Source organism: Hyperoodon ampullatus (genome assembly GCF_949752795.1).
Source record: "Hyperoodon ampullatus genome assembly, chromosome: 2".
Taxonomy (NCBI): domain Eukaryota; kingdom Metazoa; phylum Chordata; class Mammalia; order Artiodactyla; family Ziphiidae; genus Hyperoodon; species Hyperoodon ampullatus.
Window position 1 is genome coordinate 46,393,718 of NC_136915.1, and position 144,179 is coordinate 46,537,896.

General features: G+C 44.2%; 4 protein-coding genes across 6 annotated transcripts in view; 1 reads left to right on the top strand and 3 right to left on the bottom strand.

Moving 5' to 3' along the window:
• The window catches only part of LDLRAD1 (low density lipoprotein receptor class A domain containing 1), a gene marked incomplete at both ends in the record, with an annotated part of 8,819 nt that extends 2,942 nt beyond the window's left edge, over nucleotides 1-5,877 (bottom strand). The window contains 4 exons of the mRNA XM_079698718.1: nucleotides 317-454; nucleotides 2,556-2,681; nucleotides 5,300-5,354; nucleotides 5,857-5,877. Of these exons, the coding sequence (XP_079554844.1) occupies nucleotides 317-454; nucleotides 2,556-2,681; nucleotides 5,300-5,354; nucleotides 5,857-5,877 (340 nt within the window). The remainder of the gene's footprint in view (nucleotides 1-316; nucleotides 455-2,555; nucleotides 2,682-5,299; nucleotides 5,355-5,856) is intronic.
• Nucleotides 5,878-15,971: 10,094 nt separating this feature from the next.
• Nucleotides 15,972-40,589, bottom strand: TMEM59 (transmembrane protein 59; the record flags this gene model as incomplete). Of its 3 annotated transcripts, XM_079696601.1 has the most annotated exons (9): nucleotides 15,972-16,263; nucleotides 25,459-25,567; nucleotides 28,161-28,245; nucleotides 29,125-29,206; nucleotides 30,814-30,966; nucleotides 33,557-33,651; nucleotides 35,165-35,270; nucleotides 36,225-36,257; nucleotides 40,404-40,589. In XM_079696601.1, the coding sequence occupies 9 exons, from the start codon at nucleotides 40,587-40,589 to the stop codon at nucleotides 16,108-16,110; spliced, it is 1,005 nt and encodes a 334-aa protein (XP_079552727.1). In that variant the 3' UTR covers nucleotides 15,972-16,107. The 3 variants fall into 3 exon arrangements, with proteins under 3 accessions (XP_079552727.1, XP_079552729.1, XP_079552728.1); XM_079696603.1 differs by lacking the exon at nucleotides 36,225-36,257 and having other exon boundaries at nucleotides 28,161-28,242; XM_079696602.1 differs by lacking the exon at nucleotides 36,225-36,257.
• A 1,220-nt stretch (nucleotides 40,590-41,809) lies between these two features.
• On the top strand, nucleotides 41,810-76,577 carry TCEANC2 (transcription elongation factor A N-terminal and central domain containing 2; the record flags this gene model as incomplete). The annotated part of the gene is made up of 4 exons (XM_079698087.1): nucleotides 41,810-41,911; nucleotides 54,458-54,599; nucleotides 68,172-68,365; nucleotides 76,389-76,577. The coding sequence occupies 4 exons, from the start codon at nucleotides 41,810-41,812 to the stop codon at nucleotides 76,575-76,577; spliced, it is 627 nt and encodes a 208-aa protein (XP_079554213.1).
• Nucleotides 76,578-123,062: 46,485 nt separating this feature from the next.
• Nucleotides 123,063-142,386, bottom strand: CDCP2 (CUB domain containing protein 2; the record flags this gene model as incomplete). Its single annotated transcript, XM_079698725.1, has 6 exons — nucleotides 123,063-123,389; nucleotides 126,203-126,381; nucleotides 129,994-130,347; nucleotides 131,370-131,705; nucleotides 134,553-134,900; nucleotides 142,308-142,386. The coding sequence occupies 6 exons, from the start codon at nucleotides 142,384-142,386 to the stop codon at nucleotides 123,063-123,065; spliced, it is 1,623 nt and encodes a 540-aa protein (XP_079554851.1).
• Nucleotides 142,387-144,179: the final 1,793 nt, after the last annotated feature.

Genomic DNA, 144,179 nt, shown 5'->3' on the forward strand with positions numbered 1-144,179 from the left:
TAATTTAGTTTGGGCGTCAGGGAAGGCTTCCTGGAGGAGGTAGCACTTGAAATCTGCCTTGAGGGTTGTACACAGGTTCTCTGGGCACGGAGACGCACAGAGTGGAGGCATCCCCTAGTGAGGGCACATGTGTGTGCGTGTGAGTGGGACGGCGGTGGGGGGGAAGATGTTCCTGGCTGAAGGCAGCATATAAGCAAAGGCCTGAGGACATCAGGGTGCCTGGTATGTTCAGGGGTGGTCGAGCTTCAGTATGGCTGCAGGGAGAGCTGGAGTTGAGGGGGGGCAACTCCCAAGGGGCCCTGGAGTAACTACTCACGGCACAAGGCCTCCTCCTCGTCCTCGCCGTGGGCACAGGTGTGGACGCCATCACAGACCCTGCTGGCTGGGATGCAGCTCCTCCGGTCATGGCATAGGAAGCCCGTCCTGTTCATCTGTGTCACGCAGGGCTGGGCCCCTGAGTGGGCAGGGTGAGCCCCAGAAGGGTCAAGGGTGGTGTTTACAAGGGCATCACCAAGTTCTCCCCACTGAGCCCCACCTGAGCTGGGGTGAGAGGCTGGGGCAGTGGGGAGGACACTGGGCTCAGCGTCGGAGATTGGGGTCCAAGTCCCAGCCCAACCCCTTGCCGGCTGTGTGACCATGGGCAGATGACCCAACCTCTCTGTGCCTCAGGTTCCTTTCTGCAAGATAGGGATCATAGCACACACCCCACAGGACAGTTGGGGAGATTACATAAAAGCCTCTGTGTGAATAACCCTAGAGAGAATGCAGAGAAAGTCATGGTTTATTGAATGACTGTCTCACGGGAAGTTCCTGAGGACAGTGCTCAAGTCAGCGAAGTGGCTTTCACGGTGGGGCTCCTGGTGCAGGTGAAGGTGTCAGAGGCAACGTCCTGGGGCTGGCTGGGGACCATGATGCCACAATCCCTTACATCTGGGACAACTTTACGGGCTGCAAAGTGCCTTCACATTTTTATTCTATTGTTTCCCCAAAAACCTCTGTGAGGTGTCATCATTAGCCCCATTTCACAGATGAGGAAAGTAAGACTCAGAGAGGTGCGACATGCCCGGCCGCACGGCTAATAACCCAGGCTTCTCTGCCTCTGCTCTTTCCTGAGGCCGGGTCGCCTCCCCAGTGTCCAGGAATGGTGGGGACCATCTGAGTGTCCATCCTTCTGAGAGTCTTCCCTTCCATCCCACTGCGGGGAACACCCAACCCTGGTGCTGCCCCCAAAGAATTAGGGGAGAGAAACTCACAGACGGGCTGGGAGGTCCAGCTCTGCAGGCTATGCATGTGTACACGTGTGAGTGCAGGTTGGAGGTGGGAGCGGGTTTGTGCCTGTGTGTTTGTGCACGTGTGAACCACGGCTCATCTCCTGGAACTGCCTCAGCTAGTGTGAGGGGGCCGACCCTCAGAGACAGTTACTTTGTCACACACACACAGCTGCTGACACAGACGTACATCAATACACTCACATATACACAGACGTGCACACATATGGGCACACACACACAGATATGTACCTGCATACACAGACATGTGCATAGACACCTGCACACACACATACACACACACATAAACACACAGACGCACAGGTACATACACGCAGGCAACTCCTTGCGTGCTCACATCTATCCCCAGTGCCCATGCTCAGGCACGTAGGGTACTGTGGATTTTACCCCCTACTCCACCTGTCCCCTTAGCACCTCCTGCTAGGTGACAGAGTCATCTCTCAGAAAGGTAGGTCTGCTGACACCCTGCCCCCAGCTTAATCCCCGCCCATGGCTCTCTGGATGGTGAGCCCCTTCCCCAGTGCAGCCTTTGAGGCCCTGGGCCTCGGCCCCACCCGCTGCTCTGTCCTTCGTGTCCACTGACCTTCTCCTCACATTTCCTCCCACCCCAGGGACTCTGCACAGGGTGTTCCCTGTGGTTTTCCTGCCACCCCTTCCACTAACCAATCCCACTTTCCCTTCATGCCTCAGCCCCCTTTCACTGCTCAAGGAGCCCTTCCTGACTCCTGAACTGGGTCGGAGCCCTGCTCCAGACTCTCAGAGCCCCCATTAACCCTGCCTTACTGTACTTATTGGATTAATATCCGCCTCACTCTCCAAACTGTTAGCTGCATGATGGCAGGGTCGGTATTGGGGCTCACCACTGAAGTCGGGCCTCAGGGATATGTTGGACAGGTCCCTGTCCTCTGTGGCGAAGGCAGACATGCAGATGGATGGCACCACCCAGGGTGACCAGACTGAGGGAAGAGGAAGTGTGAGAGTTATGGGAGCTGTGACAAGGCTCCTTGTCTCAAGGCAGGCAGGGAAGGCTTCCTGGAGGAGGTGGCATCAGAGCTGGGTCCTCTCAATAGCTCATGCTTATAGATGTGCAAATGGAAGCTCAGAGATGTGTATATGTCAGTGTCTGTGTGTGTCTGCACATGCACCCTAAGGAACTGTCCAAAAGTCATTTCATGGAGAAGCCAGGCAGGGTCAGTTTTCCCCCATCTCTCTGTGTCCCCATCCCCTCCCAACAAGTCTGACCCACCCTCTCTTGCCCATCCTGACCTGGCGTGCGAGGTGGGGGTCCAAGGATGGCGACCAGGGCAATCAGGGCTGCAAGAGTTGCCAGCAGGAGCATCAGGAAGGCTGAGAGGCAGACCCCTCGGCACGAGCAGCAGAAAGGGCTCCGGTCTGCTGTGTGCGGTGGGAAACCAGTGGTGGAGCAGCCAGTGCTGGGGCCCAGGGATTCCCTGCCCTGCCTGCTACAAGTGGTCCCTACCCACTGGGGTCCTGGGGGCAGGACAGGCTTCCCTGGAGGAGAGGGCTCCCAAGCCCACCATTATGTTCTCGGCTCTGCCTGTGGGCCACCCCCACCAAACACCTGTCTCTGGCCCGGGTCCAGTTGCTGGTGAGTGGCAGTCATGATGAGGGTCCCAGGTCTCTGCTCCACCCCCTTCACACTCCTGTCCTTCCATGAGGCTGTCTCCTCAGGAGGAAGAGAGAGATGTACACCTGTGTATCAAGCCCCTACCATGGGGCAGAGACCAAAGCAGGCCCTTCATAGCCATTATTTGTATTTTTCAAGACTACATTTATTTTATAAATGAGGAGACTGAGGCTCAGAGAAGAAAAGTTTCAGGTCACCTTCTGTGGAGCTGGGATGTGAATCCACACCTATTTGCCACCCAAACGGGTGCCCTTTCCACATGTCAACTGATTGTTCATTCTGGAGCCCGTCAGGCTGCTGATTGGAATCCCAGCTGCATCACTTTCCAGTTGGGCCACACTGAAAAGCCACACTTTACTTCTCTGTGTCTGTTTCCTCAAGTGGAAAATGGGGGTCATAATGCCTACCTTAGAGTTGTTGAGAGGATTAAGCTAGGTACTGTATCAGAACAGTGTTTGGGACATAGTAAGTACTGTAAAGGTTTTAGCTACTATTCATGTTTATTGAGCATCTACTATGTGCCATTCTGTATCTGAAGTACAGTGGAAATAGGTGATGTGCTCCTCCTTTAACTGACTTCGATCCTTTAATATTTGCTTGCTTGTGAAATAATGAAACAAAGTCTTCTTGGGATCCTACTAGATGCCCTGCTCTGTAGAGGACACAAGAGCAGTCACAGCTCTGATCCCCTTGGCCTCCAAAAGCTTGTAGTTGCACTTAGAAGACAAGATGCAGACAGGTAAAAAGAAGAGTGTGGGCACTCCTGTTGTCCTCTGGGGCACAATTATCTCAGAGAGGGGGCAGGAGCGGGTCTGATGCATCTACGTCCCCAGGATCCAGCCTGGGGACATAGTAGGCAGGCACACAGTAGGTGCTTTCTGAATACTCTGATCTAGAGATCCAGGAAACAAGGGAAGGGCCCAATTCAGGTCAGTTCAGGTCATTTCCATATAATCCATTCACATTTCCAGAGCTGCCTACTCTGTACTCAGACTATACCTGTACACCAGCTGCTCACAGAGCCAGGGGGCAAGTGTGGTTAAGAAAGAGTGAACTAGGTGTCATGGTGCTTGAAGGAGGGTGGGATTTCCACAGGCAGGCGAGGGGAAGGCGCAAGGAGAGGGCACTCCCGGCAGAGGGTGCCTGGATGGCATGTGGGGGACAGCAAGTGGCCCCGTGTGTCCGGAGCCTGGGGTGGGCGTGCATTGGGAAGGGAGACGATAGCCGATTTATGCTGTAGGAGATGCAGCATAAATCTAAAACCCATATTTCCTGCAGCCTTAGTCCGTGGCTCCCTTGTAAACTCAGGTAACCAGGGAGACAGTGGGAAGGCTGGCAAGGAGCAGCATCCTGGTTGGCCAAGGAGCCACTCCTCAAACATTTGTGCACCACAGGCTGGGTGGGTGGGGTCACAGGAGAGCCTCGGGGCCCATGGCCAGATGCAGGCTGCATTTCAAAGCCTGAAAGCCCTTAGGTGCCGATGCCCCAGGGCACAGATGGGAAAAGGAGGCCATTTTCCCACATCACGCCCACCCTGAGCTAGGCTTGAAATAAACAAGCGCCAGCGTGGAGCAGCAAAGGCACCAGGGCTCTGCAACCAGAGGGACCCTGATTCGAATTTGAACCCTGCCTCCCTCCTCCCATCCGTGTGGGATCTCAGCTTGGCTGAGCTACCTGACCTCCCTTCACCTCAGCTGCCTCATCTGTTATTGCCCCCTAATAGGAGCCCCTCTCAGAGCTGTCCTGAGGGTTGAAACAGGCCCTGCGATGCCGGGCACATAACAGGGCCTTGATCATTGATAGTTATTGGTAGTAGCTACCTCTCTGGGGCTGTTTCCTTAAACGATCAAATGAAGGCCAAGATTGGAAACACATAGCAGGTGCTTATTAAATGTGTTCTTTCCTTCCTTTATTCTACAGAGGTAAAGCAAACTGTCCTGGTCACAAGGTGAGCCAGTGACCAAGAGCAGGTGCTAAATAAGTGTGTAATCCTGCCTATTTTATCCCTCAGAGGTAAAGAGAATCACCCAGGTCACCCTCTGAGCCAGGGACTCGACTCCAGAGCTCTTTTCTCTAAAGGTTACCGGGGGGTACTGTATGTGGCACTGCGCCTGTGAGGTGGGCAGCATGCAGTAGGTGCTCCACACATGCTTGTGCATGGAGAGAATGAACCACCCTATTAAGCAAATGGCTGTCATCATGGTTGGCCAGGACGCTGGGAGCAAGTGGACATCAGCAAGGGGACAGAGGTCTGAGAGAGCGGGAGCCTTAGGGAGACCCCTTTGTGTCTCTGTAGCAATGGCCCAGCTTCAAGGGAGCCCCATGTGGGGGAGGGACTGGCCCCAGGCCCTCCGTCCTTTACCTTCCCTTCCAGGGAGGACTTTGCTTCCAGCAGCAGCAGCAGCATTGCCATCCCCCTGCCCAAGAGAACAGAGCGAGGGGTGGGCTGAGGTGAGGCGAGGTCCAGCCTCAGGGAACCAGACTGAAAAGTTTTTCAGAAGTGTCACCAAGAGCCTCGGGGGAAACCACGGGCCCTCCCACTCCAGCATGCTGAATGCCCCAAACTCATCACGTCCACTTCACGTTCCCATACCTATGCCTGTACTGTGCCCTGGAATGCCTTTTCCTCCACTGTCCACTTGGCAAACATTCATCCTTCAAACCAGCTCAGGCAGCTCCCCTCGGAGAGGATCCCCCTGATGTCCCCTCCCATAATGTCGATCGTTCTCTCCCTTGGCCTCCTCTACCCTCCCAGCACTTATCACCTGAACCGTGTACCTGGTTCACCTGTTGGGTCCCCGTAGAGAGCCTCCAGGGTGGTGGAGGACCGGAGTCACCTCAGTGTCTCCCTCTTTACTGCCCACCCTTAGCCTGAGGTTGGCCCCCCCTGGTCAGGAGCTGTCTCAGGGCAGCTCTTACCTGGGGGAAGATCTTGTTCATGTCTCCGGCTCCCGGCTCCAGTCTCCGGGCCCTGGGCGGGTGCAGAGAACTCAGCGTGGGTTCCCTGCCTGTCACCAGGGGCAGCCTGGAGGAGGGACAACAGCAGACCTCGCCTGGCCGCACCCTCCCTGTGGGCAGGCCCCTCCCAGGCTGCCTCCCATGTGGAGGAAAGGGCAGCAGGGTCCTGCTCCTGCCTGGCCCTTCCCCACTCTGCAGTCTGACAGCCACACTCCAAGGTTGGAGTTCTCATCCCCATGTTACAGGCGGAGAGTCTGAGGTTCATAGAGGGAGAAACTGCCCTCAAGTCACACAGTGTGGGTTTGGTGGGGGCATTAACCCAGGAATTTTTCAGGGTGTGATTTTTCCTTCACATCAATTATGAGACTGGAGGATGTCAGGCCCCGCAACTGCATGAAGATCCAGGCAGAAATACCCAGGATTAATGTTCCAGTGGCTAAAAAGCAGGGGTCCTTTTTTTCATTGATGTTTGTTCAATTAAGTATGTAACCTAGGTGGAAAGAATATGCATTTCCCACTAAAATTACAAAGCAAATATAATTTTAAATTATTTTCTTTAAAAAAGTGGCCATGTACTTTAAATTTTTCCGGAGATGATGCCTGTGATGGGGGAGGGGTGGGGGCAGGTTGCTTCCCTGAACAATGCCTTCTACCGATTCAGCTCATCCTTCTGCTGAAGAGACCAAGGTCCTGGGAGCTTAAGGCTCTGGTTGGAAGCCCTGGACCAAAGGAGGAGCGGTGTCCACCTCCAGAAGTGAGCTTGGGGGCTCCAGGGAGGGTCCCTCTGTACGTAGCCTGCCTCTGATGCCCATGGGTTGCCTAACCTGTAACCAGCCTTTTCTTTTTTGTTGGAATATAAACTACCAAGTCCACAGGGATGGGGGTGGGGTTGGGGGTGGAATGGACAGACTCAGGGGCAGCCCTCAGAAGGCGGCAGCGCTGGGAAGGGCTAAGCTCTAGGTCAGGGGAACACGGTTCTCATGAGGGCCCTGCCACTGGCTCTGCCGTGGGCAAGTCATTTCCTTTCTCCGAGCCTCAGTTCTCTTGTCCAGAAAAAGAAGGAATTGGACTGGATGAAGAGGATGTCTTAGTTTGGGGGTCCCCATAATCAGACCTAAGACCAGTTTTGAAGGCAAGCAGATGTAAGAGGGAGCAATCCCGGGAAACACCAGGGGAGTGAGGGAAGTGAGGCTCCAGTAATAGGAGTGTTATCACACTCATCCCACCGTGGGCAAGAGGAACTTTCTCTTGCTAAGGAATTCGGGAGAAGATGCACCTCAGAGTCACCCCACCCGAGGGTAAGGGAACTGAGGTATGCATTTGCCACTTCTTGCCAGTCACTGGCTGAGAACTGCTGGAGGATATTTATTCCTGGCACCCCTTGGCCCACCTTAGGCAAAGAGATGCCAGTGTTGGCAGCTGCAAGCTAGGCTGATGTGCCCTGAAATGGAAGGGGCTGAGGGGTACGGGCAGGACCCTCAAGGCATGTGCTGAAGATGCATCGACATTTCACCTTGCATGCCAACTCCAACTGATTGTTGAGAGTGTCTGGAATATGAGGTTCAGAAGGATTATGAGGTCAGGACTCAGGGTTTTGTGATTTAATAGTGATGTCTGCCATGGGTATAAGAATGGAGAGTGGGGGTTTCCCTGGTGGCGCAGTGGTTGAGAGTCCGCCTGCCGATGCAGGGGACACGGGTTCGTGCCCCGGTCCGGGAAGATCCCACATGCCACGGAGCGGCTGGGCCCATGAGCCATGGCCACTGAGCCTGCGCGTCCAGAGCCTGTGCTCCGCGACGGGAGAGGCCACAACAGTGAGAGGCCCACGTACTGAAAAAAAAAAAAAAAAAATGAATGGAGAGTGGTATCATGCATGATGACCATTTTGCCATTCTGGGACCAACACATGTCCTTCAACTCTGGCTTTTCTTTCTTTTTTTTTTAATAAACTATTTTATTTTTATTTATTTCTGGCTGCACTGGGTCTTTGTTGCTGCTTGCGGGCTTTCTCTAGTTTTAACGAGCGGGGGCTACCCTTCATTGCGGTGCACAGGCTTCTCATTGTAGTGGCTTCTCTTGTGGCGGAGCACGGGCTCTAGGGCACGCGGGCTTCAGTAGTTGTGGCACACGGGCTCAGTAGTTGTGGCTTGCGGGCTCTAGAGCACAGGCTCAGTAGTTGCGGCACACGGGCTTAGTTGCTCCTCAGCACGTGGGATCTTCCCGGACCAAGTCTCAAACCCGTGTCCCCTGCGTTGGCAGGCGGATTCTTAACTACTAAGCCACCAGGGAAGCCCTGGCCTTTCTTGACTGTGATTCTTTAGTGTTCTTTTATGAAAAGACTCTTCAGGGATGTGCAATTTCCCTTCCTCTGGACTCCTGCTCCAGTCCAGGTACAGCCACACTTGGCTGTGCTGGCAGCATTGTATCTCTCCAGGGCTCAGGCTGTCACCAAGAACCCTTGAGTGAAGGGCAACAGGGGGTCCTGGAAAGATGGAGGAGAGGCCCTGGTGCCTCAATCCCTGAACTTCCTGGTGTCACAGCCAGGTTATATTGAGGAGAAAAAGGACTTGGGCTGCATTGTACAACCTCCACCTCCACCCTGCTGGGCTCCCTTCCCTGCTTGGGCCCTGGCACACCTGGGTAAACTTCTAGCAAGAGTGGGAACTTTGGAGCTGATGGTCCAAATGGTCCCACCACTAGCTGTGTGACCTCTGATACGTCACTTAACCTCTCTGAGCTTCAGCTCTCCCATCTACCTCTCTAAACTTCTTTTCCACTCATTCCTGAGGAAAGGTGGTTCCCCAGTAGATGGACCTCTTTGTCCTCCCCACTCAATACCTAACCAACACTGCACCAGGCCCCCTTGGCCCACCTGCTCCAAACTCTCCCTTCTTCCCCCCTCCCTTTCCCTGGGAAAAAAGTTTTAAAAACTTAATACAGAAAACTTGGAAGAATAATGTATCCACCATCCAGAGATAACAAACATTAAAATTTTTGTCATTTTTGCTTCAGACTTCTTTTTCCATCAAGTATAGCAAAAATTGAAGGTCTCTTTTTTCCCCAGTTGTATTATTCCTTCCCTCCCTCCCCAGAGTCAACCAGTTTCCTGAATATGCCTTGCATGATTCCAATGGCTGGTTTTTACACACTCTCTAGACACACACATACACAGACATCTAGAATCACAGTGCAGGGGCCCCTCAACTTTACCAGATACGGCCAAACTTCTCTTCCAGGTGGCTGCACCAGTTTGCGCTCCCAATAGCAGCGTGTGAGAGTTTCTGTCTCCCCAGTCTTGAAAGTGTCAGACTTTCTGACATCCATCTGCTGTCTGGTAGGTGTGAAATGGTATCTCGGTGTGGTGGTTTTTTTTTTTTTTTTTTTGGCTGTGTTGGGTCTTCGCTGCTGTGCGTGGGCTTTCTCTAGTTGCAGCTAGTGGGGGCTACTCTTCGCTGCGGTGCGCGGGCTTCTCATTGTAGTGGCTTTTCTTGTTGCGGAGCACAGGCTCTAGGCGCGCAGGCTTCAGTAGTTGTGGCATGTGGGCTCAGTAGTTGTGATTTGTGGGCTCTAGAGCTTCGGCTCAGTAGTTGTGGTGCATGGGCTTAGATGCTCCGTGGCATGTGGGATCCTCCTGGGCCAGGGCTCGAACCCATGTCCCCTGCATTGGCAGGCAGACTCCCAACCAGTGTGCCACCAGGGAAGCCCTTGGTGTGGTTTAATTTGCGTTTCTCTAGTAATTCCTATGGCCATTACCAATTGCTAACATTTATTGAACACCTATTTTGCCACATGCTGTACTACATGTGTTACGTATATTAACTCATTTAGTCCTCCCAACCACAGATGATGGGAACTATTATTATCTCCATTTTACAGATGAGGAAATTGAGGCACAGAAACAATAAGTTACTTGCCCAAGGTTCACAGTTCAAAGGAGGCGTAGCTGGGATGCAGACTTGGGTGGCTGAAAAGTTCACACTCTACTCCTACCTATCCCCTCACTTCTCAAAATTGTGGTCTTCGGACCAGCAGCATCCTCATCATCTGTGAGAGATAGGGTCTCACCCCAGAACTACCAAGCCAGAACCTGCATTTTAACAATGTTTTTCCATGTTATGGAAAAAGTCGAACGAACTTTTTGGTCAAACCAGTATATTGGTCATATGGATTTCTTCCCTGGTGAATGGCTTTTTCCTATCTGTTGCCCATTTTTCTATGGGTGGTTTATCTTTTTCTTATTGATTTATGGATTTCTTTATGTTGGATTTGAATCATTTGTTGCATGGATCATACATCTCTCTCCCAGTATGCAGCTTGTCACTTGCTTAGAGTGATTTCTGCTGGCTCCTTCCACCTTTCTAAATCCATCTTTCTTGCCCAGAACCAGGCAATAATCTCACTTCATGAAGCCTTCGGCTCTCCCCCTTACCCTGGATTTACCTTTCCCTGTATTCCTTGTGGCTGAGGGCCCCATCTTACCCTGGCTGTGGCTAGCGGATACCCTCTGCACATGAGATCAGTAAACCTCACCTTGAGTCAGGCAAACCTGGGTTTTTATCCCGATTCTGCCAAATTAATACCTACCTAATTTAAGATGGTAAGTCACAGCCTCTCTGTTTCCTCATCTGAAGAATGGGGATAAGAATACTTACCTCAAAGAGGTGTGGTTAGAACGAAGCGGGTGCACATATGTGAAAGGGTTCTGCACCCTGGGAGGGTACAATATTGTTTCTGGATGACTTGGTTTGTTTATAATTACAAAGAGATCTGCTTGAGGGCTGGGACTGCTTCATAGTCCAGTGCCCGGCTCTGGGTTGGACAATGCTAAGTGGGCACCACAACTAGATTGACCCAGGGACCTAAGAGATCCAGACCTGCCTAGAGGTGAGGCCAAGTCCCTGCCTCAACATTTACCACTCCTCCCCTGTGCCTTCCGTAACTCTGAGAGCCCTGGCTGGCCACCTCTCCTCTCTGAGACTGTTTCCTCAATTCTAAGATGGAGATGTTAAACCCCATCCTGCTTTCCTAGAGGGATGCTGTAAGGACCCATTTAAAATGCTATAAAGAGCTTTGCAAAAGTCATGGGGAATCAATAGATAAACTTCATCATGAAATATCTAAGTAGAGACTTTTACAAGACAGCTTATAATATTGCTTAGTGCAGATGATTCAAATTTTATTGATGCTTACAGACTTAAGTGTTATGAAATAATCAGATGTGGGGCTGCAATAATGACTGCATGATGGTATATCCTGAGGTAACATTATCAAGAGCTTTGGTTGAAACCTCTCATTTCTAATCAGTTGCTGATTTATTTCCATCCAAGCCTTCAATTATTGCTGCAATGTTGCAAAATAATTCAGGTATGAAAAGCATACAAGAAACAGTAAAATGAACCCAAATAATTTAGAATTGAAGAGGCAGACAAAAATATTTTACTCTTAAAACAACAAAGTAAAATTAGACAACCTCTAAACCAGGGGTTCAGTGAACTTGGATGAGAAAAAAATTAAATATTTTCACTAACTTCTAACTGAAATATAGCATTTCCTTCTATTATGAACATAGGCAACAAATGACAGGACTGTAAGCAGTACTGGGACTTTATCATTAATAGAAATCAGACATTTAGATATCATAGATGTTGCAGAGCTTTCAAAACAATAGTTTGAAATTACTTTGAAATTCCAATAGATTTAGAACCACCAGTAGGCCTTATTTTATGTGTTAATAAAGAAGTACATATATACATAATTGCAAAATTTTGAAAATACCTTAATAACTGTATTTTAATATAGTTTCCTTCGCAATCCTTCACAGTTAGTTTTATGCATGTGAAAACATTATTCTGAGGAACAGTCCATAGGCTTCACCAGATTATCAAAAGAGTTCATGGCATGAAAAAGGGATAAGAACACCTGCTCTAAACAGATAAGTCATTAACATCACAGTAAGAGAACACTTAATAGTGAAATATGTAAAGCTGGCTTCAACAATTACACATTTCAGAAAAGGTATATAAACTGTACTTCAGAAATTAGTTACAGTATTGCAAGGAGTCAGAAAATTCACACTTATTGTACAATCTAGCTTTCCACAGAAGGCTGCATTTCCCACTATCTCAATCTTTTATCTCTGTCACTGTACATACCTCCACCCCCAGACTCTAGTCTAGAACAAGTAGTCAAGGAAAGAAAGATAAAAAAGGTAACTCATACTGATGATACTCATATGCAAACATAACCTGCTCAGCAACTGGAAATGTGGTGGGAAGGGCTTAGGAACACCTGGGTTAGTTGAAGTTGAGGCTGGGCTGGCAAACCTAGAATTTGAGGATGGTGATAAGTTGACCAAGTATTGTGGTTTAAAAATTCAGTCCAACGTGAAATCTGGTAAGAAGCTTAGGAATGCATGGGACAGCCTTCCCAGTTTGCTTGGCAATACTCAGATTGTGACTGTGACCCAAAGACTAGGCTTACCATCCAAACAATAAGGTGGAGGAACAGACAGCCTTATACATAAAAGCTCAAAAATATACGTGAAACAAAATGAAATAGGATTACTGGGCATTCAAAAACAAAAACAAAACCCTGGGAAGGGAATGGAATTTCCCATTTCTCTGTGGCTGGATAAGCACAAAATTTAATAGACCCTGGTGGTTACCATAGAGCTAAGATATTGCTGGCCTCTGGACTTGCCCCTCTGGTCTATCGTGCACACTGTTGCCACGTGCATCGTTCTAAAGCACTGCAACTCTTGCTTAAAACCTTTCTATGCTTTCCACCTTGCTCAGGACCAAGTCCAGGTTTAATGAGGTCCTTTATTATGTGATCCGCCAAGCCCTATCTACAGCTATACTTTTGTATGCTCTGTGTCTGCCTGCTAAACAATTTGCTGTTCCCCACCCTCTTGCCTCTAGGTCTTTGAGCATACTGTCCCCACTGCCTGGAACACTGCTCCCTGTATTTTGTTTGGCTTCCTTTTTCCCTCTAGGTTTAAGCTTGGTTATCACTTCCTCCCAAGAGTTAGGGGTCCCCTCACAGTACTCCATGCTATCTGGTCACAGCACTTACCACATTAATAATAGTCTGTCTCCCTCTTTAAAATTTGAGCGACCAGAGTTGGGCACTGGGTCTTGTTTGTTGTTGCAGTCCCATCTCGCAGCATGGGTCTTGGCACTCAGGCTCTCAAGTGGTTGTTGAATGGTTAAACTGTGGATCTCTAATACGGTATCTTGACAAAAATCACTACCATGGTGTGGGGACTCAGCTGAGAATGTTATATAGACTGCACCAAAGGTTGGGGGGCCTGATTAGCTTTATTGAAAAAGGTCTAGAACCCTCTGATTCTCCACATATGGTCCTAAGATACTTAAGAGCCCACAAAAATTATAATAGAACTATTTTGTATATTTAAAAAATCATAATGGAAATGGCACATTTATCTAAGATAAAGCCACACAGACTAATAAGGGATAAAGTTGTTTGCTTTGGGCTCAGAGTGAAAGTACCAGGTTTCACACGCTAATGAGCAGCTCAAATTGGCTGATAATACATCATATGAATTTTTGAGATAAGATTGATAGACCAGATAATCTGGTAATTTCTGATTTACAAAAAATACATCATATATAAAAGGTATTCATGAAGTTTTGTGAAAAGATTGGGAACCTTGGGCCTAAATCATTCATTATGGTGATTATCTACTGTGTTTGTAATTGCCTGAATCAGTGTATCTCTTACACCAGGGACCTGAACCAAGCAAGAAGGACCTTAGGAGTCTGGGAGGTTTGAACCAGAGACTCAAGGGTCTTGATAATTTGCCTAGGACCAAGGCAAGCTTCCCAAGAAGATGCTGTGTGGTAGGAAAGAAGGTGATACCTGTCTAATGGAAACAAGTAAAGTTGGGCCCACCCAAAGGGCTAAACTGTTACTTTAGAAGGGGCCAGTTTCATTGCTTTTGTTGCAATTTTCAAGTCACATATTTTTACGCTGTATACCTTTGTGGGGGGGTGGTGGTGGTCATTTTTCTTTTCTTTTTTAAAAGTAAAACTGGGGCTTCCCTGGTGGCACAGCCGTTGAGAGTCCACCTGCCGATGCAGAGGACACGGGTTCATGCCCCGGTCCAGGAAGATCCCACATGCCGCGGAGCAGCTGGGCCCGTGAGCCATGGCCGCTGAGCCTGTGCATCCGGAACCACAACAGTGAGGGGCCCGCGTACCGCAAAAATAACAATAAAAAATAAATAAATAAATAAATAAATAATAAAAGTAAAACTGTTGTTGAAAACGTCTGGTTTAATCATGTGAAAATAAAAAGGCAGGACACAAATATTTGAGTGCCTGCTAAATAACAGGAAAGATTGGGTATTTCCTCATACAAGGAATTGTCTCTTACAAACAAGAAGGGAAAGTTTGTCTAAACTTGGATCAATGCTTTCAAGAGGAATGAGGGTATCTCAGTGGTATCTCATTCGGGAAGCAAAGAGAAACAAAACCAAGGGAAGGTGGAAGAGCATAGGACAATTGTACAGTTGCTCTTTTTTTTTTTTGCGGTACGCGGGTCTCTCACTGTTGTGGCCTCTCCCGTTGCGGAACACAGGCTCCGGAGGCGCAGGCTCAGCGGCCATGGCTCACAGGGCCAGCCGCTCCGCGGCATGTGGGACCCTCCCGGACCAGGGCATGAACCCGTGTCTCCTGCATCGGCAGGCGGACTCTCAACCACTGCCCCACCAGGGAAGCCCGCAGTTGCTCTTTCTTATCGAGATATTCTTTCGTATTGTTTTGCTTTTATAAGGGAGGCCTTTCCTAATAGTGGGCTCTCTGACTTCTATAAATCTGCAGCATTTTGAGTGTATTCCCCTCAGCTGGCCTCACTGGGTGCATTGCAATTAAATGTGTGTCTGATTAATGAACATAAGTGTATATCATGGGTGGTAAATAAGACAACTGGGCTTATTTTTTTTAAGGTAAATCCAATCCATTTCTCATGTTTTATAACTGTTTTCTCACAAAAAATCAGAAAGAGACGACTGCCTGACATACTTTCTAACCCTCTATCTTCCAAATCTAGACAACCTACTATTTAAAAAAGCAAAACCTATATTTTGTGACCAAAGCCTTACTTGATTAGTTAATTCTATTTTCTTTTGACTCAGAGAAAGCTAATGACTAGGCTGAAGGCAAGTGTGTGACTCACTCTTTATTCAAACAGCACTACTGCAGTTGCCAGTAATGCCCATGTGAGTGAGGAAAGTATTGGTTAGCAAAGTCATTTAACATTTCACGTCTAATGACACTGAATCACATTAAGACTGTGCTGTACTATGTTACTTGATGTCACTCTTATTTTTGTATCTGTATTATTGACAATAATAATAAAGGAATGATAATAAGTTTTTGCAAAGTGAATTCTATACTTAATTGTGCAACACGAGAGTCTAATTCTTACTATCAAAATGAAAAGCTTTCTCTGATAATATCTTTAACTTATACTTGATATGCTTTCTAACAGAGAAAAATAGTTCTTTGGAAAGATCCATCCAACAAATCTATAGCCTGTGCAAAATAACATAAAATGCATTTGTGAGAGAATCATTTTTGCTTTAATTTGCTCCCTGATCATCATATAGCAATAAACAGACATAGAACGTTTCCTAATTATTTTCTGGGTTGGGTAGGGGTGAAAGGGAAGAGCTGGAAAATTAGTATATTAACTCAAATTTCAGCACATAATTATTCAAATAAAATTTTAATGATTTCAGTTCAATACAACTGAAAATGTAGTGTATTAAAGGGCATTTTCTACTAAATTTCAAATTACAGGTTGTGGGCCATTGCTGAGCAGGAGTGTCATATCCTACTGAGTATTCAACTTATTAACTAAGGTGATTGACATGGTAGGAGGTGGGGAAAAACAATGATCAGCTCACAGAATTTGGCTAAGAAAGGAAACAAACAAAAACAATGCAAATAATAATTAAAATAGCACAGGTATTAGTAAAATAAAAATATAATCCCAAATATCCATCTCTTAAATTACTAGAAAAAAATTACAGGTAAAATTACAGCAAATACTGTCGTCACAGATTTGGGTAACTTTATTTGCATTTAATAGTGATTTTTAAGTCCTATAGCCAATGAAACCATTTTAAAAAGCACTATGAGGAATGCAAATTTAGATGTCTATACACTTTTCTTAAAAAAAAAAAGCTTAAATTTCTGAATGAGCAAGATTCACTTTTGCAGGTAGAGGTCCTGCTTCTTCATGATCTTCACCTTTAGATCTAACAACCACAAGAGAAGAAGCTGGATATCTGTTTAGCTTTTGTTCATTCATGAATTCCAAGTCACCATAGATACTCAGCTTCTGCAAAAAACAATCAATGAACATTAGCAATTTGGATAATTAGGAACCTCTCCAAGTAAGTCTTCAAATAGCAATTTAATCTGTGGGTATTTGGTAAAAAAAAAAAAAAATTTCTATAAACGTCCTCAAGAATGCTTTTACTCAAAAGTGTTACAGATATGTGATTCAGTTCCCAGTGGATGGCCAAAGAAAACTCTTCCACATGTGCTGACTTAAAATACTTAGAAGTTAACAACTGAGCATCAAGAAAAATTGCTTAGGTTTAAATGGAGTAAGTGTGGTCATACAAGAGCATGGATTCTGGATGTTTGATGCCTTAAGTGATCAATTCCTTTAAGATCTTAGCTCTCCAACCAAGTGGTCAAATGATTTGGGGTAAGTTTCTCTGCTACTAAATGTTGTAAATTAACATATATGGAAAACAGTATGTACTATTTTAAAAGGCTGTGAGTAGAACAAAGAATGTACATGAAATACTTTACATTGATAGAAGGGTCTTCATAAACATATAAAAGCTCAAATTATTACTAACATATCCAAGAAGATAGATACTAAAATGAAAGAATGAAAGCATAACACAGAGTCAGTGCAAATGTCATAAAACTCACTGAAATATAATGGAAATGTCTAATATCTTTTGAGAGTAGGTCTATTTAGATATAGGTCTATCTCCTAAAGGAAAAAATAGAAAATGAAAAGTTTTTACTAACAAATGGGATAGATTTTGTTGTTAATGCATATGGCAATAAATCTCTGATTCTGTAAGTTAAAAACTGAAGTGCTGACATTATTGACAGGGCAACTGACTATATTAAAAAGACAGACTGACACAGAAGTACCTGATGTTGGAAAGGTGCTTTTAGAAGATGCTGAATAAAGAGCACCTTCAAAAGTTTAAGTATCTACAATACCAATACATGCTACAACATGGATGAACCTTGAAAACATTATGCTAAGTGAAAGAGGCCAGTCACAAGAGATCACACATATTGGTCGTCTATGGCTGGTGAAGATGCTTGGGAGGAAATGGGGAGTAACTACTAGTATGAGTTTCCTTTTTGGGGTGATAAAAATGTTCTAAAAGTGATTGTCATGACGGCTGCTTACTTGAACACATTTCAGACGTGGTCTGCTGTCTACTGTTTCAAGGCAATAACTATCCTGCACCAAGGAGGTGGCCCAGTACCTGACACTTTTCCAGTAAGAGAATATTTTCAAGACAAATTCAGTGGTTGATGGATTGGACATGGATCTGATACACTAAGACCTCCTTAAAACCCAAATTAACATGTGATAATTTGCTCTGGGGCACAATGAAAGAAAAACTTTCACAACTCTATTTAACATTTAAAAACCTTGAAACAGCAACCAGGAACTGTTTAAATGATTTCAAACATCTATATGGAAGAAGCTATCTAGAAGATCAGGGAGAAAGAGTAAAATTCGTGCAGGGAAATGGATGGGAGCATATGGATAACCTCTAACCAGTATGTTTAGTGATTCTGTGGCTACTCTGTATTCTCAAATTACTAATCAAATACAAGGGTACAATAGAGGTGTTTTCAAAAGTGTTACCTTGGCAAGTTTATTGCTCAAGTATCCTTTATGAAAAAAATTACTTAAGGAGGTCCAGCAAAAGTAAAGAGGAAATCAAGAAAGAAAATAACATACAAGAAACAGTAGCAACTGAGATGACTTAGAAAATAGGAAGAAAGCCAGAACAAAACAAAAATGGGTTCCATTAAGCAGAGATATATGGAAGATTCTCCTGGGAACACTTTTAAGTAATTCAGGTTTATATTTGCCAGTGTTAATAGAACCAGTGTTCTACTTTGAATATTTATATAATCATAATACTGTAAATGCTGCCTAGTGGATTTTAATTTTTCAGATCAACCTATGAAAGTATATATACAGAAGAATGAGTATATTTTATTGTCAAGGATCATAATAATTAATGAAAATTGAGACAGTATGAAAAGGGAGAAGGAAAGGAGTAATGAGGAGCCAACAGAAATTTGTAAAGCACTCACTAAAAGTATACAAAATAATAATATACATTATAAAAACCAGCAACTGGGGGCTTCCCTGGTGGTTCAGTGGTTAAGAATCTGCCTGCCAATGCAGGGGACACAGGTTCAAGCCATGGTCCAGGAAGATCCCACATGCCACAGAGCAACTAAGCCCGTGCACCACAACTACTGAGCCTGTGCTCTAGAGCTCGCAAGCTACAACTACTGAGCCCATGTGCCACAACTACTGAAGCCCGTGCACCTACAGACTGTGCTCTGCAACAAGAGAAGCCACCCCAATGAGAAGCCCGTGCACCGCAATGAAGAGTAGCCCCCGCTCACCTCAATTAGAGAAAGTCCACGCATAGCAATGAAGACCCAACACAGCCAAAATATAAATAAATATATTTATATATATATATAAAAAAAAACCCCAAAACCCATCAACTGAAGAGATGGAAGTGAGAGACAGTATAAGGGAACTAAACTCATCCTTTAGTAGGAGGACATCAGATAATGTCTAAAATTGATTAAAAAAAAAAAGATAAAATTTTAAAATGGCAACTGCTTGGAAAAATTTTTAAAAACTATTAACTGGTTTATCTGAGAAGTGAGGAAGAGGAAGTCAATTTTATGTCACACGTATTACTTTTAAAAGTTAAAAATAAACTCAATTAGTATGTATTTGGGCTTCAGGCCTGCCTTTGCCACTAACCAGTTATGCAATCTTAGATGTACATATATCTTTTCTAAAACTCATTTTCTTAACAGAATTTAGATTAAAAAGCTATGGCATTTACATCGTTTTCTGATTGTCTCTCTTGAGACTTAAAGCTTCTCAACAGAAAGATTCTTGGTCTTTTTTTTTTTTAGACAAATAATTTTTATTATAGTTTAAGACATGTTTCACCCTACTTTTTAAAAAAATTAATTAAATTAATTAATTTATTTTTGGCTGCATCGGGTCTTCGCTGCTGCACGTGGGCTTTAACTAGTTGCGGCGAGCAGGGGCCACTCTTCGTTTCGGTGCACGGGCTTCTCGTTGCCTTGGCTTCTCTTGTTGCGGAGCACAGGCTCTAGGCACGCGGGCTTCAGTAGCTGTGGCTCGTGGGCTTTAGAGCGTAGGCTCAGTAGTTGTGGCGCTCGGGCTTAGCTGCTCCACAGCATGTGGGATCTTCCCTGACCAGGGATTGAACCTGTGTCCCCTGCATTGGCAGGCAGATTCTTAACCGCTGCGCCATGAGGGAAGCCCCCACCCTACTTCTTGAGTCGTTGCAGCCTTTAACATTTAACTTTGTTCCACCTTCATGTTATTCTTCATTGTACCTCTAATCTCTTGAACAGGGCCTAGCACATAATATGTTATCCATAAATGTCTGTGATTTACTAACATGAATGTTATTTGAAGTCTTCTAAAACCTTTCTTAACTAACCATTTCAAAACAGATGATTATGGTCTTGACAAATAAGAAAAAAGGATGCAAACAGATAATGAGATAACACTGAGGCAGCAGTTATATTATTATTTGTTGCTTTGGCAATTTTCTGAGGCTGCCTGGTCTCTAGAAAGGAATATCCAATATTGCTGAACCCTGTTTTTATAAGTCAGGTTTGACCTGCCTGACAAGGGCCACTATGAATGACAACTCTTTATTATCTTAAATAGACAGCTCAACAAGAGAAAAGCATTATTTCATGAAGTTTCAAAAAAACGACATCATAAATGTGAAAGAACAGGGAAAAACAGTGGAGAAAAAAAGGATCAAAATCTTTGTAAGTCACTCAAAATGATACTGCTTTAAGATCAACAAATGCCAACTCTTCCTGGCATTACTATCAAATGGTATATGATGAATACCTACTATATACAAAACAGGCTAAGGATAAATTATTTCAGAACTTTCCTAAATAAAAAAAATAAAGCTGCTCATAAGTTTCCAAGACCACATTCCTGGCCCTTATTAGCACCATTTTAAGCTTTATTTGTAGTGACTGAAAAGGAAGTTTTTTATATTTCATGTTTGAGCTCAAGGTACCAGGTCCATACTGAAGAGAAACATTCTCTCAGCAGGTTTATGATTTCCTATAAACACATAGGATTATATATATAAATTATATAACAAAATATAAATAACATTGCTCATTGCTTATATTACTTAACATGGAGTCTCATGTTACTATGGAGAGGGGTCAGAAGTAACTTATGTTCCAATAATAAAATCAATGAAAAGCTTTTATGAAAGTAAAGTTTAAAATAGGTGGCTTTTGATTAAGAAAATCTGAGTAACTTTCCTAATGCTAAACTGTCAGCTACTTTTACAATAAATAAAGGAGAAAATACCAGGGAAGGAGTATTTACACTGCTATATTTTACAATAAGAAACAAAACATTAATATTGAAATAGTTTATACAGCTTGTTTTTTCTCCTTTTTGTTTTGGCTGCGCTGTGAGGCATGAAGGATCTTAGATCCTCTACGAGGGACTGACCCCACACCCCCTGCAACGGAAGCATGGACTCTTAACCACTGGATGGCCAGGGAAGTCCCAGTTTATACAGTTTTTTTTTTTTTTTTAAATATATCTTATTTATTTATTTATTTTTGGCTGTGTTTGGTCTTTCTTGCTGTGCACGACTTTCTCTGGTTGCAGCAAGCGGGGGCTACTCTTCATTGTGGTGCATGGGTTTCTCACTGTGGTGGCTTCTCTTGTTGCAGAGCGTGGGCTCTAAGCACGCAGGCTCAGTAGTTGTGGCTCACGGGCTCAGTAGTTGTGGCTCGCGGGCTCTAGAGCGCAAGCTCAGCAGTTGTGGCACACGGGCTTAGTTCATCCACGGCTTGTGGGATCTTCCCGGACCAGGGCTTGAACCCACTTTCCCTGCATCGGCAGGCGGATTCTTAACCACTGCGCCACCAGGGAAGTCCTATACAGTTTTTAATTGTGAAAAGAAATCCACTAAAATGGCAATATGAAATAGTTCTGGATGAGTGATTTTTTTTCCTGCTTCTTTATATATAACTTTATAAATTCTATACCAAGTATATAGAATTTTTATAATTAAAAATACAGTTGAGGGCTTCCCTGGTGGCGCAGTGGTTGAGAGCCTGCCTGCCGATGCAGGGGACACGGGTTCGTGCCCCGGTCCGGGAAGATCCCACATGCCGCAGAGCGGCTGGGCCCGTGAGCCATGGCCACTGAGCCTGCGCGTCCAGAGCCTGTGCTCCGCAGCGGGAGAGGCCACAACAGTGAGAGGCCCACGTACAGCAAAAAAAAAAAAAAAAAAAATACAGTTGACAAAACATTATTACTTAGCTAAAGTGTGGTTTCAGACACAAAGTAAAGCCTAAAAGCAGTGAATTCAAATGAGTGTTTTTGATATATTTTTCTAGAAAATGTACCTTAGGAAAGCATAGGCTCTTTGAGGGTGTCACCTTACTTTTGATTGTTAAGGACAGGAAGAGTTCTAGAGAGGGGAAAGAAAGTGACACCCATATGCAGATACCAGGAGGGAATGTAATAGCTGCCAACAGGACTCCACGTGTGGTTCTGATGCTTTAGGCTTTATGATCCAGGGGCCTGGGCATATGTGGGAACAACGAGGTGTTCTACAAACAACTTGGAAATAAGGGGAAAGAACTTCTCACAGAATTAAAGCTATACAATCAAGACAAAATTTATCACAGCAGAGACAACATCTAAAAGGAAGAAAAAGACCAAGAGTAATCTGAAAGGGAGGGACAGATTCCCAGGTCTGTAAGATGTAACCAAAACCACGATGTGAAGCACTGTTATGTCTAAACAACACCAGAAGAGGAGGTCAATTCCATAAGTCAACTAAGGAGATAAGAGAGGAAAAACTATGAAATGTCCATCTAAGAACTGTTTCAGTAAGGGAGTTTGAGCATCCTGGCTCAAAAACATGAAACATGTGGTCCCAGTGGTGTTCAACTTCCTAGTGTCAAAAGAGGTTACACAGAAGATGAGCTCCTGATACAAGTAACATAATCAACTTCCCTAGTGATGACTCCAGGTTAACTAAAAAAACTTAAGGGTACTGGCTTTGGAGTCAGACGACCTGGGTTTAAATTCTGGTTCTACCACTTACTAGTTATGTGACACTGGGGCAATAATACATTCTCTCTTTCAGTTTTCATATCTGGAAAAGAGGATAATAATAGCAGCCATCTCACAGAGTTACTGAAAGGACTAAATGAGCTAATTCATATAAAATGCTTAGAATGGTGTCCAGGAGAAAGTGCTCAACATTAGTCAGTAGTCCTGGGAACCAGAAGCCAGGTAGTGGTGATTTTATCAAGGTAAATTCCACCTGAGGCCAGTAATTCAAGCTTTCCAGGAAATAACCACACCAATCTCTACGTGTATCTTTCTTTTACAAGGGGCATCCTAGAAGTAAAGAGAAGGAATTGTGCTAATGGAAGGAATAAAGTACCACAGTGTCAATAAAGATTTACTACTCTGCATTTGTAGCTTTGTTGCCATGAGGATTTAGAGTGCATGGGGCAGTTCAAAAGCAAGTAATAGGCAAAGGCAATCCTATGTAAGATGTATAATTTCAACTTTATCAGGAACAATAAAATGATTAAAATATGGATATCAGAACTAAACAAGAACATAAATAGGTAATTAGCAAGAGGATGTTCAGATCATATCATAAACAGATGAGTTCTACAGAAATTTACCCATTGTCTAACACTTCCACAATTCAACGTTCTTCCCAATCCTGTCTAACTTTATTCATTTGGTTTAATTTCCTAATTTAACTTCTTTTAATCAAGTCAGCTGCTTACAGTCCTTCCCTGATAGTAGCTTATTCTTGTCTGTACCTGGGAATATTGTCTACCCTCCTGTCTCTGCCAATCCATACCATTCTTCAAATTTCCCTCCTTTCTTCTTTTCTCTCTTTTTCTTTTGCATTCTGGAGGCATATGAGAACTAAAGTTTATTTCAGTTGGATCTGATGTCAATAGAATTTATTATCTTATGTTTAGTTATATAAATAATTTTCCTTCCTTGAAAGCTAAGCTGAATCATCAAATTAGACTTTTTTTTAAGAGCTCAAAAGTCATTGCTTTTATTTATTTCTATTTACTTATTTATTTAAACATCTTTATTGGAGTACAACTGCTTTACAATGGTGTGTTAGTTTCTGCTTTATAACAAAGTGAATCAGCTATACACATACACATATCCTCATATCGCCTCCCTCTTGCGTCTCCCTCCCACCCTCCCTATCCCACCCCTCTAGGTGGTCACAAAGCACTGAGCTGATCTCCCTGTGCCATGCAGCTGCTTCCCACTAGCTATCTATTTTACATTTGGTAGTTTATATATGTCCATGCCACTCTCTCACTTCGTCCCAGCTTACCCTTCCCCCTCCCTGTGTCCTCAAGTCCATTCCCTATGTCTGCGTCTTTATTCCTGTCCTGCCCATAGGTTCTTCATAACCATTTTTTTTTAAGATTCCACATATATGTGTTAACATACGGTATTTGTTTTTCTCTTTCTTACTTCACTCTGTATGACAGTCTCTAGGTCCATCCACCTCACTACAAATCACTCAATTTTGTTTCTTTTTATGGCTGAGTAATATTCCATTGTATATATGTTCCACATCTTCTTTATCCATTCATCTGTCGATGGACACTTAGATTGCTTCCATATCCTGGCTATTGTAAATAGAGCTGCAATGAACATTGTGGTACATGACTCTTTGAATTATGGTTATGGGTATATGCCTAGTAGTGGGATTGCTGGGTCATATGGTAGTTCTATTTTTAGTTTTTTAAGGAACCTCCATACTGTTCTCCATAGTGGCTGTATCAATGTACATTCCCACCAACAGTGCAAGAGGGTTCCCTTTTCTCCACACTCTCTCCAGAATTTATTGTTTGTAAATTTTTGGATGATGACCATTCTGACTGGTGTGAGGTGATACCTCATTGTAGTTTTGATCTGCATTTCTCTAATGATTAGTGATGTTGAGCATTCTTTCATGTGTTTGTTGGCAATCTGGATATTTTCTTTGGAGAAATGTCTATTTAGGTCTTCTGCCCATTTTTGGATTGGGTTGTTTGTGTTTTTGATATTGAGCTGCATGAGCTGCTTGTAAATTTTGGAGATTAATCCTTTGTCAGTTCCTTCATTTGCAAATATTTTCTCCCATTCTGAGGGTTGTCTTTTCGTCTTGTTTATGGTTTCCTTTGCTGTGCAAAAGCTTTTAAGTTTCATTAAGTTCCATTTGTTTATTTTTGTTTTTATTTCCATTTCTCTAGGAGGTGGGTCAAAAAGGATCTTGCTGTGGTTTATGTCATAGAGTGTTCTATGTTTTCCTCTAAGAGTTTCTAGTGTCTGGCCTTACATTTAGGTCTTTAATCCATTTTGAATTTATTTTTGTGTATGGTGTTAGGGAGTGTTCTAATTTCATTCTTTTACATGTAGCTGTCCAGTTTTCCCAGTACCACTTATTGAAGAGGCTGTCTTTTCTCCATTGTATATTCTTGCCTCCTTTATCAAAAATAAGGTGACCATATGTGCATGGGTTTATCTCTGGGCTTTCTATCCTGTTCCACTGTTCTATATTTCTGTCTTTGTGCCAGTACCATATTGAAATTAGACATTTTTTCTAAAACAAAAATCCTTTACCTTAACAGTATGTTTCTTGAGCCAGTTAAATTTTAATTACCAAGAAAGTCAAGACAGTTTTCCATCTCTCTCAGGGTATATCAGAACACATTACTCAAAATCAAAAGCTCTAACCTTGCTGCTTCTAAAGCAGCAATTATTCCTTAACAGTTGTGGCAATGTTAAATTTAAAATTTTAAGTAGTTACAAGTCTTCTTTCTTATATATCACCTTAGAAACTGATGTCAATGGGTGTTTTTCAGTCTCAAAGATCTAGGGAGAAGAGAGACACTGTACTCAAGCCAGCCTGCATACACTGGTCATTATGGTAGTTAGCACCACAGAAAATTGGAAAGTGATTCTTATGCTGAGAACCTGTAATTCTCATATGTGCCAATCTCGGTGTGTGATTAAAACCATCAAATCTTTTCTCATTCTATTAGTAGAAAGGCTTTGCGTTCGTAGCTAAACCAATAAGGCATTAAAAAAAGTAAATCATATGGCTCAGTCTTCAAAAGGTCTAAGAGTTAGAATTAAATTTACCTCAGAGGGAACATACTGCTCCACAGCTGTAGCAACGGTTGCACAACAAATCCAGAGCAATACCATCACGGAGAGGACAAGAGTCATGGTTAAAATCCACCCGGAGTTACTGGGGGAAAAAAAAAAAGAAATCAACAATTACTTATGTTACATAATATAAAAAATAGGAGGCTCTTAACAATTACAGGCAATCAATCTTGTGTACTTAATAATATAATTAAAACTTTATGTGTACTACCTTTAAAACTATTTTAAAAAACATACTTAGAGAAGAAAATATTATAATAGCTATTATATTAGGGTGATATGATGTCCTTTCCTCCATTACTCAAGTTTCTATAACATGGCTATGTTACTTTTATACATTAAAAAATCAGACATACTGGCTATCTGCTAAATATATGAAATTAAAGCAAGTTACTGTTAAGGGTATTTTTTAATTACTAAATGAGATAAGGCAAATCAAAGTGTCCTATAAACTGTACAGTGCTACACAAATGTCATATATTATTTTGCAAGGTATTAAGATAATACTTGCTTTAAGAAAACCCAATATTCCAAAGAATTAAGGTACAGAATAGGTAAATTATGAAATGATCATTTGTTTTATAAATGGATTCACAACAGGCTTCCAGAAGTTAGCTTCTCTACTACATTTCAAATATTTAACTTAGCACAATTTACTTGAATTTCAACTTACAAGAGCATATCTACTATGAAGCATTCTGTATCCATTAGCACATATCTTAAAAAGAGATAGTTATATTTTTCTTATGATTAAAATATCTTAGGGTAGAAGGCCGGTTACAAGAATCAGCAACTGGAGTTTTTTCCATAAGTGCCCTATTGTTTGCTAAACTATTGATTAAGATTTAAAGAACAAGTGAAGCTATTTTTAAAATGTTAGATTTAAAAGAATAACATAAAACATGACAAAATGTTAAAAGGCAGTAAGGCATCAATAAGATGCTAGGTAATGCAGTATTAAGGATAAACTGTAGGGAATTCCCTGGCAGTCCAGCGGTTAGGACTCAGTGCTCTCACTGCCGGGTCCCCAGGTTCAATCCCTAGTTGGGGAACTAAGATCCGGCAAACTGCGTGTCGTGGCCAAAAAAAAAAAGAGTAAACTGTAACTTAAGATTAGATAATTATTTAGGTTTCATAAAACTTATCAAACTGCAAGAAAAATCCAAAATACTGAGAGAGAGAAAAATTGCCTTTTTTTCTGTACAAGGTCAAAAGCAAGTTTAGCAATGAAAGGAAGGGAAAATTTAAATTCTCATTTTCTTACCCAGTCTTTAAAGAGTTTATTCAGTAAAAACTATTAATTTTTAGGTTCTAATATAACCCTACTGATATCTGATAAAATCTCTCAAGAAACTATTTCTACTCTAAGAAATTACAGGAAGCATGTAGTGTGGACTACTTAAGTGTTACACTTGAGACAGAACAGTCCACTAGAGTATATACACACTTGTTCACCTCTCGACTCAAGTGCTTGGTCTGGTATCTGACACAGAGTAGATAATTATCACCAAGTGCTATGGCCTACTGTCTCTTTCTCTCTTTTTTTTTTTGGCGAGGGGTGAGGGGTGGTTGCAGGGAGAGGCTCATATCAGAACTCCTTGGAAGAGTAGAAGCATGCATACTTTGATAAAACCCTCCTCACCCTCAGAAGGCCTGATATTCCTTCCCAGGAGGGCACAAGGTAACAATTACCCTCGCCTGCCCACTTTCCCTTGCCACCCTTAAGAATCCTTGGCATGGGTACTTCCCTGGTGGTCAAGTGGTTAAGAATCCGCGTTCCAATGCAGGGGACGCGGAGTCAATCCCTGGTCAGGGAACTAAGATCCCACATGCTGAGGGGCAACTAAGCCTGCATGCTCTAGAGCCCGTGCGCCACAACTAGAGAGAAGCCCACGCCGTAACTAAGACCCAACAAAGGCAAATAAATAATTAAATTAAAAAAAAAAAAGAATCCTTGGCATGGAGATGACACTCAGTATAGAACACAAAGCCCTCCTCTATCTGTAGCCCTTATCTACCTCCCCTAGCCTCCTGTGTGGCCATATAGATAAAAACAAAAATCCAACCCCCAAACCATTCAGACACACAGTCATCCCTTGGTATCCCCAGGGCACTGGTCTCAGGACTGCTGCCCCCTCCCATACCAAAATCTGAGGGTGTTCAATTCCCTTATATAAAGTGGTGTAGTACTTGCATATAACCTATGCATATCTTCCTGTATACTTTAAATCATCTCTAGATTGCTTACAATATCTAATAAAATGTAAATGCTATGTAAATACCATTGACCCTTGAACAACATGGATTTGAACTGTGTGGGGCTACTCATATGTGAATTTTTTTCAATAAATATTAAATTAAAGCTTAACTGAGATGTCTGAAGAAGCACATATCGTAACATAAATCAAAGACTCCCAATAAGAACAAGGATGTTTTTGTGCTGTGAAAAAAACTACCCGCTTGGGTTTGATTAAAGTAGTACGAGAATTACCTTTTAAACGAACTAAAATATCCAAAAGTACAACTTTGGATTTGGTAGGGAAAAGGTAAAAGGTAAAAAAAAGTTTTCTACTTTTGAGCAGCTAATATAACTTTAAAATAATAAAAAGGACTGCATCTCTCTGATACAAGCCAGATTTTATCTCCTATATGCATAAGTGAAGATGAATACATACAGAGAGAGACATCTTAAAAAACCATCACGTTCTCCATCTTCAAGATAGTTCCTATGTGCTTGTGAACTTCTCATTTGAAGATCTGCTGAAATAATAAGGTACAAGTTTATGATATCCTATATTCCAAAAACTAGTCTCAAATGACTGGTTTTAGATATATACACTGTACAGATATCCAGCTGCTTTTGTAAATGTAATCTGACATATTTTATAATGAATGCAAGTTCCTCTGGCACATTAAAAACTAACTGGATATTATACAACATTATGAATTTCCTATTTTACTTTCAAATTTTTATTGACATTGATGCTTTCTGTTTAATTATATTTCTGAATGTAATAATAGAATTTGGTTTGTTCAAGTCTAAAGTTAAAGATGGCCTTGTGTTATGTACTGTCATTACCCACCCACCAAAATAATTAAAAAGTTAATAAAATCAGTATCTAAAATAAGGTATGAGCTAGCACATTTTAAAAGGTAAGCAGGTTTAGCCTGATGTTTTCTATTCCTATAAGTTTAAATTCACTTCTAGCATAGAAATAAAAATAGAATAAAAACATATTTTCAGGGTAGTTTCACTATTTGGCTAGTTTGTTGGGAGATACCAGAATTTCTCATTAGTTCATACTCAAAACATCCTTCAAAGCAAACTAAATGTTTTTAGAATAGTGATTCTAACGTGTGGTCCCCAGACCAGCCGCAACAGAATACGGGAATTTGTGAGAAACGCAAATTCTCATGTCCTATCCCAGATTTAATAAATTGGAAACTTTGGAGGTGGGGCTCAGAAATTGCTTTAACAAACTCTACAGATCTTAATGCATATTAAAGTTTGAGAACCACAGTTTTAAAAATTATTTATTCACCTTCCATTAGTGTAAAAACAATCATACAACCAATTCTAACACCATCAGATTTGACTGTTAATGTTTTTAATCCCAAGCTACTTAAAATAAAACTTACAGGACATTTTGCTTAGTGATGGTTCTTTCAAATTTGTAGGCTCCTGCTCCAACTGTGGTGCATACTGGATCTCTGGCTTAGACTAAAATGATAATGAAAGCAATTAAGTCATTTGTACTTCTTCTTAAGTTTTCTCAGTAGGAAGTTCTATAACATATCATCTCTACAAAGATTCAAATTGAGAAAAAGTAACAGAAGTATGGTATAAAAAATAAAACATGTTAACCACAATATATTTTAATTGCACTTGCTAAACATTAGATCCAGTGCCTTGCAAAGAAACAGACTTCTAGCATCATCAAGAATTTAGTCAGTTTAATTTCCTGACAACATAAAAAAAAAAAAGAAAAAATTAAAAAAAAGAGGGACAAACTACAACATAGTACATTAAGTATCATACTATGCAAAACTGAGTTCTAATTCTGGTTGATCAGGAATAATTTAGCGGACTGCCAAAATTTCTGGTTAAACGCATATTATCTCTATTCTTTCTCATCTGAAACATTCCATTCTTCCCTAAGTATGAGTAATTCATAAATTATAGCTCAGTGCTCCATACTTTACATCTTCTATGTAGCACTGATTCTCTGGAGTGGCGTTTTCTCCATCATAGTCACACTTAAGTTGACATAAAGAGAGGAACAGAGCTAATCTCACATCTAATCAGGAATGAAGGAGGACTCCACTCTGAGAGTCAACTTAAGCTTTAACTTAAGTAGCTTTCAGACACAGAACTTATTCATGAACTTAAAGAGAGAAAACTCCTTCTGTGTTTTACATATTACCAAATTAAGTATAGGGTACCCAAGACTCAGGACGATCTTAAAAATCACAGACTAGCCTTATAATAAGCCACTCAATTGGCAATAATAATTAAAAGGTTTACTTTAATTATTACCTGAGAGAAAAGCATCACAACGTAATTTCTTGGCTGGTAAGTTTGAGGAATTTAACAACCAAATTAAAAGGAAGACAGCATGGTAGGGTGGTATATGAGCCTTGGAGCTAAAGTAACCCAGGTTTGAAGCCTAATTCTGTTACTTACTGGCAGTGTGACCTTAAATAAGTTAGACTCACAGGTTCCTCATCAATAAAATAGTGATAATACAACCTCATGAAGTTGTTTGAAGATTTGAGATAATATATGTAAATGCCTAGTACACATGAACCTTCAAAGACAGCAGCTATTATTATCATATCACATGGTAAATAATGAGGTAGGAGAAAAGTTACCTCTCTAGAAGGCAATATGCTTCTTCAACAAGCTCTCTTATAAGAGTTATGAGAAAAAGCCTATTAACAACTGAAAATTATGTTCTATTGCTTTTCTCTAATACCATATATATAAATACACACCATTATTTATATTCAAACTACATTAATTTTTCTTATGTCTCATATCTAGAGGTTTCATTTTTATCAATTTAACCACTCTAAAATTTAGCAGATTCAGAGTTCTTGTAAGATAAGGAACAACAGGCTTTAAATAGGTTTCCAATGGGCAGAGGGAAGGGTAAGTCACATTGGGTCCTGATGCCCAATGTTTTAATGTAGGTTAGTAAGTAATTATTATTTGATGATAAATATTTGTAAGGGACTAAGTACATGGCTCTATACTAAGACATTCATTTAAGACATATACATTACTACTGTCGGTATTTAAATGAATCTATGAAGCACAGTCATCACCTGAAATATAACTATTTTTCCATCATCAGCTTGAAGATAAAAAGTCCACGAAGAGGTTATGAAGCTCTGTGCAGAGTCCATCATATCACTCCAGAATGACCTTACCAGAGTTAGAGGGAAGAGTAGATGCATTTTTGGCATCAGGGACATGAGCTTAAAAAAAAAATTAAACCATGAGAAATATATTATTTTTTATATATGTATATTCAAGAGAGCAACATAATCAAATCCTTATTGGGAGAGAGTATAAACCATTAAGTGATTCTACCACAGTCATCAACATTAGAGTAAACTCTTCATTACCTATGCAAATTAACTATGAGAAGCTTAAAATCCCAGGATCCTTTAACTTGCGACCAAACACACTTATAAGCTACCTGTCACCTCTATCAAAATAACAGGCTTTTGAATTAGGTCCAAAAATGTGGAGAATCGTAAGATTTGATTAAATAAGGATTAGCAAGTCCTCAAGAGGTAGAAGGGGAAGGGACAAATCATACTACTCTCATATTTAATGCTTTCATGTAAAATAAACCATGCTATAATGAACACCAATGGGAAAAAAAAGAATATATGCAAAAAATGTGAGGTATCTGTTAACACGGCAGAGTGAGGGAAGTATTTATGGGCTGACTATATACAGTAAGCTACTGATGAGATTTTTACATTAATTGGTATCACCTCCCCTCCAATTCTAACTTCTTGACTTATTTAGCAGCAGTGGGCCCCTCTAGAGCACAAGTATGGGATACAACTTGCTGAACTCTAGGGATAGCTTTGGTTCTGCTATATTCCAAAAGAGAGGCAGTATGGGGTATTTAGAGAGAAGAGTTTTTAGAATCAGAAGATCTGTATTCATGATCCAATTTTCCCACTTAATAGCTGTGAAATCATTCATTGATTAGTTCACTAAACAAGCATTTGTTAAGATTATAAATTTTAAGATTTTTAAACCATGTGTGTTTATTTATCACTGTATATCTGTGTTTAATCTGTATAGGACAGAGGTGAAACACAGAGTGAAACATGTGTATGGGGAAAGGCACATAACCCAAACTGGGGTCAGAGGTGGTTAAGAAGGCTTCGCAAAGGACATGACACCTGCCCTGAGTCAAGAGGATTCACTGAGCAGATGGGGAGTAGAAGGGACAGAGGCAAGAAATAATGTCATATTATAAACATTTAGGACTGTTCGGTATGTACATAATTAAGAGAAAAGGAAACAAAAATGGGTCTTAAAAATTAGAAATTATGTTTAAAGTTACTCATAAGAGAAACACAAATTAAAACTGTAATAAAAGTTGTACATTGCCAAGGACTGGGAGGAGGAGGAAAGGACAGTGACTGCTAATGGGTATGAGATTTCTTTTTTTGATGATGAAAATGTTCTGGAATTAGGTAGTAATGATGGTTGCACAGTTTGTGAATATACTAAAAACTACTGCACCGAATATTTTAGAAGGGTGAATTTTATAGAATGAATTATACGTCAATTTTAAAATCTGATACAAATTCCATGGAGGGCAATTTTGCTCTATTTCTCAAAATTAAAAATGCATATACCTCTTAACTCAGCAATTCTACTCCGGTGATTTTATTCTATAGATATAAATGTGAAAAACGTGCAACATCATTCATAAATTAAAAAAATTAGAAACAACCTACATGTCCACAAGTAAGGGACCACTTAAATGATACACCCATACAATGAAACATGTATGCAGTGAAAAAAAGTGAGTAGACATTCTTTATTTCTTATATTTTAGAAAAAAAAGAATACATGTATTCTTGTATATATATAAATTACCTCTGCATTGGTAACCCTGGCTACATTAATGGAGCAAAATGGAGTGGCTAAGAGATACAGGAGTAGGAGACTTTTCACTATACAGCTGATCCTTGAACAATGCAGGGGTTAGGGGTGCCGAAATCTGTGTATATACACAAATTATTGTTGGCTCCCCATATCCGCGATTCTGCATCTGAGAATTCAACCAACTGCAGATCATGTAGTGCAGTAGTACTATGGGTCAACTGTATACTTTTTTTTTTAACCTTTTGAGTTTTGTACCATGTGGCTGTACTTTCTATGCCAGAGTTAATAAAATTAAAAAACTTTTCCCAGCATGTTTGGATAGAGTATGAGGGGTGGGGAATTATAAGAGATGATATAGAAGAGGTAATCAGGAGCCAGGCTGTGATAAGTGGTTTGGACTTAAACCTGTATGTAATGGGGAGCTACTGAAGTATATAAGATAGGAGAATGACATGACGAGATTTCCATTTAGAAAATAAATATCTGGACACAGAAAATAAATATCTGGACACAAGACTAAAGGATGGACTAGAGGGGGCTGAAGTGGGAAAATAGATCGGAAGTTAATTTAGTAATACAGATGAGAAATAATGAGGATTTGAGTTAAGGCAAGAGCAGATGGGATGAAAAAAAGGAACTCTCAATTTTTCTGAGCCTCAGTTTTTTCATATGCAAAATGGGGATAATATTGTCACTGGACCAAGAAAAAAACCAAAATGAGATTATAGGTGTGAACATACCTCTTAACAGTAAAGAATTACACAAAAGTAATTAAATCAATTGACTTTTCTATTTGAAAACATATAATTTGTTTGCTGAAGACTAATTATAAAATATAACACTAAAATAGGATCATGTGGGCAATATACGTTTCAATACAAAGTGCGATCTAAGCAGGCATTTCTGAAAGGCAGAATTGTTTCGTACTTGTTCTTGTCTCAATTCAGCGAATGGCAGCTGATTCTGGCAACCAAGGTGACAAGCATATTGCTCATCAGATTGGGAATATGCTTCTGTACATGCTGGAAGAGAAAAACAGTCAAATTACAAGAAAAAAAAGAGAACGAGAGAAAGAAAAGGGAGAGAACATTGGCATCTTATAAAGAAATTTTATAAAGAAATTTATTATACTTAAAAAGTATTTCATCAATATGAATTTCCACATTTGGTAATAGTAGCAAATGTATTCTTTTAATAAAACCCCATTATCTTCTGCCTTCCACAAGTCAGATCTTCCAGGTATAAATCTATTAATTACATACTCAGGCTCTGGCTACATGATGACATTCATATGAGGTGATCTTCATAGCTAACGTTTGCATAGTGGAAAAAACACTGAACTGGCATCCTGAAATTCTGGCTTCACCACTTGTTGGCTGTGTATGTGACCTAGGTGGAGCTGTTTAACCTCTCTATTGATTTCTATATGTCTAAAACTGAACTACCACCACCTATTTCATGGGGTTGAACAAAATAATATACTTTAGTAATTTACACAAATATATGATATTACTGTTAGGAACTGAATCACTTAGTTGAGAAGCAAGGGTATTCACATGGCAAGGAAAAATAAAACAAAGCAATCAGTCTAACATCCTAAATTCTGAGAAAACTGAACTTAGAAAATGTTCTACAGCAGGATTCTAAAGTTGGAATGAGTCTCTACCATATATACTCTCTTCGTTTAGTTCACTAGAGCCATTTCTTTCCTGTGATATAACACTTTACCACTATAACAATTTTATTTTTCTTTCCACCCAGTCATGCATTTGTAATATACTTCCCAAAGGTGCTAGATAATAAACTGAACCGCATTATGCACATATAAAGATGGCCATTTAGGAGACTGAGCCATAAAAAAAGTTTATGATATCACAGAAGCTAAATGTGAGTACTGGCATAGTGATAGGGAGAAAGGTACCTCCTGCTACACTGAATAATCAGTGTAAAGTAATGAATGGAGAAAATTCCATTACAGTTCTTTAAAAAGCGAAATGTCAATTTTGTCCTGATTACAGGTTTATTTTATTAAACACATCACTTTTGGCAAAAGGTAAGAATAGTGGTTTAAGAGACAACAAAACTCTGGTTACTTCTTTTATTGGCATGACCCACAAAGAATACACTATTAAATACTGAGTCAAAGGCCTGATTCAGTAAAAAACTTGGAGCTAAGTCAACTAGCCTATGAATGAAAGGCTTAGGAAAATTATACCATCCATTGAAAAGGTAGTGATGAATTACAAGAAGCTTAATTAGTATTGCATTTGTCTAAACCAAATGCTTACTTAAACAAAGGTGTCCTATCCACGGCATAAAATAAACATTGCCTCAATAAATAGATGAAATTTAAAGCCCATGAAATTTCTAGCAGTAGCTACTAAAAGTTTAACTTCATAATAATTAAAGTATGCTGGATGAATAGCTTAAACAGTATGCCTGTCATTTTCTGAGGAAAACACATAAAAAGCATAAGACAACTCAAAGAAAACACCAATGTTATATACTGCTGATGTCATTAGCATAGCATCTTACCAGATTCACATTCCAATTTGGTCCGATTTAAATCAATTCCATCATCCACAAATTGACAAATTGAAAACAGCCTGCAACCTCTCTGACATGCGTACAACTCCTCTTCCTAGGGAGTTCAAGAACAGGGAGGATTACCAAAAACTAGCACTTTTCCTTCAGGGGGAAAAAAGGTCAAAAAGAAAGCAAAGTTAATAGGGTTTATTATAATTGTTCAACGAAAGATTTATGACTGAAAGAGAGAAAAATGAAAGGAGCCAGGTAATACCAAGACCTTTGCCATACAAAGAAGTTTTAGTTCTTTAACAGTGACATCCAAAATAAATAAATAAACTAACAAATAAATAAATAATAAAAGTGATATCCAAGAAGCAAACCTAGTCACATTTTGGGGGGAAAAGTTGAAAATAAAAATAACAGTGACATAATCAGAACTTTAATAGAGGTATAAATGAGTAAACAAGTACTTTAGGGACCAATGGTGTACTTCTGCCACATAAATATTTATACGAATCATCAGGCTTATCAGGAAAAGTATCACGACTAGCTTCACATGGCAAATAGTGCCATAAAGGCCCCCACAAAGTGAGGTATACATCTAAAAAAATGCTTAAATGAAAGGATTTTTTAAAACTTGGTTTACCTGAACTGAGAACACAAACAAGGCCAACATGTGACATATGGGAAAGGCCACTGGAATCAGTCAGACTTGGAATAAAACCTTTTAGGTCAGTGTGTACAAGTTACTTTACCTATCTAAATCTCAAAAAGGAAATAAAAGCTATAAATTATCTCCCAACCCCCAGTGTAGTGCCCAGGACACTGAAGGTGCTCAATAAATGGTAGTAGTGTTAATCATAATAATTGGTTTTAAAAATAGAAAACAACAGTTATAAGCATCATTGTATATGTGTGAGAGCTCAAGATAGGAAAGACTCTTCATCGCTGGAAAATGTGAACTGCTTAATAAGACTAATGACAACGTCTTCAACAGGCTTTTCCTTGGTTAAATGTATAGTATTTGAAACAAACCAGTACATGTGGGGGAGCCCCCTCAACTTACTGTGTAGTTCACTGTGTACAAACTGGCAGGCACCTAATAAGGAAGGAAACAGCATGTGCATATACCAGTTAGCAACCAACGGAATACAAAGGTATGCATTTCTTTCCAGCAGGATTAGTAAAATTTATGTAGCAGCAACAATCCATTAAGAGGAAATGGCTGCAGTCTAATATTAAACAAGCTTTATTACACAACTTTGAAGGTAGTGCATTTTTGGACTTCCGTTCTAGCTGCATTTATTGTTACGGTGAAATTGAAAGAGTTAGCAATTAAAATAAATTTCATACCTGAGTAGCTTTTGCAGGCTTTGTAAAACAGTGGAAGAATTCTCTTACATCTTTGGAGCACCACATATTTCCTTATATTGCATAGGGGAAGCACGAGCTCATTAGTATGAGCTATACTGCATACCATTTCATTTCAGATATGTTTTCATTTGTTAAACCAATCCAATAAGCCCTCCAGTACCATTTTCAGAAGAGATTGTAGCATGGTGAAAGAGCCTAGGTTCAGGAATTAGCCCTGGTTAGAAGCTCAGCCTCACCACTTATTCTGTACAACCTTGGGCAAGGGACTTAATCTCTCTCAGCCTCAACTCCTTAGTTGTAAAACAGTGACAATACTCATATGCCAATCTTGAAATATGATGAGGATTTTATTTTATACTTTATTATTTTATTTATATATTATCATATCTACAACATCATTAATATTATGTTATACTAACTAATAAGTAGACATAACATTAATAATATATTTCATGAGCACACATAAGTGCCAGGCATGGTGCTAACACTTAATGTATCATAGGATACCTGGCACAGAGCAAGCACTCAATTGGTAGCTATTAAAAATCATAACCTTATTCCAACTGTTTCATGTTCTAGATAATATTTCATGCCCTATGTATCCAAAGTGACTGGCAAGCTTATATAAAATAGACCTTCCCTAATTTAGAGCACAAGGATATGGTGCTCCCCACCAAACTGAATACTAGCTAAATAATTAGAAGGAAACTTAATGAATCCTCCTTAAAGAAGGAACCCTACTATCTATAGATTTTACATGCATATACTTATCCTGAGCTAAGTCAGGCTAACTATTCTCCCTCTTATTCAGTATTACTAATATACTGTATGTACCAAATTGGTTTTATGACATTGGGCAATGGAAATAACTATCTATTGCCATGTGTTAGGCACTGTGCTAAGAGTGCCATGTATACTATCTTTAATCCTCACACTTGCTCTGCAAGGTGTGAGGTGTTTTTTGTTGTTGTTGTTTTGTTTTTTTTATAACTGACAAAATGAAGTCATGATAAGTTAAGTAATCAGCAAGGATGCACAGATAGTAAAAGTGAAGCTGGGGGTCTTCCCTAGTGGCGCAGTGGTTGGGAGTCCACCTGCTAATACAGGGGACACGGGTTCGAGCCCTGGTCCGGGAAGGTCCCACATGCCATGGAGCAACTAAGGCCACGCCCCACAACTATGGAAGCCTGCACGCCTAGACCCCGTGCTCCGCAACAAGAGAAGCCACTGCAATGAGAAGCCCGCGCACCACAAGGAAGTGTGGCCCCTGCTAGCCGCAACTGGAGAAGGCCCATGTGCAGCAACAAAGACCCAACTCAGCCAAAAATCAATCAATCAATTTATTTTAAAAAAAAGTGAAGCTGGGAATGGAACCCAGGTTTGTATAGTTCCAGAGCCCACACTCCGTTAAAAAATGACCAGGCTAACTCTATAATTATCTTTGTTATTAACATGACTTATGTCGCCTACATTTAGACCCAAACAAGTTAAGCAATTATACTTTTGAAGAAAGTCAAAGGGTAAAATATAATAATTTTAAGTATCTACTTACAAACAAGTAAAGTATCCTACTTTCTTGCAACAAATAATTAATTCTGAAAAAGAGTCATTAAAATGAGAGTTCTAGGGCTTCCCTGGTGGCGCAGTGGTTGAGAGTCCGCCTGCCGATGCAGGGGACACGGGTTCGTTCCCTGGTCTGGGAAGATCCCACATGCCGCGGAGCGGCTGGGCCCGTGAGCCATGGCCGCTGGGCCCGTGAGCCATGTCCACTGGGCCTGCGCGTCCAGAGCCTGTGCTCCGCGACGGGAGAGGCCACAACAGTGAGAGGCCCGCGTACAGAAAAAAAAAAAAAGAAAAGGAAAAAAAGAGAGTTCTATCTGCCAGTCACAAATACCAGACCAAGAGAGGCTAGAGGACCTTGTAAATTCATCTAATTTCTTATAATACACCCTGCTTTTTCCTGAACTGTAAAGCACAATAATTTGAAGGAGGACTGACAGACATCAGTGAAATAAGTAAATTAAATATTTGTAATAATACAACTTTATTAATAGAAGGCAGCATAATACAGCCAGTTTTAGGACTGAATTCCTATTACTCCACTACTTCTTGGCTATGTGACCTTGGGCAAGTCACTGAACCTTTCAGAGCCTCGATTCCCTCAATTGTAAAACCCAACTTTGCAGGGTGAGAATTGAGGATAATGGAGGTAAATCTCCCATCATACTGGCTAACAGAGCACAGACAGTTAATAAATTTTAAGGCCAGGACACACAGGGAGCCAGATGATTTAGAGTTCCTGGGAAGAACAGCTTTACTGAATAAGTAAAAAACACTTAGATATCACATCAATTGTTAGAAAGTAGTGGATATTATAAAAATACCTAGAGGTTTCAGAAATGTTTATTCTTTTGAATTGTTTATTCTCTCAGCATCTGTATTCAAATAACTACAAATTTGCTAGGAAAATCTCAGAAAAAAACAAAACAAAACAACCAACACATCCAAACACTAGAAAAATACAAAATAAGCCTCTGCCCAATTCCAGGACAAATCAATATTAGTTTCCTCATACAATCCTCTTACTTATGAGAGGTCTATAAGAAGAGAAAAAAATAATGTATCCAGGAGCAGTACACATGGATTTGAAAGTCTGGAAGTCAGAATTCCTCATTTCTCTCTCTTGACTGCTATATTTGTCTCTGACTGAAAATCTGATAATCCCTTCTCCCACACTTTTTCTTGAAAACTGATCATCTTCAAGCAATGTAAAATCCAGCAGTAAACAAACATGCAGGCAGTGATAGCATTTAGAACTTCAGAATTTCAAAAGCCTGAAAGCACTTGCCAATAAGGAACATCCTAAATCTGTCACTTTGTAGTTTGAGAGAGCAAAGAGGGCTAGCCACACACACAGGCATACAGCATAGGGAAGATGAAGGAAAAGCAAGGGCAAAAAGACCAGGAAAAGCTCTCATAAAGAAAGGCGGGGGAGGGAGGATGATATACCCAAATTATATATTTGGAAGGGTGGGGGAGTCACCACGCAATTTAGGATGTTGAGTCAACAGTTCTTTAGAAGCTGCAAAACAACTCGATTCGTGGAATGGAATTAAAGGAAAGGCAGCACCTGAGGGCGGACAAGGAGGGGAGGAAGGGTCACTCTGTCCATAAGTTGTGATCCCCCTACGAAGGGCAGTCTCATTTCTTTCCCACTCCACTTATTCCCTCTGTCTTCTGCTGCACTGAATGGTTAAGTTCTCTGAATGCAGCAACCTAACTGCTTTTTCTCGAAGCCATTTCAGTCCCAGTGTGAGCGCCTTGTACAGTTACTCAACACAGGCGGAAAGCCCTTCCTGAGCGTCTCCCAACTCCTTGATGTATTTCATACTATTGGTGGAATTGTCTACTTGTTTGACTCCAGGAGCAGACTGCAGGCTCCCAGACCAGAGAGGCGCTCAGGGAACAGGGGTTAAGAGTTAACATTTTGTGGGCTGGCGTATCTGCAACTGCCCCCCTCCCCCCGCCGTCCCTGGAAGGTGAGGACCCCGCATTAATCATCTGGATACTCCTCCCCCTCCAAGTGTTCGTCTCCCCTGCTGCCCCGCAAGGCCCCAGAGGAAAGGGGTCGTGTCTTGCTTATTTTTGTGTCCCCAGCCTATTAGAGGGTAGGTGCGGCACAAACTTCCGGTAATTACAGCAGAAGCGCGGTGCGGGTAAGATTAGGGGAAGAAAACAGGAGCCACACAGATGGAAGACAGCGGTTGAAGGGTGGATTCAACAGTCAGGCTTCCAGAGCCGAAAGAGGTACGGGAGAGCGGAGAGATGGGAGGCCACGGAAGGGTTGTAGCCCGGTTTGGACGGGCCCTACCTTGGGGTAGGTGTGCAAGGGGTAGGTCAACTGACAGGCCCGGTGACAAGACGCCGTATCACCCAAGACCGAGTCAAAAGCTTCAGCCGAAGCGGTCCCCGAGCCTCCGGTCAGGGCCATAGTCAGCAGCAGCAGCAGCGGCGAGAGCTGGGCCCTGACCCAGAGGCTCCCCGTCGGCGCCGCCATTTTGTTTGCCTCTGTCACAGCACCTCAGCTTGTTGCTGTTTTCTTTTCAGGTTTCCTCCTCCTTCCGGGACCAGCCCCTTCCCAGTCCCGCGGGCCGCTGCTTCCGCCTTTGCTGTCCTCTCAGCTCCGCCCTGACCCGCCCGAAACTGCCGCCTCTCGCCCCACCTCTAGGTCTACGAACTTATAGATTGGCGAGAGGAAGTGGGTCCAAACATCGCGACTACTATAGCGAAGCGACTCCTTAGCTTCGCGAGGCACGCTGGGGCATGTAGTTCTTCTTAGGCGGGAGGCGCACGGTGGGTTGGGAAAGTTGGTCTCGGAGAACTACAGCCGCACTAGGTGCGCCCGAGCCCGCCCCTTCGCGGTGTATTCTGGGGAATGTGGTTTGGTTCACAACCACCCCCTCTACCCCGCTGACGGGCGTCGGTGTCCTCCCGGCTGGCTGAGCCTCTAACGAGGAACTGCAGCAGTGGAAGGAAGCATCGGTTTAGTTCTGACCCCCAAGGTCTAGGCTTGGGCCCTCAGCGGGTGCGTTCTGGAGAGGCCCAGCTGCTGGCAGGGCTGCTTTTCCTGGTGGGTCTCACCCCACATGACATCGTTTTCAGGCTTCCCCTTCCTGGGCTCCTGAGTGCTGAGGGCAGAGGAAGGTGGTGGTTCCCTTTGCTCTGGGATCAGAGCAAGTCAGTCGTGGTTAGGGTCCTTTGACCACGGAGTAGTTCCTGGAGATGACTGGTTGCTGTGAGGACCCTTCTGAGATCTGGAGGAGGTTGTTGGTTATTGGTTACTAGGGGAACCCTTGGGGTTGTGGCTATGGTGCGGTAATTAAGACAGCTTCATTGAACCCGGGGGAACTCTGCCACAACCCAACCTAAATTGGAGGAGGCTTTAGAAGTCACCAGGTTCAACGCCTGGCCCAGTATTGGAAGCCCCTCTACAGTGTGCACTTCTGAAAGCTAGGCACCTCCTAATTCAGGAAGTAGACCCATCATTATATACAGTTTTCAGTTTTTAGGAAGATGTTTCTTTTTCAGGAGGAAACCTTCCTGTGAATTGCACCCAAGAGTCCTAATAATTCAGGAATGCTTCCAGAGTGTGTAGAACCCAATTGTGTCACTTTAGGGAACACACATCACAGAAGCTTTGATGACGTTTTAGAACCTGCCCTCTTTCTTGAGCAGATCACAGTGCAAACACGTGAAGGTAGTTGGAGTCCCCTAGCAATGGATAAATTCGTCCTTCGAACACCCAGAATCCAGAATAGTCCTCAGAAGAAAGCTCCTGGAGGAAAGATTTACAAGCAGGCCACGATTGAATCTCTGAAGGTGAGAGGGGATCTGGGAGTGGAGAAAATGTGCAAAGGACTGTGATAGCCAGGAGGTCTGGAGGAGTTCTACTATGGAAGACCTGTGAGTTACTTATTTCTGTGCCTCCTCCCCAGAGTGTTCCTGACCACTCCAGGTTTGTTTCCGCCATACCTTGTTTATCAATTCCTGCACTTCCGTTACACTCTTCTAATTACTTTGGCTTTGTGGTATGTTTTGCTAGCTGGTAGGATAAGTCCCCTAAGTTATTCTTCTTTTGCAAAATTTTCTTGTCTATTAAATGGAATGTTAAAGTACCAAATATGATTTTGTGTTCCGTGTACAAACTCAGTAAGATTGGGTGATGATACCATACCCTCATATCCTATTGACCAGAACCGTATCACATGGCCTTTACAGCGACAGCTGAGACTGGAAGAGAGACTGTTAAAATAGACTCTTTGCAACCTCAAACTGTCTGATTTCTGTTAGCAAGGAAGAGTCAAGGAATAGATACAGGATAGACAACCAACAGTGAATCAATGGATATAAGTAATTATTACTTCACTAAAAACAAACAAAAAACCGTTTGTAATTAGTTCTCTTTGTCTTCTTGAACCTCTCCTCCTACATTACTGACTTTTTCTTTTCGGTTCCCTTTATTGTTTCCTGTTTTCTCCACTAGACTACTAATGTTTGTGCTCCCCAGAGCTTTGTCACATTTTATGTGTTTGGCCAGGGTGATATTCATCTTAAGGCTTCCCGTGACTGCCAAACTTGCACCTCTAGACTAGATCTCTGAAGGTGAGAGTGAGATCTGGGGCTAGAGGAAATGCACAAAGGACTGTGATAACAAGGTGGCCTTCTGAGTACTTGACTGATATACTCAGTTGGATTTCTCTTCTAGATGTACCACAGGCTTACCAGACCCAGATTAGAAAGCAGTAAAGGGGAGTATAAACAAAAGCCCTGGGTTCTAGGCCCTACTGTGCAGCTGTGTGATCTTTAGCAAGTCATTTCCTTCTCTGGGATCTCACTTTGTCCTCATCTAGAAAATGTGGTGTTTGACCTACAGCAGTGTTTCTTCAAAGGAACACTGTTGTCCTTTGGGGCAAGATAATTGTTCATCATTTGGAACTGTCCTGTGAGTTGCACAAAATTTAATATCCCTGGCACTCAGACAGTAAATGTCAGTAGCAATGTCCCATTGTGATGACCAAAACTGCCCTACATATTTACAAGTACCCCTTGGTTGAGACCTACTGAGCTCTAGATGGTCTTTAAAATCTCTCCTAGTTTTGCAGTTTTGTGACTTCCTGGAACACATTCAAGGTTTTCAGCTGTTTGTCAGAGTATCCATGGATAACTGTACACAGTAGTGATTCTCAGTGAGGGATGGTGGTGGGCAGGATTGTGATATCAGACTGTCTGGAAGAAAAAGAGGATGGTAGTAATTGAACTACATGTACACTCACATACAAATACCCAGATTCTAATATACCTTCACCTGACCCTTCTGCCCTTTGTGTCCCCACGTGGGCCCCAGTTGAGAATCACTGTGTGTGATGATGAGAATGAGCCTAGTGAAGATTATGGAATCAGAATAAACAATAGGCACATGGAATAACATTCTCTTTAAATGGAATAGTTTCTCTTCCAAACCTGTTTTTTATTCTCCTGTATTTATTTTATATCCATATACCAAGAAACTGGGACTAGAAACTTAGAAATGATCCTTAATTCTTCTCTCTTATATCTAGTTTTCAATTCTCTCTCCTAAAAATCCTTTTTGCCCTTAACATCTCCCACTTTAAATTCAAAATCTTGTTGAGGGCTTCCCTGGTGGCGCAGTGGTTAAGAATCCGCCTGCCAATGCAGGGGACATGGGTTCGAGCCTTGGTCCGGGAAGGTCCCACATGTCGCGGAGGAACTAAGCCTGTGCGCCACAACTACTGAGCCTGTGCTCTAGAGCCTGCGAGCCACAACTACTGAAGCCCGCACACCTAGAGCCTGTGCTCTGCAACAAGAGAAGCCACCGCAATGAGAAGCCCACGCACCACAACCAAGAGTAGCCCCTGCTTGCCTCAACTAGAGAAAGCCCATGCGCAGCAACAAAGACCCAACTCAGCCAAAAATAAATAAATAAGTAAATTTATTTTTAAAAAAATCTTGTTGAATTTAGAGCAGTGCCATGGTCTGTTAACTTGTCTCTGTGCCCTTGGCATCCCCTGTCATTCCAGCCTCCACACTTAAGCCAGAGAAATAAGTCTTTAAAAAAAAAAAGAAAATCTACTCAGGTCACCTCCGTGCCCGAGGAAACCACCTCCCTTAGTGGTTTCAAATTACCTTTTGATAAAGACATTTCTTTACGTGGTACCCAAGGCCCTCTTGTGACCTGGTACCTGCTTGCCCTGCTGCTCTTCTTATTTACATTCCATCCAGTGTCAACCACTCACAATTTCCCAAAGATGTTGTGTTCTTTCATACTTTTGTACCTTTGCTTATGCTGTCCTGTTTGCCTTGAACGGCTTTTTTCTCTTGTCTTGGAGGCGATATAGTATAGTAATTAAGAACACAGACTCGAGCCAAACTACCTGTGTTAAAATCCCGGCTCTGCCACTTAAACTACCTGTGTGACCTTGGACAAGTTAACCTCTCTGTGTCTTTCCTCATCTATAAAATGGGATTAATAATAATATCTATTTTATAAGGTAGTTATGAAGTTTGAGTGAGTTGATGTATGTAAAGTGCTTGGAACAGAGCCTGGCACGTACTAAATACTATGTAAGTGTTTGCTGTTATCAGCTACTTTATGAAATCCTTTGTTCCCATGACCTAGTCAAGAGTTTCCTCTGCTATAAGGTCTTTCCTAACCACCCTCTGTCCCACAGATACAGAGCCAATCTAATCTCTCCCTTCTCTAAGCCATCCCTATATCTTAACATGCCTCCACCATCGCACTTACTGGTGCTATATAATAAGTGTTTCTTTACATGCCTGTGTCCCGCTACACTCTCAGCTTCTTGAAAGACTATGTCTTATTGGTTTTGTGGCTCCAGTAGCTGGCATGGGGCTTGGCATATAGAAGGCCGTGGTGCATTTTTCTGAATGACGAAATGGTTAGTTTTTTTTTTTTTTTGACTGCACCCTGCGACATGCTGAATGACCAAATGAATTAAACTCTAAAAGCCTTGGCATGGCATATGAGACCCTTTCTATTCTGTTCTGTCTGAGGTGCCATCTCACCTCATCTCTTATAGCTCCCCATTCACGGGAATGCATTCCAGCCACACCCCATTTCTTGCTCTTCTCTATCTAAGCTATTCTCTTTCATGTCTCCAGGGCTTTGACTTGATGTTGGTCCCCTTTCCTTCATCTTTTACAGAGTGAATTCCTACCCATTTGTCATCCCGCTCAAGTGAATCTTAGATTGTTTCATGAGTACAGGGACCTTGGACATTTCATTTACCTCTCCACCCTTGGACCTATCACAGTGCTTGGCATATACTAAGTGGTCAATAAATATTTGTTAAATAAGTGAATGATGAAATGCTTCCTGGGTCCTTTGTGGGGAATTAATCTTTCCCTCTTCGATACTCTCTCGACACTTGGTTCAAATATCTGTTGTAGCACTTACCTTACTATATTGTTATTATCTGATTACCTGTAGTTTCCCCAATCTATTATGAACTATTAGGACTGGGACTGCAGTCTCTTATATTCTGATTCTGCTTTAAGACCTAACACAGTGCCTGCTACATTGTATGTAAAAATTTATTGAATAAACAATAATCATTATTTGGGGATGCCCTTGCTGGGTCTGGATAGTAAGCTACTCCACAAATGTTATTGTGAAACAACTTTATGCTCAATACTATGCTAGGTACTTTAGGGAACATAAGAAAAATTTAAGATAAAAGTATGAGCCTTAAAAAAAAAAAAACCCACCTGCCAATCAATACAGGGGACACGGGTTCGAGCCCTGTTCTGGGAAGATCCCACATGCCACGGAGCAACTAAGCCCGTGCACCACAACTACTGAAGCCCGCACGCTCTAGGGCCCGCGAGCCACAACTACCGAGCCTGTGTGCTGCAACTGCTGACGCCTGCATGCCTAGAGCCCGTGCTCCGCAACAAGAGAAGCCACCGCAATGAGAAGCCTGCATACCGCGATAAAGAATAGCCCCCACCTGCTGCAACTGGAGAAAGCCCACATGCAGCAACAAAGACCCAACACAGACCAAAAAAAGAGTTAAGAGAGGAAAGAGCTCAGCATCTGTTTTAGTGGTCAGAGCACCTTAAAGAGATGGAAAGATTTGGCTAGGGAGAGGGAAGGAGTGACATATAACTATTCAGTAAGTGGTACTTGCTGTTCTCTTTCGTTTATGCATGCACACATGCTTACTTTCCTGTGTACACAATGGCAAATTAAAAACAAGTTGAGTTAAATATGAATTCTAGAGAGTTAACTAGGTCCACGTTCTGCCAAGTGACTATTCCCACACACCACTGTCATGTTTTAATGACAAGAATCTGCTGAATATTCAAGCCTCAATTTCCTCATCAGTAACATCAGAAATAATATTTAACCTGCAGGGTTGTTATGAGGGCTAAATAAATAAATGCATATTGAAAGGGCCAAGCATTGTACCTGGCACATAATAAAAACTAATAAATAGTTCCCTCTTGTATGGAAAAAGAGAGGCTGCATAGTAAAACTAGAGCTGAGAATGATGATGATGATGGTGATGATGATAGTAATAATGATTCCTGCTTACATTTATTGAGCCCATTTCTGTGGGCCAGGCATTGTGCTAAGTGCTTTACATATATTAACTCTTTAAATTCTAATAATAGCTCTGTGAAATGGATGCTTTTATCATTTATATTTTACAGATGAAGAATCTAAGGCACAGAGAGATTAAGTAGCTTGTCCAAAGTTATGAAGCTGTCAGTGGCAGAGCTGGGATTTGAACTAGAAAATCTGGTTCCACAGTCTGTGAACTAAAAAAAAGTGGAGGTTTCTGAATGCCAGCAGAGGAGGTATAAAAATCTTGGAATATTAGGACCATTGTACTTCTGTCATCAGCATATTACAAGTAATTTTGCCATAGCCTTATCACATGCAATAAAAGTGACACTCAATAAGCTCATGTGGTGTACATTTAAATAGTAAAGGTTAATTTGGTTAATCTCTTCTTTCTCCCTAGGGAAAGTGATTTCTTCTGTTGGTTGCAATAGGAGATTTTTTTAAATGGAAAGATTCTGAAAAGATGCTAATTATTTTAGGTTCTGCACTTAAGAATGCTCTATATATCTTTATACTCCCTTTGTAGGATTGACTAGCCAATATGTTGTCCCCTGCCCCCACCAGTGGAATGGTGCCCATTTTATTGCTTATGAGCGAAGCATTTTCTTTAATTGGTTTTACCAAACCTGATATTCCAGCTATCCACAACTGTAAGACCAGATGGTATTTTGGAGAGCACCTTTTCTTTCTGGCAGTAACCATTCCACTACTCATTATAGCTTCCCCATTCATATTTTATTTCCACTTCCCTTTTTCCTCTAAGTAATTCAGATAAGAACTTGCAGTATCCGTTTTGGGGCCTATGTGTGGACAGAAATAGGGAAACATTCTTTGTATGTATATGGAATTCTCTGGAGCGGACTGCTATATTTTTCTATTTTTGCCCTAATATTTCATATCTGAAAACTGTACTGTACTTAGTCCTTGAGGGTAGATAAAACTTTGTTCAATTACATCTACTGCACACTGGGGATAGAGAGACAAATAACGAACTGTTCTGGCCCTCAAGTTGTTCATAGTCTAATGGAGAAGACAGCCTTGTAGATAACTATTTGCAGAAAGTACAGATGGGGTAATTGAAGCCTGTATGGATTACAAACTCAAAAGGGAGTTTGGTCAGATGCAGTTGGAGAGAGGCAAGCAAGGCTTCATACAGGTGGTGATTCTTGAAGAGTCTTTCAAAATAAGTAGGTGTTATCACGTGGTTCAGGCAGAGAAAGAGCATCCCAGGCAGAGGATGTGAAATACTGTGGTTTGTTTAGGCAGCTTCAAATAGTTTGATGTATGTTGAGCCAATGGTGAGGCTGAAAAGGATGTCAGGAGCCAAGTCATATTTATTAAGACCTTTTATGCCATACTAAAGAGCTTAGGCTTCTGTAGTTCCATATGCTGGAATGATCTGATATGAAACCCCCAACCTCATTCCAGCCTTGTAGAAATGCTTGATAAAAAGTCTCCAATGCAGGGACTTCCCTGGCAGTCCAGCAGTTAAGAGTCTGCTCTTCCACTGCAGAGGGCGTGGGTTCCATCCATGGTTGGGGAACTAAGATCCTGCATGCTGCATGGTGTGGCCAAAAAGGAAAAAAAAAAAAAAGTCTCCAATACAGAGCTGAGCTTGAAAAGAAGAAAGAGAAACCCTCAGGTGCCAGGAAGAAAGAGGAAACCCAGACCCAGAGCTGGAGATAACAGGCATACCTTGAAGATATTGCGGGTTCGGTTCTAGACCACTGCAATTATGCGAATTTTTTTGGTTCCCAATGTATATAAAAGCTACATTTCCGCTATACTGTAATCTGTTGAGTGTACAATAGCATTATGTCTCAAGAAATGTACATACCTTAATTAAAAAATACTTTATTGCTAAATAATGCTAACCATCATCTGAGCCTTCAGCGAGTTGGAATCTTTTTGCTGGTGGAATTCTTGCCTCGATGTTGATAGCTGCTGACTGATGAGGGTTGTGGTTGCTGAAGGTAGGGGTGGCTGTGACATTTTCTTAAAATACGACAATGAAGTTTGCCGCATCAATTGACCCTTCCTTTCATGAATGATTTCTCTGTAGCGTGCAGTGCTGTTTGATAGCATTTTACTCACAGTAGAACTTCTTTCAAAATTGAAGTCAATCCTACCAAACCCTGCTGCTGCTTTATCAACTAAGTTTATGTAATCCTTTATTGTCATTTCAGCAATCTTCACAGCATCTTCACCAGCAGTAGATTCCATCTCAAGAAACCTCTTTCTCTGCTCATCCATAAGAAATAACTCCTTACCTATTAAAGTTTAATCATGAGATTGCAGCAATTCAGTCATATCCTTAGGCTCCACTTCTAATTCTAGTTCTCTTGCACTTTCCACCACATCTACTGTTAATTCCTCCACTGAAGTCTAGAACCCCTCAAAGTCATCCATGAGGTTTGGAATCAGCTTCTTCCAAACTCCAGTTAATGTTGATATTTTGACTTCTTGTGAATCATGGATGTTCTTAATTGCATCTAGAATGGTGAATTCTTTCCAGAAGATTTTCAATTTACTTTTCCATCAGAGGAATCAACTATCTATGGCAGCTATAGCCTTACGAAATGTATTTCTAATGTATTTCTAGATGCATGTATCCTAGAAATGTATTTCTAGGACTTGAGAGTCAAAATTACTCCTTGCAGCGGAATGGATGTTGTGTTAACAGGCATGAAAACAACATTAATCTCGTTGTACATCTCCATCAGAGCTCTTGAGTGACCAGGTGTATTGTCAATGCGCAGTGATATTTTGAAAGGAATCTTTTTTCGGAATAATAGGTCTCGACAGAGGGCTTAAAATATTCAGTAAACCATGTTGGAAACAAATTTGCTGTCATCTAGGCTTTGTTGTTCCATTTATAGAGCCCAGGCAGAGTAGATTTCGCATAATTATTAAGGGCCCTAGGATTTTCAAAATGGCAAATGAGCATTGGCTTGTACTTCAAGTCACCAGCTGCATTAGCCCCTAACAAGATCGTCAGCCAGTCCTTTGAAGCTTTGAAGCCAGCATTGACTTCTCTCTAGCTATGCAAGTCCTAGATGTCATCTTCTTCCAATATGAGGCTATTTTGTCTACACTGAAAATCTGTCATTGATTATCTTAGATGGATCTTCTGGATTACTTGCTACAGCTTTTACTTAAGCACTTGCTGCTTCCTTGTACTTGTATGTTATAGAGATGGCTTCTTCCCCTAAACCTTATGAACCAACCTCTGCTGGCTTCAAACTTTTCTTCTGCAGTTTCCTCACCTCTCTCAGCCTTCATAGAATTGAAGAGAGTTAGGGCCTTGCTCTAGATTAGGCTTTGGCTTAAGGGAATGTTGTAGTTAGTTTTTTTGTTTTTTTACGATTCTGATTTCTCTCCTCTCTTAACATATCAGTTATACTTCTTTATTTTTTGAATTTTATTTTATTAATTTTTTTATACAGCAGGTTCTTATTAGTTATCCATTTTATACATATTAGTGTATATATGTCAATCCCAATCTCCCAATTCATCACACCATCACCCCCACCCCAGGAATGTTGTAGTTAGTTTGATCTGTGCAGACCACTAAAACATTCTCATATCAGCAATAAGGCTGTTTTGCTTACTTGTCATTTGTGTGTTCACTGGAGTAGCGCTTTTAATTTCCTTCAGGAACTTTTCCTTTGCATTTATGACTTGGCTAACTGTTTGATGCAAGATGCCTAGCTTTTGGCCTGTCTCGGCTTTCAACATGCCTTCCTCACTAAGCTTAATCATTTCTAGCTTTTGATTTAACGTGAGAGACGTGTTTCTCTTCCTTTCACTTAAACATTTAGAGGCCATTGTAGGGCTATTAATTGACTTAATTTCAGTATTGTTGTGTCTTAGGGAACAAGGAGGCCCAAGGAGAGGGAGAGAGATGGGGAAATGGCTGGTTGGTGGAACAGTCAGAATATTTATCAGTTAAGACTTAGGGTCTTATATGGGCATGGCTTGTGGCACCCCAAAACAATTACAATAGTAACATCAAAGCTCACTGATCACAGATCATAACAAATATAATAATAATGGAAAAAGTTTGAAATGTTGCAGGAATTACCAAAATGTGACACAAGAGACACAAAGTGAGCAAATGCTGTTGGAAAAATAGCATCTGTAGACTTGCTCGTTGCAGGGTTGCCACAAACCTTCAATTTGTTAAAAAAAAAAAAAAAGCAATATCTGCAAAGTGCAATAAAGTGAAGTGCAATAAAACAAGGTATGCTTATATATAGTTCCATGCAAACCAGGTACAGAGTTTAGGGGCTGGGGTTTTAGGGCCAGTATGGGGACAGCAGATAAGGCTTCAGGCCACATGAAGCTGGGAATCAACACAGGGCTACTATGCTTTTGAAAAATGAACTAGAAAAATTCCATCCACCAGTCCAAGGAATCAGCATGAAGATTGTATCATCTCAGGGTTTGAGTTCAAAAAGAGTTGACCATAATAAATTAGAACCTCACACTTATTACTATGTGTGTATATATATTTTTAACTTCGTGCTATCTGCAAAGCTGAAAAATTAACATAAAAACTGGCCCAGAACCAGGGAAATCCAAAGGCCTTGGCAAAGGCAAAGGTGAGATTTCCCTGTTAAGGCACTTCACAACCTAGAGTACACAGGACTCCTGTGGAAAACAATCTCCATTAAAGATGAATTCATGGTCAAAAATTACAAAACTCTACAATAAAATAAATTACCAGGAGGGAGGATGAGCAGGTAGATGTAAATAATAGAATTTCTCCTCCAAGAAGCAGAGATAACAGTCTGAAAGAGACCTTAAATATGTTTAAAATGTTCACAGGATAATGAAAGTAATAGAAATGATAAGAATAGGATAGTATGAAAAGAAAACAGGCAGATTTAGAGAAAAAAACAAAAACAGAATTTGTCCAATGAAAAAGCATATCTGTTGACAAACACATTGAACAGGTTAAAAGTAGGTAAGTCATAGCTACGGAGAGACATGCTGAATTGAAAGCTAGATCTGAGGAAATCACTTAGAATGCATCCCACAGAAATAGAAATATGACAAGTTAAGAGACTTGAAGGACAGGCAGAGACCATGTATATTTCTAATAAGCGTTTCAGAAGGTAGAGACTTGTGAGGAGGATACTGGTATAGATTTCATTGAGTATCTTAAAAATTGTAAGGGCAAACACTAAAATGATAGAAATAGAATGTATAACTTCCAAACCATAAAAGAAAAAACAAGATTAAAGAAAACTCAGGCTGTTAAATAAAAGATAAGAAGAAAAAAACAAAGAGAAGGTATGTCCAGTGTATCAGTAATCATAATAAATGCAAATGGATTAAACATGCCTATTAAAAGATAGAAACTCTCAGATTGGATAGGGGAGGAGGAGCAAAATAAAGCAGCCATAGGCTATTAAAGCATAATGACCCAGAAAAAAGTTGAAAGTAAAGGATGGAAGACATATGAATGTATAATAGGCAGGAGTTCATTGAAGCAGTGTTTATACTAGGGGAAATGTGAGGGGGTAAAACGTCCCTAAATATCCATTAGGGGACTAGATTTTAAAATTCTAAGACATTGTATATAAAAATAATGGAATAATATTCAATACTATTAAAATAGATCAACTGGGTTTATACATATCAGTATGGATAAATCAAGAAATTATACTGAGTGAAAAAAGCAAGCTGCAGAATATTATATTTACACCTTCTTCCTACTGAAGATATCCCTTACCTGGTGGCTTCATCGATTTATTTGTCATACCATTTAATACTAATACTGTTTTATATTGTAACAGCTCATAAAAAAGTGCTCTGTCTCAGTTTTGGCTAGGGCTCCTAAAGGCTGAGAACAAAGGAATAGCTATGAAATGGTGTTCCCAAATGTTATTCTAGACCATCTCTACAGAACTTGTGAAGGCAGAAAATGAAGACCAGTTTTGGAATCCTGAACCTATCACCTACCTTAGGCAATAAAGAAAGTTGAAGGTTAAAAAAAAAAAAAAAAAAGAAAGAAAGTTGAAGGTAAAGAGAGGAGATAGAATTCCTTTGGATAAAGTGGGAGGGCTATGGTATTTTCACTTGGAGAACGTGACCTCAGTTCCTGGAGTTGGTGGACCCAGAGACCAGACCTGTGCCTGGGAAAGTCTAAAAACAGGGTGGCAACTGATGCCACAAGAAGGAGAAATGGCTGCTGTGGGAAAGCTGTTATGCACAGAGTTTTTCAGGGCAAAGATGTGGGCATAGTGGAGAAAATGCTCACTGGCCTGGAGTTGAATTAAAGGGGCTCAGTTCACAAGGATCCTTGGAAGGGCAGTGGGACCCCTACAGTGAGAGTGGGTGAAGCAATTGCCAGAAACTGGAGACTTAGGGTGGACCTGTAAGCGGCTGGCTGGAAGAGGCCTTGCTAGTGTTGTGGGAACTGCAGGTGAGATCTCAACCATGGGAGCTCTCCACGGAACCACAAAAACACCTCATGAATATCTGCCAAGTCTAGAGAGCACTGAAACCTGATGAGCGTAGCATCACAACCAAAAATAAGGCTTTTGCTTTCCCTTACTGCTTCTTTTTTTCCCAGTTTCGAACCTGGAAGGGCCAAAGACCAAAGCAAACAAGCAGATGGGGGAGGAGGAGAAGCAGAGGTGGGGAAATAGAGAAGTCCCCAGACATCCCCTTCTTCCACCACGGGCAGCTAGGCTAGACCCCAGCCAGGGAGGGAGTTGAGACTTTTTGGGTTGCTTTTTATTGAACTATCCCATGCATGTAGAAAAGTAGACAAATATGTACATCTTAACAGATTTTCACGGAGAGAACACACCTGTGTCACCAGTATCCAGATCAAGAAACAGGACATTTATCAGAAGCTCCTGTGCCCCTTCCCAGTCCCTACCCGGGCCTACCTCCCCAGGGTAATAATGATAAAAGCAAGAAAAAAATTTTTTTTGTGCAATTATAAAAGCGACTTTATTTTTTTCTCCCAGTTTACTTAAAAAAAAATCTTAGTTGAAATAATTTCAAAACTACGGAAAAGTACAAAGTACAAAGACCTTCCTCATCCCTTTCACCCAGATTCCTTAATTGTTAATATTTTACACTTAATGGAAAGATTCGTGTCAACTTTAAGATAGTGGTTTCTTCTAGAAACGGAAGGAAGGGAATGAAGGGTGAAGGGTGTAAGGAGGCTTGAACTTTACAGTGTTTTATTATTTTATGTGTAATGGTAAAATGTTAACTTTTTTTCATTATAAATAGTGAGTTACTCTACCTTTTTATGTGTTTAAAGTTTTAAAAAATTCTTCAAACAAAAGAGGGTTTGAGTTTTACCATCTAGGAAGTAGGGAGCTGTGTGCTTTTTATTGTTGAAATAAATATGTCTTTATAACTTCTCTGCTCTCTGTCCTTGCCTGTGAATTAAGATACTTAAGTGAGCTATAAGGTTGATTCACCTCAGCATCATTTTTCTTTTCTTCTCCTCCTTACTGCCTCTCAGTGCTAAGTGCCCAGTGGTGTCTGACATGGTAAGATTAAAACTTGCACTTTTCCTAATAGATGTAACTCTCTTCCTGATTTGCAGTAAGCAGGAGCTGCTTTTAAGCAATTACCCATCATTTGGGGCCATCACATATATTGTGCTTTCGTTCAGGTCATAATCAATAATTCATATGTCAGTAGGAGCCCCATTAGCTCAGGTGAAGGCAGATGTCTTTCTAATGAAAATGTTCCATTTTCCAAATGACTTCTCTTTTTCTCAGAGAGTTGTGGTTATAGAAGACATAAAAAGATGGAAAACTATGTTGGAGCTTCCTGATCAAACCAAAGAGAATCTAGTTGAAGCCTTACGAGAATTAAAGAAGAAAATACCCTCCAAGGAAGTGTTAAAATCAACAAGGATAGGTATGTTCCTTCCGAATTTTATAAGTGCTTATATTTTATCTCCTTCTTTCTCCTTTCCTCCCTCCCTCAGACATTATCTGTCATACCAGTGCTTCTCAAACTATCTGTGGTGAGAGATCATTGTTTAAGAAATTCTTCATTGGTTGCAGACTAATACTTTTAAAATATAATAAAAATTACCAGAAAAATGAAATTAAAATATACAAAATGTAAGCCCTACTTTTTAAAAAAATTATACTCAACAAATGTAGAAGTACTTTGTCAAAGTTTTCAATGCTTACTTCAGTTTCTGTACTTACTGCATGAACTTGTAACTAGCATGATCTGTGGATAACGTTTTGAGTGTGCTTGATGCTGGGTGTGCAAAAATGAAGAAGACATGATTTGTGACCTCAAGGAACTTAGGGTTGGGTGGAGAAACAAGCAGGTAGACAAATGGGAGCAGCAAAATAGTATAGGTTAAAAATAAAAACATATAAATACTGTCCATGGAACCATTCTGATCTGTACAAGGTATATGCTGGCACAGAGGACAGGGTAGTCTTACATCTGGGGAATTCAGAAAAGGCTCCATAGAAGAGGCGACATTTCACTTAAATCTTGGCTTTTCCGTCTCGAGTAGAAATAACTTCCAAAGCATGGTTTGTAAAAACAAAATAATAGCAACATTTGCTGCTACATCATTTATTACAGCATTGGAGATATTTTAAGAGGTAAGTCAGGAACTACGTTGAATTACCATTTTAGTACAGTACACAACTGTGAATAATATGCGAGGGAGGGCCAACATGTGTTCCTCAAGCTGCTCCCAAGTCCCCAGGGAGTCCAGGGTAGTCGTTCACAGCTGCTGTTCTTGCCCTCACCAGTGCAGCCATTGCCTTCTCTGCCTCCCCTTGACCTCTTGTTCATGAGAAACAGGAGAGAAAGCAGCTTCAGACTGGCGCTAACAGCTGGCAAGAGCTGTGCGAAATTCCCCAGAGGTTCCCCCAAGAGTCTTGAGAGTTGCACCCCTGTAATATAAACCAGAATCTGAGAAAATTAGATGCTTAAAGAACATAAAACCCTATCATTATAGCCAAGGAGAGTCTCCCATCTGCTGCTAGCTTTTCTCTTTATAGGTTGTGGTCACTAGAGGGCAATAAGACCATTCATATGAGCAGATAAGGTATTTCCACCAATAGAGGGTACTAGTGGTTAATATTTTATGACATGTATACATGTACATATGTGTATGTATATGTTCATATTTAGGCACACCACAAATACCACTTACAATCAGATCTTAAATATCAACATAATAGTCTGGAATTGTCCTACAAATACAGAACAGATGACAATTTTTTAAAAATTATTTCTGTTTGTCCTTTGAGTACCATTGTGAATATGCTTTCAAGAATGGGTGTGTCTGATGTTCAGAGATTCCAATTCAAGAATCATAATGAAACCACAACAAGGGGGTATAACTTAGGAGCTGGAAACCATCCAACTTTTGAGTCTTGACCCTATCCCAAGCCTTGCCATCACCTGAGGTTGTGTGGAATATACAGGTCCCTTGGTCAGTTGCTAGCCTGAAGATTCATTTGGATCATTGCCTGAGAATGTTTACATTCTTCCACCTTTAGCCTCCTGCCTGTCCCTATCCTGTGGGCTGTAAGGGGCAAATATTTACTGAGTACCTTCTTTGTGCTAGGAACTATGCTGGCATAATGATGAAGGAGACAGATACTGTCCCACCTTTTTGGAGCCTGCAGTCTAATGGAAGGACAGGCAATTTAACAAGACTTGGTCATACAATGCAATGAGTGCTCTGATGATGAGGAGAAGTTAGCCCAAGGAGTATACGTGTTGGGGGTAGAAAAGATGTTAAAGAATGTGTCAGGCCTGGGTATATCACATGAGCTGTACAGAGGGCTGGAGGTGGGAGAGAACACGGTACATTGCAAAAACTAAAAGAAGTTTTGTGTACTTGAAATGTAATAAGCTGGAGACAGAGTCTGGACCAGATGGAGAAGACTCTTTGTGAGCCATTCAAAACTGTTTGGGCTTAGCATGCGTATTAGTTACCTGTCCCTGTGTAAAAATTACGCCCAAATTTAGCAGCTTAAGTGTCTGTTATCTCACACAGGTTTTTTGAGGGTCAGGAATCAAGGACCTCCTTATCTGGGTGCTTCTGGCTCATGGTCTCTTTAAGAGGTTATAGTCAAACTGTTGGGTGGGACTGTAGTCATCTGAAAGCTTGACCAGGGCTTGAAGATCTGCTCCTAACTGCTCACTTATGGGATTGCTGGTAGGAGGCCTCAGTTTTTCATCACCTGGGCCTCCCATGACATGGCATCTGACTTTCCCCAGAATAAGTGATCCAAGAGAGAATAACCAAGATGGAAACCATAGTGTCTTTTATCATCTAGTCTTGGAAGTAACATACCATCACTTCTATTATATTCTGTTGATCACACAGACCAACCTGGGTACAGTTGGGAGACAACTACACATGGGTTATGAATACGAAGAGGTGAGGATCATTGGGGGCTATCTTGTAGACAGGCTATCACAGCATGTATTTCTTTTAATTTAACCTAGATATATTCTACTTCCTGGACCTGCAGATTTATGTTCATTTGTAGAAGTTTTACAGCCATTATCTCTTCAAAAGCGCGTCTCCTTTATTCTCCCTATTTCTTTGTTCTGGGATTCTACACTTAGAAATTTGTTAGGTCTTTTATTTTCCATGCCCCTTAGCTCATATGTCTCCTTGTCTCTCAAAAAATTCTGGGCGGTTTCTTTAGTGTCCCACTATTGTGGGACATCCAAGAGGAAATGTCCAACAGAACGTTGGATGTACAAGGCTAAAGCTAAGGAGGGACAGTAAATACATACTTGAGAGTCATCATCAGCAAATAGTTAGAAACTGAGGCAGTTGCCCAGGGAGAGTATGTAGGAAAAGCCAAGAGCCAAGTCCCAAATCCTGAAGCACATCAATATATGAGGCTCACAGGAAATGGAGAAGGTGTGAGCAGGGAAATGGGAGAGAACGCTGTCATGGAATGGGAAGGAGGGCTTCTGAGAGGGGATTCGTCAGCAGTGTCCATCGTTGTCAAAGGGCCAAAGAAGCTAATTCTAAAAAGTGCACACTGGATTTTACAAAGTAAGGTCATTAATGATTTTGGTAAGGACAGTTTCAAAGGCAAGGTTAAGGGCAGAAGCTTGAGGAGTGAGGAGGAGGTAAGGAAATGAACTGTGAAAACAGACAACTCTTTCAAGAAGTTTGGTATTGAAAGGAAAGAGAGAGGTGGCAATATCAGAAAGGAATGTGGAATTGAAGAAAGTTCTAATTTTTAAAATAGGAGAGAACCTAACCTGTTGAGTGACAGGTTCGTAGGGAGACCTTATCAGGGAGAATGGACCAGACTTTGTAAGGACTGACTGTGGAGATGAGGATGCCATGATGCCTCTCATTTTGTTGTCACCCATACCCCCTTTACTGGCTCTTTCTTTCTACCTTCGGATACACTTAAATCTTCTCCTTTAATTGTCTGCCATCTTTTCCAGATACCTCGTTTCGCTTCTTCCTTTTATAGCCAAATTCCTTTAAATATGATTAATAATCACAACTCCCATGTCTGCCCCTTCCCCTCCTTCATTAAATTATTTCCATGCTGGCTTCTCCCACAAACACTATTCTTCTCTGTAAGGACACGAGTGATTTCATTCTATCTAAATCCAGTAGTCTTATCTCAGTTCTCATCTTCCCAGAACCGTGAACTTGAGACCATTGATTACTCTCTTTTCTGTCAATAAGAATGACACTGAACTTGTTGCCAATTCTTTTTTTTTTTTTTTTCCGGTACACGGGCCTCACACTGTTGTGGCCTCTCCTGTTGCGGAGCACAGGCTCCGGACGCACAGGCTCAGCGGCCATGGCTCACGAGCCCAGCCGCTCTGCGGCATGTGGGATCTTCCCGGACCGGGGCACAAACCCTTGTCCCCTGCATCGGCAGGTGGACTCTCAACCACTGCGCCACCAGGGAAGCCCTGTTGCCAATTCTTTATCTATTTTTTTAAATGTTTATTTCTTTCAAGCCCTTATCTGAGTTTGTAATTACTTATTTAATTATTTACTGAGTTATTTTTTGTTTACTGTACAGTAACTCTATGCCAGCAAGACCATGCAATATATTTTATTCACCAATGCATTTCAAGCATTAGTGTGGCATATAGCAGATGCTCAGGATATGTTCATCAAATTAATGAAAATGACAGGGTCAAACAAGATTTTCTCCATGACGCTTTCTAGCTTTCTTTATTCCTGTTTCTCGCCTTTCTCTGTTTCTTTCGTCTTTGTCCCCTGTCCTCTCACAGGAGGTATGTCTCCAGAAAGCTCAGACCTCAGTCTTTGGCTGCTGCTTTAGAGCACTTAGCCAGAGAGGCCGTCAACTTCTCCAGCTTAACTAAGGCCTTAATTCAGACAACTCCTGGGTATGCATCTCCTGTCCTGATCCATTTCTGAATCTTAGATTTTTAGAAATACTGTTCCAATTTACATTGCTACAATTTTCTTAAAATCTTACTAATTTACTGGGTAAAAATAGCATCTTGTTTTCATTTGCTGTATAGAATGGATTGTTTTCTATTTGTTTATTGGCACTTTGTCCTTTTTTTGTGAATTGTTTGTGTTCTTTGTCCATTTACTGTTGAGATCTTATAGTTTTTGTTTTCTGTTTCTGAACTTTATAAATGTCAATGTCATAAACGTTTAAATCCATTTTAGCTACCTCAGTTTATAAACAAGGAAATTCAGACTCAGAGAGATGAAGTGACTTATCCAGGGCCATATAGTGAGTTAGCACCAGAGATGTAATGAGAATCCAGGTCTCTTGGGGCAGTGTTCTTTCTTGGTTAGCAGACTGCCATTGTGCCCTGAATCCCAGCCATATGTGCCTTAATTTTACTGGACCATCTCTATGGGTTCTGCCATCTGCTCAAGCTCACCTCTTTTAAATCAGAATTTAGTGCCTTTTCTTGTGTACTTCAAATGGGAGTTTTCTCCTAGTATTTTCATTTTAGTCAGCGTTTGCTCTGACATAAACTCTTTAGGTGCATATGTCCAGCAGGCAGTTGGAGATGTAGGACTGAAGCTCAGATGAGAGATCTAGACTAAAAATATGTATTTGGAAGACATTCGCCTGGAAACTTTTGCTTCAAATCATTTAAGTGGATGAATTCTCTGAGTAAAAGAAGGGCTGAAGGATTGAGCTGGGGAGAATATCCGTGGCAGGGAAATGGGAAGAGGAAGAGGAGCCGGTGAAGAGACAAGAGTGTAATTAGAGAGAGGAAGAGAACCAGGGCTGTGCAGTGACACGCGGGCTAAGGAGGAGAGTGGGGTTTTTTTTGTTTTTTGTTTTTTGTTTTTTGCGGTACACGGGCCTCTCACTGCTGTGGCCTCTCCCGTTGCGGAGCACAGGCTCCGGATGCGCAAGCTCAGCGGCCATGGCTCACGGGCCCAGCCGCTCCGTGGCATGTGGGATCTTCCCGGGCCGGGGCACGAACCCACGTCCCCTGCATTGGCAGGCAGACTCTCAACCACTGTGCCACCAGGGAAGCCCAAGGAGAGTGTTTTGAGAGGCAGGGGAAGTGAGTAATCCCACTGTTCTCAAGTGGTCTGGGAAGTTGAGGGCCAGCTGAGCAAAAGCCTTTGGATCTGGCACCTAATGGGCCCTCTGTGACTGAATACCTTTATTATAAAGGAAACCAGTGGGTGGGGGTATTGAGTAAATGGCTGATGAGGCAGTGGAGTTAGACCTTGCACTCAACCTGGTAGGCAGACATGCCCCACTTCTGCAATACGGTAGGTATAAATATTCTGGGAGAAGTTTTACGTCCATCATATTGATCTGATTTTCATTTATAATTGATTAACAACAAAAAACCTTGTACTTACAAAGTGCTTTCACATCTACGATTTCATTTGATCCATATAACAATTCTATAAGGTAAATATTATTATTTCCTCATTTTACAAATGAGAACACTGATTTCCTCATTTTACAAATGAGAACACTGAGGCTTAGAGAGTTTAAAGTAACTTGCCCCAGGTCGGGAAACCAAATAATAAGTGACAAAGCTAAGGTGGACTTATGCCATGTCATGCCACCTCCTGAAACCCAAAGATGCACCTTTGTCCATGGCAAGCTCTTACTTGTCCTTTTAGACCCAGGTGAAACATAATCATCTTGGTGAAGCAAAAAATGTTTGTTGAATGAATAAATGAGTTAGTGAGTGAGTGAATGAATGGGTATGTGATTTGACTTGGCCAAGTTCATGGGATAAGTTACTGGCAAGGAACTTTCAAATGGCCTTCTGTTCTTGAGTTGTCCCGTAGATTCAGCATCAGCAATCCTGAACTGCTGATAAGCTCCTGTATTCATTATCTATGAATAGTGCCATAACAAATTGCCAGAAAATTAGTGGTTTAAAAAACACAGATTTATTATCTTACATTTCTATAGGTTAGAAGTTCAGTACAGGTCTCAGTGAGCTAAAATCAAGGTGTTGGCAGGGCTACATTCCTTTCTGGAGACTCTGGAGGAGAATCTGTTTCCTTGCCTTTTCCAGTTTCTAGAAGCCACCTGTATTCTGTGGCTTGTGATTCTCTTCCTCCATCTCCAGAGCTGGCAATGGTGGGTCAGATTCTTTTCACACCTCATCTCTCTGACCCACTCTTCTGTCTCTTCTGCCTTTAAGGACTCATGTGATTAGATTGGGCTCGCCTAGGTAATCCAGGCTCATCTCTCCATCTCGGGGTCCTTAACCTGAATCACATCTGCAAAGTCCCTTTTTCCATGTAAGGTAACATATTCAGAGGTTCTGAGGATTAGGGCATGGATGTCTTTGGGGACTATTATTTTGCCTACCACAGCCCTCCAATTACTCTGTGCTCTTTCAGGTTCTATGCTCTTATTCACTCTACTGCTTGTCAAGACTCAGGATGAGAATTGCCTCTTTCATGGTATTCCCTGGCCCATTTGCCAGCCAGATTGACTCCTCTGTCCTTTTGGCCCTCCCTCGGTTTCCCCCTTCAATACTATCTTAGGACCTGTAACACTTCGGTGCACTGTTTTTGTTTAGGTGTCTTCTCCTGTGCTTAGACCTACCTGGAGCTCCTTGAGTAAAGGGCTGTGTCTTGTTCAACATTCTATCCCAAGGTCTAGCACAGGGCCTGGTACTTACTAAGTATTTGATAATGTTTGTTAAATGAGCAAAAGACCGCTTCCTGCAGGGAATTTGTCTTAACAATGTGCTGGGATGCAGAAGCCCCTTACTCTTAAACCCAGGGGACTTGACCTAGATCATAAGACCAGCCAGTGGCACTGCTTGCTTTAACATAAACTTCATGGAGCAAATAATGACTTTTTGCAGATCATTAACTTCCTCGATGTAGCTACTGACCAACTTGTGACCTTGGGGAAAGGTCATGGAGCCTCATTTTTTCCATCTGAATCAGGAGGAGGTAGGATTGTATGATCACTGGAGGCAACAGTATAGGGTTAATACTTGAGCTCTGCAGCCAAACTGCCTGCATTTGAAACTTGGCCCTGCTTTTTACTTGCCATGTCCTATACAAGTTTCTTAACCTCTTAGTTCCTTAGTTCTTTACCTGTTAAATGCGGAATCACTATAGCACCTACCTCATAGGGTTGTTCTGAGAATTCATTGACTTAAATGTAAAGCATTCAGTGCAGTGGCTAACCGTCATTATTGTTATCATGAAATTCCCTTTTTCATTTAAAGTTTGTCATTCTGTCTTGTTTTTTACAGAAGAGGGTTCCCTAGGCCTCCTCTCTCCTCTTTTCCTGCCCCAGACTCAGTGCCTTCCCTGCTGTTACTCTTCCTTCTGTCACCCTCTTGCTTGCAAAGCTTGCATCCCCCAGGTCTCCTCATAGCCCCTGCCCTTCTTGGGGTGGTTTCCCTGGTGCTGGGAGAGCCTCCTGACCAGTCCAGGTGGGGCTCCTGTGGGAGTATCTGAGAGGTGTACTGCCCCCTGCAGGCCAAGAACAGTGATTCCTTTGCCCTGGCCTGAGAGTCGAAGACTTCTGCCCTTTGGCTCTTCTGATTTAGGAATATCAAGAAGGTGAACAACATTATCTCAACAGAACTTTATTGGACACTCTCTGTGTGCCAGTCCCTAGTAACAGAGAAGGACAGGGTGTTGGGGCATTAAGTATGCAGGCTCTGGAGTCAGGCTGCTGTGCTCAGATCCTGGCTTCCATGCTTACTAGCTATGAAGCCCTGGGCAAGTTGCTTGGCTGAGCTTCTTTGTAAAAAGAGATATAATAATAGTATTTACTTCATTGTGTAATTATAAAACATTGAATGATATAATTCCTATAAAATCTGGAGTAGTAAGCAGGAAGGGTTCTTAGCAATGGGTAAGAATTAGAAACTTTTCATTCAATTCTTTAAAATATAGTTCCATTATTTTGTTTGCAATTGTGTGATTTCCCCAATCAACTGCATCCGTATTCAACTGTTAGTACAAAGCCAATTTGAAAGCCAAATGTAAACCTTTTTTTCTTTGTAATATAACTGTTTGATTCAGTTCAGCAAACATTTCTTGATTGTTTTGTGGTAAGGCACTATGCTGGGAGCTGGGAATGTATCTTGGAGTAAGGAGTGAGGTATGGGGTTCTGCACCCAAGATGTTTACATCAAGTTTAGAGGGAAAAGTGGGCATTTAAACCTTCTAGACAGAGGGAGCAGTGTGAGCTAAGTACAGAAATGTAAGAAGGCCATACAGCCTGACCCTATCAAGGACACACAAACTGCTTTCTATGGCTAGAACTTAGCACCTGGAGGCCAAAAGGGTAGGAGGGCTGGGACTGAGGAGAGGAAGGAAAGAGAGAGATATGGTGAGAGGTATGGCCAAAGAAGTTCCAGGTCATCGAGGGCTTGAATCTATACTTAGAAATTAATTTGAGGACAGAGGAGAGAGCCATTGAAGGGCTTCTGGTAAGGGAATGATGTGGTCAAATTGTGTTTTTAAAAGGTTAATTTGACTTTAATATAGAGGATGAATTGGAGAAGGCCACTCTGGGGACAAAGATTGATTAGTAAGTCATTGCAGTAGACCTGTGGAGAGGTGATGAGGACCTGAATCAGGGCAGCAGGGAGAATAAAGAGGGACGTGAGGAAAAGGAAAAGATGCAAGAAATGTTAAGGAGCCTAGGCACTTCCCTGGCGGTCCAGTGGTTAAGGCTTCGTCTTCCAATGCAGGGGGTGTGGGTTTGATCCCTGGTGGGGGAGTTAAGATCCCACATGCCTTGGGGCCAAAAAACCAAAACATGAAACAGAAGCAATATTGTAACAAAGTCAATAAAGACTTTAAAAATGGTCCACATCAAAAAAAAATCTTAAAAAAAAAAGTTAAGGAGCCTAAAATAATGGGTGAATGCTAGTGCCATGTGTGACAAGAAATACAGGAGGAGGGATTGAGGGGGATAATAATGAGTTCCATTTTCCATTTTAGAAATGTTGAGCTAGAGGTGCTTGCAAAATAAGCAGGTAGAGATGTCCAGTAGGGGACTGGATATTTGGGTATTGTGCTCAATGAGAGCCTTTAGGCTAGAGATATGTATTTGGGAGTCATCTGCTTGCAGATGGTAGTTGGACCACAGGAGTGGGTAAGGTTACTCAGGGAAAACAGGTGAAGAAAGAAGAGAAGAGGCCAAGGACAATGTCCCAGCTGGGGTTCACAGGTAAGTAAAGGTTGGGCAAGGCATGTACAGCCAGCAGAAGAGATGGAGAAGGAAGAGGAGCATCAGTAATAGGTGGTATCTCAAAAAGCAATGGAAGAGAATATTTCAGAAGGAAAAAGGCAGCAGTGTCAGATGCCACAGAGGTATCAAGTAATGTCACAATGAAAAAGGTCCATTGGATTTGACAAGAAGAAGGACTCTCTGTGGGACTTGTGCATCTTCATTTCTTGTATATAAAGGTGGATCAATGGTGCCTGTCTTGGGGAGAGAAAAGGATATGGTGGGGAACACATGAAGGTAAGGATCTCTATTCCAAAGAAACCTGAATGCACTTCTAGTATAGCATATCCCATGCTGTTAGGATTGCTTACAGGTTGAGCCAGCCCATGAGATTGTGAGCTGAACTGCATAGATACATACAGTCCCACTGCTCAGAGGAGACCCTTGTTAATAATTTCATTATAAATTCTTTTTTTTTTTTTTTTTTTTTTTTTTTGCGGTACGCGGGCCTCTCACTGCTGTGGCCTCCCCCGTTGCGGAGCACAGGCTCCGGACACGCAGGCTCAGCGGCCATGGCTCACGGGCCCAGCCGCTCCGCGGCATGTGGGATCCTCCCGGACCGGGGCACGAACCCATGTCCCCTGCATCGGCAGGCGGACTCTCAACCACTGCGCCACCAGGGAAGCCCCTATAAATTCTTTTAGACTCTTTTTCTCTGTGTATAAACAAATATATGTGTTTGTTTATATATATATATATATATATATATATATATATATATATATATATATATACACAAATGTAATTTTACAAATAAATATTGGCTTATACTGTGCGTGCTCTTCTGAGAACCTGAGTAAAGTAATCATCTTTCCATGTTACTCCACGTAGAGCTATTGCAGTCTTTTTTTCCTGGTTTTTTTTTTTTTTTTTTTTTTTTTTTTTTTGCGGTACGTGGGCCTCTCACTGCTGTGGCCTCTCCCATTGCTGAGCACAGGCTCCGGACATGCAGGCTCAGCAGCCATGGCTCATGAGCCCAGCCGCTCTGGAGCATGTGGGATCTTCCTAGACCAGGGCTCAAACCTGTGTCCCCTGCATTGGCAGGTGGATTCTTAATCACTGCACCACCAGGGAAGTCCCCTGAGCTTCACTTTTTATTCCACAGATCTATCGATCTGTTTTTTTGGTGCCAGTCCATATAATTTTAGTTGCTTTATAATATGTTCCAATAGCGTATAAGGGTAGTTACACCTCATAATACATATGAGTATCTTATGCTATTACCCATTTGTTTTTCTAAAATAAGTCTAAAGCTATTTGGATGTATTCGAATAAAGGCAGCCTACTGAGATTTTTTTAATTGTAATTACATTAAATCTACAAATTAATTTCTATATTGACATCTCTGTACTGGTCTTTCCATCATGTAATATGGTATATTTTCCCCTTTCATTCAAATTTTCTGTTATACATTTTAGTAAAAACATGTATTTCCTCATCTGGGTTTCTCATTCCCCAATATTGACCAAACACCCACTCTCCCGACCCCCTGTCCTGCCCCTGTTTTCTGCTGGAGATACAAAGGTAAACTGTCACAGCTCTTGCCCTCAAGGAGCTCTCTTTGGTGGGCAAGAGAGATAACTGATCAGATAATTACAACTAATTATAATAGTTATTGTGATGAACAGGAGCATGAGGTGCTAAGGAAGCACAGAGGAGAGGTACCAGCCAAGACTGGGGGTTATTATATTAACGAAGACTTCCTGGAGAAGGGGACTCCTGAACTGAGTCTTAAAGGCAGAATGTAAGTTAACCAGATGGAGAAGAAGGAATATTCCAGGCAGACAAAATGCTCATTGGAGTATATATTCAAAAGTAAAGAGGTGAGAAAAATATATTGAAGTGTCTTAGGAGCTGCAAGTAGCTAGAGTATCAGATGACAGTGGGGTAATAGCTGGAAATGAAGCTAGAAGGTAGATGGGAAGGTGGCAGATTGTGAAGGTACTTGTGTGACTAGATAAGAATTTGGATATAGGATTGAAAGATTTAAGTGGTGGAGTGTAATGGTCAGATTAATGTTTTAAAAAATATCCCTGAAAGAGAAACTAATAAAGTTAAATAAAGGCCACTCTGGCTGCAGTGTGGAAGGTGGCATTAAGGGTTCCAGACTTTGGCTGAGAGGCCAGTCAGGCTGCTGGAGTCATCTGGAGGCGACATGCCCTAAGGCAAGGTCAGTGGTGATGGGGATGGAGTTTAAGAGTGGTTCCAGAGCTATTAAGGAGATAGGCACATACACAAACAGCACATGGGCAGGCAACCCCCTCTTGTTAATGAGTTGCTAAGTGGTTTATGGTTTTTACTAGTTTAAGCATGATTTTCCCCCTATTATACTCTGACTGTTTATTGCTGACATAAAAAAGCTATTGATTTTTTTTAAAAGTATACCTCTCTTATATTCTAATACTTTTTGAACTTTAATTTTAAATGTTTGCTTGATTTCTTTGGCTTTTCTATGTGTTTATTTTTATCTAAGTACTTTTGCATATGATATTTTTTGACCCTTTCCTCTTTTTCCATTTTTATTATGAAAATCTCAAACATTCACAAAAATAAAGAGAACAGTACAAACCCCCATAGGCTTTTCACCTACATTGAGTAACTATTAAGGTTTGGTCACATTCACTTTGTCTTTCCCTTTTTTGTGTTTTTGTGCTGTTACTGAAGTATTTTAAAGCAGAATCTCAGACCTTTTGTCATTTCAGCTCTACATACTTCAGTATGCATATCTAAAAAATATGGATGTTTTCTTACATAGCTACAATGCCATCATCATGCTCAACAAAATCAACAATAATTCTTTGATATAATTTAATAACCAGTGTATATTCATATTTCTTGTTTATCTCAAAATATATTTTAATTGGTTTATTCCAATCAGGATTTGGATCACACATCACATTTGATAGTTTGGACTCAAAAGACTCTTTTAATCTTTAGCAATCCATAACCTTACTCCCTTTTTTTAAAAGTGCCATTGATGATTGAAAGTTGTCCTGTAGAATGTCCCACATTCTGGATTTGTTTCTTACACTATAATTTAACTTATTCCTCTGTCTCTCATATTTTCTGTAAACTGGAGGTTAGCTTTGAATGACTAGTTACTAAGGTTATGGTTCATCTTCTCCTTGGGAGGAGGGTGCAAGACTACTTCATAGGTAGGGCTGTGAAGTGCTACCTCTATCTGATAGTGCTACTTTTAGGGATGCTAAGATTGATCAGTGGCGATGATGACACCTCATCTTTCCATTGTACATTTCCCCATCAACTTTTCATTGACTGATTTCATCCACTGTTGATTGTCACCTGAATGAATTATTTCATCATGGGCCACAAAATTTTTTAAAATTCTGTCAATTTTATCACATTTATTAGCTGAATAAAGAATATTCTGTCAATAACTAGGACTGTTTGGTTGTCCTGAAATATAATATGTACTGAAAAGACAAGATAAATGCTTAATTCATTTTCTTTTATTGCAATTTTTGGATTAAGGAGTTGGTACCTTAGGTGTTCCATTTTAAGTATCTATTGATCGAGCTTCTGTTTTATGACTTATTTCATTGGCTAGCCCAGTGATTCTCCCCCAGTGATTATCTTGTTATCTCAGTCTTTGAGAAACAGGTCTTCATTTGCACAAGAGCCTTTACATCCTTAGGTGTGTGAATGACTTGCTAAGTGCCACACATTAGTCCTTCCAGTTCTGTACCTTTCAGAAGAATACAGAACAACCTTTTCTTTGGTTTCTGTTCTCTTGTTCCAGGTCACACTGTGAACAAGATGCGTCAACACTCAGATTCAGAAGTGGCTTGTCTTGCCAGAGAAGTTTACACTGAGTGGAGAACTTTCATTGAAAAACACAAGGATAGACCTTCTATAGAAGTCCGAAGTGATTCCAAAACCGAGACATTTAGGAAAAATGCCCAGAAATTACTCTCGGAAGCCTTGGAATTGGAGGTAATGTCCTGGTTGGAATGTGATGACTAGGTACTCTGGGTTAAATGACCTTCATATTTTCATAATGAACTTTCATAGTCTTAAGTGCTATGGCTTTATTCTAACTTTTTTTTTAAAGATTCTGGATTTATAAACATTCTGGGGGACAGTATTGTATAAAGAGTACAGGCTTTGGAACTAGCAAGACATGGATTAAAACCCTGGCTCTAGTATGTGCTGGTTGTGACACCTTAGGCAAATCTCTTAACATTTCAGAGACTTGATTTTTTATCTGTGAAATGAAGATTATAATTCCTACTACCTAAGATTATTGGAAAGATTAAATGAACCATATATACAAAAGAATAGGATAGTGCCTGGTGGTTAGAAGTCACTTAATGAATGTTGGTTCCTTCCCATTTAAAATTCTTACCCTAACAAATACCATATGATATCACTTATATATGAAATCAAAATATGACACAAATGAACTTATTTACAAAACAGAAACAGACCCACAGACACAGAAAACAAACTTATGGTTACCAAAGGGAAAGGGGTTAGGGGAGGGATAATTAGAAGTTTGGGATTAGCAGAAAAACTACTATATACAAAATAAATAAACAGCAAGGTCCTACCGTCTAGCACAGGGAACTATATTCAATATCCTGTAATAAACCATAATTGAAAAGAATATGAAAAAGAATTATATATACATATATATATAATTGAATCCGTTTTCTGTACACCAGAAACTAACACAGCATTGTAAATCAACTCTACTTCAATAAAAATAAATAAATAAAATTCTTTCCATTTCCACTGAAGCAAAAATTCTGAGATGGACTCTGTTACGGAATATCAATGGCAAAATAAATAACTGTCTTTTGAAGACTGTACTCCATTTTTGGTCAGCACTCATACCTTTAGTTCTAATGCATATAGTCAATTGCACAGTCCCTATCATCTTCATGACCAACAGTTAGAATGGTGTTAGTGGTTTGAGGTACACATGCTGGAAGAAGAATTTTTGCTCATTAGCAGTAATATTAATCATCATCATCAAATAAATCTTATAGGTCAATTAATATTCTGGAAAAATCAGACATATAACATCCATATTTTTTCCTCTTCTCAGGGTATCCCTAATGTATCCTTAAAGAATAACTTAATATTATTAACAAAAGAAGCAATTCAGAAGTCTGATTTAGGGCTTCCCTGGTGGCGCAGTGGTTGAGAGTCCGCCTGCCGATGCAGGGGACACGGGTTCGTGCCCCAGTCCAGGAAGATCCCACATGCCGCAGAGCGGCTGGGCCCGTGAGCCATGGCCACTGAGCCTGCGCATCCGGAGCCTGTGCTCCGCAACGGGAGAGGCCACAGCAGTGAGAGGCCCGCGTACCGGTAAAAAAAAAAAATCTGATTTAAATACCTGATCTGTCACTGCATTCTCTGAAAAAATATTTTAACCTTTCTATTTCTATTATGTATCAACAAAAGAAAGGCAAATGGGCTTGTGGTATATTATTTACTTTTTAAAAATAAAGTTTGGGGTTTTTTAATACAAACTTACGATAGAAAATTAAAAAATATGGAAAGGAAAAATAAGATCACCATTGAACCTACCATCCAGACATAATCTTGTTAACATTTTGGTGCATTTCCTATTTGGTAAATTATTGTAGCTCTTTCTTTATTTTTAATAAATTTATTTATTTATTTATATTTTTGGCTGCACACGGACTTTCTCTAGTTGCTGTGAGCGGGGGCTACTCTTTGTTTCGGTGCACGGGCTTCTCATTGTGGTGGCTTCTCTTGTTGCGGAGCATGGGCTCTAGGCACACGGGCTTCAGTAGTTGTGGCATGTGGACTCAGTAGTTGTGGCTCGCGGGCTTTAGAGTGAAGGCTCAGTAGTTGTGGCGCACGGGCTTAGTTGCTCCGTGGCATGTGGGATCTTCCCGGACCAGGGCTCGAACCTGTGTCCCCTGCATTGGCAGGTGGATTCTTAACCACTGCGCCACCAGGGAAGTCCCTGTAGCTCTTTCAATGAATACTGGGCAAGTTATGATTATCCCAGACTTATTAAGAGCCAATTATGTACCAACTGTTCCATAAGATATTTTTATTGATTATTTAAATAACATTGCAGAAAATTGACAATTATTCACATTTATGTTGTATTTTTAATATTGATCAATATCAGTTAGTGTCATTTTGTATATACTTTTCTATATATTTCTATTCTTATATTTATAATTTTTAATGTCTATTTGATGGTTCAGTGAAGTAATATACTGTAAGTGCTTAATTTTCCTAAGGAAGTATTAATATGAATATCAAGCCCTTGGAAGAGAGAAAAAAATATGAAGGTTGTAAGTCTAATTTTCTGGAGTATCGATTAGCCAACAAGACTCGCTATTTGATGTTTTAAACGAAGTTTATTTTTAAAATAAACCAAAATTATTGCAGAAACATAGAGTGTGGGTATATAATAATTAGTTAATGTGGTGGTAAATACCAGTTCCCTGTGGTATCTATTTAAGTAAATGATAATAACGAAGCTATGCTTGTAAGGATTAATGAGCAGTTTGCCTGCTATATTAAACTCAATAATAATTATCCTTTTAGTTTATCCATTAATTATCCTTTAACTGGCACATCAAGTGGTAAGCACTCAAGTGTTACAAAGCAAAGTTAAAAAAGTGATACATTCGTTAGTGCTTTCCAGTGTAATTGGAAAAAATATCAGATTAAGCATAGTTGAATGGTTTTGTTCCCAAAGAGTAAATTTTAAAAATTAAAAGTGTGCATCTTAGCCATCTTCCTTGGCCGAAGAAAATCAGTCTGTTTTCCCTGCATAAACAACATTTTATAGTATTTTTTAATCAGTTTGGTATGTCAGAAAATATAAATACAAACACTTTCTACATAAAGTTAACTCTTAGCACCCATCATCATCTGAAACATTTTCATATTAGGGCAACTCAGTGAACCATCTAATCCAGTATCTAGTCTTTGACAGTAACCAATGTTGAGTGCATTCAAATCAGACATCAGATCTCCATAAATGTACTTTATCAGGCAGTAGTAAACCATTGGGTAAGTTATTGGCCCAATAACTAAAAAGCTTTTGCAATTTGATCTTAGCATGTGTTTTTTCAAATACACACATTACATTTTTATAGAAAATAATGTTACTATGTTATTTGTTTGGTCTTATCCTTCAGTAGTGAAAGCCACAGATAAAGAATATACACACACAGCCCAAAAGTGCATCTCTTTATTACTCTACAGATCTTGCTTTCCAGATTCATGGATTGTTTCCTTGTTCTTGGAATAAAGGAATAGATGAATAAAAACTCCATTGTTGAGACCCACACTCCATTCCCCTTTACTTTCTCCCTTCCAGATCTTCTTTGTTCTTCCCTGTCTTTTAGATCTTTCCTCATATGAACGTCCCCTGTGGTGTCATTCTCTTACTTCCCCTTCCTCATTATCCACTCTCCTTCCTACCTCACGGCCTGTGATCATTTTCCTATTATGTCATTTTAAAAAAATGAATCTGATTCTCAAAGTGAGCCTGTTATCGTTAAGAGTTATGAAACACTGGCTGGTTGGCCCAGTTGGTTGTCAGATGGTGCTAATGAGATCCAGGTCAGGGGTACATCCCCATATGGGACTGTTAGTTTTTTCTTTGTTTAATGGCCTCAGACTGTACCTCTGGCTTTGACCAGCTCTTTAATAAATGTATTCAAGTGGTCAAAAAGGAGTATGGGTATATATGTACAAATCCAATCATGCTATTGGAAAACTCATACAAAGTTTGCTTCTAGTGGATATTCAGTTCACCAAATGTTTAGTTCTACTACTACTAGTGCCAGAGGAGAATGCAAACATGAATGAGTTGCAGTCCTTATCCTAAGAAAGCTTACTGTCTCCTGACTAAGAGCCTGTAAATGACTGACTAAATATGAGGCAGGATGAAATATGTCTGAAATAGTGTTACTAGCAAGTGGTATAAACACACAAAGGACAGAACAATGAAATCTGATGGGGAAATCTGGGAAGGTTTCATGAAAAAGACAGCACTTGAACTGGCCTTTGTAAGAGTGGTTGGATTTTGCTAACTAAAAAATACATATAAAATAGAAACATATTTCATATGCTATGTATAGGATGTTACTAAAAGCAGAAAAGGAGGGAGGTATACGTGGGGAAAGAGGAAATTCAGTTCACAAATATTTACTGAGCACTTAATATGTGCCAGTACCTATGCTTCTAGGCCTGGGGAATTTAGAAGTGGATCCAAAATGGTACCAGCCCTGGAGGGGCTTACAGTCTTCTGAGGGAAGTAGGCAAATGAATAGTCACAATACAGTGTGGGAAGTTCTGCACTTAAGGTAAACACATGAAGAAGAGCTTCTTCCCTTGTTTTTAAAGAGCTTACAGATGTGGCAGACATCACTAATTGATTATGACACCATTTCTTCTGAGTCCAGAATCCTTGACAAAAGATAGCTCTGGGTGGATGTGTTTTATATCTTCACCCAGCTATTGCCAGTTTGTCCAGGATTGGACAACTGAATAACACATACTCAACTCACAGGTACAAATAGATAAGGAAGGCAAATCAGATTCTCTGTCTCTGGGAAATTGAACTAGGAAATACCAAGAAGCAACAGTGGGAGTTTTGAAACAGAAGGGATATTGGAGGAGTTATGAGGAAGCAGAAGCTATGGGTAGAGATGTGTAGAATAGGGGGAGAGAATAAGGCAGTTAGAATTGATAGTCAGTAAGGCAAATGGAGGGGAACAAAAACATGTGATAAAGAGACCAGGCAAACCATGAGAGACACAGAGAAAGGATATGGTCCATAAATAAATCCCTAGGTTTCTTACAGCATTCTTGTTCCCATTCATACACATGTATCTCATAGTAAAACCCCTTTTTCTCAAGGTCTCAGTAAGACTCTGGTCCTTTCACCCAAAAGGGCTTACCTAAATTACCAGATTAGGACCCACTGGGAAGGACTCTCAACTTGGGTAGGTTTGGATTCTCCAAAGGCAGTTATAAGGTAGGCATTCTTCACTTTGTTCAATGAACATGTTATACACAAGGATGCATGATGAATCATTTTCCCTTATGGTTTACATTTTAATATTACAAATGTTTTTCTTCATTTCTTCATTCCGATTGGCCTTCATTTAACAAGAAGCATGCATGAGAATTGCTAGCTACTTGCTTCTTATTCCCATCACATTGCTGGTCTAGCACCTATCCTGCTGCCCCTTGGTTTTCTGTGTACATGCCTCTCCTTTCTAGGCTGTGACTTCTTAGAGGGTAGGGGGTCAGGTGTTTTCTGCTTGGGTGTCTCTAATACCTAGATCAGACCATACTCAGAGTAGCGACTCAATAACTATTTGCTGAATGAAGTATGAATAAGTATCCAGTTCTGTGAATTTCAAGGCACTCTCAAGGTTCTTTTTTATATATACTACAGTTTGATGGAATGGCCATGACTTATTTTTGCAAATGTACACATACCCTTCTTCCCCTAACAACCACTCCCCTCAAAAAAAAAACAAAGCCTTTTTTCTTGCCTGTCATATTAAGTGAATCTCTAAACAGTCAGTGACTAACCATCCTCACAGTGGGACGAGGAACCCTCATTGGGTTGAGGAGCCTCTTTTGCAAATGTTGCTGGACAAATGCTGGGCAGACGGCCAGCCACCCTTATAGCCTTTTAAAGTAGTCTGGTACCCGGGCTGCCTCAGGCTGGGGGCTAGTTCAGTGCCCACCCAGGAGGCCATGAAAAGCTCGAGGAGTCTGGGTTCTGGAGAGCCATGGCACCACGTCCAGTCACTCCAGCACCAGCCTTGGAGATAATCAGTCAGTCATCAGGACTCCAAACTTCCCTGAACACCTTTTGTCTGTTACACCTAGGCAGATGTCTGGACCTGGATATTCATTCTCTCTCTCCCTTTCTCTCTCTCTCTCTCTTTCTCTCTCTCTCTCAGTCCTGTTCTGTTCCCTGCGTGGTCCTCATTTCTTCCAGTTTTCTTTATTATATTCATTTTGGTCTGCTGGTCTCTCTCTTTTGTTAGGACACTTATCAAATGTCCAGTGATCCTTTTTTTTATTTTGGTGCATTTTTTCCTTAAACTTTTCCTTTTTAAAATATAAGTATAGGGCTTCCCTGATGGCGCAGTGGTTGAGAGTCCGCCTGCCAATGCAGGGGACACGGGTTCGTGCCCCGGTCTGGGAGGATCCCATGTGCCGCGAAGCGGCTGGGCCCGTGAGCCATGGCTGCTGAGCCTGCGCGTCCAGAGCCTGTGCTCCGCAACGGGAGAGGCCCCAACAGTGAGAGGCCCGCGTACTGCAAAAAAAATATTAATAATAAATAAATAAAATATAAGTATAGTACATATATGGAAAAGCACACAAAAGATATATGTACAGCTCACTGAATTCATCACCAAGCAAGTGCCCACCTCACCTGGCCTGATCCTTCTCATTCTCCAGGTCTCACGTCAAATGCCATTCCCTCCTGAGGTCACGTCAAATGCCATTCCCTCCTGAGGCCAGGAGCTGCCCTCCTGGGTCGGGTCCCTTTGCTATAGCTGTGTGCCCCAGAACTCCCTCCTGTCCTCTTTCCCAGCCCTCGGTACACTTGCAATCCCTGCTTCTATCTGTCTCCAGCCAACCCGTGCTCTCTGTGGAGTCAAGAGCTATGTTGACCTTGTTCACTGCTCTTTCCTCAGCCCAGGCACATAGTGCTGAGTATTTGAATGTGTGGTAGGGTGGGGAGGGAAAGAGTGAAGGGAAAAAAGCAAGTGAGAGAGAAATTTGTTTCCTGTTTTCAAGGAACTCACTCTCAGGGGAAGACAAACTCAAAAAAATAGATCATTATAGTAAGTTATGAAAATGACTAAGGGAAGGTCGGGACACTGTGGCAGCCCCAAGGGGAACTTTCAGTCCTTTAAACTAGGATTTGCTTTTTTGCTTTTTGTTTCTTAGCTAAGCTTTGACATACAAATAGGAATGAGTTTCCTAGGGAAATTGCACCTTGCTGAGGAAACGTGTACCTGCGCAGAGGCGTAGAGGTGTGTAAAAGCAGCTGAGGTTGTTCAGGCTGGGCCGGGGTCAGGACCAGGGAGGCGAATAGTGAGCGATGCGCCTGGAAAGGAGCGAAGTGAGGGAGTCTCTGACCAGCAACCCGGTCTGGCCTGGATCCAGATCATGTGGGCAAAAGTCTCAGACCTGTCCTGCTTTCATTAGGCCTGTGACTTCAGGAGGGCTTGGGCCTGAGCCAGACCACCCCAGAATTGCCACAGGTCCTATCCTCTAGGCCCCTTTCTGCTTAGCTGACCCTGCAGAGGTCTCTCCAGACTCAGCTGGTCTCTCAGAAGGTTAAGGGGGCAGTGAGTATGGTGAAAGGGAAGAAACATGGGTGTTGGAGTCGGGGGCTCCGAGTTAGAGTCCCAACTCTGCCTCTTAATAGTTGTAAGATCTGGAGCATTCCTTTACCTTTGAACCTGTTTCCTCATCTATAAAATGAGATAATAGGAGTTGTGAGCAGTAAATGTGAAAAGTGATTTATCAACTGCTTTACACACATACTAGGATCCAGACCCAGTGTTTTTAAAATGCTGTAAGGGGTTAAAAGGCACTTAAAAAACAAACAAACAAAAAAGTATAAACTGTTATACTGATTTATTATCCTTGGTCTTCGTTTCCTGGTTGGTAAAGTACAGGGCCCAGGGCCCAGAACCCATTGCTTGGTTCAAACCAGTTTCCTGTTATAATGGCAAATATTACCACCCGGCAGGGGTTGTGAATGAGGTCCCTGTCACAAAGCACATGGCCTTGTTCCTTAATTGCCAGGGTGGAATTAATTTGCTCTTCCTGTTTCTTTTGTGACAGGAAGTAGATGTCTTTGAATTTCAGTTGATTAATGGAGGCCTCTGAGCAAAGTGCTCCAGACTCTCTTGCTTTTAATCCTTATGCAATGCAAGGCCCTAATTTGATAATTTTGCTGTTTTTTTAGATGGATCACCTACTGGTTGAAAATATTGAACGGGAAACGTTTCATCTCTGCTCCCGCCTCATTAATGGGCCATACCGGCGGACAGTGAGAGCCCTGGTCTTCACATTAAAGCATCGAGCTGAAATCCGTGCTCAGGTGAAGAACGGCACGCTGCCAGTCGGCACGTTTGTACAGACCCACAAAAAATGACCTGAGGATGGTTCCAACCCTGGGCTGGGCAGAAAGGAAAATGGGCCTTTCTCTGCCATTCAAAGACTCTTTTGAGTTTGGGCGATGGCTGATGCTGGCGGTGCTGAATTTTCCCATGGTGCCATTCCTTCAGACAGAGGATACAGAGAGCCCTGGGAGACAGACCTGCAGGAAATGCTTCATTAGCTGGAGTGCGCTGGTGCTGCCTAACAGGATGTGCGCTTGCTGTCGCTAGGAAGCGCAGTACGGTTGCCATCACCCAACACAGTGAAAGGGTGACGGATTCCACTGTGAATATGCCAGGGACACCTCTAAACTTCCCCCGTGTCAGGAAGATGAAGTTACTACTTTATTTTGCCACCCTGCAGGTGACTGAAACTCAATTACCACAGCTGCTCACTCGGTTCCATCCCCCTGAGTTTAGATAGCTCCAGTGCCTCTCAGAACTCCCCTGTCTGTACTCTTTGCTCTACCCCAGGGGTGAGCCTGCCGGAGCCCGCCAACTACCCCTTCTTTCCAGAACTCACTTATCTGAACGTTTCAGCTCTCCCTGGAAGACCTGCGTTGGTCTCCAGAGCCCCCATGCTGAGGCTTCTAATGAGGAACTGGCCTGAAGCATCCCCACACCTTGGGGTTTATTTGAATATGTTGGCTCTCTCGGTTTAGGGCTCTGTAGAAGATACATAATGAAATTGCTCTTGAAATGAATTGCTGTAGGAGAAAAATTATATACATATGTATTTTCAAATGAAATACCCGTATATAGACTTGCTTGAACAATTATGTAAGTGATATTTGCTTTTTTAAAAAAGTAATAATAAACTGGGGCTTTTTTGTCCCTAAAACCAAAGGTATGGCTTGTTCACTGTAAAGTGTTTTGGGTTGAGAAAGAGTATAGTTGGTGAAAATAAAGAATGATTGGACAGGAATTTGAGGGAGATAGCAAGACCCAAAGAAGGTTTTTTAGGTTAGGGGAGACTGGAGCATGTTTGTAATCTGAAAAGAAGGAGCCAGTAGAAAGGGAGAGATTTAGGGAATTCCCTGGCAGTGCAGTGGTTAGGACTCTGTGCTTCCACTGCTGGGGGCCCGGGTTCGATCCCTGGTCGGGGAACTAAGATCCTGCAAGCCTCGCTGTGCGGCCAAAAAAAAAGAGATTTAAAATCCAGAAAAAGAAGAGATGGATTAAAAAGGAAGGACACCCTCTCTCTCACACTCACACACACACTCAGCTTTTTTCTGACACTCTTTTGACAGTAAGTTGCATACATCACAGATCTTTACCCCAAATGACCAATAAACAAGAAATGATGCTTAGGGACTTCTCTGGTGGTGCAGTGGATAAGACTCCGCTCTCCCAATGCAGGGGACCTGGGTTTAATCCCTGGTCAGGGAACTATGTCCCACATGCATGCTGCAACTAAGAGTTCACATGCCACAACTAAGGAGCCAGTGAGCCGCAACTAAGGAGCCCACCTGCCACAACTAAGACCTGGTGCAACCAAATAAATAAATAAATATTAAAAAAAGAAAAAGAAATGATGCTTAACCTCGAAAATATTCAAGAAAATGCAAAATAAAGCAATAATACAATGCCATTTTTCACTGATAAAACTGGAAAACATTTTAAATTAGGACACAGGGAGGGGGAAGAGTAAGCTGGGACGAAGTGAGAGAGTAGCACTGACATAGTATATACGTCATAGTATATGTACTACCAAATGTAGAATAGATAGCTAGTGGGAAGCAACTGCATAGCACAGGGAGATCAGCTCGGTGCTTTGTGGCCACCTAGAGGGGTAGGATAGGGAGGGAGGGAGGGAGATGCAAGAGGGAGGGGATATGGGGATATCTGTATACATATAGCTGATTCACTTTATTATACAGCAAAAACTAACAACATTGTAAAGCAATTATACTCCAATAAAGATATTAAAAAAAATAAAATGCCAACTTCTGGTGAAGATGTGGGGAAATGATTACTTTTATACACTGATGGTGGGAATATGAATTACCACATCCTCTTTGGAAAATAATCTGCCGATATTTACAAATATTTAAACATATATGTACATTGACCCAGCAGAAAGTTTTCCTAAAGAAACACATAATACATACAAGGATGTTTTGTGCAGCATTATTTGTGTGTGGGGAAGACTGACAATGAGTAGTCATTAAAAAGAATGGGACTTCCCTGGTGGTGCAGTGGATAAGAATCCACCTGCCAATGCAGGGGACACGGGTTCAATCCCTGGTCCGAGAAAATCCCACATGTCACGGACCAACTGGGCCCACGTGCCACAACTACTGAAGCCCGCGTGCCTAGAGCCTCTGCAACAAGAGAAGCCACCACAATAAGCCTGGGCACTGCAACGAAGCGTAGCCCCTGCTCACCACAACTAGAGAAAGACTGCCCGCAGCAACGAAGACCCAACACAGCCAAAAAGTAATTAATTAATTAATTAATTTAAAAAAAGAATGAATGACTTCTGTATCCATTGACCTGAAGGATTGACCAAGATGTTAAGTGAAAAAAAAATTTATAGAGAAATGTCTTTAATAAGAACCCAGTTTTATAAAAAGGAAACAAAAAAATCCTATATATGAATGTATGTCTTTGTACAGGATTATATGAACACAGAGAAATGTATGAAATGATATATATCAGGTCATTTCCATTGGCTGCCTTAGGGAGGAGAGGGGAGTCAGAAGATGGCATGAGAGGAGATAGGAGATGGGGAAGAACAAAGTGCAGCAAGATGAAATCTGCCAATGTAATGATGTTGAGTATACTTGTATGATTTTGTGTGTATTTATGTTTATATTTTTGTTCTTTTAATGGATTAAGCCTATCAGAGATTTATTTTAGAGAAATTTAAAAAAAGAAGCAAGGACAGAAAGAAAGGAACTAACATTGTCTACCTTCTAGGTGCTAGATACTTTTCCTAAGATAATTTATTAGCATTTACATTGATCTTTATATAGTTTTTTAAAAATCCTGTTGAATCATCTCGTTGTATTAGTAGGTATTGTTTCAGTTTTCTAGATTCCTTCGTTTATTCAGCAACCATTTGCTGAGTACCCATTCCATAGGGCCTTGTGGATACCTAGCAGGAGCTACAGATGAGACCCTGAGGCTCACCAAGGAAAAGTATCTTGTTCAGTTTCCCACTGCTAGTAACTATGGCAGTTGGAATAATAATTGCTCAGCACTGTGCTAGACATTTTAAAAATACCCAATTAAAGGTGAGAAAATTGAGGCTCAACAGTGGTTTAGTAACTTACTCAAGGTCACATGGATAGTGAATAACAGATCTAAGATTCAAAACCCAGGTCTATGCTCAACATCACTAATCATTAGAGAAATGCAAATCAAAACTACAATGGGGTTTCACTAGGTCCCATTTGTTTATTTTTGTTTTTATTTACATTTCTCTAGGAGGTGGGTCAAAAAGGATCTTGCTGTGATTTATGTCATAGAGTGTTCTGCCTATGTTTTCCTCTAAGAGTTTGATGGTGTCTGGCCTTACATTTAGGTCTTTAATCCATTTCTTTTTGTAGTGAGGTGGATGGACCTAGAGACTGTCATACAGAGTGAAGTAAGTCAGAAACAGAAAAACAAATACCGTATGCTAACACATATATATGGAATCTAAAAAAAATGGACAGAAGAACCTAGGGGCAAGACGGGAATAAAGATGCAGACCTACTAGAGAATGGACTTGAGGATATGGGGAGGGGGAAGGGTAAGCTGGGACAAAGTGAGAGTGGCATGGACATATATGCACTACCAAACGTAAAATAGAAAAGCTAGTGGGAAGCAGCTTCATAGCACAGGGAGATCAGCTCTGTGCTTTGTGACCACCTAGAGGGGTGGGATAGGGAGGGTGGGAGGGAGGGAGACGCAAGAGGGAGGAGATATGGAGATATATGTATATGTATAGCTGATTTACTTTGTTATAAAGCAGAAACTAACACACCATTGTAAAGCAATTATACTCCAATAAAGATGTTAGAAAAAAAACTGCATTGTGTTATCACCTCACGCCAGTCAGAATAGCCATTATCAAAAAGCTAGAAACAATAAATGCTGGAAAAGGTGTGGAGAAAAGGGAACCCTCCGACACTGTTGGTGGGAAGGTACATTGATACAACCACTATGGAAAACAGTATGGAGGTTCCTTAAAAAACTAAAAATAGAACTACCATATGACCCAGCAATCCCACTACTGGGCATATACCCTGAGAAAACCATAATTCAAAGAGTCATGTACCACAACGTTCATTGCAGCTCTATTTACAATAGCCAGGACATGGAAGCAACCTAAGTGTCCATCAACAGATGAATGGATAAAGAAGATGTGGCTCATATATACAATGGAATATTACTCAGCCATAAAAGGAAACGAAATTGAGTTATTTGTAGTGAGGTGGATGGACCTAGAGTCTGTCATACAGAGTGAAGTAAGTCAGAAAGAGAAAAACAAATACCGTATGCTAGCACATATATATGGAATCTAAAAAAAAAAAAAAAGGTTCTGAAGAACCTAGGGGCAGGACAGGAATAAAGACGCAGACATAGAGAATGGACTTGAGGACACGGGGAGGGGGAAGGGTAAGCTGGGACGAAGTGAGAGAGTGGCGTGGACATATATAAACTACCAAATGTAAAATAGATAGCTAGTGGGAAGCAGCTGCATGGCACAGGGAGATCAGCTCAGTGCTTTGCAACCACCTAGAGGAGCGGGATAAGGAGGGTGGGAGGGAGACGCAAGAGGGAGGGGATATGGGGATTTACGTATGCATATAGCTAATTCACTTTGTTACACAGCAGAAACTAACACAACATTGTAAAGCAATTATACTCCAATAAAGATGTTAGAAAAAAAAAAAGAAGAAAACAGGTCTATTTGCCTGTATATAGCCTCCCAGGTTGATTTCATCCACTCTCATGGTTTCAAGCATCTTTTACATGCTGATGACAACTCCAGTTTGTATCTTCAGCCCATCCCTGTCCCCCAAGTTTCAGACCCTGGATGACCAGGATCAGATTTGAAGAGTCTTTTGAGCTCTAGGCGAAGGCGTTTGGACTGATTCCATGCAGGAACTATGCAGTTAGTTTTCTGGTTAAGGGGCTGTGTAGAAGAGAAGCTGGAGCAGGGCGAGAGACCAGAAGTGGGAAGCTTCATTTTTAAACAACCAAAAGGTTCTGTTAACTTAGGAACCCAGAGTAAGTTGAAGACAAATTGCTCTCTGGCTGAAAGGCTTCAGTGGTGATAGTTGGAAACTACAATGATTACAGAGATGTGCTTTGGAGATTTGGAAAGCAGACTATGTTATTTGTGGCTGTTTTCTCCTTGATGCATGTGCAGATTTCCATGAACACTAATGGAGCTATTCTGAGTGCTTGCTGAAGGGAAGGAGGCTTGCAGACATCCATCCAGGCTTGCCCACCCACTAAGAAGCACCTCTGAGTTCCAGCCTCTTAAAAATGAAAGGGTCAGCTCGTGAAATGAGGTGAGAAGTTCCTGGGACCTCTGAGTTGCCTGTAAGCCTAGGCATGAATATGTTTTCTAAATGTGTTCAGTTGCTAGGGGAAATTTGGGAGACAAAATACCATTAGAATCTGTTCCAGCAGCTTATTGATCCTTTTCTTGTGGTCGTTAAATTGGAGGTCCTGGTCTTTGGAGTAGGGAGCTTGTCTATGTTCATTCACTCAACAAAAAAATGTTGCCCAGCTCCTCTGTTCCAGGGACTAGACTGGCCCTGGGGAAACTGCAGTAAATGAGATACAATTTCTACCCTTCAAGAACTCTTAGTTTGGTGGGGAGACAGACAGGTAGGAAAATAATTACAGTATAGCATATTAAGTGCTTACTGTAGATATTTAAAATGTTGAGGAAGTGGAGAAAACAGTGATTAACACCATTCTAAGGGAGGGAAAGTCTTCACACAGTTAACGTTTGAACCACATCTCGAAGGGCAGTTATGAGATCTTAGCAGAGGGGTCAGTATGTGTGCAAAAGCACAGAGGTGTAAAGTGAATGGCTTGTTTCAGTAAAGGCAAATAAAATGGGTGGTCGAAGCCTAAGGGTCTTAGGAATGGGGAGAAATGGGGCAAAAAAAAGCCTGGAGGGCTTGTGAAAGAGTTTGGACTTTGACCTTCAGATCATGGGAAGCCATGAGAAGTTTCTGAGGAGGTGAGGGACCTAATAAGATGTATGTTTTAAAAAGATAAAAATGTTCCTGTATAAACAGATATTTAAGAAAAAAAATTTAATGAATAAAAACACAACTATTTAAGGCCAAGGAAAGAAACACTTGAGATTCAGTAAATGAGAGATTTTTTTTTGACAAATGAAGTTTAGAGTTGACCAAACAGATATCATTAGAGAGTCCCAAGTTTGAAAAATGGCAGAAAGCTGAGATAACGCATTTACTGTGTTCAGTGGTGAAGGAACAGGCAGCTGGTCTTTTTTCATTTATAGAATATCAGGTTTTTAAACTTGTGCTTGTCAACCTTGGTTTTCTTTTGCTACAGCCTTAGGCCTCAGAGCCTCACTCTGAGATTTGTAATGTGTTTTGGATGCGTTTATCACAGGCAGATGGGCCAAGGGCTCAGTTTGTTACTGCCCATTATTGCTATCGAAGGGAGTCCATCCAGAAAACAAGGCTTTGGAGCTTCGATTAGTTTAGTGACACTGCCTTGGTTTCAGAAGAGAGATGATTTGATTGGATGACTTTGTATTTTCTTTTAAATCAACCAAAATGATACAATTGCTGCCAGGAATCGGCTTACCCATAAGCTAAGGAGGTTGGTTTCAAGATCCAAGAAGACCAGGATGTCCAATCAAATGCTACTTTTTCATCTTGTTAAAATCTTTGATTTAGGGAATTCCCTGATGGTCCAGTGGTTAAGACTCGGTGCTTTCATTGCCGAGGGCACAGGTTCAATCCCTGGTAGGGAAACTAAGATTCCACAAGCCACACAGCATGGCCAAAAAAAAAAATAAGAAAAAATTCTTGGATTCAGGGCATATTTACTGAGTTCTTATGTGCCAAGCCCAAGGGTCAAAGGGATAAATAAAACAGTCTCTGGCCCCAGGAAGCTCACAGTCTAGTGAAGGAGACAGATAAACCATTTTTTAAAAGGCAGACAATTACGAATTATGGATTCAAAAAGAAGAAATAAGCCAATTAACATATTAGAAGATGCTCAACCTCACTGGTAATCAGAGAATGGCAAAGATTAATGCCATCTTTAAAGACCTAAAGGATGCAGGGATAGTGTTCCCTTTAACTCTCTATTTAATTCACTGGTCTGGCCCCTACAAAAATCAGATGGATCCTGAAAGAGGACAGTGGACCACAGCAAGATCAACCAAGTGGTAGTTCTAATTGCGGATGTGGCATCTTTCCTAGAGTACATTAACATGTTCTCAGGTACATAGTATGTAGCCAATGATGTAGTGAATGTTTTTCTTTTCCTTCCCTATCAGAAAGGAAGATCAGAGTTAGTATTCACTTGGAACAGACAAAAGTATACATTTAGTCTTGCTCCAAGACTGTTAACTCTCCCACTGTCTCACAACCTAGTCTGGAAAGACCTGTACTGCCTAGGTATCTTGCAGAACATCACACATATCTACTGTGTAAAGACATCAGCTAATTGGACCAGATGAGAAAAAACAGCAAGTATATCAGAAGCCTTAGTGAGACACATGCATTGCAGACAGTGGGAGAAAACCCTATGAAGTTTCAGGGGCCTGAAATATCATGAAATTTTTAGGGACCTGTCATCTGGGATAGGCCAGGCACATTCCTTCCAAAGTAAAAGACAGTATTGCATCTACTCCCCCATTATGAAGGAAGCACAATACCTGGTAGGCCTCTTTGGGTTTTGGAGGCAGCATATTCCTTCCATACCTGGGAATACTGCTTCATCCCATATACTGGATAACACAGAGGTTGCCCATTTTGATGGGGACCCAGAGTGGGAAAGGTCTCAGCAGCAGGTCTAGGCTATAAGACAAGTAGCCCTGCTGTGTGGACCATAAAATCTGGCAGAACCCATGGTATCTGAGGTATCTGTAGTGGGAAAAGATGCCTATGGAGTTTATGACAAGGCCTAGTAGAAGAGTCACAGTATAGACCCCTGGGATTCTGGAGCAGGGCCATGTCATCTGTAGCCAGGAATGACACACTTTTCAAAATACAACTCCCAGGGACTTCCCTGGTGGTCCAGTGGTTAAGAGTCTGCCTTCCAATACAGAGGACGCGGTTTCAATCCCTGGTCGGGGAACTAAGGTCCCACATGCCGCAGGGCAACTAAACCTGCGCACCACAGCTAGAGAGAAGCCTGCAACGAAGACCCAGAGCAGCCAAAATGTAAATAAAATAAAATTTAAAAAAAAAATCAAACAAATAACAAAATATAGCTCCTGATTTGCTGCAGGGTTTTGGTAGAGACAGATCGTCTGACCACGCATCATCACGTTGACCACGCAGCCAAAGCTGCTCATCGTGAGCTGGATTCCTTCAGATCCACTAAGTCATAAGGTCAGACAAGGCCGGCAGCAATTTGTCATGAGATAGACCTGGCACAAGTGGGATTGGGCACAGCAGGGCCACAGGGCAGAAGGTAGCTGCATGAAAAGGTGGCCCAGACACCTATGTCACCCACCACATTTGCACCAGTGTGTCTTCCTCAGCTCACCTATGATTGTCTGGGGGAGCTCCTTATATCCAGATGGAGGAGAAAAAAGCCAAAATTTGTTCATGAGTGAGTCGGCTCAGTACATGTGAGCAAGCCAAAAATAGACCGTTGCTGCATTGCAGGCCCCACATAGGGGTGTCCTTGAAAGACAGTGGAGGAGAAAATACTTTCAGTGGGCAGAGCTTTGAATAGTATGTGTAGTCATCCACTTTTTGGAGAAAGAAAAGGGGCCCAAGGTTAGACTATTACTGGATCTCATGGGCAGCAGTGAGTGGTTTGGCTGTTTGGTTAGGGATCTGGAAGGATAAGATTGGAAAACCGGGAACAAAGACACCTGGGGTAGAGGCATGTGGATGGACCTATGGAAATGGGCACCAAGCGTGAAGGTCATTGTATTCCATGTTAACACCCACCAGACAGTGTATACCATGGAAGAAGCATTAAACAACCACGTATATGCAGTCGACATCAGCCAGCCTCTAAGGCCACCCCAGTGCTGGCAAAAGAGGTGCCTATAAACAGAGTAACCATGATGGCATGGAGAAAGGGCACGTATGGGCCCATTAGCATGGGTTCCCTCTCACCAAGACTCATCTAGCTATTGCTGATGCTAAGTGTTCAACCTGCCAGTTACAAAACCCAACTCTGAATCTTAGATATGTTTCCTTCCCTTGAGGAAAACAACCGGCCACTTGACAAGTTGATTATATTAAACCGCTTCTACCCTGGAAGGATCTGTGATTCATCTTCACTGAAATAGACATATATCCTCAGTATTGCTTTGCTTGTAGGGCTTCATCCTGTGTAACTCTCCAAGGGTTACAGAGTGTTTAATCTACTGGCATGGGATCCCTCATGACTCTACAGCAGTGGGCACACAACCATGGAGGCAACTCATCCCTTCACATACTGCACTATCCTTAAGCTGCCAGCTTGGAACTATCTGTAGAAGGCATGGCTGAGGTACCAGCTCAGAAACAATACTCTGTGAGGACAGGATGTCGTCCTCCTAGAAGCAGCATATATTCTAAATCAAAGACTTTTACACAGTGCTTTGTCTCCAATAGGTATTATAGAATACATGGGTCCAGGAACTAAGGGATGAAAGCAGGAGTGGTCTCTTGCCTACCATCACTCCCAGGAAGCATCTATGCTTCCTGTCCCTGCAACTCTGGGTTCTGCAGGTTTAGAGGTCCTGGTTCCCAAAGAGACAACTCTTCAGCCAGGGGAAACATCAAGATGACTATTGAACTTTTCGCCGTGTCTGACACCCAGGCATTTTGAGCTCCTGGTGTCAAGGGACCAGCAGGCAAAAAGTAGAGTCACCATTCTTTCAGGCATAATTAACCCTGATCATCAGGAGGAGGTAAGGCTGTTGTTAAGCACTGGAGAGCAGGGAGGTATATCTTTGGTACCCAGTTGATCCATTTGGAAACCCTTTGGTACTCCCTTGCCGAATACTTACAGGAAATAGACAAGTGCAGGGGCCACGGCCTGAGAAGGATAAGGTGACCACAGGCTCAGATGTCTCAGGATGGAGGGTCTAGATCATGCCACCATGTAGGTCACTGAGACCAGAAGGGTTGCTAACCAAGGGTAAGGGGAATCTAGAATGGATAACAGAAGAGGAAGATAATGAGTCTGGTCAGGTGTGGCCTCAAGACCAGTCACAGTGGTGAGGGTTGCAGTTTGTTCCACTAACTTTCCTCTGTAAGTTTCCCCCAGGAAAAAAGGCCCACCAGAATCCTGGAAGAGGTGCTCCCAGAACTTAAATGAAGAAGTGGGGCTGGATGGCACAAGGTGTGGGCTCTAGAAGATGCTGTTCTACACTGCCCAGACCCCCAACCCTATGACCGATGCACCCATTCCCCTTCAGTTAGCAGCTAGCAGGGGATTCCCTCAGCTGAAGAGAGTTACCTCACCCCAGGTCAGACCCCTCCCCCAGGGCAGGTTGATTCAGGGTTATAAAGGCCAATTTCCACTGCCCCAACTCAGCACAACTCTGAAGGACCAGGGCTTCACAGCTCTGTGGCACCAACTGAGGTCTTACTACTGCATCTTACAACAGCGGTAGTGAAACTACTGCACCAGGTCTTACTACTACTGGTCTTACTATTGGTCTCTGCTTAATTTTGCTCCTTTCCCTTCCACCACCCAAGAGCAACCCCTAATAACTTCCTGTATGCTAATCTCCATCTCAGAGACTCCTCCCTAGGGAACTGGGCCTGCAACATGGCTCTTCTAGTTGTTGGTAACAACTCTTAGAGCAGGTGTCAGCAGATTTTTAAAAAGAGGACAGATAATAAAGATTTTAGACTCTGTGGGCCATATGGTCCTTGTCACAACTACTGAACTCTGCCCTTGTTGTGCTAAAGCAGCCATAGACAGTATGGAAATGAATGGGTGTGGCTGTGTTCCAATAAAACTTTATTTGCAAAAGCAGGCAGTGGGCTGCATTTGGTCCATGGGCCTTAGTTTGCCAGCCCCTGCTCTACAGAAATATTTTTACATTGCACAGAGTAGGCAAATACAAAGATTTTAATTGCAACATGGTTTGTGATAATATAATTTTTGGAGCATGCTAAATATACATTAGAAAAAGAAAGGTTAGAACTAACTGCTGAACAATCATCGATAGGAAGACACTGGAACTCACCAAAAATGATACACCACATCCAAAGACAAAGGAGAAGCCACAATGAGACGGTAGGAGGGGTGCAATCACAAAAAAATCAAATCCCATAACTGCTGGGTGGGTGACACAAACTGGAGAACACTGATACCACAGAAGTCCACCCACTGGAGTGAAGGTTCTGAGCCCCACATCAGGCTTCCCAACCTGGGGGTCTGGCAATGGGAAGAGGAATTCCTAGAGAATCAGACTTTGAAGGCTAGCAGGATTTGATTGTAGGACTTCGACAGGACTGGAGGAAACAGAGACTCCACTCTTGGAGGGCACACACAAAGTAGTGTGCACATCGGGACCCAGGGGAAGGAGCAGTGACCCCATAGAGGCTGAACCAGACCTACCTACTAGTGTTGGAGGGTCTCCTGCCGAGTTGGGGGGTGGCCCTGTCTCACAGTGAGGACAAAGACACTGGCAGCAGAAGTTCTGGGAAGTACTCCTTGGCGTGAGCTCTCCCAGAATCCGCCATTAGCCCCAGCAAAGAGCCTGGGTAGGCTCCAGTGTTGGATCGCCTCAGGCCAAACAACAAAAAGGGAGGAGACCCAGCCCCCCCAACAGCAGACAAGTGAATTAAAGTTTTACTGAGCTCTGCCCACCAGAGCAACACCCAGCTCTACCCACTTCCAGTCCCTTCCATCAGGAAACTTGCACAAGCCTCTTAGATAGTCTCATCCACCAGAGGGCAGACAGCAGAAGCAAGAAGAACTACAATCCTGCAGCCTGTGGAACAAAAACCACATTCACAGAAAGATAGACAAGATGAAAAGGCAGAGGGCTATGTACCAGATGAAGGAACAAGACAAAACCCCAGAAAAACAAGTAAATGAAGTGGAGATAGGCAACCTTCCAGAAAAAGAATTCAGAATAATGTTAGTGAAGATGATCCAAGACCTCAGAAAAAGAATGGAGGCAAAGAGCAAGAAGATGCAAAAAGTGTTTAACAAAGACCTAAAAGAATTAAAGAACAAACACCTAGAAGAATTAAAGAACAAACAAACAGAGATGAACAATACAATAACTGGAATGAGAAATACACTAGAAGGAATCAATAACAGAATAACTGAGGCAGAAGAACGGATAAGTGACCTGGAAGACAGAATGGTGGAATTCACTGCTGCAGAACAGAATAAAGAAAAAAGAATGAAAAGAAATGAAGACAGCTTAAGAGACCTCTGGGACAACATTAAACACAACAACATTCACATTATAGGGGTCCCAGAAGGAGAAGAGAGAGAGAAAGGACCCGAGAAAATATTTGAAGAGATTATAGTCAAAAACGTTCCTAACATGGGAAAGGAAATAGCCACCCAAGTCCAGGAAGCTCAGAGAGTCCCATACAGGATAAACCCAAGGAGAAACACACTGAGACACATAGTAATCAAATTGACAAAAATTAAAGACAAAGAAAAATGATTGAAAGCAGCAAGGGAAAAACGACAAATAACATACAAGGGAACTCCCATAAGGTTAAGAGCTGATTTCTCAGCAGAAACTCTACAAGCCAGAAGGGAGTGGCATGATATACTTAAAGTGATGACAGGGAAGAACCTACAACCAAGATTACTCTACCCAGCAAGGATCTCATTCAGATTCCATGGAGAAATCAAAAGCTTTACAGACAAGCAAAAGCTAAGAGAATTCAGCACCACCAAACCAGCTCTACAACAAATGCTAAAGGAACTTCTCTAAGAGGGAAACACAAGACAAGAAAAGGACCTACAAAAACAAACCCCATACAATTAAGAAAATGGTAATAGGAACATACATATGGATAATTAACTTAAACATGAATGGACTAAATGCTCCAACCAAAAGACACAGGCTTGCTGAATGGATACAAAAACAAGACTCATATATATGCTGTCCACAAGAGACCCACTTCAGACCTAGAGACACATACAGATTGAAAGTGAGGGGATGGAAAAAGATATTCCATGCAAATGGAAATCAAAAGAAAGCTGGAGTAGCAATACTCATATCAGACAAAATAGACTTTAAAATAAAGAATGTTACAAGAGATAAGGAAGGACACTACATAATGATCAAGGGATCAATCCAAGAAGAAGATATAACAATTATAAATATATATGCACCCAACATAGGAGCACCTCAATACATAAGACAACTGCTAACAGCTCTAAAAGAGGAAATCGACAGTAACACAATAATAGTGGGGGACTTTAACACCTCACTTACACCAATGTACAGATCATCCAAACAGAAAATTAATAAGGAAACAGAAGCTTTAAATGACACAATAGACCAGATAGATTTAATTGATATCTATAGGACATGCCAACCAAAAACAGCAGATTACACTTTCTTCTCAAGTGTGCACGGAACATTCTCTAGGATAAATCACATCTTGGGTCACAAATCAAGCCTCAGTAAATTTAAGAAAATTGAAATCATATCAAGCATCTTTTCTGACCACAATGCTATGAGATTAGAAATCAATTACAGGGAAAAAAACGTAAAAAGCACAAACATATGGAGGCTAAACAACATGTTACTAAATAACCAAGAGATCACTGAAGAAATCAAAGAAGAAATCAAGTAATACCTAGAGACAAATGACAAGGAAAACACGATGAACCAAAACCTATGGGATGCGGCAAAAGCAGTTCTAAGAGGGAAGTTTATAACTATACAAGCCTACCTCAAGAAACAAGAAAATTCTCAAATAAACAATCTAACCTTACACCTAAAGGAACTAGAGAAAGAAGAACAAAGAAAACCCAAAGTTAGCAGAAGGAAAGAAATCATAAAGATCAGAGCAGAAATAAATGAAATAGAAACAAAGAAAATAATAGCAAGGATCAATAAAACTAAAAGCTGGTTCTTTGAGAAAATAAACAAAATTGATAAACCATTAGCCAGACTCATCAAGAAAAAGAGGGAGAGGACTCAAATCAATAAAATTAGAAATGAAAAAGGAGAAGTTACAACAGGCACCGCAGAAATACAAAGCATCCTAAGAGACTACTACAAGCAACTCTATGCCAATAAAATAGACAACCTAGAAGAAATGGACAAATTCTTAGAAAGGTATAACCTTCCAAGGTTGAACCATGAAGAAACAGAAGATATAAACAGACCAATCACAAACACTGAAATCGAACCTGTGATTAAAGATCTGCCAACAAACAAAAGTCCAGGACAAGATGGCTTCACAGGTGAATTCTATCAAACATTAAGAGAAGAGCTAACACCCATCTTTCTCAAACTCTTCCAAAAAATTGCAGAGGTAGGAACACTCCCAAACTCGTTCTATGAGGGCACCATCACCCTGATACCAAAACCAGACAAAGATGCTACAAAAAAAGAAAATTACAGACCAATATCACTGATGAATATAGATGCAAAAGTCCTCAACAAAATACTAGCAAACAGAATCCAACAACACATTAAAAGGATCATACACCATGATCAAGTGGGATTTATCCCAGGGATGCAAGGATTCTTCAGTATATGCAAATCAATCAATGTGATACACCATATTAACAAATTGAAGAATAAAAACCATATGATCATCTCAATAGATGCAGAAAAACTTTTGACAAAATTCAACACCCATTTATGATAAAAACTCTCCAGAAAGTAGGCACAGAGGGAACCTTCCTCAACATAATAAAGGCCATATATGACAAACCACAGCAAACATCATTCTCATTGGTGAAAAACTGAAAGCATTTCCTCTAAGATCAGGAAAAAGACAAGGATGTCCACTCTCACCACTATTATTCAACATAGTTTTGGAAGTCCTAGCCATGGCAATCAGAGAAGAAAAAGAAATAAAAGGAATCAAATTGGAGAAAAAGAAGTAAAACTGTCAGTGTTTGCAGATGACATGATATTATACATAGAGAATCCTAAAGATGCCACCAGAAAACTACTAGAGCTAATCAATGAATTTGGTAAAGTTGCAGGATACAAAATTAATACACAGAAATCTCTTGCATTCCTATACATTAATGATGCAAAATCTGAAAGAGAAATAAAGAAACACTCCCATTTACCATTGCAACAAAAAGAATAAAATACCTAGATATAACCTACCTAGGAAGACAAAAGACCTGTATGCAGAACACTATAAGACACTGATGAAAGAAATTAAAAATGATACCAACAGATGGAGAGATATACCATGTTCTTGGATTGGAAGAATCAATATTGTGAAAATGACTATACTACCCAAAGCAATCTACAGATTCAATGCAATCCCTATCAAATTACCAATGGCATTATTTACAGAACTAGAACAAAAAATATTAAAATTTGTGTGGAGACACAAAAGACCCTGAATAGTCAAAGCAGTCTTGAGGGAAAAAATGGAGCTGGAGGAATCAGATTCACTGACTTCAGACTATACTACAAAGCTACAGTAATCAAGACAATATGGTGGTACTGGCACAAAAACAGAAATATAGATCAATGGAGCAAGATAGAAAGCCCAGAGATAAACCCACACACCTATGGTCCACTAATCTATGACAAAGGAGGCAAGGATATACAATGGAGAAAATACAGTCTCTTCAATAAGTGGTGCTGGGAAAACTGGACACCTACATGTAAAAGAATTAAATTAGAACACTCCCTAACACCATACACAAAAATAACCTCAAAATGGATTAGAGACCTAAATGTAAGACCGGACACTATAAAACTCTTAAAGGAAAACTAAGGAAGAACACTCTTTGGTATAAATCACAGCAAGATCTTTTTTGATCCACCTCCTAGAGTAATGGGAATAAAAAAGAAAATAAACAAATGGGACCTAATGAAACTTAAAAGCTTTTGCACAGCAAAGGAAACCATAAACAAGACAAAAAGACAACCCTCGGAATGGAAGAAAATATTTGCAAATGAATCAAAGGACAAAGGATTAATCTCCAAAATATATAAACAGCTCATGCAGCTCAATATTAAAAACACAAACAACCCAATCCAAAAATGGGCAGAAGACCTAAATAGACATTTCTCCAAAGAAGACATACAGATTGCCAAGAGGCACATGAAAAGCTGCTCAACATCACTAATTATTAGAGAAATGCAAATCAAAACTACAATGAGGTATCACCTCACACCAGTTAGAATGGGCATCATTAGAAAATCTACAAACAACAAAGCTGCAGAGGGTGTGGAGAAAAGGGAATCCTCTTGCACTGTTGGTGGGAATGTAAACTGATACAGCCGCTATGGAGAACAGTATGGAGGTTCCTTAAAAACTAAAAATAGGGGCTTCCCTGGTGGCGCAGTGGTTGAGAATCTGCCTGCCAATGCAGGGGACACGGGTTCGAGCCCTGGTCTGGGAGGATCCCACATGCTGCGGAGCAAGTAGGCCCGTGAGCCACAGCTTCTGAGCCTGCGTGTCTGAAGCCTGCGCTCTGCAATGAGAGGCCGCGACAGTGAGAGGCCCGTGCAACGCAATGAAGGGTGGCCCCCGCTCACTACAAATAGAGAAAGCCCTCACACAGAAACGAAGACCCAACACAGCCAAAAAAAAAAAAAAAAAACTAAAAATAGAATTACCATATGACCCAGCAATCCCACTACTGGGCATATACCCAGAGAAAACCATAATTCAAAAAGACACATGCACCCCAGTGTTCATTGCAGCACTATTTACAATAGCCAGGTCATGGAAGCAACCTAAATGCCCATCAACAGGCAAATGGATAAAGAAGATGTGGTACATATATACAATGGAATATTACTCAGCCATAAAAAGGAACAAAATTGGGTCATTTGTAGAGACGTGGATGGATCTAGAGACTGTTATGCAGAGTGAAGTAAGTCAGAAAGAGAAAAACAAATATTGTATATTAACGCATATATGTGGAACCTAGAAAAATGGTACAGATGAACTGGTTTGCAGGGCAGAAATAGAGACACAGAAGAAGAGAAAAAAATGTATGGACACCAAGGGGGAAAGCGGCGGGGGTTGGGGGTGGGGGTGTGATGAACTGGGAGATTGGGATTGACATGTATACACTGATGTGTATAAAATGGATGACTAATAAGAACTTGCTGTATAAAAAAATAAATAAAATATTATTCAAAAATTCAACAACAAACAAAGAAGAATGGTTAAATAAATTGTGGTACGTGCAGATTTTGGAATACTATACAGCACATAAAATGAATGAGTTTAGATCTATGTAACAACATTGTACATTAGAAATATAATGTGAGCCACATAGGTAATTTAAAATTTTCCAGTAGCCACATTAAAAATGTAAAAAGAAACAGATGAAATCAATAATAGATTTTGAGCCCTATACACCCAAAATATCATCACTTCAACATGTAATCAAAATAAAAATTATTAATGAGATAGTTTACATTCTTTTTTTGGTACCAAGTCTTTGAGATCTGATGTGCATTTTACACTTAGAGCACATCTCAGTTTGGGCTACCTGCAGATGGTCCCCTACTTACAACTGGCTAACTTAAGATTTTACGACTTTAAGATGGGATGAAAGCGATACATACTCTGAAGCTTGTATTTTGATCTTTTCCCAGGTTGGTTATGTGCAGTGGGTCCTCTCTGGCGATGTTGGGTGGCAGCCGCAGCTCCCAGTCAGCCACGCAACCATGAGGGTGAACAACCAATATACTTACAATCATTCAGTATCCGGACAACCGTTCTGTTTTTCACTTTCAGTATAATATTCAATAAATTACATGAGCCCTTCAATACTTCATTATAAAATAGGCTCTGTGTGAGGTGATTTTGCCCAGCTGTAGGCTCATGTCAGTGTTCTAAGCACGTTTAAGACAGGCCAGGCTAAGCTCTGATGTTCAGTAGGTTAGGTGTATTTTTATCAGGAAGCAACCCCATCGTTAGTCAAGGAAGATCTGTACATATTCAAGTGCTCAGTATCCACTTGTGGCCAGTGGCTACTGTATTGGACAGCACAAGTCTGTCAGTACCGACATGGAGACACCACTGAGACATATTGTTACGTGCAAAAGGGAAGTTACAGAATAATATGTACAGTATGATGAATCTATGTAAAGGGGAAAAATATTTCTATAGGAATATATTGAAAAAAAAGAGAAAAAAGAAAAAGATGTATACAGCTATATACCCTAATTAGGGAGAGGCTTTGAATGGAGTGGGGCTGGTCTGGGTGGGGGTGGGACTTGCTCTCTCCTTACTGATTTTTTAAAAAAAATTTTTATTCGGGGATAATTTTAGACTTACAAAAGGTTGCAAAGATAGCACAGGGAGTTCCTATCTGCTCTCACCCAGTTTCCCCTATTGTTAACATCATACATTAATGTAGTACATTTGTCAAAATTAAAAATCCACTATTGATACATTACTGTTAACTAAACTCCAGACTTCATTCGGACGTTGCCAGTTTTTCCCCTCATGTCCTGTCTGTTCCAGGAGTCAGTCCAACCTTGAGTTGCGTTTAGTCATGATGCCGCTCCAGTCTCCCCTACTCCATGACAGTGTCTCAGTCTCTCCTTGTTTCCCATGACCTTGACAGTCTTGAGCAGGGCCGGCCAGGTATTTTGTAGAATGTTCCTAAATTTGGTTTTGTCTGATGATTTCCTCATGACTAAACTGGGGTTATGGGTTTGGTGACGAATACCACAGAGGTGAGGTGCTCTTCTCGTCACGTCACTTCCGGGGGTACATGATATCCTCAGATTTTATCACTGGTGATGTTAACCTTGACTGCTTGGTTGAGGTGGAGTTTGCCAGGTTTCTCCCCTGTGAAGTTTTCTATTTTTCCCTTTCCATAATCTATTTTTTTTTTTGCGGTATGCGGGCCTCTCACTGTTGTGGCCTCTCCCGTTGCGTAGCACAGGCTCTGGACGCTCAGGCTCAGCAGCCATGGCTCACAGGCCCAGCCGCTCCGCGGCATGTGGGATTCTCCCGGACTGGGGCACGAACCCGCGTCCCCTACATCGGCAGGCGGACTCCCAACCACCGCACCACCAGGGAAGCCCTCCATACTCTATTCTTTAGAGGCAAGTCACTGAGTCCAGACTCTACTCAAAGGTGATGGGAATTAAACTCCACCTCCTGGGGGAGGGTGGAGTATCTACTTATATTATTTGGAATTCTCCCCTATTTATTATTTATTTGATATGAGTATGGACTTTATACTTTGGGTTGTAATCCAATCTGACTTTTTTCACAGTGAATATCAACTCCTGTATTTTTTTTAATGCAGAAAACCTATAAACAATGATGCTGTGTGAAAAATAAATTCTATGACTGGTGAGACTTTTTTCCTCCAAAGCACTTCATGACTGCCTTTGAGTAAAATAGTCATTGGCTTGTTGCTGTTCAACTAACAACTTCAGGCAAGCTATTTCAACTCTCCATGATTTGATTTCTGCTTCTGAATGAGGGAATGTTTCATGAGATGGAGTCAGAGGTCAAGAAAGGGATGATTTTTTATGTTTATAGGTGTACAGGTGTTTTGTTGTCTATTAATAGACCTTAAGTTCTTAATGGCAAGGGTTATCGTCTCTTATTTATGTTGGAAAATGGACCCAGAGCTAATAGCCTTTGAGAACATTGTGTAAACTAATTAATATTTATATCCCCTATGATAATCCCAAATAGTTCTCCTACCTTGCTCTTTCATCTCTCTAAGTGGGATTTGGTTTTCCTGTTCTTCCTCAGCTTTTTCTCCAGTGGCTGAAATCCACCCCAAGGCCTGGCATTCAAGGCCCTGCCCTAGCAGGTGTCTGCTGGCCTCTTTGGCCTCATGCTTGTTCCTCTCATCCACTTATAACCATGGCCACAATGATGGGCTTATCACCCAACAAAAATGTTTACTGACTATCTCCCTCCTCTTCACCAGGCCCTGTGATGGGCCCCAGGCCACAGAGATGAACCGGATAGGGGCTCTTTATCACAACTCACAGTCCAATGCAGGGACTGAGTCATTGACCTGTAGCAATCTGACGTACTAAAGCGATGAGTGGAGGACTAACTGTGCCTGTGGAGGGGCTGGGTCTGGAGCCAATCAAAAAGGCTTTGCCAAGATGCTAATTTTGGAGCTGGGCTTTGATGGGTGTATAGGAGTTTACCAGGTAGTGAATGGGAGAAGTGGTATTCCAGGTACGAGGAAAGATAGCTTAAGCCAGAGAAAGATCAGAGAACAGGGAACAATAATAAGTGTCATGTGGCAGGAGGCAAAGTGCATGAAGAGGAAGAATGGCATGGAGTGAGACTGGAGAATGAGGTGGGGGGCCAATCTATGAAGGGCCTGGATTCTGGGCTGGGAGTTTCTACTTGGAGAACTTTAAAGATTTTGAGATGAGGAAATACCAAAGTAAAATTATAGGTACAGTATCAGGGGTTTACTGTGTGGGTAACTGTTAATTAACAAATACTGAGCACCTAATATTGAGCACCATCAGGCACTATTTGTTTCCCCCTCCACCTTAATGCGAGCTCCAGGGCAGGGACTGTGTCTGCATCCTTTCTGGGTCCTCAGCATAGTCTGCTACAGAGCAGGAACTCAGTCCACATGCACTGGATGAGTGTGATTGGAAGACCAGGGGAGATCCTGGCCTGGGTCCTGCTTGGGATCTCCCCTTGCAGGCCTGGGGCCAAACCCTCCCTCAGCTGTGGATTTCTCTTGATTCTGAAGTTTGTGCTGGGTCAGTAAATCTCTCTGCGTTCAAGAGTCCCATCCCCTCCTGCCTGATGCAGAGAGCAAGTCTCCCTGAGGAAGCACTAAAGGTTGGATTGCTTCAGAGCCAGAAAATGATCGCATGGCCCCTGGGAGGTTCACTTCAGAGGAAAGCAGCCCATGTGGCTTTCAGGGACATGATTTGAGGCCAGCCCACCAGGGAAAATGCCCAGAGCATTGTCATGGGGGCCTCGGGGCCAGTACTTGAGCTGACCAAATATCAGGATTTTTAAAGGGTATTATTTTGGAGAGGCTGTGTGGCAGAGGAAAATCAAAATAATCAAAACCCCAGTCGTCATGGAGTGAGCTCCTGCTGCATGTTAGACACTGTGCTATGTACGCCACACTCTGTATCTTATTCACATTGTTACCTCCAAAAGGTAACCCCGATCCTAACTCTTCCCACATCTCCAGTGCCAGAGCCTCTTACCTGGTCTCCTGGGGGCACTCTTGTCCCTCCTGTAATGGATTCTTCACCCAGCAGCCAACATGAACGTCTAAAACAAACTGCAGGTCATGCCACTCAAAGCCCTCCAGTGGCTCCCGTCACACAAAGTCCCTACTGCAGCCTACAGGGTCCCGCGTGGCACCAGGGGTCTCCATCTTGTCTCCTACCCTGGCTCCAGGGCTCTGGTCTCTGTCCCTCAAACTCGCCGACCGTGGCCCTTCCTTGGGGCGTTTGCATCTGCTGTTCCCTCTGGCTGGCGCATTCTGACGGGCCCGGGTGACTCACCTCCTCAGTGAGGTCTCCCATGGCCACCCTCTTGTTAGGTCACTCTCTGACACATTTTTTTCTTCATGGGATTTAACCCCATCTGAACTTACCTTAGTCACTTATTTATTCATTTGTGTTTTCGCCTCTCCCATCAGAGCGCACGCTTCACGGGAGCAGCAACCTTGTCTGTTTTCTCTCCACCGGGTCCCCTGCGCCTGGCCCAGGGCTTGGCCTCCATCAGGGCTCCGTACATATGTACTCAATGAATGGCCCCTCCAGGCTGGCCCACGAGGGCTCACGCAGCCCAGCGGTAGGGCCCTTGCTACCCAGGAAGAGCTCCTCTTGAGTGAGACTGACAGATGGAGTGGAGGCCAGAGCCAAGGCACCGCTTTTATTAGTGAGATGCTTTTGCTGGGAATAGGATTAGCATAAATACCTTCCCGGGCAAGTGGATAAGGAAAAGCTCTCTTAGTTATACTCCAGAACTCTCCTTTTGCGGGGCGAGTCCAGTTCATGGCTGGGGGTGCTGCTCAGAGAGGTCAAATGGGGTGGGTGTGAGGGTCACAAGCAGAATCCTTTTCAGTCCCCTCCTCGCTCTCCCCCTCCAGTCCCCTCTCCACACTGACCTCCAGAGCAACCTCTCTAAGAATGCTTAAAATCCAACCTTACCGCACCAGGGGGAAAGCCTTTTACTGGCCCCCACTGTGCCCGGGTGAAGGCCAAACGCCTTACAATGATAAAGATGAAGATGTGATGATGGTAGGTACCACGTAACTCTCTCAAAACCCTCCCAACGGCCCTGCAAGGCAAACCAGTCTCATTGCCCTCATTTGTCAAATGAAAATCTGATGGCTCAGAGAGGTTCCTTGACTTGCCCAAGGTTACTCCGCCAACCAGCCGCAGAGACAGGCGCCAAGCCCAGGCCTGTGGACAGATGGTTTGACACACATTCAAGGCCAGCCTCCCCCTCCAGTGAAGCTGCCATGATCCTCCAGGTGCCCAGGTGTCAGCCTCGCCTGCTTCAGCAAGAAGCCCAATCAAAGGCAGGCATTTGTCCCGTGAAACTCCTGTTTTCTGGCTAAGAAGCATCCCTGGTTTTAGCCTCTTCCTCTTCAGCTCCATCAAGGTTTTCACCTTTGGTGGGGAGGGAGTCATTTTCCAAAAAGAAACAGAGTTCATAAAAACTGCTTTATACTAACATGTATAATAACTATAAAAGCTAACATTTATAGAGTATTAAATGTCAAGACTGTGCTAAGTACTTTATATGTATTATCTCACTTTTTGAAATTCTATTAATTTATTTGAAAAGGAACCCCCTACACATGATTAAAACAAAACAAAACAAGGGATTACAAAAGAGTATATGGGGAGAAGTAAGCCTCCCTCCTCTGCACTCGTCTCCCACTTCTCCTCCCAGAGGCCACACTGCACCACCCAGTTCCTTGGTTATCCTGAGAGTCCCGTCAATTACTACTATCTCATTTAGTCCTCTCAACAGCCCTTGGAGGTAGGTATTATTATCCTTGTATTACATATCAGGAAACAAGTTCAGAGACAGGAAGCTACTTACTCAAAGTCACACAGCTTCAAGTGGCAGAGCTGGGACTGTCTCTAACCCTGTGTGCGTTCAACCCCAGGCCACCCTGCCTCCCACAAGAAGGAGAAAACCGGAAAGTTGAGGTGAGAAGCGTCCACTGGATGGGCAGTCAGCTGGATGGGCTCACTGACAGGCTTTTGCCCCACTTACTGGTCTTGCAGCAAAGAATTCAAATTTGGGCCTCAGTAAAATGACAAATTATGACCTGTCACAGACCTTCGAGGTTACTGACCTATTATTCCAACCCTGAATAGCTCTAGTCATCAGCCCTTGCTGTTTCCTGCCTCTGCCTCCTTGTACCTTCAGGCCCTTGGTTTGCCCTTTGGAAGTGTCGGTTCTGACAAGCTGCTCAGTATAAGCAAGGCCACGTGAGACAGTGAAAAACGCAACTGTGCAGCTTTAACCCCAGCTTGTGCCTCAGCTCTGCCCCTGACCTGCACTGGCTGTGGCGGATGACGTCACCTCTCTGTACCTCAGTGTCTTCACTTGTAAGATGGGAATGATTACATCTAACTTAAAAGGTTTGAGGATCCTCAAGTGAGGTGATAAAGGCCAAATGGCAAGTAGCAAAGCCTCATGCAAATGCTGTTACTTTTAATAACAATAAAAGCTGGAGGCAATCTGGTAGTCTAGATAAAAACAGCTGGCTACTTTCACAACTGCTGTCTGTTCACTTCTTTTCATCCCTCCCACCAACCTGCATCTGTCAAATCTGTTACAGCTTATAAACTCCTTTTGGTCTATTGTCTTATTAGTCCTTGCCCAAGCCCCGAGAGGCAGAATGCTACAGGAATGATCCCCACCCCCAGTTTACAGATGAGAAAGCCGAGGTTCCAAGAGAGGTAGTGCCTTGCACGAGGTCACAGAGCTGGTGAGAGGAGGTCCTCACACCCGGCCATGTCACTGCCCCATCCTTGCCCACAGGAGAGAGCCTGTGCTCCTTAGCCTGGCACCAAAGCTCATCTGGATCTGGGTCCTGCCCTCCCCCAGCACGTGCATCTCTCATCACACCCCGTTATCCTCCAAGTGTACCATTGTTCCTCAAACATGCAATGACCTTTCTCAGTCCCTTGTCTTTGCATCCAGTGTTCCCTCTGCCAGGCTGCCTGGGGGACTCCTGCCATCCTTCATCAATTCCTCTTATAGTCCCTGTGATGGGTGCCCCACACAGTAAGTTATCACTGTTGTTATCATCACTACCGTATGGACCATTTTGCAGAGTGATCCAGCGCCCAGGCTTGGAGCCAAGCTACCTGGGTTTAAATTCTGGCTCAGCCACCAACTAGCTAAGTGATGCTGGGCAATTTACTTAACATCTCTGTGCTATATGTTCTCAACTATTCTCACGAGGGTCACCTCTGGCGCTGTTGTGAGGAGTAAATAATATATGTAGAACAATAAGCGCAGGGTCTGGCACAGAATAAACACTCAGTATTAGTTATCATTATTATTGTCTATTATTGGTATTCAGCCATGCCTATCCTCTCCCTGTCCCTGTGCTGAGCACAACAAGCTGACTCACACACAGTGTCTGGCTTCAGAGCCCAGGGGAGGAAAGAGGCGTGGAAACACTCCATGACAAAGCATTCATTCTGACCAAATTGCTGTTTTGCTTAAACCATCCTGTGCCCCCGTTCACAGGCCCTGGGGAGAAGAGCATTCTGTAACCACTCTTTCCCCGCCGCCTGGGTCCTCGTGCCGCCCACTCTGTTGGGTGTCTCATCCATGGGGAATGGCTTTGTCAGCTCCCCTTCTCTCCATGTTAACCCCAGAGACAGGCTGCCCCCAGAGCCAGGAAAGAGCCAGCCGCAGTACAATTTATCTCCTTGGGCCGCTTCCCCAGCTGAGATTTGCAGGCTGTGCCTGTCACAGTGACCCTGCAGGCTCAATTACAGATCTGCTTCTAGGCTAGACGGGGGCAGGAACCTGCCTAGATCTGCCAAACAGCCCCAAGAGAAAGCCACGGACCCTATCAAACCTGGGACCTCAGAGAGCTTGGGGCTCATTTGGCTGCCTCACTTGTTACACATGAGGAAACTGAGGCCAGAAATGGGGGGGGGGGCGTTCCAAGCTCCTCTTGGGAAAATGGGCCCAGTGTGAAGTCTAATGTGGGCCCCTGAGTACCGTCAAGGAAGCTTATTTTACTGTACGTGAGTGTATGACTTCATTATTACCCAAATAGCTTTCTTTTTTTTAAAATTTATTTAATTTTGGCTGCGTTGGGTCTTCGCTGCTGCGCATGGGCTTTCACTAGTTGCCGCGAGTGAGGGCCACTCTTTGCTGCGGTGTGCAGGCTTCTCATTGCGGTGGCTTCTCTTGTTGCGGAGCACGGGCTCTAGGCACGCGGGCTTCAGTAGTTGCGGCACGTGGGCTCTAGAGCGCAGGCTCAGTAGTTGTGGCACAAGAGGTTAGTTGCTCCACGGCACGTGGGATCCTCCTGGACCAGGGATGGAGCCCGTGTACCCTGCATTGGCAGGCGGATTCTTAACCACTGCTCTACCAGGGAAGTCTCAATAGCTTTCTTTTTATATAACAAAATATTTTATATGGAGCCATGCTTTAAAACTTAAACCTAAAGCAAGACATCGACTGCCATAAACAAAGACCATATTCTGTCCACACAAACACATTAAGAATGTATTAGATGCTGAATTGGGCGATTGGGATTGACATGTATACACTGATGTGTATAAAATTGATGACTAATAAGAACCTGCAGTATAAAAAAACAAACAATCAAACCAAAAAACAGCTAATACTAAACTTTCTTTGGGTTATTTGTATGGAAATATGTTAATATAAATGTTTCAGACATTACATGAAATTTCTAAAAATCTTATATGTTCTGGTATAATGTTATAAGTCATAATTCTAGTTATTACTTTAAAATGTATATCTCAGAAAAAACTAAATTTCCTTATTAATTGCATTATTATGAACTTTCATCAAATCTTTAACCGTGGTCATTTTTAAGTCTTTTGTCATTTACAGACAGTTCTGGGTGTACTCTGATGCTTTTGCAAAAATGTTCCTATAAAAGGGTTTCATCTTCAAGGAATTCATGGAAAAGACTCTGACAAGTACAGGTTTCTGGTAACTGACTATACTGCTGTACTGAATGAATAAGCATTTTCAGAACTCTAATGGAAAACTGATGAATTCATAAAAGTGCTAACAAAAGATCAAGATTAAAAAAAATTAATTACATGGGACTGAGTGAACTGATGAGGATGATTATAATTTTTGTGACTTTCTGTTTGAATAAAATAAAAATAAATAAATAAATAAAAAGAATGTATTAGACACAAACTAAATATTGCCTGGCTTCACCGACCTGTGATTACAAAATGGAGTCCCATTTTTGTCCAAAGGACAATGATCTTGAGCCTCCTTCTACATAAGCGGGAACTTACCCTTCTCAGAGGGTCCCCCGGCTATTCCTGGGAATCCCCAAGAGTGGCCAAAAGACAGCCTGTTGATGGCAGTCATCATAAGATATTTGCCTGTTCTTCCTCTGCAGCTCAGGGCTACATCTTCATCAATATCCTCAACTAGTGACACCCTTGGAAGGAACCCACTGTTCGTGGTGCCTGCCGTGAGGACTGTGTCAGGGCTTAAAAGTGCCCCACACTGCCTTTGTTCTTGGTGCGACCAACCATTGGGGCTGGCAGGTCCCTTGGCACCCAGTCCTACCAAGTGCAGGGAGTGGACCCCCACCCCCTTGTGGATTGAAAGCTTGCCAGCTAAGAGTCCTTGGTCAGGCCACCTCCCCTCTGAACCTGAGCCATCTCAATTGTGACATAGAGGTGAAAATGTCCACCTGGAAGGTTTGTCAGGAGGATCACATGAAGCCTATATACATGAAGCCTGGCACATAGTAGGTGTTCAATAAAAGGCAGTTACCATTATCATTATTATACTGTCTGAGGCTGGGTTTCCCCAGGAACTGTCCCTGAAACAAGGATTTGAGACAAGAGGAAGCACCTGCAGACATGTTGGAAGGTGAGACAAGGAAGGGAAAGAAGTGGAGGATGTTATCAAATAAGTTTCTGATAACCAAGGATTCCACCAAGGGATTCTGGATGATAGTGTAGAACGTGCCTCAAAGTTCGTCCCAGTCAAGGAGCAAGGGAGCTGGGATGTGTATCCACCACTCATTGGCTACGACCTGCTGTGCTGTGTCTGTGTTGGTCTCTGTATGGCAGTTTGAAGCCCTAGAATGTCAGGGCGTTAGGCAGTAAAGTGAATCCATGGTAGAGACGAGAAACAGCTCTGGAACAGAGGAGTCCTAGCCCGCGGCCACTCAGTGAGGAAGTGAGAAGCCAGATCCAAAGCCCCGGTGTCCATATTCTTCCCTCAGCTCCTACCACCGATGTGGACATCACCTCTGGGCTAGCAGCAGGTGGGAGTGGGGGTCCTGTGAGCCATCTGGATTTAAGGCCAGCCCTCCCTCTAACTTTAGGTGCTCCTGGGGTCTCTTGGCCTCTCCCAGATGCCTTTCCTCTTCCCATCTGATGTGCCTGGGGCTTATGAAAAATCTCAGCTTCAGAGAAGAGAAGGAAAACTATTATGGATCCCTAGAAACTCTGGCAGAACAGCCAGAAGCTTCTAGTTCTGCCTTCTCCACTTACCTGCTTCCCAGGGCCACTTAAAAACAGGGGACCCAGGGCTTCCCTGGTGGCGCAGTGGTTGAGAGTCCGCCTGCCGATGCAGGGGACACGGGTTCGTGTCCCAGTCCGGGAGGATCCCACATGCCGCGGAGCGGCTGGGCCCGTGAGCCATGGCCACTGGGCCTGCACGTCCGGAGCCTGTGCTCCGCAACGGGAGAGGCCACAACAGTGAGAGGCCCACAGAAAAAAAAAAAAAACCAAACAGGGGACCCATCAGTGTTCCCAGAGGTAGGGAGCCCTTCCCTATGCAGAGCCAAGGGGCCTGGGTCACAGTCCCAAGTAAGGGGGTCCTGGGGAGAGTTGGGGGGTGCGGGATGTGCAGCTAGTGAGGATGCAGTAGAGTCACTGCAGATTCGGGGGTCCTGGGGAGAGTCGGGGGTGGGGGATGTACAGCTAGTGAGGATGCAGTAGAGTCACTGCAGATTCTCCAGGAGCAGTTGTTCAAATGCCTGAGAGGGGAGGGGACTCAACCAAGTCACTCAGTCAGATCCTGGCTTCCTGACCAGGGTCTAGGCTGACCAGATGGGACCTTGCAGCTCACCCTCTCCACTCCGAGCACCTCTCCTGCAAGGGCTCTCGGGATTGCCCCAACATTGCACCACTGCAAATCTGACTCCACGCTCACTGGGCATTGACCTTCGCCTTCACCATGTCACTTGCCTGTGTCACCAGTGGTCTCCTTTTTCCTAAATATAAGTCAAAGCTGTTGGTTCTTAACAGAATGATGGCTGGCTGCAACATCAGCACCGCTGACCACTTCATCCTTGAAACACATTCCTCTCAATTTTTCCAACATCATATTTTTCTGGTTTCTCCTCCTGGGTCTCTTGGGCTTCTGTGGATTCCTTCATTCATTCAACTAGGATTTATGTGGTTACTTTTATGTGTTAGTCATTGTGCTTCAGCCTGGTGAGTCAGTGGTGAGCAAGATGGTCAGGACCTGCTTTCAAGAGCACACAGTATAACGGGACCCTCAGGGTTCTGTTCTGAGCCTCCCGCCATCTGCTACCTCCCCACTCCCTCATGATAATCTCAGCTACAGGTTGATGACTGTCAGACTCCAATCTTCTGCCCAGACCTTCTTCTTGAGCTCCAGGCCCACACCTCTCACTGATTGGAGGACATGTCCATCTGGTCCATAAGCAACTCAAACTTGCAAGGTCCAAGCCAAATTCATGACCTTCTCCTCAAAGTTCTCCTCCCCTATAGCTTGTCTCACGAGCAATGAACTGGGGAGTCATTTTGAACTCCTCCTTCCAGCATCTTACAACCATCTGCCCTCTATACCGATGCAGCCCTTCTGTCTTCCCACAGTCAGTGACCTAGGTCTGCATCACAGACACAGCCTCCAGCCCATCCTTCCTCATCCAGTCTTGTCCCCTCCAAACCATTGCATGGACATAACTAGAGGGATCAAAAGTAAACCCAGACAGCCCAAAGGCCCATCAGCGGATACATGGATAAACAATCTGTGGTTTATACAGTTGGCCCTCTGTATCCACATGTTCTTCATCTGTGAATTCAGCCACCTGTGGATCGAAAATATTTGGGGGAAAAAAAATCCCAGAAGTTTCCAAAAAGTAAAACTTGAATTTGTTGAGGGCTGGCAACTATTTATATAGTACTTACATTGTATTTACAACTAAGTCCATTGGATTAGATAATATAAGTAACCTAGAAATGATTTAAAGTATACGGGAAGATGTGCTTAGTTTATATGCAAATACTAGGCCATTTTATATAAGGGACTTGAGTGTCTGTGCATTTGGATATCCACAGGGGTCCTGGAACCAATCCCCACAGATACCAAAGGATGACTGTACATACAATGGAATTTATTCATCCATAAAAAGGAATGAAGTATTGATAGATGCTACAGCACTGATGGACCTCGAAACCATTAAGCAAAGGGAAAAAAAATCAGACACAAAAGGTTTCATATTGTATGGTTCTATAAATGAAATGTCCAGAATAGATAAGAGTCCATAAAGACAGAATGCAGGTTGATTGTTTCCAGAGGCTGAGGGGAGGAAGAATGGGAAGAAACTGCTTAGTGGGTAAGGGATTTTACTTTGGAGTCATGAAAATGTTTTGGAATTGGATGTTGGTTGCACGATAGTGTGAATGTACTAAATGTCACTGAATTGTTCACTTTAAAATGGTTAATTTTTTTTTTTTTTTTTTTGCAGTACGTGGGCCTCTCACTGTTGTGGCCTCTCCTGTTGCAGAGCACAGGCTCCGGACGCGCAGGCTCAGCAGCCATGGCTCACGGGCCCAGCCGCTCCACGGCATGTGGGATCTTCCTGGACCGGGGCACGAACCCGTGTCCCCTGAAGCGGCAGGTGGACTCTCAACCACCGCGCCACCAGGGGAGCCCTAAAATGGTTAATTTTATGTTATGTGAATTTCACCTCAGTAAATTATTTTTTAAAATACCTCCTCACACACATTAGGATGGCTAATATCAAAAAAGCAAAATAACAAGTGTTGGCAAGGATGTAGATAAATTGGAACATTGTGCATTGTTGGTGGGAATGTAAAACGGTACAGCTGCTGTGGAAAACAATATGGTGATTCCTCAAAAAATTAAAAATAGAATTACCATATGACCCAGGAATTTTACTTGTGGGCATATATCCAAAAGGACTGAAAGCAGGGTCTCCAAGAGATATTTGTACACCCATATTCATAGCAGCATGATTCACAATAGCCAAAAGGTAGAAGCGACCCACATGTCCACAGAAGGATGAACAGATAAACAAAATGTGGTACATACGTACAGTATTCAGCCTTAAAAAAAGAAGGAAATTCTGCAGTATGCTACAACATGGATGAACCTTGAGGACATTATACTAAGCAAAATAAGCCAGTCACAAAAAGACAAATACTGTATGGTTCCACTTATATGAGGTGCTTAGAGTGGTCAAAACCATAGAGACAGAAAGCAGAATGGTGGTTGCCAGGGGCTGGGGGGGTGGGTGGCAGGGAGAATGGAGAGATCTTGTTTAATAGGTACAGAGTTTCAGATTTCCAAGATGAAAAGAGTTATGGGGATGGATGGTGGTGATGGCTGCACAGCAATGTGAACGTATTTCATGCCTGAAACGCACACTTAAAAATGGCTAAGATGGGGCTTCCCTGGTGGTGCAGTGGTTGAGGGTCTGCCTGCCGATGCAGGGGACACGGGTTCGTGCCCCGGTCCGGGAAGATCCCACATGCCGCGGAGCAGCTGGGCCTGTGGGTCATGGCTGCTGAGCCTGCGCGTCCGGAGCCTGTGCTCCACAACAGGAGAGGCCACAACAGTGAGAGGCCCACGTACCGCAAAAAAACCCCAAAAAACAAAACAAAAAAACAAAACAAAAAAAATGGCTAAGATGGTAAATTTTATGTTATACGTATTTTACCACAATAAAAAAATTCTTTAAGTAAATCTGACCTTGTCAGTATCTTTTCAGTTCCCTGCAAAGGCCCCATTGTTCTGAAGATTAAATTCCAGCTCCACAGCTTGGCAGCCAAGGCCCTCTATGACCCGGCTCCCTACCCACTTCTCAGGCCTCACGTTCTGCTTCTTGCCACACACATTCTTTAGTCCACATTCTAGTTATAGTTTGTCACACAAGCCAACCATTTTCTCTAAGGCTCTGGGTGCCCTGCACATGCTATTCCTTCTGCCTGGGACACTTTTCCCCATTTCTTCAGGCTCACATGCCATCCTTTAATTTACGCTTGGGGATTATTTTCTCTAGAAAGACTTTTTTTGCTCCACCGGTCCCTGGTCCAGGGCCTCTGGGCTCCCCTTCATCATACGATACTCATGTCACAGTACCATCCATTTATGTGTCTATCTCCCCCTGCCCCCAGGCTTTGTGCTGAAGGAAAACCCTGATGAAGTTTTGTTCATCTCTGTTCAGGAGTCAGCAGAGAAGAAGGAATATGAGCGTGGAGATTACTGAGGTGGTAAGCTCTCAGGCTAGGCATGTGAGTAAGACAAGAATACAGGAGGTAGAGCCAAGCAGGGTGTACAGAGGAGGGAGCAATCCCGTCCCTGCCATTGAGTCCCGGAAGCTTCTTGGAGGTGGGGCGTTTGAGAGGGCAGCATTTCTACAGACAGAGATGGAGGACTTCGAAGAGCGTGGGTAAAGCACAGAGATGGGAACCCTCTTGGCATGGAGGAGCAGAGAACAGCAAGTCATCTTAGGGCAGCGATTCTTCATAAGCCTTTCAGAGCTGCAAAAGCCTCCTTACAAATGAAGTCATGTGAGAAACCAATGCATTAAAACAGATGCAAGTGGATCTGCTCTGGTTGAAGTAGACTTGAGGGGTCTGAAAGCCCTATTCTTTCCCCCCACCACACACACCATCGTCCCAGCCACTACACACACCATCGTCCCAACCACCACACCATCATCACAACTATCACATACATAAATACCACCAACACACACACCATTCTCACACACACACACATTACACACATATAATCCTCTTTCTCTACAGAACGCAGTTAGAAAATCAGCAGCAAACCCATGCACCTATGATCAACTAATCTATGACAAAGGAGGCAAGGATATACAATGGAGAAAAGACAGTCTCTTCAATAAGTGGTGCTGGGAAAACTGGACAGCTACATGTAAAAGAATGAAATTAGAACACTCCCTAACACCATACACAAAAATAAACTCAAAATGGATTAAAGACCTAAATGTAAGACCGGACACTATAATACTCTTAGAGGAAAACATAGGAAGAACACTCTTTGACATAAATCACAGCAAGATCTTTTTTGATCCACCTCCTAGAGTAATGGAAATAAAAACAAAAATAAACAAATGGGACCTAATGAAACTTAAAAGCTTTTGCACAGCAAAGGAAACTACAAACAAGATGAAAAGACAACCCTCAGAATGGGAGAAAATATTTGCAAATGAATCAAAGGACAAAGGACTAATCTCCAAAATATAATAACAGCTCATGCAGCTCAGTATTAAAACACAAACAACCCAATCAAAAAATGGGCAAAAGACCTAAATAGACATCTCTGCAAAGAAGACATACAGATGACCAAGAGGCACATGAAAATCTGCTCAACATCACTAATTATTAGAGAAATGCAAATCAAAACTACAGTGAGGTATCACCTCACACCAGTTAGAATGGGCATCATCAGAAAATCTACAAACAACAAATGTTGGAGAGGGTGTGGAGAAAAGGGAACCCTCTTGCACTGTTGGTGGGAATGTAAGTTGATACAGCCACTATGGAGAACAGTATGGAGGTTCCTTAAAAAGTAAAAATAGGGCTTCCCTGGTGGCGCAGTGGTTGAGAGTCCGCCTGCCGATGCAGGGGACACGGGTTCGTGCCCCGGTCCGGGAAGATCCCACATGCCGCGGAGCGGCTGGGCCCGTGAGCCATGGCCGCTAAGCCTGCGCATCCGGAGCCTGTGCTCCGCAACAGGAGAGGCCACAACAGTGAGAGGCCCGCGTAACGCAAAAAAAAAAAAAAAAAAAAAGTAAAAATAGTACTACCATATGATCCAGCAATCCCACTCCTGGGCATATACCCAGAGAAAACCATAATTCAAAAAGACACATGCACCCCAATGTTCATTGCCGCACTATTTACAATAGCCAGGACATGCAAGCTATCTAAATGTCCATCGACAGACGAATGGATAAAGAAGATGTGGTACATATATACAATGGAATATTACTCAGCCATAAAAAGGAACAAAATTGGGTCATTTGTAGAGATGTGGATGGATCTAGAGACTGTCATACAGAGTGAAGTAAGTCAGAAAGAGAAAAACAAATACTGTATATTAACACATATATGTGGAACCTAGAGAAATGGTAGAGATGAACCAGTTTGCAGGGCAGAAATTGAGGCACAGATGTAGAGAACAAATGTATGGACACCATGGGGGGAAAGTGGCGGGGGGTGGTGTGCTGAATTGGGCGATTGGGATTGACCTGTATACACTGATGTGTATTAAATTGATGACTAATAAGAACCTGCTGTATAAAAAATTAAATTAAATTTAAAAAAGAAAAGAAAATCAGCAGCATAGCAGGTACAGGTAGAGCAATGGATGTAAGCATCACTCTGAGAGTGATGCGAGCTGGTCATCAGGGCCTTGTAGGCAAGGTTGAGGAGCTCCACCTTCATCCTGAGGGCAGTGGGGAGCCATGGTGGGGCCTCAGCAGGAAGATCTCCACTGCAGTGTGGGGATGGAGTAGAGGGGCCTGCAGCCAGGGTCAGCCTGCCCAGACAGAGGCCCTAAAGGACGGAAATGGGACCCTCACAGCCCCTCCAGTGCAGGGTAGGTAAGGAGTGTCCTCAGGCTGGCATGGCAAGAATTCTCACGACCTGGAACTTGGAACCAAGTCCAAGCTAACATTTTTACTCATCCTCATGCTGTGTCCAGACTCCATGGTCTGCCCATGGTCTAGATGAACTCCAGGCAATAGCTGGAGGCAGGGGAGGCTAATGATGGCAGTGTAGTGGCAGTGGGGATGAGAGAGACAGGAACAAACTGGAGACATGGGGGCACATGGAATTGACAGGCTGGATGTGGGAGGTGAGGGAAGGGGAGGGATCAAAGATGAGCCCAGGTATCTGTCGGGTGACTCACTGAGATAGGAGCACAGGAGGAAGAAAAGGATCGGGGAACATGATGATTCCATGTGAGGCTTACGGGGTGGCTTTGCCTGTGGGGCAGCCTGGAACTGTCATCTAAAGCAGTGCATGAAGGGACTGAACCCGGGAGAGAGGTCTGGGTGGAGACACAGGCTGGGAGTCACCAAATACCACAAAGATGGTACCAAAACCCCCAGGAAAAACAAGATTGTCCAAGACCCTACTGGGTGAGGGCAGAGGCCTCCTCTGACCCTTCAGACTTAGCTAAGCTCCTGGGAAGTTTTCTCTATTACACTGGCTGCTTCCCCTTTGACACACTCACTCATCTAGGAGATTAGCAAGTCCAGTTTGCCCAGGACTTCCCTGATTTTAGAACTGAAAGTTCCACATCCTGGGGAGCCCCTCAGTCCTGGCAAACCAAGGCAAGCCAGGACAATTGGTCAGCTTTCACATATCCCAGTTTTAAGGATTTGGTCAGTGTAATAGGATTTAAGAGTCAGGGGAAGGAAAAGGATGCCAGGAGGATTCAGGGCTGTGTTTGGGATGTTGGAGAAAACCCTCTAGGAGGCATTTCAAACTTTTTCCTGCTGGGAAACTGGCACAGCCTGGATGTAGTGGCTGAGCCTGGCTCCAGGGGTGGTTTGGTCTTCCTGGTCCCCCAGGCCACACTTCCCCATCACCATCCGTCCTCCCCAGGGAGACCATCAGCTTCCTGGTGATGCCACAGATCCCTCCTTGCGGCTCCACAAGGTGGCGCTGTGCCCAACGCCAGCCCAGGCCTCTGCCAGGTGGGCAGAGGGGCCTCCCGCCCTCCCTCTGGGCTGGCTCCCCCATTCTCCCCAGGCCTTGGGCCCTTAGGAAACGTCTGGTGGAGGAAGACACCCCAATGCACCCACAGTGCACACAGGGGTTCTCTCTTCTCTCTCACCAGGCATGTACACCACACTCTCCTGCCCACACAGGCTCCCCAAATACCCCAAACCCGACAGCCCTGCAGGAACATGCTCGGCAGAGCCAGGAGGCATCTGAGGGGTCACCACTTCTGGTCCCGTCTAGTGATACGCACACACACGGGAACACCCCTGCACGTGAACACATGTAGCTGTCCCCTGCAGTCAAGTGCCTCTCCCCTCGCTTCCCTCTCAACCTCCCTTTCTCCACGACCCCCTCACAGCCCTTTGGTGGGGATCAAATGAAACGCTGGAGGAGATTGGGTTTCATAGAGCGAAGCAGGTCGGGCACACATGAGAGTGCAGTGGGGGTGAGGTTAGACACACACCTATATTTCCAAACACACCTGCCCACGCAGCAACATGCAGCCGCTCGCACCTGTGACCCAGCCACACGCGAGGGGAATCCTGTCCAGCCGCACGTGTGAAGGCCAGCACAGGAACTCATGCACACAAAGTCGCCTGCTGCTCAGAACTGCAGGCCTGGTCTGGACACCCAACACCCAGCGGGCCGCTCCCTTCCAGGGTCCCTTTCAGCTTTGAAACAGAGTTGGCAAAGAGAGCCAGTGTCCAGGCAGTGTTTCCCCAAACCTGCAGACAAACCCCCAGCCAGCCTCAATTTGAGCTCTGGATGGACATGTGCTCTTGAGACCTGTCCCGTGTCCCCCACCGCCAGCCCTTGTTCTAGCTTCCTCCACTGGCTGTGTGACCTCAGGGAAGGCCTTCCCCTCTCTGGTCCCTCCTCTGTTCCCTGAGACTGGATTGCCCTCTACAGACCTTAAAGGGGCTTGGGGGTCCTGGTGAGAAACTTGGGCAGTGAGGGACACATTGCTCTGGAGGGTCCCATCCACCTAAATCGGAGCTCCCTTCCCACCTCTGACTCTGGGTGACCTAGGGCATGCTCTCCAGGGGTGACACTGTCAGAAAGGAGTCTGGCACACGGCATGGTACGCCAGAGGCAGATGGGAAATCTTTGCTTCCTTCATGATAGGGAACCATCATTTTTATTTTTTATTTTTTTGCGGTACGCGGGCCTCTCACTGTTGTGGCCTCTCCCGTTGCAGAGCACAGGCTCCAGACGCGCAGGCTCAGCGGCCATGGCTCACGGGCCCAGTTGCTCCACGGCATGTGGGATCTTCCCGGACCGTGGCACAAACCCGTGTCCCCTGCATCGGCAGGCGGACTCTCAACCACTGCTCCACCAGGGAAGCCCAGGGAACCATCGTTTTGTGTTGGGGATTGTGTGGACAGGGACGACTGTAAAGAAAGCATTTCCACAACCCTGACAGGACTAGAGTTGCCTAAGGACAGGGAGCTGCAATCCAAGGAGAAGTGGGTGAGAGACTCAGAGCCCACCTGGGCATGGGGCTGTGGCCCGGGCGTCCATGTTGTGTGCATCCATATCTGCGTATGTGTGTGTGTGTGCGCACATACGTGTGCAGGAGGACATCTCTCCACATGCCTGAGAGTGTGTGCAAAATTTCTGCTATGAACCTGTGGCTTGGGTTTGAATTCCAGAGATACTTCTGGGCTTTGTGACTTTGGCCAAGTTACTTCACCTCTCTGTGCTTCTGGTTCCTCATTTATAAAATGGCAATTATTATAATAATACGATTTAAATGCTAGCACAGGCCTCAAGGGATTAAAGAGAGGATACATGTAAGAAGCAGTTAGCCAAGCACCTGGTGGCACACAGTTGGTGTTCAAAAAGCTGTTAGCTGCTATTTCATACGCAGCCCCAGCACTGTGGACTCATTCATTTATTCATTTTTATTCATTCACTGACTCCATCTCTATGCCAGGCCAGCCCTGTGCTGGAGGCTGAGGACACAGAGATGAACTGGACAGGGTCCTTGACCTCCAGGAACTTCCAGAATGATGGGGTAGACAGAGCTGAACACTGACAGTGACAGCAAAGCAGATGTTGAGAGAGGCAACTGGAGACAAATGAAGGGAGAAGGGGGCCCCTGGGATGGAGGGAGAGCACCTCCCACATCCCCACACCCCCTAGGCACCAGCCCCCTTGGAATACTCCCTGTTCTGGAACTGTCCACCTGCTTTCCTACCTCCAGGCCTTTGCTCACTCTGTTGCCTCTGCTCAGAAATCCCTTCCCCCCATTCTGCCTGGTGACTGCTGTGCGTCTTTGAAGGACTCGGCCTCAGTGGCATCTCCTCTGTCCCACTCAGACCAAATGTCTCCTGGCTTTACCCACCACCCTCATCAGAGACGAGCCATCTGGTCGATGTGTGGGCAGCAGGTGCAGCCTCCTGCGGCTGCTTGTTTCTAACCTTAGATCTGTCATCAACTCTCAGTGTGACCTTGAGCACATCGCTTCACCTCTCAGGCCTCAGGTTCCGCCTCTGCAAAATGGGTAACACCTTGGGACTTCCCTGGTTGGTGGCCCAGAGCTTAAGAATCCGCCTGCCACGGGCTTCCCTGGTGGCGCAGTGGTTGAGAATCCACCTGCCGCTGCAGGGGACACAGGTTCGTGCCCCGGTCCGGGAAGGTCCCACATGCCGTGGAGCGGCTGGGCCCGTGAGCCATGGCCACTGAGCCTGCGCGTCCAGAGCCTGTGCTCCACAGCGGGAGAGGCCACAACAGTGAGAGGCCCGTGTACCGCAAAAAAAAAAAAAAAAAAGAATCTGCCTGCCAATTCAGGGGACACGGGTTCGAGCCCTGGTCCGGGAAGATCCCACATGACGCAGCGCAACTAAGCCCGTGCGCCACAACTACTGAGCCTGCACTCTAGAGCCCACGAGCCACAACTACTGAAGCCCGCACGCCTAGAGCCCGTGCTCAGCAACAAGAGAAGCCACCGCAATGAGAAGCTCGCGCACCACAACGAAGAGTAGCCCCCGCTTGCTGCAACTAGAGAAAGCCTGTGTGCAGCAACAAAGACCCAATGCAGCCAAAAATAAATAAATAAATAAATAAATAAATAAATAAATAATTTTTAAAAATGGGCAACACCTCCTTCTCAGGACAGGTGTGAGGATCAAAAAGACAGAATATTTGGAGAAACACTTTGCAAACTGTTAAATGCTGGGCACCCATCCAGGGGAGTTTTTATTCAAACAGCTTCCTTCCCTCTCCTGGGTGTGAGCCAGAAGGTGTGTACACCCCATAGGCTTGGGCTGTGACTACCTGCAGCTCAGGTGTGGGGCAGTTTCTGTTTGGGGTTTGTTTGTGTTTGATTTCAAAAACAGGGAAACTCCCTCACCCAGGTGATATGGGTGGGGCCTGGTCAACAGAGTTGCCAGGGGAATCTCAGGGGTTGGGGGCCCTGATCGCCCCCCATGGTGATCAGGTGGAAACTCATCCCCCAGGAAGAAGGGCCATGAGATTGCGCTGCAGGGATAGAGTGTCCCTTGGAGTCAGGCGACCTGGGTGTGATTTTGGCTCCTCAGGGTAACCTTAGGCCAATTGCTTTCTCTCTGGGCTTCGACTATAAAGCCAGTACACAGGCTTTATGATTTGGGGACCCCTTTATACTCCATGGGGTCTGGCAGCACCAAATGGGGACCAAGAGCTGACGTGGCCACCCAAGATCCCCCAGGCCTTGGCCTTGCTCTGTGGGAAGAATTTCGACAGCCAGGCTTTGTCCCCACTTGCCTTTCTGGGCTTGTCACCTCCATTCTCTGTTCCCACTCTGTGCTGTCCCACCTGGTGAACTTGGGGTTCCCTCGAGGCTCCCAAATCTCTGATCTACAGCTGTGCCCTGCCTGAAATGCCCTTTCTCCTCTTTCACCTGTTTAACGTCTCCTCATCCCCCAGGACCCTGCCCAGGCATCACTGCCTTCAGGGGACCCTCCCTGCTTCCAGGCAGTGTTGGGGCTCCTCTTCTGGCCCCAGCGCTCACCTGCTTTGTGTCACTGTTGGTTTAGGAGCAGGTTACCCACACCACTCACATCGCCCTGTCTCCCCAGCACCCGTAAGTTCAGGGTCAGGCACCCAAAGGCATGAATAAATACCCCTGAAGTGTCCTCTTGGTACAAACAGCAGGAGGACCATCTGGGAGAATCCATATGGCTTTAGTTTCGTGGAAAGATCCCCCAGAAGGAGCTGGGCTCAAGTTCCCCCTCCACCACTTACCAGTCAGGTGGTCTTTGGTAAGCTCCTCAGCCTGGCTGAGCCTCAGCTTTCTCATCTGTAAAGTGGGATAGTCATGAAGAATAGGGTGGTTGAAGCACCCATGTCCCTGGGGGGCTCAGTGAGCAGGAGCAATTGCTACTATATCTCCATTTCTGCAGCAACTCTGAAAGAGATGGCGTCCAGGCTCTTTGCAGTGCAGCCCCCAGAGCTATAGCCAGGGATGTTCAGTGTAGCCGTGGGGTCCAGGCCCAGGTGGAGCCAGGGTGCTGAGATCGCCGGAGCGGCCTTCTCAGAGCCTGGGTGGGCTTGGAGGAAGCCAGCAGAGGGCAGTGAGCCCACTGATTTTCCAGGAGGGAGGCCAGCTGGGGCGTCGTTGACTTTGGAGGGGAATGTAGAGTGGCCCTGGGAGGCCCTGAGGCTCAGTGTCCAGGACAGCTGGGCCTGGCTTCGGGCACTGTGTGTTCTGGGACCTGCAGAGATAGAACAGCAGACCAGGGTAGACAAGGGCTCCTGGAAGGCTCCACCAGGAGCAGCCTTTGACAAGGCACGCATGATGGGGCAGCAGTTTGTCAGGGCCTCTCTGGGACCTCAGGAGCCCCAAATCATTTTGCAGCTTCAGGCTGGGACTGGTCAATATTCACTGAGATTGTGTTCTGCACTAGGCACTGTGCCCCAAAGTGTTAGTGTTGCTGGACTCTGAAATCAGAACTCCTGATTTGAGGCCTGGCAGCACCACTAACTAGTGATACGACTGTGGGTAAGACACCCACCCTCTCTGTCCAAGCTTCTCTCCTGTGAAGCCTAAACAAGCTGATCCATGTGATGCGTCTAGAACAATTCCTGCTGTCAGTATTAGCCTTCACCTAATGAGAGCTACAAGCTGTGACCTCAAGCAAGTTACTCAACTTCTCAGTGCCTCAGTTTCTTCATCTGTGGAATGGGCCTCATCATAGTACTCATGCCTCATAGCATTATTATAAGGATCAAAGGGACTAATTTATGGAAAGTGCTTAGATTCTTAGAAGAACACCAGGCACAAAATGCTCAGTATTAATATCTAAAATGTATTTTGTTACAGCTACAAGCGTGAGTTACAGTTGTTATCTGTTTTTCTCATTGACTCTCCTCACCTTCTCTACTGTAAGGTCTGGGGTTTGCAGACAGACCTAGTGCCTAGGTTTCAATTCTGCCTCCACTGTTTCTTTGAGGAAATAATAATAATAGTCATTGTTTAGAGAATTAAGGGAGAAAGTAAATGCAAAAAAAAATCTAGAAAAATGCCTGGAATAGAGCAAATTCTAAAAAATGCTTCTACTATGATTCCCAATTCACAGATGAGGAAACTGGGATTTGGGGAGGTTATGGAAGCTAGTGGCAGAGCCAAGATGGGAACCCTACTCCCAAGTCCAACGCCTGACACCACCTGTGCCTCACTCCTCTCTGGACACCAGTGCCTTGGCCCAGGTCCTGGCTTGTGGTGGGTGCTGAGGAAGTGCCTCTTGAAGGGGGCCCAGAGAACTGGTGGATGGACAAACCAAGGCTACTTGGCCAGGAAGCAGCAGAGACAGACACGAAGCTAAGGTTCAGCTCACGGTGCTAAGCTGGTTTACTCCCCAACAACCTGCGTGGTGCCAACAGAGTAAGGGCCTTTCTACGTGGTGGGCTGTGTTCCAGGGGAAGACATCAATGACAGCTAAGAGCGGCCACGTGGCCCTCTTGGTCCAGTGGGTTTCATTCTGAAGCCAAGGACACAGGGGCTGCTTCCATCATTGTTCTGAGAGAAGCCGCTGGTGTCATCCAGGTGCCCTAAATAATAACTTCCCAGCTTGCCTTTCCAGCTTCACCCCCCAGCATCCCTCCCAGCCCCTGCCTGCCACACCCTTCCTGTCTCCCAGTCATGCTGTGCTCTTTCATGCCTCTGTGTTAGCACATGCAGTTCCCTGTGCCTGGATGCCATTCCTCCTCTTCCGTCTGTTGAGCCTTCTGGCGCCACGAGTCTCTCTGGGCTCCTCTAGCACAAGTTGAGTCAGTAATTTTAACCCTGTCTTGTTCCCAAAAGGCTTTGAGAGGAAAGTACTTTGCTTATTTCTGTGCTAGTCTCCATTTGTGGCTCCAGATCCACTGTCACTCTTCTCCACCCTGCTCTGTGCCCATCCCTCTGGGTTCAGCCAATGAGGAGCCCCCTGCCTCCCCGGAAGACTAGAGGGCAGGAGGAGCCAGGGGTCCCCTGGCTGGCTGTGTCCCTCCAAGCACAAGTCTCCTCTCCTCACCTTTCAAGCCAGAGGACAGTAAGGACCTCACTGTTAACTAGCCCCAGGTTCTGCACACTCCCCTGTGGTTTCTCTGCACCCTGCCCGCACATTTGTAAACAGCACCTTTATCAAACTCGCTTCAGATTCCTGAATTCAGTGGGCTACCTGCTGGTTCCTGCCAACCCTGACTGACATAGCTGATACAGTCCCTTTGAGCACCGTGTGCCTTACAGCTGGCTCGTCCCCCCAGATGTGAGCTCCTGAAGGGAGGGGTCGTGTCTGAACCGGTCTTCATCTCTGTGCACAGATGCAGTACCCAGAAGACACGGGAAGTGTCCTTGACTCAGAAAGCACCAAAGTACCAGTACTGCCACACACGTGGGGTTGAATGAAGGGAGTTGCGTGAAATCGTCCATTCATTCATTTGTTTGTTCGCTCATTCAACCACAAGTGCTCACTGAAGGCCACGTGTACCAGGCTCTGATGAAGACAGACTTCATGGAGCTGGCGTTGCACTGAGGGGAGGCGGGCGTAAACAGGCAAAAGCAAGCACACTCCTCACACCATTTCAGGTGACGGTTCATTCTGTGAAGGAGACAAAGCAAAGCAAAGGGGTACAAAGTGACGGGGTGGAGGTGCTGTTTTAGATACGTGGCTGGGGGCCCACTGGCCAGAGAAGGATGTGCAGGAGCCAGGTCAGGGGACGCTTGGTGCAAGGACATTCCACACAGAGGGATCAGGAGCGAGCAAGGCTGGGGGTGGGAACGACCTTGGTCTATTGATGAACAGCAGGGAAGCCGGGAGGCCAGGGCAGGTTGGGTGCAGGGAAGACTCCTAGGAGTGGGTGGGAACTTGCTTTCTTGTAAGGCCCTTCCAGCTCTGGGATGTGAGAAGAGCCCAGGGCTGTCCAGCAACCGCTTCCTGAATGGTCCAGGAGGAGGCCCCATGTGGGGCACACCCCCTTGTTCTCTCAGTCCTCACAATGACCTCATGAGGAGGGTTTTTCTACGCCCATTCCACCCATGAAGAAACTGAGGTTCAGAGAGGTTAAGCAACTTGCCCAAGGTCACATAGAGTCAGAGAAAGAACTGGAAAGGAACCCAGGTCTGCCTGACCTGCAGGCCAGGAGAGGTTTTCCCAGGACCAGCACAGCCATTTGCCAAGGGCTTCCTCATCAATAACATTGGCCCTACAGGGACAGGCTGGCAGGAGGAACCAAAGCTCCAGGCTGGGGGGAGGCCATACGCCAATAGGGAGGGACCTGGGGTCTAAGCCTGGCTTTTTCCACAGCCCCCTACCCTCTGAAAAGGGGAAATGGTAGGTGAGCAGGAAAGCTGAGCCACGCCCGCCCCCTCCACACCCCCGTGCCCGATTCTTCCAGGGCCAGGGCGCACTGGCTAATGGGTATCATTTCAGCCCTTTCATTTCTGGAGACACTATGCTGTCATAAAGACTGTCATTTCCTGCAGGATGATCAATGCACAGGCTGCCCAGAGGGCTGGGAATGGCAGTATCTGGGCACGATCAGGAAGATAAAACCATCCTCTCTTTCTCTGCCATTCCAGTCCTTTCCCAAGCAGGCACAGCTCTCGTTTCAGAGCATTGGCCTGGGGTCCCAAGAGGCCCCAGATCGCTGCATAGTCCCCCCAGCACAAGGAAGAACTGTCCCTCTTAGCCTAGTTTCAACATGTCATAGCCATGTGACCTTGGGCACAGCACTTTCCCTACCCAAACCTCAATTTCCTCATCTGTAAAATGGGGGCAACTATGTCTGCCTCACAAGGTGGCTTAAGTGGGATGATATATCTTAAACCCTTGCCATGTAGGGGTGCTTAAGAATAGTAGCTATGAAAGTGATGGTGCTGAGGGTGATAGTGATGCTTGCCACATTTTGGAAATAGGGAAACTGAGGCCAGAGAAGGAAATGGGCTCCCCCAAGGTCACACAGCAATTCAGTGGCAAAACTGGGCCTAGAACTTGGGTTTCGAGGCCAGAGCCTTTGCTCATTACCATTGACTCATAGGTCAATGGTAAAAAGTGAGTTTTGTTGACTCCTTCCATGGACGGGCACTGTCATGCATTATCTCATTTAATCCCCACAAAGGACTGATGAAGTCAGCGTTATTATTATTCCTGCTTTGCAGGTAGAAGACTGCAGCTCAAAGAGATGAGGTGACCTGCTCAAGGTCACACAGCTAGCAAGTAGCGGAGCCTGAGTTCAACCTGGGTGGTCTGTCTGCAGAGGCGCAGCTCCAGCCTCCGTGCTGGGGCCCTTGAAGATCAGCTGCTGAGGGTGGAGATCGAGGCTCCCAGCTTTGTGTGCAGACGCCCGTGGCCCTGCCACAGGCTGACCTATCGTCTCCCCCATCTGATGAGCTGATGAGGACAAGGCAAGCTTAGGTCCCGCTGCCACCCCAAAACCCAACTCATGGGCCCTGGAGGGCAGAACCCAAGGTCGTCCTCAGAGAGTGTATGCTGTGTGTCCAGTCCTGCCCAGACAGGGAAATTGAGACCTGGGAAGTTTATGAGGTGTTCACAACTCAGGCTGGTGAAGGAAGCCTGGCTCAGCGGCTGGAGGAGTCTGAGAGCAAGAAGTGGGTGGGAGAGGAAGAGGCTGGGGTCTCTGCTCCAAGCACCGCAGAGTCTCCTGCTGACACATGACCCTGACAGATCTCTAATTCATCATGTTGCTACACCCTCACAACAAACCAGGAACTGTGGTCCCATTCTGCAAGTGGGTATATCAAGGCTCATAGCATCAAAGTGGCTTGCTCAGGCTCACTCAATTAAAAAGAAGAGTGTGGACTTGAACCTAGTTCTCCCAATGTCCAGGCTACTCTTTTCCCCTTGCTTAATTCATTTCTTGCTATATCAGCTCTTTTCTCTCTAGGTCTTTTCTCTGCAAATTATCAACTTATCTGCCCTCCCTGTCCCTGATTTGGCTACACTTGACTGTAAGCCTCTTGAAGTCAGGAATCTCTTTTGACTTGCTCCCCTCTGTATGCCTGGAGCCTATCACAGCAATAGGCACAAGGCTAGAAACCAGTGGATGTTTGTTGGATTGTTGAAGGGATTGCAGTTGGACTACAAGTTTTTAAATTGATGTCAGTGGTCAGCACGGTCAATTTGGAGATTTTTGTTATTATGAAAGGACTCACTTGAGTGATTTATTATGCAAATATAAAGGTGAACAGGGGAAAGACATGTATTATAAATGTATTTTTTGTTTATTTTTCATTAACAAGACTGCTCCACTTCTTTGGCCTCTCCCGTTGTAGAGCACAGGCTCTGGACACGCAGGCTCAGCGGCCATGGCTCACGGGCCTAGCCGCTCCGCGGCATGTGGGATCCTCCCGGACCAGGGCTCAAACCCGTGTCCCCTGCATCGGCAGGCGGACTCTCAACCACTGAGCCACCAGGGAAGCCCTCCACTTCTTGATATATAGGGCTCTGGGGAGTGCTGGACCAATTCGCATAAGGATGCCAGAGGTCTTCTCACAGGGAAGCATTGGAAATCCAATCCCTGCTCACGGTGGTGTGAACTTAGAAAAATGTGGGTGGACTGGAGTAGCTCTGAGTGAAGTCCAATGGCAGGAGAAAGTCCAGAGGGCTCAAAAGAGAGCTCAGCTGGAGGAGAAGGATGGGCTAGTAATCTGAGCTCAACATCAGGGTGAGGACAGAGACACACGGGACTTCAATCAGTTTTTCAGTCAAGGATCATGGTTTATTTAAGGAAAAATGTCAACATGAAAGAGACACCAGTCCTCAGCCTCCAGCCTCACTACTGAGCATAGTATGGGCCTGCCTGTGGTTTATACTCTAGGGGTCTGTCCATCCGGTGGACAGGCATCCACCAGGATGCACAAGACCAGTCTTCAACAGCGCCACCATGTGGCAAGGGCTAAAGCAACAGCACTAGGTGGGGTTTCAGCTTCCTTTCTCTCTGTTCCTGGAGTTTGGAGGCAGGACTAATATGCTTTAGGTAAAGTCCTCAGGGTTCCTGGATCAGTTCAGGAGAGTGGAGGCCCCTGGATGGATACCGAACTTCCTGCTAATGAATGCTTAGGATGAGCAATTAGTCAGAAAATTAGGAGGGGCCTTATTGGCATCCTGAGTTGGTGAAGCAGTCATACAAGTTATAGAACAAGTCAGTTTTATCAACTCTGTCACCAGTGACCACAACTATCTATGCTGACAAATACACACAGGAGAGTTCTTTTCTATAGCAGAAAATCTTCAGAATTAATAACAACAATTGCACACACATGCATGGCGTGCTATAATTTATGCAGCTCTTATCCATGCTCTTCTCTGAGCCTCACGTCAGCCCTGTGAGATAAGCAGGGCAGAGGAAAGGTCCCCAGGAAACTGGGGCTCAGAGGGGGATAGTGACTTGCCCATGGTCATCATAAAGTCAACAAGGCCTGGTCCTGCCCCTGTTGTGGGGTGCCCAGGCTGCCTCCCAGTGATGCCAGATGACACCTCCCTACCCTCCCTGCTTACAGCAGCATCAGGACCACTATGGCAATGACCATGAGGACTCCAGCCAGGATGCAAAGGCCCAGGAAGATGATGTCACTGGTGTCCTGGGCCACCATGGCCACGGGGCCCTCCAGTGCCTCTGCCTCGTCCCTGGGTGGTGCCTCCTGAAGGTGCTCTGCTGTGGCAGCATATGGCCCAAGCCAGTGGGAGCCGGACAGCAGGTGGACAGAGGCCTCCTTTCGCCTCGGCTCGCAGCGGACCTCGTATTCGTGGATATCCTCCTGCCCACCAGCTGAGAAGTCGATGTACAGCACGCTGACGATCACTGAAGTGTTATTTCTTCTCTGTGGGGGTCAAGGGGCACTTGCTCACACCTGAAGGGGCCAGGGCTGACCCTGTTCCCCTGGATATGTAGGCACTGAGTGCCAAGGGGGCAGAACTCCAGAGCCTGGTTTCCAGTCCCAGCTTGGCTACTGACTCCCTTCCCACTCAGAGCCTCAGTGTCCCCACCTCTAAAAGAGGCACTACGACAGTGTCTGAATGGACAATATATATTTGATGGGTCAGTGTTTGCTCTGGCTTGAAGGAGGTGGTATCTATGAAAGATAGTAACAGTAACAACAGGGACATTCGCCATGTTCCAGGCTCTGCATTTTAAGGGCATTATCTCATTTAATTCTCATAACAACCTTCTCTTATTGGTACCATTAATATACCCATTTGCCAGATAAGGAAAATGAGGCCCAGAGGTTAAATCCCTTGTCTGAGGTCACACAGCACACAATTGACAGGGAACATATTCTCTTCCAGATCTGCCTGATTCTTAACTGTGCTCTTAGCCATCACACCTCACTCAAACCAAAGAATGTAGAACCAAAGGGGAATTTCAGGACATCTAGTTCAATCTCCCTTCCTTGGCAATTTACAGATGTGGCTACTGAGGCCCAGCAAAGGCAGTAATTTGCCCAGAGCTAGATCCAGAAGCCAAGTCTCCTGCCTCCCAGTTAGATGCTCTGTCCCTGGTGTTACGTGACTTTCCTTCTGGAATCATTTTGCCCAATTATGTCTGTAGCAATTATGTGTCCCTGTGGTTGAGTCCTGTTCAGCCCAGTAGCACCACCCTGGGGTTGGGAAGAGCCATTGAGGAGTGTGATGTGGGGAGCCTGTCACACTGCTGCCCTCCCCACCCCCACGGATGAAGGAGGCAGGAGTTAGGACGCCCTAAGACAGTGGAGTGTTTGGGCTGGGGACTGAGGGACAGCATTTTGACGGGCAGTCTGGTGTGGTCTGGATTGGGGGCTGCAGTGATGCTGGGCTACTCTCCTCACCCACCCCTAGTCTAGAGCAGCCGTTACACTCCTCAGGCCGCCCAACTGCCCCTGTCCAGTCATGGCTCTTCTGAGCTGAGTCTTCTCTAAAAACCAAAGCTGCCTGGAACAGAGCAAACCGGCGTGACCTGCAGGAAGCTGCCATCACTGGACACTGGGTGGTCCTTTTGGGGAAGACAGTGAAGGGGAATCACGGATCTGGATTTTCATGGACCAGATGACCTTGTGGGTCTCTCCCAACTCTGGGCTTCCAAAAGGCTCTGAGTCCATGTCCCCAGAGGAGCCTTCTGCATTGTGCCCTCAGCCTGTCTACCACCACACCCTCTGAGGAGAACCGGTGTCCTGGACTTTTGTGACACAGAGTTGGAAAAAGAAAGACAGAACCTGAGAGTGGAAGGGGACCCAGTGAAAGGGCCGAAGTGAATCCACATAATAAAGAAGGAGGGGGGGAAATCACACAAAACAGGTGTGCAGGGAAGTTTCAGGGGGTTTTGATGAGTGAGACTTGAGGAGGAAAGAAAGTCCACACAGATGTGGTGTTATGGTTATGAAATCAAGTCTCTGTGGTTCTTAAGAGATGCACAGATAGGTTGTCATGGCTTTTGGCCATTTGAACTGTGCATCTTTGAAAGCAACTCAATGCAGAGACTGGACCTCATGGGTCTAGGACTTAGAAGTGTTACACTAAGAATCCATGAGTCTGAGGCTCTCAGTTTTTATGTTTCCATGATATTGATGCCAAGATTCTATGATTATGTGGCTCCAGGTTCTAGTGGTGGTTCTGTGACTTTGAGACCTTGAGTGTCGGTGAGTTCTTTGTTCTAAATTTCATGATTCCTTGCTTCTGGGGTTCTCTGTCTCCATCATTTTATGACTCTATGGAACGTGGTTCGGCCCCCAGAGAAAAGCCCAAGGGGATTTAGGGCATGGTGTAGAGGTGAGGGCAGATTATCTTGGCAGCTAAGACTGACTCCCACTTCTCCTCTACTCAGATTAAAAGGATGGTGGCCGCCAGGAGGCTGGGAAAGCAGAGGGTGGACTGGAGGGGCCAGAGGCATACATTCGGTTAATGTTGGGTGATGGGGAAACATGGTTTGCTGGAAAGCACATGATTTCTGCCAAGACAGTCTGACGAATCCCCAGATTCGTCACCAAGGCTGGGGTGTTGTCCCCGATAGAGACCACTGTGCCTTCTCCCCCTTTCTCCTTCCCAACCTGTCCCTGAGAATCCAAACATCCAGGGTTCCTGGGCCACTACCAGGTGACTCTGAGGGCCCCAAGCCTGGGTTCTAGGCCTCTGAAATACAAGGATAGTAGAAAAACTTCATTTGTACGCCTCGGTGCCTTTGGAGGGAGGTGGATCCTGTCTCTTGAAGGGCCCCTTTGTTTTGTGGAGCCCAGGGATGGATTTGGATCACAAGGTTGGGGAGGGGGTGGGCAGGAGGCAGCAGCGCTCAAACGGCTCTGTGTGTTAGAGGGGTGGGGACCGGGTGGCCCTGGGGATATCCAGTGGGGAGGGGGGGCAGCAGGAAGGCCCCCAGGAACAGTCAGTTCACAGGACCTTGAGGGAGGGGCCTCCAGTAGGGGCTTTTGGTTGTCGCCAGCTTGTGCAGCAGGGCACCCCTTCTCTGTCTCCCCTACTCGAGTTCTTTGTTCTGTCTACACTGAGCAAGTTTGTTGAGGTAAAATCAAGAGGGGCTGAGTTCTGCATCCAGGCTTGTGGGGTGACCAGAGCCAGGAAGAGAAGCTGAATTCTCAGGTCTGGCAGGTGCCTCTCCCCAGGGATCAGAGCCCCTCCCTCGTGCCCGCCCTCCTCCCCCAGCCCCTACCTGAGACTCAGTGCCGCAGGTGTCAAAGCGGGCCTGGATCCGGAAGTTGCTGCCGACTTCCTGAGCAGCACAGCTCCGGCTGCCCAGGTAGACTTTGGTCCGTTCTAGAGGGGCCAGTGCCTGCACGGAGATCAGGATCTGGAAGTCCGTGCGGGAGCAACTCACGTTCATGGGGACAACTGAGGATGGATGGGAGGAGGGAGCTGGAGGCCATGGGGGCAGGCGGTCTGACCCCCACCCTCTCCAAGCCCCTATCCAAAGGGTGGTGGATGGAAAACCGAGGCCCAGAGAGGGGATGGCTGTTAAGCAGTCCTACGAGGACGTTTTACACGCGTTACTCCATTTAACTCCATCAAACTACGAGCTCCAGGGCAGGCCCCGTGCCTACTTCTCAGCGCCCTCTGAGCCCAACACAGAGCTTGGCAGGCGCAGTGAATGCTGAATAAATGACTGACTGACTGAACGAATGAATATTCTTAATCATAATGAAAGCTATTATTTGCGGATCATGTTTGCCATATACAAGGCAATTCATTCAATCATTTAACAAGTATTTATGGCCCACTATGTGCAGGCTCTATTCTAAACACCAGATACAGAAATGAAAAGAAAAAAACCAGCCACAAATGCCTACCCTCTTGGAGTTTACATTCTAGTTGAGTGAGGAGGCAGTAAATATGTAAGATACACCTAAGCGTCGAGTAGTCTGAAGGAAAATCAAGCAAAGAAGAAAGACGGGGAGCGGGGAGAGCAGAATGTGTGTGGGTAAGGGTTGCAGTGGCTGCAGTTTGAAAAGGGTGGTGAAGGAAGCCCCACTCTCCCTCCTCATGATGATGCCTTGAGGTGGACATGACTAAACGCATTTGAAAGTTCTGGAACCTGGAGCTCTGAGAGGTGAAATTATCGGCAGTGGCTAAGCCAGGATTTTTTTTTTTTTTTTTTTTTTTTTTTTGCGGTACACGGGCCTCTCACTGTTGTGGCCTCTCCCGTTGCGGAGCACAGGCTCTGGACGCGCAGGCTCAGCGGCCATGGCTCACAGGCCCAGCCACTCCGCGGCATGTGGGATCTTCCCAGACCGGGGCACGAACCCATGTCCCCTGCATTGGCAGGCGGACTCTCAACTACTGCGCCACCAGGGAAGCCCTAAGCCAGGATTTTAATCATTGCATCTGTAAGATCCCACAGTTCCTGGTCTCTCTACCTTATGTGGTGGCCCCCTGCAGCCCCTCCCAGGCAGGCCTGTGTGACTCTAAGCATCTGGGATCGTGCGAGCCTGTGTGTGAGTGCACGCGTGTGTGTACGGAGGCAGTGCTTGCTGGGGCAGGGGTGAGGGTGGGGGAAGGAAGCGGGGTGGCTGGCGGGAGGAAAAGAAAAGAGCTGGTAGGCAGAGGCCTGGAAATCACAACCCCTCTCCGGGAAATGCCTCAGACATATTTCAGCCTCTGGTGTCTGGGCAGTCGGGGATTTATGGGCCCGCCGTCTCCCACGATGATCTTGGTGATGCTGAACTGTGTGTCACCCCTGATTGATGCCGAGGCTGTCCTCCAGCCGGGAGGCCGCCTGCAGCCTGGGCCACATCTGGAGCCTGGCCCAGCACTAGTGCCGTGTCTGACCCTAGGCTCCCAAAGGCATCTGGGCTCCCACAGCCATCGGAGAGGTGTCTCTGGAGGCACCAAAAGGAGAAGGAGATTGTCCAAGATCACACACAGCTGGGAGAGGTTCCAGGCCCAGAAATAAGACCATAAGAGCAAAAGGGACTTCACAGCTCCTTCAGCTGATATTTTCATTTTACTGAGACCAGCAGAGAGAAAGCGACTTGCCAGCTAGCTGTGGCAGAGCCCTGTGGCACCTGGCTCTCTGAGTGCACTCTGGGAAAGGGGTCGCTCTAACAGAGAGATAGCTCTCCTCCAGGTTTATGGATGGAGATGACTGAGGCCCACAGAGGGAGCATCGGCCCAGGTCACTTTGCTGCCACTAGCTTGCTACAGCTCTACTGTTTCCTTCACCATCGCTGGGCCCCCAAACTCCTCTTGCACATGGGTAAGGAAAGAGGAAGAAGGACTTCCCTGGTGGCACAGTGGTTAAGAATCCTCATGCCAATGCAGGGGACACAGGTTCGAGCTCTGGTCCAAGAAGATCCCACATTCTGCGGAGCAACTAAGCCCACGCGCCCCAACTACTGAGCCTGCGCTCTAGAGCCCACGAACCACAACTACTGAAGCCCGTACGCCTAGAGCCCATGCTCTGCAACAAGAGAAGCCACCGCAATGAGAAGCCTGCACACTGCAGCGAAGAGTAGCCCCCACTCACTGCAACTAGAGAAAGCCCATGCGCAGCCACGAAGACCCAACACAGCCAAAAATAAATAGAAAGAAAGAAAGAAAGAAAGAAAGAAGGGAAGAAAGAAAGAAGAGGAAAGACTGGGTTTTTTTTGGTTGCAACGTGTGGCATGCAGGATCTTAGTTCCCTGACCAGGGATCAGACCTGCGCCCCCTGCATTGGGAGCATGGAGTATTAACTACTGGACCACCAGGGAAGTCCCGAGGAAAGATCTTTTGAATGCACACCAGGACTGAGACACATAAGGGAAAGAAATCCACACTCAGCAAGGATGCCCTTGGAGGCAGGCACTGTGACCCCTGTTACCTCATTTCATCTTAACGACCACCTGTCTAGAGCATTCTTCAACCCCTCCTACAGGTGAGCACCATTGGATGGTCAGTAAATGGCAGCATTTGGATGTGGCCCCCGTGCGTCTGAGCTCAGTCCTGGGCCTCCTCCCCAGACCCTGCTTAGCCACACAAAAGACAAGGGTGTGAGTTCTAGCCTTGGCTGTGCCACCCACTGCCCGTGTGACAGCAGTGAAAGTCGTTTCCTCTCTGCACCTCTGTTTCTGCACCTGCACAACAAGAGGATCTAGCCTAGTCAGGAAGAAGGCAAAATGGGTCCAGAGCACAGGCATTTCTGGGACCATGGCCCAGGGAAGGGTGATGAGAGGAGGGGATAGATGATAGCTGCTGTCAGCTGGCAAATCTAACTAGCATTATGGAGGATGGAAAAGCTGAGTGCCAAGTTCCCTGGTCAGCTCTTCAGCTAGGCATGGCCATGTGACCAAGTTCAAAATAATGAGGACAAGAAGAAGTATTTTGAGGGCTTCCGAAAATGCTTTTACTTTCCTGATAAAGGAACATTTGTGGCTGGAACCTCCCCTTTCTTCTTCCAGCCTTGAACATGGACATGATGCCTGCAGTTGTGGCAGCCATCTTGTAGTCATGAGGTCAAGAGAATCCCAGACATACCAGTTGGGACACTGTTGAGTCCCTGAACCAATAAAGCAGCTGCCTAGCTCTAGGCTTCTTGTTATGTAAGGAAACCAAAGGTCATTTTTTCAAACCACTGTCAGTCAGGACTTATGACTGTACAAGCAAGCTTGGTCAGCATCTCCATGATTATATCAATTGTTTTCCATAAATAGTATTACCATATCTTGTGTATTACCCCTGGATACAAAGGATTAATCATAGTACAAGAGAGGCCAGGGGCCCATGGAGGAAGGTGACAGATAGGGAAGAATTAGGAATTGTGGATTTGGAAGCTGGAAAAATAGGGCACTGTAATAGTGAAAATAAGCAAGGGCCATATTGATATAGCCTCAGAGGTCCCTTGGCGGGAGTCCGCAGTGGTGTAGCCAACCGAGAAGTTGGTGAGATGGAGGCAGGAGGCCACAAAGACCAGGAACCCCGGCCTCACCTTCCCCCACCAGCACACCCATACCCTCAACCCCAGCTGACCTCCAATGTAGGCCACAGAGAAGCCCCTGCGGGTGGTGCTACGGTCTGTGTGCAGCAGAAGCAGGAGCTGGTTGTGGCTCGAGGTGACCGGTGGTGGCAGGTGGTGGCCACACCAGCTGCCCAGCAGGGGCGCCTCCTCACTGGCCCCGTCGAAGGCTGCCAGATGGTCAAAGTCACAGGTCCTGGTCAGGCTGTTGGGCCCCTCTAGTTCCAGGTCCAGGAAGAACACTTTGACCCGGTAGCCAAGAGGCAGACGGATGGTCCAGTGGCACCGGATGTGGTTGGGGTAGGAGCTGGGGTACTGTGGGCTGGAGAAGTTGCCCCGTATCGCCGTGTATACCTCCTGGCATTCTCCTGGTTGGGGGAGAGCAGGACAGAAGGAGCAATGGTGAGAAGGGTGGAGACTGTCACCCTCTGCAGCTACAGCTTGGGCAGTAGGCGCTATAGGGTCCTAAAACCACCCTGGCAGGTTGTGGGCACCATGGCCAGCAAACCAGACAACTGATCCCAAAGCCTGCTTTAAACTGAAACTAGCTGAAAGCTGAGACTGTCACTCCAATTGGTAAACCATTTCATGAGTGTTGACCCTGATAGGAATTCTGTAACAATGCCTAATACCTGTCCTCGGAGTTGAGTCCAACTTGGACTTGACAGACAAGGTGGTTCATGACCTGACCTTGCCCTTTTTCTCCCCGGCCCTCATCCAGCCCTACCTTCCAGGCTCACTAAACATTTCCTAGTAGTACAAGCACACAAACCCACTCTGTCCTCCGTGCCTCTGCACATGCTGATCCCTCTGCTTGGAACACCCTTCCCTTTCTTCTGCCACTGGCTAATACCTTCAAAGCACTGCTCAATTCTCTCCTCCTCCAGGAAGTCATCCATGATTCTTACTGTTAGCACAGATCACAGTGCATTGTCATTGTCTGTTTCCTTCTCTATCTCCTCCACTAGACAGTTTAATTCCCAAGGGTTCATTCATTCATTCGTACAAACATTAATTGAATACCCTCTATGTAGCAGGTACAAAGATAAGTCCATAGGAACTCACAGTCAAGCAGAGGAAATCAGCGTGCAAACCAGGTACAGAAGCGATGTGTTAGATCATCGCTATGAGAAAACTTCTCTAAGGAATTGAAGGAAGGGAATAATTCTGAGTGAATCAAGGAGCCTTCCCAGAGGAGGTGACATGCTTGTGCCTTGGCATCGGCCAGACGGGAGAGGGTGTGCTAGAACATTTCAGGCAGAGAAAGAGCAGGAAGTGTAAGGCCCAGAGGCAGAAGAGTACAACCCCTCCCCGCCCCGCCACAAGCGTGATGGGGGGGCAGGAGCCCAGCACACACAGGGCACTCAGGGTGTAGCTCCGGCCCTCCTACCTGAGAAGTAGTAGGCCTTGAAGCCCCGGCCCCCGATGTTAAAGTCAGACTTGAAGACCACCTGCAACTCGTGGCCCAGCGACACGAGCGTGGGGGGCCTGGAGCTGCCGCAGTAGTGGTGCCCATGGGCGGGGCCGGGCCCCCCAAGCACAGCCACATAGTCGTAGGTGCACTGCTCACTGCCCTCCACCTGGAAGTCCACGAAGACCAGCTTGACGGTGGCGGGGCCAGAGGCTCGGATCACCCAGCGGCACTCCACATTGTTAGGGTAGTTGTTGGGGTGCTCGGGGCTGGTGAGGACCCCCGACAGGCCCGTCAGGACGCCACCACACGCATCTGCAAGGGAGCCCGCTTGAACCGAACTTTCTCCCTCCCTGTGGCTCCCCCATCTCCTCCCTTGGGAAATGCCACGCCCACAGGTGTTCATGGGATTCTTGTCACCACCCACTGAGTGCTTGGTAAGTGACAGGCACACGCCATCACCATAACCCCATGAGGAATGCACCGTGGTTTCCCCCATTTTACAGCTGAGAGACTGGAGGCAGAGAGAAGTTAAATAACTTACCTTTGTGAGTTGGGCTTCAGCCAGACTGAGCCCAAGACAAGGATTTGAGCCCAAGTAGTTTATCTGGGAGAGACAGAGGGCCGCAGATGGACAGCGAGGGAGAGAGGGTGGGGGAGCGGGGGCATTCCCCAGAATCGAGGCTGAGGGCCGCTGGGGGTAGAGGTGACCTGCCAAAGCTTTGGAAAAAGCCCTGAAGCGAAGAGATGTGGAGATTGGCAAGAGCCATTGCAGTGGCAAGGCCCCAAGGGACAGGGCAGGACCCTGACAGCAGGTACCCCCCTGGTATCAGGGAGGGCAGGATTTGACTAACTTCAGAGTCTGTGCACTTGACCTTATCAGTCTCACTGTCCCCTCCTACCAGGCTAGTGAAGCACAGAGGCTGAGGTACTTGAAACCAGGAACATTATCAAATCTCCCGAACAGATGAGGAAACTGAGGCTTAGAGGGAGGATCTGAAGGAATAGAGATAGGTTTGAAGTCTGAAGACAGGTCTCCTCTCAGCTCAGTCTTCTATTGCTGTGTGACTGTGGGCAAGTAACTCAGCCTCTCTGAGCCTCATGGGAATATTAGAAATCATAAGACCTGTTCAGACTGATCCACCAGGCTCAGACGCATGCAGAGTTTAATAAGTTTCTGGTGAAAGCCCTTTAGAACCCAGTGTAGCCATTACAACTGGGAGCTAGGTGATAATGAATGCCAGGACTAGCTGGAGGCCACCAGCAGGGAGGGGCACACTCGGTTGTGTCTCCTGAGACTCCAGAATCTCACTCCATGGCATGGCTGTGTGAATGGAGCACTGTGCTGGGTGGCTAAGGCCTTGACTTCTTGTCCCAGTTTGCCCTTCCCAGATGTGTGACCTTGGGAAGGCACATTCCCTCTCTGGTCTCAGGTGTATTGTTTGTCAAATGAGAGGGCAGGTTTTGACAGTCTGTGAGATCCCGTCCCCTGTCAATACCCTTAGCAGAGACTTTCAAAATGTGTTCTGGGGCTCCACGGTAGCCCCAGGGCATCTATTTGCAGACATCTGGTGTAAATGTCCTTCTTTTTCTGTATTCAAACTATTTTTTAACTCAATGAAAGATAGCATCCACAGTCACATATCTTATATGTAAAAATTTAACTAATTGGAGGCCATCAATATTTACTTATGTTTGGCTTATAATAAGTAAATGTTAAAAATACGAACTTATAAATGCTTACAACAAAAATGCTGCCTTTGGGACTTCCGTGGTGGCACAATGGTTAAGAAGCCGCCTGCCAATGCAGGGCACACGGGTCTGATCCCTGATCCGGGAAGATCCCACATGCCACGGAGCAACTAAGCCCGTGTGCCACAACTACTGAGCCGTCGCACCACAACTATTGAGCCCTCGTGCCACAACTACTGAAGCCCATGCGCCTAGAGCCTGTGCTCCACAACAACAGAAACCACCGCAATGAGAAGCCCACGTACCACAAAGAAGAGTAGCCCCCGCTCACCACAACTAGAGAAAGGCCACGCACAGCAACGAAGACCCAATGCAGCCATAAATAAATAAATAAAATTTATTTTTTTAAAATGCTGCCTTTATCTCTTTTACATATCAGGATTAATATAAGGTTCCATTTGATATAAGGGTACTCCTGTTTTTAAAAATATTGGAAAACATTGCACATGGTATTATAACTTTGATACCCTAAGAGTCTAAAAATCTAGGGATCTACAACTCCACTGCTATGATCAGATCGGTCTGTGGTTCTTGTGTTTTACCATTCTACAGTACTATGCCTCCAAAGCCAGTGGGAGCTGGTGTCTGGCTTTGGAGGCATAGAACTGTATGCACCCTCGCCCCGGCCCTGATTGCTGTTGGTGAAGGTGAACCCTGTGCACCAGGAGCCTCTGTGGAGCCTACTGCTTGAGCTGTTGTGAGGAAGGCCTTTGGTTTTGGCCTTGGGAGAAGGTAGGAGGTCTGAGTCTGTGCAGAGAAGCCTGAGGAAAGAGGAATGAGTCAAGGAGAAAGAAAGGCAAGGAGGGTGAAGCCTCTGCTCCCCTCACTAGCCGGAGGGGTAGGCTCCAAGCCTGGCTGGGGGAGGGGTGGGTTAGGGACCACGATACAGGAGGCGAGCTCAGGAAAGGCTTTGGGAGGGAGAGCGTCACCAGCTCCACGCAGACGCTCATGCACCTTCCACTCCGAGGACATGATGGGGAGGGGGAGAGAATCCTGTGCCCGTGACATGAGATGCCACAGAGGGATCAGCAGGAGTGGCAGCACGGTGTCCCCTCCGGTGTCCCCTCCAGTGTCCTGATGCCATGTATGGGGTAAGAAGGACAAGGATAGGAGAGAGCGAGAGGCCTCATTCCTGAGCACAGTGAGACCCTCCGAGGACTCCCGGAATAACGGAGGGAGACGTGGGGAGTGTTGCCATGAAGGTGGGAAGGCACAACCACCAAGACTACCAACAGAAAAAAAAAAAAAAACTACGAACAGAGGCTGCCTTTGCCCCATGAGCTATGAGAGCAGGGGCATCCAGGTTACAGAGCAGCCTACATGCAAAGATGCTGAGACCCTGCCCGTGACCTTACCCCACCGCCCTCCCCCCATGGAGGGCCACCCTCTCCATTGCCAAGTCCCCCTTGCCTTTCTGGTAGCCCGCGGAAAAGCCTCGGCTGGCCACGTGCTTGTCTGAATGGAAGACCACAGACATGACGTGCCAGGAGGAGGTGAAGGGCGGTGGGGGCACCTGGCCGCAGAACCTCCCCAGCAGGTTGCCCTGGTCCCCGGAGGCCCCGTTGTAGATCTCCAGGAAGTCGAAGCTGCAGGTGTCATGGTACTCCAGGTCGAAGGCGTGGAAGGTGAGCAGCACGGAGGAGCCCTCAGCTACCACAATCAGCCAGCTGCACTCCGTGTTGTAGGGGTAGAGCCTGGGGAAGTTGGGGCTGGAGAAGTTTCCAGAAGGTGCTGAGAGCACACCCCCACATTTGACACCTGTGGTGAGAGGCAAGAATGTCTCAGAGTCAGCGCTGGGGTCTTGGGTAGTGGCCCAGCTCCAAAGCGGGTTCTTTGGGATGGGATGAGGGAGCATGAGGTCATGGCCCTAAGTCAATTCATTTATTCATGTAGCTGTTCATTCATTTACTTATTCTTCAAATACTTGCCAAACATTCTTTTATTCCTTCAAGAAATATTGTTTGAGTGCTAAGCATTGTTTTAGGTGCTGGGGTTACAGCAGGAACAAATAGACTAAAATTCTGGTGGGGAAGACAAACAATAAAAATAATAAGGAAAATATAGAGCATATTAACTAGTGATAAGTGATCTGGAGAAAAATAAAGCAGGGAAGGGAGACAAGAAGTGTCAGGTGGGACTATAATTTTAGATAAAATAGTACCAAATGCTAGCCACTAGAGATGTGCATTGGGGAATTCGAAAATTAAAAATAATATTACCTGCTCCCATCCTGAGTGAAAATGTGCACAGTCTACTACAAAGTTAAAACTACATTCTTTATTATTATTATTATTATTTATTTATATTTTTGGCTGTGTTGGGTCTTTGTTGCCGCACACGGGCTTTCTCTAGTTGTGACAAGCAGGGGCTACTCTTTGTTGCAGTATGCGGGCTTCTCATTGCAGTGTCTTCTTTTGTTGCAGAACCCGAGCTCTAGGGGCGCAGGCTTCAGTAGTTGCGGTGCGTGGGCTCAGTAGTTGTGGCTCGCGGGATTAGTTGGTCCGCGACATGTGGGATCTTCCTGGACCAGGGTTCAAACCTGTGTCCCCTGCATTGGCAGGCAGATTCTTAACCACTGCGCCACCAGGGAAGTCCACAAAACTACATTCTTATATGTACATATTTGCTTATATTTTGAAAACAATGGAAGGAAACTAATAAAAATTGTTCTCTGACACAGGAAGATGTAAGCCAAGGGGAGGAAACAGGCGTGACTGCTAGACCTCTTTAAACACAATTTATTTGATAATTTTAACTTTATAATCATGAATAATTTTTAATATAATTTTTAAATTATCAAAAATATTTAAGTAACCCATATGCCAAACTAAAACAAATAAGCTTAACTATATATCAAGTTGGAGGCACATTCACATGGTAAAAATGATTTCAAACGAGTTGAAATACACTATTTTGACTGTACCTTCCTAGTGGAATAGATCCCAAGAACAAAATGAAAAACAAAGAAATATTAAACTATATTCAGTAGACTTACTATTAGTAGTAATAGTGAATACTGTTATTTTACAATATTTTATATATTGGAGTAAAGGAAGTATGTTAATGTCAATAGAAACTAAGATTTGCAGTGTAAGAGGAGAGCGATACAAGTATAGAATTAAAAAACTAAGTAGGGGCTTCCCTGGTGGTGCAGTGGTTGAGAGTCCGCCTTCCGATGCAGGGGACGTGGGTTTGTGCGCTGGTCCGGGAAGATCCCACATGCCGCGGAGTGGCTGGGCCCGTGAACCACGGCCACTGAGCCTGCGCGTCCGGAGCCTGTGCTCCGCAAAGGGAGAGGCCACAACAGTGAGAGGCCCGCGTACCGCAAAACAAAACAAAACAAAAAACAACTAAGCAGAACTCTTGAGATCCTTAATTTGAATTGAAAACATCAGTACGAATTTGATTTATTTTTATTTCTAAAAATATTAATTTCCTAGCTTTGTTCATTAAAAACCCTAAAAGCGGGGCTTCCCTGGTGGCACAGTGGTTGAGAGTCTGCCTGCCGATGCAGGGGACACGGGTTCGTGCCCCGGTCCAGGAAGATCCCACATTCCGCGGAGCGGCTGGGCCCGTGAGCCATGGCCGCTGAGCCTGTGCGTCCGGAGCCTGTGCTCCACAATGGGAGAGGCCACAACAGTGAGAGGCCCACATACCGCAAAAAAAAACAACAACCCTAAAAGCAATGATATTCTGGTAGTATTTGTATCACTTGGACTTAGATTAGGATTATTAGATTAGGATTATTATGTCCAACTAAATTAGATTAGGATCGTTATGTCCAACTAAAATGAAGCAGAGCTCCTTAAAGAAATAGTTAGTCGAGGGCAGTAAATATACAAAATACACTTGGGATATCTTGCCACACCAGAAAGTAAAGAAACTATCGGAACTGCTGGGATTGTGTCAAAAGATACAGAAACCTTCTTGAAGGGGCTCCCACTGGCTAAAAAAGGTATAATTTGAGCTTCAAAAAAATTTATTGCAGGGACTTCCCTGCGGTTCAGTGGTTAAGACTCTGTGCTTCCAATGCAGGGGGCCCAAGTTCGATCCCTGGTCGGGGAACTAAGAGCCCACATGCCGTGGGGAGTAGCCCCCCCAAAAATTTATTGCAGTGGGTTGAAACCCATCAAATATATAAAAATTCATGAATTCATAACACAACTAAAAGAAATTAAAAAGGAACTTACTGATTTCCTTTAGAGATTGTTCGGGCACGAACTCATTTTCTTCTTGATACATGGAGAAAGAATTAAGCATTTACTTTGCCTTTCCTGTTACAAACTATATATATCAGGATAACCAAATAACTGATGAAGAAAAATTGTTATTTAAAGAAGACTACAGAAAGAATAACAACATTAGGAAAACATAACTTTGCAAACCTTAATGGAATCATCATTATCATTGTCTGTTGTAATCACTGAGAAAAAAGGTAAATGATGAGAGGTAAAACCTAGTTGGTTGAGTAGGTAAATATTTTCTGCAAAATTCTTTCACCTTTGCTAATGTTTGAAAATTTTTATAATTAAAAAATGCCAAAAAGTTACCTTTATAGGGAACTTTATAATGGATGGATCAGGCTAACAACCCCTGAACTCACTGACCAATCTTAACGTCAAAGTGAAACACTGAATAATCGGTGCCCTGATGAAACACCTGTAACATCTTCTTGGGGGGGGAAAGAAAGGAACCTTTATCTAATGGAGTCTCTGGATCTGTCTACAAGTTAGAGTGAATATGGAAGCTAGAGGAACAATCTAAATGACACCGTGAGGACACATTCAGTCAAGTCCAGAATGTGGGAAATTCTAATGACCTACGTGCTTCAACAGTAAATAAGGTGGTGGGGGGAGACACAACTGTTATATTAAAAAAGACTCAACTAGAAGAAAACATAGGAGGTAAGCTCCTTGACATTGGTCTTGGCAATAATTTTTTGGATTTGACACCAAAGGCAACAAAAGCAAAAATAAACAAGTGGGACTACATGAATGAAAATCTCTGCACAGCAAAGGAAACCATCAATAGGGACTTCCCTGGTGGCACACTGGTTAAGAATCTGCCTGCCAATGCAGGGGACATGGGTTCTGAGCCCTGGTTCAGGAAGATCCCACATGCCGCAGAGCAACTAAGCCTGTCAGCCACAACTACTGAGCCTGCGCTCTAGAGCCCAAGAGCCACAACTACTGAGCCCATGTGCTGCAACTACTGAAGCCTGCATGCCTAGAGCCCATGCCCCGCAACAAGAGAAGCCTGTGCACTGCAACGAAGAGTAGCTCCCACTCGCTGCAACTAGAGAAAGACCATGCAGCAACGAAGACCCAATGCAGCCAAAAATAATAAATAAATAAAATAAAATAAATTTTAAAATGTAAAATAAAAATAAAATGAGTAGAGAAACTGAATAGGCAGTTTTCCAAAGAAGGCATACAGATGGCCAACAGGCACATGAAAAGGTGTTCAACATCACTAATCATCAAGGAAATGCAAATCGAAACCTCAATGAGATATCACCTCCCATCTGTTAGGATGGCTATTATGTAAAAGACAAGAGAGTAACAAGTGTTGGCAACGATGTGGAGAAAAAGGAACCTTTGTGCACAGTTGGTAGGAATGCAAACTGGTGCAGCCTCTATGACAAACAATATGGAGGCTTCTCAAAAAGTTAAAAATAGAACTCCATATGATCCAGCAATTCCACTTTGGGTATATTTCAAAGGAATTGGAAACAGGGTATCAAAGAGTTATCTGCATTCCCATCTTCATTGCAGAATTATTCACAATAGCCGAGATATGGAAACAACCTAAGTGTCCATCAACAGATGAATGGAGATACATATGACATGGAATATCATTCAGCCTTGAAAAAGACACCCATCCTGCTATTTGCAGCAACATAGATAGACCTTGAGGGCATTATGCTAAGTGAAATAAGCCAGACAGAGAAAGACGAATACTGCATGGTATCAATTATATGTGGAATCTAAAACATCAAGCTCATAGAAACAGAGAGTAGAAAAGTGGTTGCCAGGGGAGAATTTGATTAAAAAAGAGAGAGAGAGACTGAGAGAGAGAGGGAGAGAGAGAGGGAGGGAGACTTGAATCAAATATCAACCAAAAGCAATGTGTAGACCTTGTCTGGATTCTGAGTTGAAAAAAAAAATTGCAATGGGATTTTTTTTTTTTTGCGGTAATGGGGAAAATTGAACTGAGTATTAGATAAAATTAAAGAATATTATATCATTATAATAATATTGGGAATATCTATCTATCTGTTAGATATACTCTGAAATATTTGTGGGTGAAATAGTGTGATATCTGAGATTGTCTTTAAATTTCTCCGGTCTGCCCCCCTAAAATGGGGGTAGGGGTAGGATAGAAGAGCCAAGAAAGGCAGAATGTTGATAACTGTTGAAGATGGTTGATGGAGACATCAGGATTTATTATACTATTTTCTCCACTTTGTGTGTGAAAATTTTCATAGTTAAAAGTTGAAAAAAATGACCTTCTCAGTGAGGCTTTCCCCAACCACCCTATTTACAATTGAAATTCTCTCCCCATCCCTGTACCCCTTCTCTCCCTTTTCTGCTTTATTTTCTCCATAGCACCCATCACCGTCAAATATACTATTTGTTTCCTTATTTGTTTGGTTCACTGCCAAGTCTCTCTCCACAAAACTGTAAGCTCTATGAGAGCAGGGATTCTCATTTGTTTTGTTCTCTGCTGCCTCCCAAGCACCTAGAAGAGCTCCTGGTACAAAGCAGGTGCTCAGTGTATATTTTCTGAGTGAATGAATCAGTGAACAATCTTATATCATCCTCACAATATCCCCATAAAATAGGCAGCGCAGGTGTTATTGACTCCATTTAACAGATGAGAAAACTGAGGTCCAAAAAGGGAAGTTACTGCTGTAGCTGACATCTCCTGTTTTGTTCCACCCAGCCCTCATTCCTTCACCTCTTGCAAGAACATGCCCTCTATTTTAGACACTGCTCCCTTCCCTTGCCTCCATGTGGTAACCCTTCCTCGTCTTTCCCAGGTCCACAGGAGGACACAGGATCCTAGCTGGGCAATACTGGGGCCCCCAGGACTGCCACAGCGACTGGCCTGTGGGGTGGGCCTGTGCCACCAGAGTCCTGCTGCTGAGTGCCTGGATGAGAACCCTTTCCTCCCAGGTACCTAAGCTGGGAGTGAGAGCCCTGGGTGGACCCCACTCAGGGCCCCTTGAAAGAGCTTGTCAGCAAATGGCAAGAACCATGTGAGAAGAGGAAATGGCCCAGAACCCAAGCTGCCCAACTCAGCTATACTCCCGCCTCCCTGGCACCAGCCACTGCATTTCTCTTCTTGCTTAAAGTCATCCAGATTAGGTTTCTGTCCCTTGCAACCAGAAGCATCCTGAAAAATATACTTAACCAAAGTTCCTGTAAGAGAGACACATTTGCCAAGCATGTGTCCTGTACAGGCCTGTGCTGACTCATAATGGGCCCCTTCCTGGGGAGCTCCCAGTCGTGGGGTAAGATAGGGGGAGTTAGGCAAATGAGACAAAGCCATGTGGCGTGATTGTGCTGGGGCCACATGGGCTCTGGGGTCCAGAGGGGGGGGGCAGTCTTGCCAGGGCCAGCACTGTTGGGGGAGGGACACAGGGGAGTTGATGTTTGAGTTTGGCTAGAAGGAGCAAGAAGGCTTTGTGAGCTGGGGAAGATTTGGAGGGAGGAAATGGCATGAATAAAGGCTCAGACTCACAATCACTTAGCCTACCTGAGCCTCAGTCACTCATCTGTGAAATGGGGATAATGACCTTACTGGGCAGCTGTGAACATGGATGAGAGAAAGCAGTGCAGAGGCTACAAGATGCACACCCAGTTCACATCAGGGCTCCCTGCCTGGCCCTGGGGACAGGCCAGGGCGGGAGCAATGTCTGATTTGGCAAGAGGACAGAGGGACATCCTGTTCATTGCCTGTCCTTGTCCTTCCCCCAGCCTTGCCCACTGGATGGGAAAAGCCGTGAGAAGGTTGGAGCAGAACTGCTGGTGGCCCAGGAGACCCTGGGTCCCAGCACAAGTAGGTGCCTTGTCCGGCAGGCACCCTGAACTCCAGGGTCACCCCAAGGCCACTGAAGCCCCAGTGGCTAGAAATGGGAACAGTTAGCTTCTCCCACCACCCAGGCATGGGGTGAGACACCTGGGTGTCCAGGCCATCTCTGCCACCAACTAGGTGACTGGAAAGTTACGTTTCCTTCCTGAGCCCCCCTTAAACCTGCAGGAAGACAAGGCACTGGCAACCGCTGGCTGAGCACCCCCTACACACACACCCCTTGAAGACGGGTGAAGTGATATTGCCCTGGCTTCCCAGACAGGCACACAGTGCTCAGAGGGCTGGAGCAGCACAAAGTGACCCGGGACCAGGGTGCCAGCAGAGGGTTCTAAGATCTCCAAGGAGGGAGTTTCTGAGGCTGATGAAGGGATGCAGAAGTCTTCCTGGAGGAGGTGGTGTTTGACCTGAGCTTGATGGATGAGCCAGACGTTCTCAGGTAGAAAAAGAGAAAAGGGACCTTCCAGGCAGAGGGCACAGGGGGTGAAAGCCCTGAGGGTGAAGCGTCTCCAGGAGGGGGTGTGATCCTCTGCCAGAGTATGGGATGCCCGAGGGACTCCGGGAACCAAGGCTGGATGTTATATAGAGATTGGAGCCAAACCTGGGAAGGCACTGAATGCCTTTATAAGGAACTTTGATTTCACTTGGCTGGCGATGGGAAAGTACAGCAGGCTCTCAGGAGGAAAATAAGGGCTCATTCCAGCAACAAATCTTTAATCGTTCTCTGAGCCATTCCCTTCGTCCTTGGTAAACATGTAGTCTTGGACAGGTTACTTAACCACCCTCTTCCTCAGTTTCCTCCTCTGTAAAAAGGAGGACTAATACCCACTTTGAAGTTGGTTGTGAAGATTAAATGCATTCATACATGGAAAGTACCCAGCACATAGTAGGCACTTGATAAATGTTGTCTTTCCCCATCTCAGAAGCAATACATCCTCAACTCGGCCACCTGCCCCCAAAAGGGCCTTCCGCTTTCTGGCCTTCCACATGGAAACCTCCTGAGACCCCCGCTGCTACCTGCCACCCCTCTGCCCCCCTCCAGGTTTCCTGCCTGTCCCCAGCAGCTCCTACCTTTCATGGCTTGGGCCCTGGGGACTGGGCTCACCAGTGTCACTGCCAGCAGCAGACAGAACTCCAGCTCTGCCAGCATCTCCTCGCTGGGGGCCCCGCAGGTCTGCCGAGCTCGGGGCAGGCCAGGACCTGAGGGTCTGGAGCAGGGGAAAGAGAGGTGAGGCTGAAAGGGCCTCCAAGTTAATGGTGGTGTGAATAATTCATCAGCACCTTGAATTAGTAAGCTGATCCCCAGGTGCTTCCTTCACTCCACCCTAAGGTGACGGATCTAGTGTCACCAGGTTGACACTTCGGAGGTCTGCACTGGCCACACTGGATGGGGAAGGGAAGCAACTTAGGGCTGGGAGGGAATTTGGTGGTGGAGAAAGGGCACAAGTTTTGGGGCTAGGCAGACCTGAGATCATCTCCGGTCAGCCTCCAATTGGCCAGGTGACCGTGAACAAGTCATCCAACTCCTCTAGGTTATCTGTCCAGTGGTACCATTCAGCCCTGCCTCTAGGGCTATTGTGGAAATGAAATGTGGTAACATACACTAAAGCACACAGTGAGCGCTTGCTATAGGTTTCCCTATCCCCCACCGATGGGGGAGGGGGACAAGCATCCCTCAGACATGCTTAGATGAGCTCAGAGGGAGAGCGAAGGGAAGAATGCAGCAGGAACAACAGAATGGGAAAATCGTATAGAACAACTCCTAACGCAGTCATGGATCTGGGCCACAGTGTAAATTCTGGCCAAGGATATTAAGTGTTCACCTTTTTACTGATCCACAAACCTGGCTTGAACATCACTATGTGCCAGGCCCTGTGCTAGGAGCTGGGCCACAGAAATACCCTCAGGGGCGCCGTGTCCAACAGGAAACAGGATCTTTCAATTTCCTTTAGGAGCCCTATTTGGTTCAGTCCGGCCCAAGGCTCATTTCCTAAGCTCCTTCTCTGTGCAGAGCCTGCACCAGGCACAGGGCATCCGAGGTGAACGTGGCATGTTCCTGCCTCCCAGTGAGGAGCCTGGGCTCTGGCTTGACAGACAAGGGCTGAATCCAGGCTCTACCCCTCACTGCTGGGCTGCGGGGGCCTCTCTGAGGCCCAGTCTCCTGGACCACGACAGGAGAGCAGCGCAGTGCCTGCAGTTTGTGGAGAGGATTAGATGAAATAATGTAGGGGAAGTCCAAGCCAGTGCCTGGCTCAGTGCATAGGAGGATTTTTATTGACCTCTGAGGAGCTCAGACGTCCATCTTCCAGACCACGTGTTGCTTCTGGCCCATCCTTTTGTCAGGAGGTCCCCAGGGAGCCCTTTGCTGCCAGCATGGGAGGGAGGCCACCTGGAAGGTGTTCAGCCAAGAGCATCGGGAATGGTCAGGCCTGAGGCATTGGCTTACCGGTGGGGCCTAATTGGCAGGAACAGAGAGGTTCTGTGTCCTGAGCTGTCTGAGGGGACCGGAGCTTTTATTAAACACCTACTGTGTGTATGAGTAAGGGCGCTAACCCAGTGCCTGCTGAGTACTGGGCATGGTGCTGAGCCTCCCAGACCTGTGCTTGTGTCCCCCCAGTTTCAGAGGCATGTATCAGACTCTCCATCTTGCAGAGGAGGAAGCTGAAGTGCAGAGGGTTTGAGCCACTGTCGTGGGTTGAGTTGCTTCACAAGAAGACCCTATGGCAGGGAGCTGAGGACAAGGAGTTTATCCGGGAGGTGATCCCCGGAAGCACAGGTAGGGGAGGGGGACAGGGAGACGGGGGTGAGAAGAAGCCGATTCAGGGTATGTTAGCCAGCAGCTGACCACCGTGGGCAACCGAGGCTCCACCCACAAGGGCACCTCTGGGAGATGGTGTTTCAGTGAGGCAGGAGGAGGCAGCGTGTTTGCCCACCACTGCCAGC